Here is a 110,092-nt window from a genome sequence, read left to right as displayed (position 1 = left end):
GGGGCGGGACGCGGAGAGGCGGGGAGGGAGGGGCTCCGGGAGGCCGGGCCTGGCGGTGGGAGCCGGACGGCGAGGCCCGGAGCCGCCGCGCCCCTTCCTCCGGGGGAGGCCCGGCGCGGAGCCCAGCGTCCGCACAGGCCTGCGCCCGGGCTTCCATCCGCCCCGCCGCCCCGCGCGCCGCCCGCCCGGAAGCGGCGTCGGGCCTCTGCCCCCAGTCTGACGGGCCCCTCCCGGCTCGCCTGCGCCTCGGGAGCCGCTCTGCCCGGCGGCGTGAGGCCGAGGCCGGGGCCGGGGCGCCGGGAGGGCCCTGCCGGCCCGCGGGACTCGGGGCCCCGGGCTCCAGCCCTCCCTTCTTTTCGCGGCCCGCCGGGTCCCGTGACCCTCACGTGCCTTTGCCCCCTCTGGGCCCTGGGCCCTGCAAGCGGGCTCAACTGAATCCTCGGACCCCTTCCCTCCCCGGCCCCTCTTGGTTGACCTCTCGCTCACTGCTTTCTCTGCGCCTGCTTCCTGACTGCCCACGCCGTTGCTGTTAACCTGGGCTGACGACCCTGGGCGCTGCGTGGTTTGCCGGAAGGATTCCATGCACTTCCGAGATTATAAACAGCCCTGGCAGGCGGGTATGGTGTCTGTTCATTTTCTGGATAGGTCCATGGTTTTTACTAGATTCTGTAAGGTAGTGGCATCAAATAGAAATATGATGTGAGCCCCACATTTACAAGTAAAAAGAAACAGGTGAAATCGATTTAGTAATAGATTTTCTGTAACCCTGTGTATCTAAAATATGGTCATTTCAGCCTGTAATCAATATAAACATTTTAACGGGATATTCTACATTTTTTTTCCTACTAAGTCTTTGAAATGCGGTGTACGTTTTGTACTTACACTACACCTCCACTCGGGCAGGCCACATGCAGCCAGAGGCTACCATATCGGACAGATGGGGCCTAAGGGCTTCAGAGCAAACTTCTTGCGGCGGTTCGCAGTGTTTATCACAATCCGGCTGCTTTATTTTTTCCTGCTAATGGCCCAAGGATAGTTATACCCTTAGCACTCAAGACCACTTGCTGTTCCCTACACACCTTTGTTCAAGTCCTTCTACCTGGAATGCTCTCCCCATAGGGAGATGCGATTTCTGCTGAGAGGCTTTTGCTGACTCCCTTAACCTCTGGAGGGATCAATCACTCCTTCGTGGGTGCTTCTTCCCTAGCACTGTATTGTGGCTGAATTAGAGCACTTATCATGTCCTGTTGTTTTTGAGGCAGTCTTTGTGTCGAGCATAGTGTCCAATTCATCTTTGTTATGATCCTGGCTGGCATTTAATAGTTGATCCATAGATGTTTGGAGACAGAAGGAGTAAACCAGGGGCGCCTGGGTGGCTCAGCTGTTAAGCGTCTGCCTTCAGCTCAGGTCATGATCCCGGGGTCCTGGGATCGAGCCCCGCATTGGGCTCCCTGCTCGGCGGGAAGCCTGCTTCTCCCTCTCGCACTCCCCCTGCTTGTGTTCCCTCCCTCGCTGTGTCTTCCTCTGTCAAATAAATAAAATCTTTAAAAAAAAAAATTTTTTTAAAGGGAGAAGTAAACCACTAACCAGCTGTACTCAGTCTCTTAATTCTTGAATGGACCTGCTACTTCCTTGTTGAGATTTGTTCCTGTAGGACCCCCTTCTGTGCACATACACACGCAGTTGGGGTAACTTACAAGGAGAGCACAGAGAGTATCTTCTACCTTTTACCCTGTCCTGAGCTTACAGATGGGAAGACTGAGGTACAGAATTAAGTTAGAGAGGCCAGCAAGTTTGCATCAATATGAATATAAATGGGGGGGGGGGCTTCTTGAAAGGAGTGCGGTGGTCTCAGAGGGTTGGGTTCCTGGGTTAGGTGTCAGCTGGCCCCACTTTGGCCATTTGATAGGAGGGAAGAGAAGTGGGGAGGCGAGGAGTAACTCCCCGGCCCTGATGAGGATTCAAGGCAGCTTCGGGTCTGGGAAGCTGAGGATGTCACTGCCCGAGAAGAAATGGAAGAGCCGACTGGTCATTTCAGATCTTGAGGAGTCCCAGTGTCGGCCGGGTAGGAGGATGGGTAGGAGGCCGGGGTAGAAGGAAGGGCTGGGGAAGCCAGCAGAGGGAGCAAAGGAATAAGTTCCGGCTTGGAGAAGATTGTGTGCTGCGTTGGGAATAACCGCATCTTAGAGAGTGGTGTCATTCTCAGTCTGCAGAATGGGAAATGGGAAGAATCAGAGATTCAGAGAAGGCAGGCGACTTACCCAAAGTCACACCGTTCTCGAAGCCCACGTGAAGCCTCCTCAGCCCTCCCTGCCGCACTTACCCTGCCCCACCTCCACCTCTGTTGCACTCAGGGGCCCCACCGTGGTGCCGAAGAGAACAGGTCTGTAGCGCAGTGCCAGGTCTGACTAATGTCTTGCTCACCGTCTTCTATTGAGGGGCTGTGATTAGGCCTATTTCTAGGGGCCCGGTGCCTTAATATTCTGCCTGGTACATCTCTTGCCAATCCAATCAGTGCCGTCTGCGGCGTGACTGCTGCTTCAGTGGCACCAGGGAGCCGAGTGAACTAAGCCCAGTATAAATAGACTCTGCCCTCATCTTGCAATTGGAAGGAGTGTTTTCCCTTCTTGGCCCCCACCCCCACATGCCCCTCCTTCCTCCTGGCCCCCCTTAGCCATAGCCTGGGAGAGCAGAGCCCAGACACTGGCATATGCCGAGTCACCAGCCACTGCCTATCCTGTCTCAGGAATAGGTCCTGAGTTCCTTGGGGTCGAAGTGAGAAGAACCCAGGAGCCCACATTTCCTGTGCTTCTCTAGACCTGGGTATCATTTGGCAGTTGACACAGGCGTTCCCCCCCCGCCGCCCCCCAAATCCATCCCTCTGCTTGCAGCCTCTTTTTAACTCTGCAGCCAGGGTTTCTTTCTTGTTCGGCCAGGCTTGGGAGGTTGAAAGGAGATCATGTATGGAAAGGGTACCTAGCCGAGCAGCAAGCACCTTCTCTGACCACTTCTCTTCAGTCTCTGTTGTCGCTACCACTTTCCCTCCCTCATTGACTCCACGAGCATCAACAGAGTGCCAGCTCCTGGGAGCTCCTGGCCTCCCACCCACTGCTCTGTCCTCCACTCCCCGCCTCCACCGGCGGGGCCTGTGGCAGACAGTTGGGTGGGGGGCGGGGCTCTCTTCTCCTGGCACCTGGCCCCTCACGCTCTGGTTCCCACCCACAGGCACCATGACTCCCACGAGGACCCAGCACTCGTTGGCGGGGCAGACCTATGCAGTGCCCCTCATCCAGCCAGACCTACGGCGAGAGGAGGCCATCCAGCAGGTGGCAGACGCCCTGCAGTACCTACAGAAGGTCTCTGGAGACATCTTTAGCAGGTGGGTGCTGCCACCCACCCGCACCTGATTAGGGGCTGGGCAGTCAGCGTGCACCCTATGGCCCTTTTGCTGACCTTGGTGATTCGGCTGGCTTCCCTGTGCCCAGGGGGCCCAAGGTAGGAGGCCATCGTAGAAGCTCTTTCTCATAAGTGCTTGTCGGAGCTCACTGCTTACTGTCCCACCTAGTCCCCCCAGTTCCCTGTGGATCCACAGGCCCCAGAGGTAGTGCTCCTCTCCCAACTCCTGCCCTTCTCCCACGGGGGTGCGGGGGGTGGGGTGCCTATGTCCTCACTCATTCCTGCATATCACTCGTATCCTGAATATTTATTCAACACTTGTGTGCAAGGCATCATGCTGCTGTCTAGTTATAGCAAGGAGTGAGGCCGTGTCCCTGTCCTAACTGGAGAGTATACAGCTTTCCCCCACAATCAGAAAGTTCACGTTCTGCCACTTTTCTTTGATGAAAGACCAGACATTCGTACCTGGGTTCACTAACTGGAAGAAATCCGAAGCGGATTCTCACTTTATGAACTGATCATTGCTTCTTCACTTCACGTCATTTTAGCTTACCGGAGGTTTCTCGGGAACACTCTGCTGTGGAGAGTGGGGGAAGCCTGGACTCTGGCAGGAGACACGGACTCTGATTAACCACAGGCATGATTAGTTCTTTCATTACAATTGTGATTAAGACCTATTTATAATAGTTTTGTAAAAACTGATAGTCATGTAGCATGAACCGTGTGCTACCGTGGATCTGAGTGTGTTAACTCTTTTAACCCTCAGAACAACTTTATGAGAAGGTGCTGTTTTCTCCATTCTGTAGATAAGGAAACTGAGGCACGGCGAAGCGATTTGCCCGAGTGGCAGAGCCGGGGCCCACGCCCAGGTACTGTGGCTCCAGACTCTGGAATTACCACTGTCTGTCTGTGAAGGGGAGATAAGGTGTTACAGGAGTTGGTCTGGGAGGTTGGGTATCGGGGAAGGCGTATATGAGGAAAACATGTCTGGGGAAATTGAAGGGTGAGTCGGAGTTACCGTGAGAAGAAGACTGTTCCAGGAAGAAAGAAGGGCATGAGCTAAAGCCCTGAGGTGGAAAGGACCCGAATGGAAGCCAGTGTGGCCGGAGCAAGGAGTGAGGGGGTCACGAGGCCGGCGAGGTAGGCAGGGCCCGAGGGGTGATGACGGTTTTGAGTGGGAGAATTTCCAGTGCTCATCTGGCACAACCCTTGGGCCATAATGATTTTCACTCGATGGTTATTTAACATGAGTTAATGGTGTTTGCTGTTTCCTTGCAAAGGTCCCAGGTTTTGTCCTGCATACAGGTCTTTGTCTTTCTCTGGCTGTTAAGAAGCCTGAGATGGGGCTCAGATCTCCTTCCTGGGGCCCACCCCATGCCTTCTCACAGGGCCCTTTTATCCCACCCCGTGTGAAGTCGTTGTCTGATTGGGGTCCTCCCGTGGTCCAAGTCACCCCCTCACCCTCCCCAGACCAAGAAACCCCAGCTACTTCACCGCGAAACCTCCCCTTCACCACCGGGAAGCCGGCCTCCTCCCGGAAGCCTTCCCCAGTGAGAGCAGAAAATGGGTTCACTGTCTTCAGTTAGACTTGCTATAAACACCAGACCATCTTACTCTTCAGCCTCTGACGTGCCCACTGACTCCCCTCCCTGCCCAAGCCTACCCAGACTATAAATGTAAGCAGGGGGCCATGCCCCCGAGTGGTGAAGGGGGTTGGCGCGGGAGCAGCCTGCGGGGCCTCCAGTCTGGCTTCCCCACTGGCTTGCCCTGTGAACTCGAGCAGGTTACTTAATCTCGCTAAGCCTCAGTGTTCCCGTCTATCAAATGGTGTTAACGATGCTACCTTCCTCATAGGATTGTGCTGAAGATTAAGTAAATTGAAACTTGGGAAGGAATTAAAGCACCTGGCAGCTAGTAGGCATTCAGGAAACACTCCCGCTTTTCACCCACTGCTGTCAGCCCCGATCCTCTGCTGCCCGTCGTGGCCCCCCATGAACTTGCTATCAGTAGTCCGGAGAGTGTTATGTGCCCTTTCCGTGCTTGTATTTGTGCTAAATATGCCCAAGGAACACCTTAGCAAGAGGACCCAGGCCTTTAAGAGCCATCAGTCCCAGATGATAGACTCCCCATGCCCAGTGACTGAAATGGAGGCAAGAAACAATCCGTTTTCTCACCAGGACTGTGATCGTATGCTTGCCTTTGTCTAAGGGAGCACTGGAGTTTTAGCGTACTTTCCTTTCCATTCCTGGTATTTGGCGCCTGTAGACAGTGTCATGTCCCTGTGCCCGGGGATGGAATGAAAAGAGGGCAGGAAATCTACCTCTTGGGAGAAAGCGGTGAGTGATGGGCCCTCCGAGCGGCTAGGCGTGGGCCAGGGGGCTTAGGGTGCCTCTCAGGAGCTCAATGCCTGGTCACTCCACTGACCTCCCACCATGTGCCAAGCCTGCTGGACCCTGAGGGGTCCTAACGATGTGTGCAACCTGGTTCCTGTCCTCAAGGATCTTATAGTCTAGAATGGGGGAAACACGAAGTCTAGATGGATATCTTCATTGTGTAGCATGAACTGTGTCGGCTTCTAGGAATCCAGAAAAGAGAGACAGTAAGTAGGAACCGGAACTCCCCAAACCAGTTTAGGCAAACAGTAACCAATCAGTAGAGCAGGATTTGGAGTTGCAGGGCTTAACTGGTGTCGTCAGGACCTGATTCTTCTTCCATTCCATCCAGCTCGCTGCTTCTCCGTCGGCCCCATTCCCAGAAAGGCCTTGCTCTCCAGCAGGGCCGGAGCTCCTGCACTCGCATTCAGGTCTAGTAGGAAAGAGGGACACCCTCTGTGTCAGCCTCTCCTCAGAAGGCCCATTGGCCCGGCTGGGTTCTCGTGTCTATCCCAGAGCCCATTGCAGGGGCAGAGGGCATGACACACTAATGGGCTTAGACCCCCTAACGTGCATTACTCCTGAGCCCTGGCTTTAGCCCCACCTGAAGTGCAGGCACTGAGCCTGTGGGAGCAGCGGGTTCCCCAAAGGAAAGGAGGGCCCTTACTTGAGTAAGGAAGAAGTGGATGCTAGAGAGGAAACCTGCCTGCCTACCACACATGGGCAAGGGAGGCCTCCTGAAGGAGAGGGGCATGGACCAGGCCATAGGAGGGATAGGTCGTGGTCAGGCAGGGCTAGGAATGTGGGTGTGCAGGGCCTCTGGTGGGCTCTAGAAACGGGTGCCAAAGGCTCAGGGGCCTGAATGGGAGCCTGGTGTCTCCCAGGCTCCCCAGGGGAGGCTGGCCTGAACGGGCACGTCTCGTCCTGGGAGTGTAGACGCTGCTGCTTGCCCCATACATCAAGCTCCTGCACGGCACCACAAGGTGTGAAGAGTCACCTTTGTCTGTGTCCGCGGGCCTTGCTTCCCCCTCTGAACATGCGCCCTTGGGAGCTGGCCCCGGGCTTCTCTCTGTGCTCTGCAGTGCTCTGGGAATGTGCCAGGGCAGAGGGAGGGGGACGGATGGTGGGGCGAGTGAGTAGTTAGGGTAAGTAACTTAGGGCCCGTGAGGGCTTCCCCTTAACAGGACAGGGCTTTGCGCTTGATTTGGGCCTTGTAGGGAGCCACGGGAGGCTCTGCAGCAGGGAAGGGTGCGACAGGAGGGCTGAGGGAAGGCTGAGCCGGCAGCCCTCACAGAGTGGCCGGGAGGGGAGGCAGGGGCTTCCCGGGACGCACTGAGAACTGTTGCTGCAGCCAAGGCATGGAAGGGGTGAGGCTGCAGTCCAGGGGGGCGGCAGGCAGGGAGGGCTGGATAAGAGACATTTCAGAGGGAATAATGACAGGACATGATGACAGATTGGGAACAGGATGAAGGAAAGGGAGGGGTTAGGGCTAGTGAGGGTGGTGCAGGCCTAGACCCAGCCTTATCCGCCTGCTGCTCCCACCACCCCCCCCCATCCTGCAGCAACCCACACACCCGTGGGCTTTTCATTTTTCATGGGCTTTTGTGGGGGGAAGTGACCCCGGCTTGGAATCTTCCCCCTCAGACTTATTCCACCAGCTTGAAAACCTCTTGTAAAGAAGAGACAGGTGGGTATCTGTCCCCTCCCCACCGCTCTCCCATTTCAGGCCCAAGCCCCTCAGCGCAGGGGCTCCTGTGCCCAGTTCGGCAGGTAGGGGAGCTCATGGGAAATTAGCATTCTGAGCTGGCCTTCTTCCTCCTGCTCTGCCGCAGCGGGAGCCTCCGGGAGCCTGAAGAGAATGACAAGTGCCTCTCAGGCTCTCCTGGACCCGCGCCTCTCCCTGCCGGGCCATCCGCCCTTCCCTCACCTGGGAGAAGCCAGGCCCCAAAATAGCCGCCCAGAGACATCACCTGCTTCACATGACTTAGATGCCGAGGCAGAGGGGCCTGGAGGGGCAGAGGGAAGAGGAGCTGGACAGCTTCCGTGTGTGGAAGTTGGGGTGCCGTCACTCGCCTTTCCCGTCATCCCTCATGTGGCGGGGAAGCCACCGCCTGGGGAAGGATTCCTTTTCTCTGCCAAGCTTTTCCCCTTCCTCTCCTTTGTCTTTCCAACCCCTCCTTCCTCCCTTCTTTTCCTCGTTTCCCTCCCTTCTTTTCCTCGTTTCCCTCCCCCGCCTTCCCATCCTCTCCCCGCTGCCTCCCCTCCCCCCCTTCTCCCTCCGCCACCGATTGGCACCTGGTGACTCCCAAGGTTAGGAAGCGCTCGGTCAGCTGCCTGCATGATTAGCACAGCATTCCTCAGCAGCCGGAGCGGAGGAGGGAAGGCCCGGGCAGGTTCAGGCTCCGCAAGGCCAAGGAGAGGCTGGTGTTCCCTCCTCCCCAGCAGCCTCTGTGGGCAGGTGGGAAGGCGTGCAGGGGTGCTGATTGCAGGGCGGCTGTGGCTGTGAGGGAGTGGGGGCGTCAGCATGGGAGGTGGGGCCCCCAGAGCCCAAGCAGTGGTCCCTGTGGGGCTTGGGGGAGGGCCTCCCCTGCAGGAGCCGCTTCCTGTAGCCCTGTCCTCTGCCTCCATGGTGTTCCCTGTGAAGTGCCTGCCTCCTCGGCCTGGACCGTCCTCCCCCGTGTCTGCTCAGCCCCGCCTCTTGTTGCTTTCCTCTGAGCGCCTGGAGCCCCTCATCCCCCCAACCTTGTGGGTAGTAATAGTACTGAGGACCCATCTGCTAGTACGGGAACACTGGGCACACAGTTGCTCATTCTAACCTTTACAGTAATTCCATGGTATAGAAGCCCCATCCCTGTGTCGCAGCTGAAGAGGCCCGAGGCATAGGCCAGTTCAGTGACTTGCTCAAGGTCGCACTGCTGCTAAGTAGATGTTAGAGCCAGGTTTGTGGGGCACACTAGTCACTTATCTCCCTGGGGGATGTGTGCTCCCTGATTCAGCTCCGTCCCAGGCTCTGAGCAGACTGAGCCAGTTCCATTCCTGACGCCCACAGAGGCGGCCCTGGGGTCTGGGCAAACGGGTTTTGGGGACTTGGCTTCAGTGATAAGCTTGGAAACTGACCTGCCTTGAAGCAGACCACCAAGCCAGGGGGCGTAGGTGAGGAACGACAGACAGATCGCCCTCTTGCCGCTGTTCCCCCACCCGCGTGGAGGACACTGCTGGTCGGTCGTGGCGCTCTGTCCCAGCCGCATGTGGCCTGCCGGTCCTTCCTGATGCTGCCTTTGGCACTGCCACTGCCTGTCCTTTCACCCGTGCTCTGCGCTCTCGGCACCGCGGCTCCCACCTGTGGGAGACTGGACTGGCTGGGGGCTTTGTCAACAAGCAGGCCGTTACTTGACTGGTGGGCTCTTGGATAACCCTGGAAATCCTGTCTTCTTTCCCCTGCCCCCCACAGCAGCCTCCCTTGGAGCATTCCTGACAGGTGCTCATCCTGCTGGAATCTGATTTGCAAAGCTCTCCTGGAAAGAAAGTTTACTAGAAAGTTCTCCTTGTGCAGAGCCAAGATCTCCTTCCTTATAACTCCACGCACTGGTCCTCATGCAGCCTGCTGGGGCGACAGAATAAGTAGCAATCGCTTTTCCACCTGCCAGCACTGTGTTGGTTTTGACATATGGAGGGAATTACCATGTTGTCTAAGTCACCTCCCCTGTAGCCAGAACACCCTTCAGTCGTCTTTGTAGGACATGAGTGGCTCCCTCCTCACCATCCTCATCACCCTCCTTTGGACGTTCTTGAACTTGTCACTTTACATTCAGCCAGTATTTGTTACATGTCAGGCACAGTCCCAGGTGCTAGAGACACAGCAATGAAGACAGACCTTATAGTTAGTCTAGAAGGAATTCAGAGTCCTCTTAAAATGTGGATCCAGTTTAAAGGGGATGCAGCTGTGGAGAGATTGGTGCCCAGCACAGATTAGCTCATTAATCTGGAGTCTGTTTTCTCTCTAGTGCCCCCAAGAGAGTGGATGTCCCCTGTTTACTGAAAGAAGGGAGGAGGGACAAGGAGCTGTGTGCCCCAAAATCCCATTTCCTTCTCAAGCTGCTTAACACACTTTTAGCTCACACTGAGCTCTAGTTAACCAAAACCTCAGGCTTTGCTAGCCCTCCTTCTGTGTTTGTGCACTGGACTTTTTACACCTAAATGCTGGACTTCATCCCTTGTCAATTTCATCGTGTTGATTGCAGTCCATCCTTCCCGCCCTCAGATTATTTGAGTCTTGATTCCCCATGCAGACCGTTTTGACCCTCCTCTGTTCGATATCCCCAGTTTACTAACCCAGGGTTTCGTGGGCTGAGTGGGGCCCTGCCAGAGACCTTTGTGCAAGGCTGAAATCAGTCCGTTCTTCAACGGTGCCCTTTGGGTGCTGTTGCTCATCTGGCTCTGATTTTTCCTAAATGTGCTCTCCTCCAACCCCCATAGCTCCATCTTGTCCACAGGATTTTGTGAGAAGCTGTCAGAATCCTTGCTGACTGAAGGTGCACTGTGTTTAAGGTTTTCCCCTGATACACCAGTCTAATGAGCCTGTCAAAAAAAGAAATGCTGTGATTTTAGAACAATGCTGGCCCCTGGGATCTGCCTCTTTCTCTTCGAAGTGCTTACAGACCCTCGATTTAATAATCCATTCTGGAACTTCGCCAGAGTTTATGGTTAAGCTTTATGTTTGCAACTTAGAGAGATCAGTCCTTCTCTCCTTGATGGAAGAACCGGAACAGAATAGCCTTTGTCCCTCTCTAGTTCTGCTGTCCCTCCCACTCTCCACGTTGACTTCAGGCCAAGTCGTCATAACCACTGAGGTGGCTTCCGCACCCCGGAGGCAGAATGTAGTCGGGCTGGGAGCTGGAGGAGGTAGCTTGCGCGTGAGTACCCTTTCTCAGCACATGGAGACCTTTCTTCCTGCCAGAAGAGATGGAGCTCATGCAAGTCTGGTTCTATGTTCTCTCACTGGAAGGAAACTCGGCCCTCCGTTCTCTCTCTCCTTTGCCACCCACTCAGTGCAGTCTGCCAGGAAGACTGAGCTGCTTTGGGTACCTGCTTGTACCTCAGCCCCCCACCTCACTGAGCCCCCTGCACATAAGGAGCCAGGAGTAAGCAGGGAGACTGCAGGGAACCGAGACCCCTGGGCTGTGAAATTGACTGATCTGGCGGGTTCTCTGGGGGACCAGAATCCTCTAGAGTTGGTGGGGTTTGATTTAGAAAGATTGGTCCAGAGCCTTGGCTGTTCAACCTTTAAGGAAGTCCTGGCGTTCCCTGGGTGCATCGTCTCTGACCCCAGAGACCGTGGGGCCCCTCTGCCATCCACTGCGGCCTCTGCCTTTTCCCCGTAACCTTGCGATCGCGGCTCTGCCTCTTTCTCAGTTGCGTGCTCCCTCCTGCCAGGTGAGTGCCGACATGCGCCCTCTCTGAATGTGAAGCGTGGCGGCCACGGGCAGGGGAGTGTTCGGGAGGAGGATGCCCTGACCCCTGTTTAGCCAGTCAACTCTGCAGGGAGAAGGCCCTTGCCATTGCTCAGTAATGTGGGACAGCGTGAGGCTCCTGCGCATTTACGTTTAGGGCACATGGGTGTTAGCCATTCAGGGAGCCTCTCCAGGTGCTGGCGCTGGGAAAACAGTGGGAACAAAGCCGAACCCTCACCCCCTCAGAGCACAGATAGGCAATAGATGCATGTCAAGTGGCTCTGTATGGAAGGGGGTCAGAAAGTGACAGGTGCATGTTTAGAGTAGGTGGGCGGGAAGGCTTCAGTGAGGAGCGTGCCCCGTGACGCAGCCAGCCCCGTGGCTGTCTGCAGGGATGGCACTCCATTTGAGGCAGAGGCCACATGGTAATACATTTGGCATGTTCGGGGAAGAGCAGGACACTGGTGTCACTGGGGCCTGCTGCACCCCGAGCGAGCGCTCTGACCACAGCCACCAGAACCATGGTGAGGACTTTGGATTTGCACGTGAGCCATTTATTATGTGTCAGGGCAGTTCCCCGTGATTGGGTCTGGGACTTGATTTAGACCCAGCTTTGCCCGACCCTCCTCCTTGGGAGCTCCAGTCTCCTCATCTGGAAGTAGGCGAGTAGGTACAGGAGTCATGACAATTTTCTCTCTGCTTGCCCCTGCTTGAGGCTGTAAACTCCTGGAGGCAGGGGCCCTGTCCCCGACAGGTGGCACATCCAGGTACCACCTTGGGGCCAGGGTGATTGCCCATTCCTACCCAGAGCTCCAAGAACTTGGTAGAGCTCATTTCTAGACCCTTCAGGTTAGAGACCCTGCAGAGGTCACCTGGACAGTTCAAGGTCAGTCGTGACAAGCAGGTAACACTGTATTTTAAAGGCTCTTGCTGAAGCCCTTGGCTTTGCAAGTTTGCAGATAGAAGCAGGGTTGCAGGAGACTGCAGGGGCTTGGGGAGCAGCCCTCAGCCCCTGTGTTTGTTTTTTTTCCCATGGCAGGATCTCTCAGCGAGTAGAGCTCAGCCGGAAGCAGCTACAGGCCATTGGAGAGAGGGTCTCCTTGGCCCAGGCCAAGATTGAGAAGATCAAGGGCAGCAAGAAGGCAATCAAGGTAGACCATGTGGCCCTGAGTCCCCGTGGCTGGCAGGCAGTCCCAGAAATCGCATCCCTATTACCTCTTCATGCTCCTGACGTTGCCCAGGTCCCTGCCCGCCTTGCCCAGCCACACCTCAAGCCTTCCTTCTGCTCAAACCACCTCCCCCCACCCTAGACTCTCTGGAGCACCTCGGACTCCGTGTGTCCATAGGTGTTCTCCAGTGCCAAGTACCCGGCGCCAGAGCGCCTACAGGAGTATGGCTCCATCTTCACGGGTGCCCAGGACCCTGGCCTGCAGAGACGCCCCCGCCACAGGATCCAGAGCAAGCACCGCCCCCTGGACGAGTGGGCCCTACAGGTCTCATGGGCTCACACACTTAACGGGGGGTGACCAGAGGTGGCCCTGGGTGTCGGGGATGAACTGAGGGTTCTGTTCCCTAAGAGGATTTGGATTGGGATCGGTGGTCACTTTGGCCTGGCCCCGAAGCCCACCATCCATGTGTTACCACCCCTACCCCTGCCAGGAGAAGCTGAAATACTTCCCCGTGTGTGTGAACACGAAGCCAGAGCCTGAGGATGAGGCCGAGGAGGGGCTCGGGGGCCTTCCCAGCAACATCAGCTCCGTCAGCTCCTTGCTGTTGTTCAACACCACTGAGAACCTGTACGGCACACGGCAGGGCCCTGGGAGGGCTGCTGGGTGGCCTGGCCTGGCTTTGTGGGAGCCCGGGGGGCATCAGACTCTGGTGCAGAAGTCTGCAGGCTGTGCAATCCGGAGCCGAGCAGCTTGATTGACCTTGTGAGGCCTCGGAGTCCACAGTACAGACTAACTGTGGCCCTGATGAAGTAGGAAAGCTGGGTCAGGACCATGGGCCTTGAGCAGATGGACTGCCCGACATCCACCCCACCTCTGTAGGTACAAAAAGTATGTCTTCCTGGACCCCCTGGCTGGTGCTGTAACAAAGACCCACGTGACGCTGGGGGCGGAGACGGAGGAGAAGCTGTTCGATGCCCCTTTGTCCATCAGCAAGAGGGGGCAGCTGGAGCAACAGGTAGAGCCGGATGGTGCCTGTTGGGGGGGGCTGTAGCGGACAAGCAGCGTGGCCCGCCAGCGTCCTCCTCTAGGTGACGGGTCCGTTGAGCCCCTGCTCCCACCCTGCTGCACATGGGTATGCACGAGGTCCTGCTCACTGCCCCAAGGTCAACCTGCAGGGCCCAAGCCCCCTTCAGCCCCCACCCATGCCCCCCACCTAATCCTGCAGGTTCCAGAGAACTACTTCTATGTGCCTGACCTGGGCCAAGTTCCTGAGATTGACGTGCCATCCTACCTGCCCGACCTGCCAGGCATCGCTGATGACCTCATGTACAGTGCTGACCTGGGCCCCGGCATTGCCCCCTCCGCCCCTGGCACCATTCCAGAGCTGCCCGCCTTCCACACAGAGGTGGCCGAGACTTTCCGGCCGGGTGAGCTGAGAGTAGGAGTTGGGCAAGAACTCTCTCATTTGGCCACTTGCTTTCCTAGGCGCCTCACACTTTCCCACACTTGTTTCAGACCCAGAAGATGGGGTGCTAACGGCACCCCCTCCGCCGCCGCCGCCGCCTCCGCCTCCCCCAGCTCCAGCTGTGCTGGTCAGCGCTCCCCCACCCCCACCCCAGCCCGTGGCCTCCCTGGGCCAAGGTGCCAGGGAGGACGACAGCAGTGGTGGCGTGTCTCCTTTAGGTAAGAGCAGCACCAGGGTTCACGGAGGGGGCAGGGTGAGGGGGCGTGTGCTCTTTGAGGGTGCCTCTAATTTCCGGATCCCTGAAGGGTTTCCTGTAGGTTTATGTGACCATAGATTCTAGAAAAGTTCTAATTTCAAAATCTTGTTCCACTGGGTTCATGAAATAGTGGCTTTCAAACTGTAGCCCCCCAGAATTCTCATCTCCAGGGCAGAGGGAGCCTGGACGTGGACAGGTGGAGCGGTGGTCCCCCATTCCCACTTACACCAGTGGGAAAAGGGCGGCTACTGAAAACAGTAGAAAGCTTCAGCAACAAAATATCCATATCCTTAAATTGCAGGATTTCAGTTTTAGCAGGACATCTCCTGGTCTATCTCCAGCACCCAGAGGCAGCACAAAAACCCCATGTTGGCTCATGTGTCAAGTTCAGACACTGTCTGCACAGCAGCAGATTCCCACGACCCACCTCTGCGCTGGCCCAGGTGGCGTTGGAGAGGGACCTGGGGTGCCTAGACATAGGACTTGCTGAGCTCAGGCAGATGCAGGCAGCATCCGGGCTGCGGACCGTCTCCCAGGGCTCGGCTTCACCCACTGGCTTCCTTTTTCAAGAGGAAGAGCCCGTTCTCACAGCCAGGCTTGAGGGGAAGCCTCTGGACCCCCAGAACCTCAGGCTAGGCAAGGCTGTCCCGCAGCATGGCCTGCCTGAGCAGCCCTCTTCCTCACACCCTGCCCTCACATCCAGCTACAGTCCAGGGAGCTCCCAAGGAAGTGGTGGACCCCTCCAGTGGCCGGGCCACTCTGCTGGAGTCCATCCGCCAGGCTGGGGGCATCGGCAAGGCCAAGCTCCGCAGCGTCAAAGAGCGCAAACTGGAGAAGAAGAAACAGAAGGAGCAGGAACAAGGTAAGGATCCTCAGCCCACTCCGGGAGGGGGGCGCTCTAAGGAAAGGGCCACCTTCTGTAGCCTCCACCAGACTCCCAACAGGGTGCTCTCTGCCCACCCCAAAGGTCAGAGGGGCAGCACCCAGCGCACCTGCCCCATGCTTTCCCCAGGCTGTCTGCAGGAAGCCCTGGGCGGCCGTCCCTAACATTCCCACCCTTCCTGTTTGGGCTATGGGTTCCTTCCCAGTTTTGTAGCCTGCTTAGAACCTTCCTCTCTAAACTAATATATTGGAGACAGAGCCTCAACCCCGCTCAAACTATAACAGAGCATCTTCTTAGATTCTGCCAGGAGCTGTCCCAGGACATGGGTGGGGACCTGAGCTGCTGTAGAGACTGCGGACCTGAAGGGTTAGCTCAGTCCCGCTTCTCCAAGCCTCTCGAGGCTGCAGGTTAGGCGTGCTGGGCATCCTAAATGCAGCACGAACAGAACACCTGGGCCCAAAGCCACAGTGCCATGGAGTCCCGAAGTTGAGTTCCAGCTAGGTTTCTGAGCTTTGCGCTGTGACCTCAGGCAAACTGCCCATCGTCTCTGGGCTGGTTTCCTCGTCCATACAACGGGGCCCCTCCTACTTCCCCGCTTTGTCTCACAGCCAGTTTAATGGTTGCCCCAGTGCTGGCCCCACTGATGGCCGGCAGCTCCAAGAGTTGGCCGTGATGCGGTGGCAGCAGGGGGGGGTGGGGGTGGGGGGGGGGGGGGGGGGCAGCGCTGGCTGGCAGGTGTGGATAGTGAGCAAAAAGAGGAGAAATATGACCAAACCCTGAGGAGGTCACTCCAGGGGCAGATTTTGTCCTTGGTCCCCTCATCTGACCCATGACTTTTTCCTGCCACAGTGAGAGCCACAAGCCAAGGTGGGGACCTGATGTCAGATCTCTTTAACAAGCTAGTCATGAGGCGTAAAGGTAGGAAGCAGCCTGGCTGCCTTCCCTGGGCTGGGAGCCTCAGGGTCTTTTGTATCCTGCGCCTTCTGCCTTTTCCTTCCTGTTTTTAAGTGTCTAGCGGCTGGGTGAACTGGTATCCCAAACTAACCCCCCTCACCCTCCACCCCCCCTCCCAGGTATCTCTGGGAAAGGACCTGCGACAGGGGCCAGTGAGGGGCCGGGAGGAGCCTTCGCCCGAATGTCAGACTCCATCCCACCCCTGCCCCCGCCACAGCAGCCACCTGGAGAGGAGGAGGAAGACGACTGGGAATCCTAGGGGCTCAGCCCCTCCTTCCCCGCCGGGACGTGCATACGGCCAGGACAAGCTGCCCGTGGAGCAGCGGGGATCGTGGAGGACTGTCCCAGGCCTGTGCCTGCACCTTCTTCAAGGAGCGAGGTGGCCAGCTTCTGAGGCCAAGTGGCTGGGAGGGGGGGAGCCCTTGTGCTCTCCTCCAGCCACAGACTAAAATAAATACATGAATCAATACAACAGTATCATGCAAGAACCACTTTTAATTAAGGAACCCTAGCTGTGCGGAGGGCAAGCGTCTCCTCCAAGCCGGCACCTGTCCTCCCGCTCCCCCTGGGCTCCAGCGGTGGGGGCAGAGCACCGAGTAGACCACGGCCCCCGTCTCTGGGTCAGGGAGAGCAGAGAGGTGCGGGCAGTAGGGGCGGCTGTTGCAGATGGAGGGATGGAGATTTTCACACAGGGAAAAATGCCTCCGTGACAGACACGGGGTCCAATAGTCCTGCTGGGAGCCTAATGGCCCTTGGCATCATTGTTGAAGTCAGGGGAGGAGGTGTCGTGGAGTTTGCTCAAGTGGCTGAGTGGGAAGGAGGTGCCACTGCCTTGGAGGAGGACGTGGAGCCAGGCCCAGGGAGCCAGACATGCTATGGACAGGTTAGGGGCCAGCACTGTGGTTGGGGGGAGAGAGAGACCAGCAGGTGGGGAAGCCAGCACATGGCGCTCTTCCCAGTTCTTAACACACAGACAGAAGGTAGGCTCGAGGTGGTCAGGGGCCCCTGGGCAGAAGGAGCCCTATGGGCACCAGGGAGCTGGAAAACAGGGAACGTTCTTAGTTTTGAAGAGAAGGTGAAGGTCTAGTACAGCAAACTAGCCGGAAAGGCTGGAGGGCATGTTCCGCCTCATGTGTGAGTGCGCAGGCACTGAGGGAAGGACAGAGCTGCCGCGGTGGAAGGCTGGCCGGGAAGCTGGACTCTGGGCCATGCTGAATATGGGCAAACATTCAATTCCGGGAGCAGAACTGCCCCGGGATGGGTCCCAGGATGGCCACGACCCACCATTTCTTCAGGATCAACCTGATGTTCTCCTACTGGTTTTTCCACCTGTGCCTGGTCCTGGCAGCCCTCTGATTCCACAAAGGGGCTGGTCTGGTCTCCAGCTGGATCCTCACAGAACAGGCCCAAGACAAACCTTTCAAGTGGGTAACGGGAAGGAAGAGCCTGGCACCCAGGCAGTGGTGGGCCATCCATCAGGAAGGGACAGACTTCTCACGATGAAACTGAGGCGACGGGAAAGCAGTGAGGCATGAGACCTTGGGGGTGGGGAGCTCCCGGGGGGGGGGGGGGGGGGGGGGGGGGAGGGAAAGGCAGGACCAACCTTCCTCATAGCAGCAAAGGCAGGACCAAAGGTGGCTTTGACCTCCACACGGTCTCGGATCCAGGCTGGCAGCTTGCCCAGGATAGGTGGGCGGGCATACCGCTGATCCAGAAGCACTATGCTGGCAAAATCCTTCTGGTGCCTGATGGCCCTGCCTAGATGGGGACAGAGGTTGGGGCTCTTAGTTAAACCAGCCTCCCCTACAGTACATTTCTGTCGTGCCCCCTCCTTCCTCAGAAAGACAAGGAAAACCTCTCCTTCCTGTCACCCCATTCTCCCACCACGCATCCCAAGAACCAGTAGCAGTCCCAGGCCTACCTATAGATTGGTTGACAGCCTTCATACACAGGTTCTCCACCAAAGCCTTCCCTGGTGGTGGCTGACCCGGGCCTCTGGGCTGGGGAGGGCAGAGCAGAGCACTTGTTAGCGTTTTCTTGCCCCCCGCCGCTCAGTGTTCTGAGAAAATGGCACCACTCGGCATGGGAGCAAGGGCAGGTGTCGCGGGCACAAGGCCAGCAGCGGCTCTAAAAGAGACCGCAGAGTGGCTCCAGAGGTCAAGGGGGTGCATCCCATCCCCTGGAGCGGACAAGAAACACTGGCACACATCGGGGCAGTGGGCAGGTCACAGCGGTGCGGCCCTGTTATCGCAGCAGCTTCTCCCCGGCCGCCTCCTCCCAACCTCTGGACACTGGAGGTACTCACTAGGGTCTGATCCAGGTAGGCCATCTTCTCTTGCAGCTCTGGAGACTTGATGTTGGGGTAGGGCATGCCTACCATAACCACACACCTAGGTGGAGGGAACATGAGCCCATGGCACATGGGCGGTCAGGCCCCCAGCGCGTTTGCCAAGGGCCAGGATGAAGGACCCAGGCCTCACCCTCACGTCATCGACAGCTATATCCAGCGCTCCTTCAGCCCCCTCAAGTTGTGCTTGCAGCCTCCGCCTCCCCCTCCCCACCTGGAGTAGGTGTGCTCAGTCGAGAGACCCAGTGCAGACCACATGAATAGAGTCCTGACAAGACTATGCTCTGCCTAATTTCCACCTGGAACCTTTGGCCAAAGGGCCAAAGCAACGTCCCCACACAGCTCAGTGACCCAAGCAGTCAGCCGGGGGTGCAGACTCGGACGGCATCAGCTTGTAGGCAGGGACCCAGCTGTTTTGTGGAGTGAGGGGTGATGAATAGCGGAGCCCGGGAGATGAGAGGCCCACAACTTACCGGCCGAGGTTGTCAGAGAAGTTAATACCTTCACTCATCTTTCCTCCAACCACAGAGAGGAGCAGAGCACCTGTCACCGTGCCTCCCGCCTGGCCACAGCACTGTGGGAAATACCAGCCCAGGTTGTGGAGCCAAAGCTTGGATGCCACACAAGATACTGGCAGCTGCTCCCTGTTCTCTGGACCCAAGGCCTCAGAGTTACTTCTCACCTTAATGCACCTGGAATACTCCATCAGCACCTGCTCCACCTGGTTTGCTCTCTTGGGTTCCTGAAATATCTGAAGGAAAACAGACAATGTCTCCCAGAAAAGGGTTTCAAATGCGTGGGTCCCAGCTCTGCTCTTGGCCTTTATGTTTTCCAGGTTGGGAACTGGAGAAGCCCCCAGAGTAAGGGATCTAGGGAAATTCTCCAAAGGTGATCAGGGGTTACAAGTGGTGGGGGTAAGGAACTAACAGAGGCCCAGACATGAGGCCTAACCTTCTGGTCTGACATGCATGAGAAATCCTAGCAGGAACTCTGGGTGCCAACTGTCCTCACAAGTGGGAGTTCCAGCTGAGAGGTCACTCACCTTTTTCCTGACAGCCAGGCGGGCCAGCAGACCACTCTTATCCCAGTGGGCATAGACCTGGCGTTGGTACTCATAGGAGGGGAAGAAACAGACCACCCCTCCAGGGACCACAGTGCACAGGTTACACAGAATGCGACCGGTCTCATCCATCTAAGGAAGACAGAGAGCCCTCCCTGGAGCCATTCCTGAGGCCATATCCAAACAGTGCTTCCTGACTTTGGGACTCAAAACCAAGTATAGAGATCCAAGGGTGACTGCAGTCATGGGGGAGACCTGTGGCCCGGAGCGCCCCCCCTCCCTATCACACACATCACGATGCTAAGTGCACCAGAGCTAAAACTTGTTGCTGGCGTGCCGCCAAGGCCTCCCTGCTCTGACGCCCAGCGCCTAGTGAGCCACTGGGGACTAAGCACCATCTACAACATCGGCCACTGAAAATCCCAGGTGCGCCTCTCGCGATAGGCCCCCAAGCCCTGCATCCCTGCCCAGGGCAGGGACCGATATAACCAAATGTCAAGAGAACCAAAGGAAACAAGCAGCTTTCTCATCAGGTTCATCCTGAAAGGATGCCTCGAGGTTCTAAGGAAACATATTTAACAGTCTTAAGGGGTGAGAAGAGGGGGAAGCTCAGACCTCCCCTGAGGAGCATCCAGATGGACACTCTCCAGCCTCTGCCGGCTCCGAGGTGGAAGACCCCAGCACTCATCTCCCCAACACCCGAACACTAAGCACTGGCCAGGGTGCCCAGCACCGCCGAAACCACTCTCCTGCCCCGGCAAAGGCTGTGGTAAGGCGAGCAGGCTGGCACTAACCATCTGCGGCAGCTCTCTCTTCTGGTATGTGAACTCCAGCTGCTGGCTGGAGGGCCCACTGCAGATGACGAGCGGTAAGATATTGTCTGGAGGGATCACGTGACCTGCAGAAACCAGAGGAGGGGCTGAAAGCGAGGTGCTGACGATTCTGTAAGGCATGGTCCGGAAAGAGCATTCCCCAACCCTGTCTTCCATGCCAGGAGGAGCAGTTCCCACTCTCGCCCACCCGCCTGCTTCCACAGCACACGTGGGCGGTACTCAGACCTCTCCACGGAGGCCGAGGACATGGTGCGGGAGCACAGAGAGACATGAGCTCACGCGAGAGCTGACAAAGCATGGAGCTCCCGCTTCATGGTCTCCTCAGCCCCTTGGGCCTGATAAGAGCACAGGGTCAAACTGTGACAACAAGGGGCTGGAGTGTGACATGTGGCCCATTCCACCCTGGACAAGGATTCTCACCACAGGAAAACTCCACCACTCGCTCAGCTTCCACCCCAGCACAGGCCAGCAGCTGCTCCCGAAAGTCAGACACCTGCAGACCACAAGGCAGGGCTCTGTGATCCCCCAGGGGGCTGGGGGCTGCAGGCCTGAGCAGGCAGGGGGACCTTGGCAGGGAGGGAGGGAGAGCGAGCCACACGTCGGGGAAGACAAAAGTCTGGGCTGGGAGGTGGGTAAGTGCATAAGAATAGAGAAAAAGAGGTAAAAGGTAAGGCAGATAACAAATTGGCAAAAAGAAAAAAAAATTCATGATACCCAGTGTTGGACAGTCTCAGTGAGACTGTGGGAATAGCAAAGGAAATCTGGTAAACTGGGCAAAGTGCTTCTCACCCCTGGCTATGCAACAAGATCACCTGTGGGAATTCAAGACAAAACCTGCACACCCAGGCCCCAGCCTCAACTACTGGAGAACCTCTGAGGGGAAGACATATGCGTTTGTAATTTTAAAGCGCTCCAGGGTTTTCACCTACTGAATTGGCAAAAATCCAAAAGTGTGACCCCCTCCGTGGAGAAAGAGGCGCTTACACACTGCTGGTGGGAGACAGAACTCCAGCTGGAGGGGAACTGGACAATAGTTAGTAAGTTGCACGTATTTTTACTTTTCAGCCTGGCAGTGCCCCCTGAAGATACAGCTCCACGAGCCAACACATGCACAGGGACAATCCTGCACAGTGATCTGTGAGCGCACGACCGCCCTTCAGGAGGGCCCGGGGAATGCGCTCGCCGCACCCTCCCAACCATGGCGCCGCGGCCTTTGATGTAAGGAACAAGGAAAGGAGAAAAGTACATATATTTGCTTAGTTTTACAGAAAAATGCAATGAAACCGTGCAAGGAAAGACCAGCAGTCATAAAAATGATTGCCTCTGGGCACGGGGAGCAGCTTGGAGACGGACAGAAGTGGGACTTTCTGAAGGCATCTTTCCAGATGGTTTCGACTTCTGAACCATATACGTGTTTACATTTTTTAAAAACAAAATTAAGTCAGAAATAAAAAAGCAAACTCTAAAACTGAAAACAGATGGCAACAAGAAAGCCTGTCTGTCACATTCACAAGAGAAGCACACAAAAGCCTGACTTCAAGTGACTTCATATCCTTAGTGACCATACATCCTTAGTAGGATATACTCTCAGGGCAAAAAATAAATGCAAAGAAATGAAATTTCAATCAGTAGTTTACTGTTAGAATAATATCGGTAGTATATGAAAGTACTTGAAGTATGCTGTGGGATAGAGCAAATAAGTAATAAGATACAGCAAATGTAATAAGAAACGAAACGTTCAGCTCAAGAGAAAAGAGATACAGTGTAAGGTCAAATAAATTCACTGATTTTCATTTAGAAATATCAATATGGACTCATGATTTCTTAAAACCATTCTCCCCGGTCTGTCTACAGAAGGCCTAGAAGCAATTACAATCCAGGAGCAGGACAAACACCCAGAACCAAGATGTGGTTTCCACACACCAATCCCCAAATAAAGAAGCCAGGTTATCTTGGAGAAATGAAGGATTTCAGCTGTGGGGCAAAGAAAGTATAAAGTGACCTGGGACATTCTGCATTCTGTCATTCCAAAAAGCAAGAAAGCATCCCAAGGCTAATGGGGCCTCGTCAAGGACCAAGGGCAGCATGTAGGGGCTCTAAGGGGCTGAGTCTGAGACACCTGAGCATCAAAAGCAGCAATGACTAGAAATGATTTTAACATGTGAACAAAAATCTACAAGTTTATACAAAAGAAAGAAAAATGGAAAATAAAGCGACAGGAGTGGTTCTAGCAGCTGAGGAGAGGGACCAGAGTGCGTGAGCGCCGAGGAGCCTTCCACGGGCTCAGTCCTGTGCCAGGCGTACCTTGAGGACAGGACCACTGTGCGCAGACATGGTTCTATGCGCCCCTGTGTTGCTTAAAACAGAGAAAAACTGGAAATCACCTGAATACCTAACAGAAGAGTAGTTCTACAAAACAGAATATATTCACGTAGTACAGCCAGAGCGTGGTGGAATAAATGCGTCCGTACTTCCTAAAAAATGTTTATGGTATTTTGTTGCTGAGTGAAAAAACCAAATCATAGCAACAGCATGTAGAGATAGAGATTTTTGTTTTTAAAATATGCATGTAGATTTGTAAAAATTATGCACACAAAGACTATAACGACATACACTAAAATAAATCTTTTGCTGGTGGAATTATGATTTTTTTTCCTTTTGTTGGTCTCTGCTTTTTACAATGAAAGCATAATACTTTCCTACGTATGTGTGTGTGTCTATGAATTTACAGGAGAGGGAAGGTGGCATCTATGGTGGGTCTAAGAAAGGAACGGCGCTAAGGCACCTAATGGGGGCCTGCAATTCCAGAACAGCTGTCTTTGGGAGAAGTGAGGTCCTGCGGCTCCAGAAGCGCCAAATCTGCAGCAGTGCCCTTGCCCCCCCCTCGCCCAGGGCTAAAGGCCCAGGCATGAGATAGTACAGCAATGCCACCTGGTGGACGCTGCTCAGCCTGCTCAAGCTGACCCCTTTCTGGTCTGGGGGCCCGCTGGACGGGAAGAGGCCTGACGGTGCAGCTTTCCCCTGTCGCTGTCCTGTCCCAACACCTGGGGTACAGGAGGCTGGCTCTGGTCCCCTTACCGGTTGCATGGTGCCCCCCGCGATGACCACGGCCCGGCATTCCTTCACCACCTGGGCAAAGTGCACAGCTGGATTCAGGAGCAAGAATTTGAGGCTACTCTGACTAAGACTTCCTGAAAAAAAAAAAAAGACAGAGGCAGCTCCATGTGGCAGGAGGCGGGCTGCAGGCCCAACAAAGACTTCCGTGAGTCTAAGGCAGAGGGGAGCTCAGCTGTGGCTACATAGGAGCCACAAGAGATACCACTTTCCTTTTTGATTAGATCCCACTTAATCTCCAGGACAACCCTGAGGTAGACAGCACTATCCTCTCCCTTTGCACATTTATCTTCAGAGAGATAAAGAAACACAGCTTGGAGGTGATGGAATCAAGACTCAAACCAGAACCCACCTATCCGTCTCTCGCAGCCTGGCCCAAGACGCCCCACCGTGCTACCACCTCACACCCCTCCTCACCACACTTCCACAGCCACCACCCCACCAGGCCAAAGGGACCAGTCAGCACCACCCAGTTTCCTGATCCAGTCTTTCCAGGCTCTGGCTTCGCAGCGCCACGCCCGCTCCTCCTTGAGATTACCTTGGCGGCTCAGGATGACCCTGCCATCCTGGTTGGCAGTGGTGAGGGCTGCTAGGAAGGATTCGATGTGCATCAGCGGGGAAGCCGGCCGTGGCACCCTGGCCTCGCCCTCTTCCACAGGGGTCACAGAGGCTGCACAGAGCAGAAGGAAGAGGCTCTGGGACCACAGAGGCGGCAGGGCCCCCTACAGCGAGGCTAAAGCCATCTCCCAGGGAGTGGAGTCCAGGCGTGAGGCACGGATGTTCCTGTCCCCCGCCTGCAGCCCAGTCTCCAGCCTCCTGACTCACTCTGGGTCACTGTGGGCTGCAGGCTCTGCAGGAAGTGCTGGAACCCAGCCAGTTTGGGCTGTTCCTTGGAGGGTGCAAGGACTGTGCCGTACCTTTCTGTGAAGCCAAAGAGCTGGGACGGGGTAAGAGAGTGCAGGGAGGAATGAGGGTGCAGCAGTGGGAGCCCTGGCTGGAGGGAGGTTCTGCGCACCCCAGACAGCCCGCAACTCCCCGCCCCCCCCCCCCAAGCCTCTGGGAGCCCCACGCCCCCCAGCAAGCAGCGCTACAGGAAGGAGAAGGGAGCAGAGGTGACCTGAGTGTCTGAAAGGCCGGGGGGCAGCACTGGGGCGCCGCGGAGCCCGGCCAGACCCAGGAAGGGGAGGGCGCACCTTTCTGCTGACCATGCTCCTCTCACAGTAGCGCCGCACCTGCAAAAGCAAACCCGCTGCAGGCGCCGGCAACAACTAGCTGGAAGACAGAAACCGCCACCTTCCCGAACCGCAGGGAGCAGGACTCCCTGCCACCTCCGGAGGAGCCCACAGCCTCCTTGTGGCCAGGCGTGTCACCCTGCTGAGGTCACGCCTCTCCTGCCGCCCCAACACACAACGCAGTGCTCTCCCACGAGAGCAAGCCTCATGTGTGCGGTCCCCTCACAAACGTATGTGCACGGCTCCGACCCTCTCTAAAGGTACTGGTGACAGGTCCCCTCCGTTCTCCTTCAAAAGCTGAACCTTGAAAGATCAAGAGTCAAAAAAAACCTCTAGGAGCTAAGGCACGAGGAGATACAGCCTGGGGCTTGTTCGGGGACGTCGGGTGTGTACACTATGCGCGGCCTGGGAGGGAGACAGGGAGTTGAAGCCTCTGAAGATTTGTAAAGAGAGCGTGATCTTTCAGTGGAGCTCCACTCGCCTGTAGTGTAGGAAAGACATCAGAAGGCAGAGGGAGTGAAATCAGGGAGAGCAGGGAGAAGGCAAGAGGAAAAGAGCCTGTCCTGACGTAGCAGCCACGGGAATGGAAAGGCCACGGAAGTTCAAGAGCTATTTCCGGCTCTGGGGCCCGGCAACTGTTTGGATGTGGGACCCAAAGGGAGAAGAAAGGAATCAAAAAGCCCTCAGATTGCCAGCCTGTCTGATGGGGTCATGGCAGTGACAGGACCAAAATGGGTAAGTTGGGGAGGTGTGAAGACAAATGGGAAGGCAGGAGGGAGAGCGAGCAGGATCAGGAGTCCAGGCAAGGGGGCTCACACGCCAGGCACCATCTGCTCACTTGTGTGCTGCCTGTGCCTGTCTCTCCTGGGGTAACCTCTCCCAGCCTTGGGTCCCTCTGCTTTTGAACAGTGATGGTACCTCCTACCCTGGAGTCACAGAACCTGTTGCGTTGCCTTGAACGCAGTAAGTGCTCTGTATTATTAGTAATTTAGAATCCCTGAGTCATGAGTCGAGCGAAGGCGGCGGTACCCTGCACAATGAGCCCGGAGCGAGCTACCACAGGAGGCTGCACTCAAGCCCAAGGCCGGAGTGGGAGGAGGTGAGGGAGTTCTCAGCCACCTCAGCCCAATAGCAGGATCACGCTCCTGAAGTTAACCTCCTGCTTGGACTAGAAGCCCAGGGCAAAGACTATGCCGGAAGAAAGATGGAACAAGGCAAAGGACCTGGGAATTTCTATTTGTGCTTATTTGGGACAATGAAAGGAACCTTTTCTCACCAATCCCTAGGACCCTTCGGATTGAAGATTATTTTTTTCTTGCTGATGCAATGCTTTAAGGGTTAAGTAATTAGAAACATTTATGCTATAGATCCTCAGACTTCTAGACTGCTTAAGGACAGAAGAAATTTACTTTCTATTCCTCTGTCTTCACAGTGTTCTGCTCACAGGTGGTAATACAGATAAGAAAATTGGATGTGCGGACACAAAAAGGTGAAAATCTCTACCTTGAACAGGTTGATGTTGTCGATCTGGCTCTCAAAGAGGAAGTCATTAATGGTCTTCAGCTCTGTCCCTAGGGGTAAACAAAGGGCCTTGGAATCCTTACTCTGAAGACCACGGTCCCAGAGGTGAGCTCAGAACCGGCTCAGAGCAGCTCTGGGCCTCTGAAGGCAGTCCTCTTACCTGTCTCCGAAAGGCTCTGTGTGTTGGGATTTTGCTTAATGTTCCCTAAAACAGAGTTCAAGCAGGTCAGGATGGTGCCTCTCTGACCCCCTGCTTCTCACACTGAACACTGTACTCCTCAAATAAGATCATTCATATTTGAATGGATTTTTTGCCATTTATAAGCACCCAAAAAACCCACTGAGGACAGGAGGCTCTAGGGAGCCTCAAAATCTGACCCACGTTTGCATATGGGGCCCAAAGCCTTGTGGATTTCATTCTTTTCACACCTCCTCCAAGGAGGCTGGGACCGAGTGACCACCCTATTTTATGCAGCCGCAAGGAGACGCCCAGGGCACAAAGGAGAGATGGAAGGGAAAAGCACCAGCATTTGACAAAATCCCTCCTGCAAGATGCTCCCTTGGCTTCCTGGAACTTCAGCATGTATGTAAGCCTTCAGGCGGACAGCCATGCAGCAAAGGAAAGGGTAGGTGACAAAGAATTATGGGACTCAGAGCCACAAGAGTCCCCCCTACTAGGTTCATGAAGCAGAGGCAGGTCACATCCCTGCTCTGAGCTCTAGTTTACTCATCTGTCAAAGAGGGTGAGCGTCCTGCTCTCCTCAGAGGTGCGCTCCAAAGTGACTCCACACAGTCCTGTTACACTACGCTGTTATTACTACCTGGGGAGTAGGGTCTGGCAAAATAAAAAGGACTCAGAACAAGGAGAAATAAACCAGGAATCTAAAAAAGGATCTAAGGTCAGACAATTCAATGAAGGTATAAGAAATAAGAATCTTCTTCATCAGTGGCCAAGACAATTCTTGAGGACGCAGAAAACCCAGGTGTCCTGACTGGCATCCAGGGAATGGACCACAGCAAGCTTAGCAGGCCAGGGGTTAGGGTGGGCATGGTGCTCCTTACCACCCAACACAGTCACAAACTTCTCCAACAGATACAGGATCTGTTTGATGTACATCAAGTTCTTGGCCTTCAGACGCTTCCTGAGGAGACACCAATGAACATCAAGTGGTAGTACTCCACAAGCAACTTCCCTTCCAAGTGCTTCAAGCCAATGCCTTTCTGTCTAGTGTCTTTCAAAGCAGGCCATGAGTGATAAATATGCCCCCAGAAAAGGCGGCTTGCCATGGCCCTAGCCAGCTGTTGCGTCCCGGGCATCCTCGGCCCATGTGGGGTACACACCACGATGAACAAGAGGGGAACAGCATGCTGGCCTCCCTGGCGCTGGGCCCGGGTCAGAGATGGAGACCCCAGGGCTTTCAGAAACTGAGCAGGATTTTCCCTTTCCCCTCAGGAGGCAGCGTCTTACCCATATCGTTCCATATACTGGAGCAACTGGGAATGGGCCTGGCAGAGCTGGAGAGAACAGAGAATGGGCGTGAGGGCAGCCCAGGCTCTGGGCAACCAGCTGAGAGCTGTGCGAATGACATCTTAGATTATGCCTAGAAAATGCCAGCCAGGCCACATGGGAAGCAGGTAAAGAAAGTAGGCCTGGGTACAGACAAAAGGCCTTGAGGCTGCTGGGAGCTGAGAGGCGAAGGAAGGGGGATTCTGCTGCAGTATCCACTTTGGGTCAGGGAAAAAAGCAAGAGGCTGAATCTCTCAGGTAATGAATCTCCCTACTAATTTTTACTGGGCTGGGCAAAGATGTGTTTTAGACTAAGCAGAGAGGTGGTTCAAGGTAGCCATTACACCCTGGCCTAAGGTCAACACAGGCAGTAGAAGTGATGGGGGGCACCTGGGTGGCTCAGTCCGTTGAGCGTCTGCCTTCGGCTCAGGTCATGATCCCAGGGTCCTGGGACTGAGCCCCGCATCGGGCTCCCTGCTCAGCGGGGAGTCTGCTTCTCCCTCTCCCTCTGCCCCTCCCCCTTTTCATGTGCACACATGCACTCTCTAAAATAATAAAATCTTTAAAAAAAAGTTGTGGGATGCCATGTGGGCCTCAGGGTCAGAAACCAGTGGTCAAGTCCCAGCTCCACATTCATGTGCTGTATGACTTTCAGCCCATTGCTTAAATGCCCCCTGAACCTCAGAGTTCTCAGTGTTAACTAGGAACACCAGCCCACCTGGAGGCAGTGTGAAAATTCACGATACCGCCCACGGTGCATGGCACAGAAGAGGTAATCAATCCATTGTGGCTCTCAGAAACCCTGAGCATCCCTCAAAGCAAGGCTAACGACATCGAACTACGTGAGGACCCCTGCTTCCTTCACTTCTCTGGCCTAGAGAGAACTAGGTATTAGCATCCTGTGCTGGAGGGACTCAGGATGACTGACCTATGACAGTGAGGAGCAAGGAAATGAGCCACCTCGCCTGAGTTGGGTCCCCCTAGTTCTACAACCTGCTGGAAAGCCAATCAGCCCCCCCCGATGAGGCCACTGCCTTGACTCAGGGCACCCTCTCCCAAGCCATTGCCAGACCAATTCCAGGGCTTAGAGAAATGATCCACATCCCTCCGCCCCACAGCAGGCCCTGGCCCAAGAAAGGACAGGCCAACCCACCTGGGAACCGCTGACCTCCGCACTGTGGATGCCCGTGATGGTGTCGATCAGGTTGTGCGCCTCGTCGATGAGCACCACCTGGCCCTGCAGCCGGATGCCCGCGGCCTGGCGGGTGGCTGCGTGCAGCAGCATCTGGTAGGGCAGCACCACGAGCTGGGGGGAGGGGCGGCCGCCTGAGCAGTTGGGGGGGGGGGGGCTCCCTGATCCAGCAGGTGTGCCCCACCTACTCTAACTGCCTGGTGCGAACAGTTTTTAGTTCCCAGCCAGGATGTGCACAGGGACAGCTATAGCACGGTACTGTGCTTTTAGCAACAGACCCTTGCCTCAAGTTTTTCTGTGGAACATCAAATATGAAACAGATAAAACCGGAGGCAGTCTGACTCTGACCGAACCAAGAGTGGGGGTGGGGAGAAGGGAGCAGAGAGGAGTGTGGAACTCAGCCTCATCCGTACCCCCGAGGTCGCCCCCGAGGCACCCGAGGTTCTTCAAAACACAGTGAACACCCCTCGTGTACTAGAAGGTAGCCCTGCGTTCTGGTCCTAGAGCTGCCGCTTCCCAGCTGTGTGACTCCGGGAAAGTCACTTAACCTTTCTGAGCCTCAGTTTTTTCGTGGGCAAAACTCTGAGATGATTTTACTGGCTTTTTCTAGAGGCAACAAAAATAAATGCATTCTGTAAATTTTTAGGTGCTACTTGTGAGGACGATTTTCCAGTTAAAAGAATACTGATAAAGTGAAACTCCAGAAAACTGGAAACTTAAGGCCCAGCTTTAATCCTGGCTCCATTATCCACCTGCTGTGAGAAAACAGATAAATCGTTTAGCTATTCTGGGCCTGTGTCCTCGCGTGTATGTATGGATAATACCTGCCTTTGCTTTTTCAGTGGGATACTACAAAGCAAAAATGAGGCGACAAGTGTCTCAAAAAGTTAAGATCATGAAAAGCTCAGGACATCTTACCATATCTACACACAGGTATCTATGGCACTGATCAGGCGACGTGGCAGACAGACCCCAGGAAGGGCATGCAACAACAGTGGGGGCTGGGAAGGTTCTGGAATTTCCCTCGAGCACCCATGCAACACAGTTCAGGGCAATATACTAACAAGCATTTAACTGCTGTGTAAAATCATTACTAACACTGTTCCCTGAATCTCTGAAAACCTACCTCATCTTTTCCTGCTTATATGGAATTCTCCACAAATGAAACCCTATTTCCAAAAGTCACTGGAATTAAGCAATAGCAAGAAGACAGTAAAATCACACCAAACAACAATATTTTTGATCTGTCAAATGGGCAGTTTTTCTGTGTAAAGATGAGACTCAACATGGCAAGTCTAGAGAAGACAGTCTTCTCCTACACTGGCAGGTAGGTGCCTACATCAGGACGGGTCGTCTGAAAGGCCATTTGGAAACACATTTCTGTTCCTCAGCACCCTGACTGCATCCTCTCAGCTTCCCGCGGCCCCACGCCCCCGGACTCTGGTTTCTCTAGGACTGCACACCCCTTCCCAGTTCTTATGTGCTGTCCCCAGTAAGGCCAACTGTTCCTACAACCCAGAGCCACAGGGGACCGGGGGCCGCCCCCACCCCCACGCACTAGGACAGAGGGGGTGACAGGTCACCAGGGTGCTTTGTGCAAGTCAGTCCAACCACGGCCAGGGACATCCTCCTGAATTAAGAGGAATGAGGAAATCCCTCGTGGCTGAGGCCACAAGAGTTACTGCCCAACCCTCCAGGGTCTTTACCTGGGCTGCTGGAATGGCAGACCGGCTCCCGTAATAGGGACAGGCCCGAGCCTCCTTCCCCAGGGCCACCAACTGCTCAATGTCCTTCACCCCCACCAGGACCTGGTCTCGGAGGAGCTGCAGCTGCTCGTAGCCATAGAAGGGGCAGGTGGCCCGGCGCTCCTGCCTTCTCCTCTTGGGCTTCTCCTCCTCAGCTCTGCTCTTCTCTGAGGGGACGAAGGCACAAGGAATGAGCCCTGTCCACGCGGCGGCAGTGGGTCCATAATGTCAAGACCCAATTCCATGGGGTGGGGTCTAATAAACCGTCCCCGGTACTGCTTAGGATGGTCTCACCATTCTGGCATTTAACTTTTGTGTTCTCTAGAAAAAGCCAGTAAAATCATCTCAGAGCCAGGGTTCTGGACTAGACACTGACCCAAAAAGCAAAACGCCTTTTCCCAAGGAGACGATCTTAAGGAAGGACCCAGCTGCCTGCTCTGCCCTCACTGCCGCTTAAGACACTATCTCCCAGGTCCCTGGTCCGCTTCCGGCCCGCTCCCCACCCCTTCTCAGCACTGCCCAAGGCTACACGACCGTCCCAGAGGCTCTCTGCACAGCTCCAGGCGCTGGGGGCTACCGTGTTTGCTTCTCTGCATCTCCATGCAGCGGTCATTCATGAGCTGTGCAGAACCCAGGGTTTTCACATCTTCGTTTATACAAAGATTCTAGAAGACAGAAGACAAAGAGAGAGTCACAGCGATGGCTACACAATATACAGCAACCCTCCGGGGCCTGCCCAGCCCTGCCAAGAACCAGCAGAGGCCAGTCCTCCCATTGCACGGCCTGCCCTGGATCCACCATCCTTCCACGCCTGGAAGAGGAAGACGAAGGCCCAGAAGAGGGAGCAGGATGGCACCCAGGCCAAGATGCAATGCCTCTGCGTACCTGCCGAGAGCCAAGGGAGACAAGCCGGGTGTCCTTGCCAAAGGGGCTCCTCTGTACCTCGTGCACAAACTGAGCCAGTTGGGAGTGCGTCCGACTGCAGTAGTAAATCTGCTCCGAGAGAAGCATGGGATTTCAAAGAGGAGACTACAACATCTCCATTCTCTGCACATCAAGGAACACATGGCCTAGGAGGCTGAGGGACTGGGGAGAGTGGCCACAAATACACACACCTAAAGCAATGGGACTCCGTCCCACAGCAGATCTCAGCTAATGCAGGGCCCAGGCAGTCCCCACCTCCCCCTCAGCTCCAGAAGTTTACAAGAACACCCACAACATGGAACTCCTCCCATCAGTCCTGCTCAGCCGAGAATCCAGCCACTTCACAGGGCTTGGTCATCTTAGGACAGGCTGCCTCCCTGTGCTGAGGCTCCCAAATGGGAAAGATTAGATTCTGGGGCGCATGTCCGGGGTGGGCTGTCCACACACACTGCCCAAAGGACTTGGGGGGCCAGGCTCGCAGTAGGGCAGGGGGAGCTGAGCTGTGTTCTATGCTCCTGAGATTGAGAAGAGCAAGAAGAGGAAAAGAGACATAGGGGGAAAATATCTTTCAGCAGAGAAAACAAAAGTCTTACACTTATGAATAAACCAAATGTTTTTAAACATGACAGGTGTCAGAACCCTTCGTACCTCAAAGCACTCCGTGCCAATGAAAACACAAACAAGAGAAGAGGGAGCCAAAGGGCAGGGTGCTCTTGCTCAGGCCTGCCGTCACCCCCCACCGCCCCCAGAGACAGACACCACCAGTCCATGGGCCTGCCAAGTGAGCCCCTCAACACCGAGGTCTGGGGAAGAGTCAGGAGGCTGGAGGTTCTTTGTCAATGACAGAGTGAGAAGCAGCCAGGGAGGGGACACAGAGCCCTGGACTCAGGACCAATCCCAGAATACCCAGGACACAATGTCTCACCTTAGTTACATGTTCTTCCTCTGGGTCATCCTCATCCTCGTCCACTCTGAGAGAGAAAATAACACGGGAACTCAGAGAACTCAGTCAACTAAAAACACACTTACTGAGCATCTACTGAGTGCCAGCAACTAGCCCTGGGCCTAAACCAGCAAGATGCAGTTCCTGTCATCGGAGGCCAGCACAGCTGAGGCTCGAGCGCTGAGCCAGAGGGAGACAGACACATCCCAGCAACAAAGTTCCACCAAAACAAGGGCTTGCTTGCTCACTTGGTCAGAGACATGTGCCAGGCTAACACCAACCCCATCCTCCCATTCCCATTCACGAAGGCAATGAGAAAGGGGTACGGTATTCCCAAAGCCGAGGTTCAGCGTCTGACTCTGTCCTTACTATCCGCCCGCCGGCAAACTGGAGTTCTCTCAGCTCCCCACAGAACTTTGTTCTTACCACCTCAAAGCCTTGGACATGCTGTTCTCTTCGCCTGGAAAGCGCTCTCCCCTCATGTCCTCTTTTACCTAGCCAACTCTGTCAACCTTGAGACGCCCATGTAAACACTGCCGCCTCTGGGCAGCCTTCCTCAACCTCCCTAGAGGCTCAGCTGGCCCCTCAACACACTGCTGTGGCCCCCGCACCTGTTCTTTGCAATACCCATCTCGTTCAAAACCACCCATTCTTGGTCTGTCCACCTCTCCAGACTCACGTCCACAGGCAGGACTCGGGGGTGTCTTGCTTCTGTGAGGGCCAGGGGGTCCCACCTTAGGGCTTGGCACACAGCAGGAATTCCATGCACATTTCCTGAGGGAAGTCACAACTGACTGACTGACTGACTAAAAGATGCTGTCACCCAGAACCAGACAAACCTCTTCTCTCCTTGGCACCTTACCCTTCCCAGCAATAAATGAAGAGCCCCCGTGCACTGAGGAACTGGGAGGGAGGTCAAGCCTGCATTACAAGGCTGAATGGTTAGTCAACATTATTAGTCTAGGCTCCCCAGGAAACAAAATCTTTTACAGATACACTCCCCCTACAGGGCCATCACTGGGATTCTTTCTGTTCACCTGGCAAATTAATTTTTTTTTTTTAAGGCAGAAATATTAATTCTCTTGGGCAATCAGAAGTAGAGTTATTTATAGGGTTGCCTTTCCGGTCAATAAATAAATAATTGTTCAGTCCGCTTTATCTCACGGGCCTTGATTTAAATCACATACAAGGTAAGCAAACTCAACAGGATCTAGATAAGAAGCTGGATGTGTGAAGAAATGAAGAGGAAAAATTTTATATTCAGAACTGGTTGGGGCACCTGGGTGGCTCAGATGGTTAAGCGTCTGTCTTCGGCTCAGGTCATGATCCCGGGGTCCTGGGATTGAGCCCCACCTCGGGCTCCCTACTCAGCGGGGAGTTTGCTCCTCCCTCTCCCTCTGCCACTCCCCCTGCTTGTGTTCACTCACTCTCGCTCTTGCTGTCAAATAAATAAATAAAAGCTTTAAAAAAAAAAAAAAGGAACTGGTTGTGTTCTAAGAGAGGCTCCTGTCTCTCGAAATGCCAGGACATGGAAGCTGTAGAAGTTAATCTGCAGGATTAATGGCTCAGGCCCAGGCCCTGAGTAGCATTTTGTTTCTCTAATGGTCACAAACTCCACTCAAGTTCTTTCTCTTGTCCCCAGGGGGGCTCTTGAGAAGTACAAGAGCGGGCAAGTAACCCTGGAGGCAGGTGGCAAAGGGTTTATGGAACACTCACTGCTCCTACCTCCCCGAGGCGGGATGCATAAAGAGGTCTGGCCATCTCAGCCCTGGCAGGGTCAGAAGTTTTGGTTCTAATCCAGGTCCTGAAATCTGCGCTTAAGGGCAGGCCTCTAGCACCAACAAAGAAAAACCCAGGGCCAGATGATTTCACTGGCGAATTCTACCAAATATTTAGAGAAATGATGCCAACCCTTCTCCAACTCTTCCAAAAAACTGAAGAGGAGAAACATTCCCAAACTCATTTTATGGGGCCAGCATCAGTCCAATACCAAAGCCAGATAACGACACTACAAAGAAAGAAAACTACAAGCTAATATATATGCCGGCTAAATATAGATGCAAATGTTCTCAACAAAATATTAACAAACTGAATTCAACAGCACATTAAAAGGATCATGCCCCATGATCAAGTGGGATTCCTGCCTGAAATACAAGGATGGCTCAACATATGCAAATCAGTAAATGTGATACATCAATCACAGGATAGATAAAAGTCATATGATCACCTCAGTAACACAGAAACAAATGACAAAATCCAACACCTGTTCATGATAAAAACTCTTGATGTATGAAGTACAGAAAGAACGTACCTCAACAGAACAAAGGCCATCTGTGACAAGCCCACAGCTAACGTCATACTCAGCAGTGAAAGCTTTTCCACTAGGACTAAGAAAAAGGTGCTCACTTTTACCTCTTCTCTGCAACACAGTGGAAGTCCTAGCCAGACCAATCAGGCAAGAAAAAGGAAGAAAAAGCATCCAAACAGGAAAGGATAACTACCTGTTATCAAGTGATATGATTATACATAGGAAAAGCCTGAAGACAGCACCAAAAAACTGTTAGGACTAACAAATTCAGTGAAGTTGCAGGATACAAAATCAACACACAAAAGTCAATTTCATTTCTGCATACTAACAATGAACTATCTGAGAAAGACATAAAGGAAACAGTCTAATTTACAATGGCATCAAAAACAGTAAAATACTTAGGAGGTACAGACTTACACATTCAGAACTACAAGACTGATGAAAGAACCTGAGAAGACACAAACGACAGAATGTCCCATGTTTGCAGGTCAGAAGAATTCATGTTCCTAAAATGTCCATTCTACTGAAATCCATTTACAGATTCAGTGCAATCCTGTATCAAGAGTCCAAAAATATTTTTAACAGGTACAGAAAAAAAAAAATCCCCCAAATCATATGGAACCACAAAAGACCCCAAACAGCCAAAGCAATCTTGAGAAAGAACAACAAAGCTGGAGGCATCAACATTCTGATTTTAAACAGTATGACAATCAAAAGAGTACAGTACTGGCATAAAAGCAGTAGAGTAATCAAAGCAGGATGGTACTAGCATTAAAACAGACATATAAGACCGATGGAACAGAACAGAACCCAGAAATAAGCCCATGCGTATAAAGTAGTATTTGACAAGGGAGCCAAGAATACTCAATGAGGAAAAGACAGTCTCTCCAATATGGTGCTGGAGAAACTGAACAGTCACATGAAAAAGAATGAAACTCAATCCCCATCCTACACCACTCACAAAAACTAACTCAAAATGGATTAAAGACTTAAATGTAAGACCTAAAATCATAAAACTCCTAGAAGAAAACATAGGGAAAAAGCTTTATGACATTGGTCTTCACAGTGATTTTTTCAATATGACATCAAAAGTACAAGCAAAACAAAAATAAGCAAGTGGGACTATGACAAACTAAAGAGCTTTTGCACAGCAAAAGAAACAATCAACAAAATGGAACAGGAACCAAAAACTGGGAGAAAATATTTGCAAACCACCTATCTGATGATAAGGGGCTTACAACCAAAATATGCAAGAAACTCCTACAATTCAACAGCAAAAAAGCAAATAATCCGATTAAAAATGGGCAGAGGAACTGAATAGACATTTTTTCAAAGTCATACAAATGGTCAACAGGTACATGAAAAGATGCTCAACATCAATGATCCCCCAAGGAAATGCAAATCAAAACCGCAATGAGCCATCACCTCACACCTGTTAGAATGGCTACAATCAAAAAGATAAGTGTTGGCAAGGGGCGCCTAGGTGGCTCAGTTGGTTAAGTGGCTACCTTCCACTCAGGTCCTTCCGCTCAGGTCGTGATCTCAGTTTCCTGAGATGGAGCCCCATGTCGGGCTCCCTGCTCAGTGGGGAGCCTGCTTCTCCCTCCGCCACCCGCCCCATGCACACAGGCGCACAAACACACGCTTGCGCACTTTCTCAAATAAATAAATCTTAAAAAATATATATATATGTAAGTGTTGGCAAGACTGTGGAGAAAAGGGAACCCTGTGCCCTGTGGGCAGGAACGTAAATTGGTGCAGCCACTCTGGAAGAAAGCATGGATGTTCCTCAAAAATTAAAAGTATTAAGTAGCATATGATCCAGCAAGCCCACATCTGGGTATATACCCAAAGGAAACGCAATCCATATCTCAAGGAGATCCCTGCACCTTCCTGTTCACGGCAGCAACTAATGAAAACAACCAAAGTATCCACAGATAGATGAATGGATAAAGAACGAGTCACACACACACACACACAGCGTAAAATAGCCATAAAAAGGAAGGCAATTCTGCCATTTGTGACAATACAGATGAACCTTGAGGGCATTATGGTAAGTGATGTAAGTCAAAGGACAAATTTTGTGTCATCTTGTGCGGAATCTAAAAAAACCAAACTCCTAGAAACAGAGAGTGGATTGCTAGGGGCTGAGGAGTGGAGTGAAGGTAGTCAAATGGTATAGATCTTTTGAAAATAAATAAGTGACTATCGTTAACACTATATTGTGTATTTGAGAGGTGCCAAGAGAGCACATTTTCAAAGAAATGTTACATACGTGAGGTGATGGTTCTGTTAAGTAACCTCATCATAGTGATCATTTTGCAATACATTCGCATATCAGACCATCACGGCATGCATCTTAAACTCACACAATGTTATATCCCTATTATATCTAGAATAAAGCTGAGGGGAAAAGAAAGAAGTCAGGGCAGCCGGGACACTGAGCGTCTGCGGCAAGGTTAGAAGGTGCACGGCAGACATTCTGTGAAGGTTTTCTCCATCACCAGTCAACGGAAGGTTTGAGACCCTGGAGTTACTCTCTACACACATGGTCACCACAGTGTCAATGACAACATGGGACACATGGGACCTGGAGTCACCTTTAGAGGAGCAGGAAACACCCCTTCCAAGCTGGGAGCCCAAGAGGAATGACCTCTAGAGGCACTCATGCCTTGGGGAGAGCCACTGATGTCAAAATGACCTTAATGCCCTTCCTAATGCCCAAATCAGGTCACTCCCTTGCCGGCAACAGCCCACAGCCCCGCGACATGGAGAGAGATACCCAGACCCCTCAGTGGAACTCTGAGGCCCACACAAACTGACAGCTGCCTCTTCTGTGCCTCTCTTCCTTGTTCGCTCTTAGCCCCTGGGCCTTCTCTGTGTCCCCCAAACCCACCAAACCTGCTCCCCTTTCCAGACCAGGGCACCAGCAGGCCTCTGACTAGACCTCTCCTCCCAGGTCTTCCCATGGCTCTTTCTCACCCTTCACCACCTCCTCAGAGGCCTCTCCTGGCTTCACCTAGAGATACAACCCCACACTCTACCCGCTGCACCCAGCTTTATTTTCCTCCTGGGCAAATGCGCTCATTTCACGCACTTACCATCTGTGTGTTTGTCCCACCACCCCCCGCCCCCAACCACATGCAAGCTCTCCATGGGCAGGGGGCATATCCAGCGTACTTGGCATCTGGAACCATGCCACACCTAGAGCAGACCCTCAAAGGTCATCTGTGCAACTAAAGCGTGCATGAAAAAGGAGGCTCCCACGAGGGGAAGCATGACCTCTGAAAAGCCTCGCTGTCATCTTCAGGGTCTTCTACTCCACCCAGCAGCTTACTGCTCACAAATCAGAAACCCAGACAGAAACCAGAGAGTGGAAAGAGCAACTCAGGCTAAGGATACGTTGATGGTTTAGGTCCTAAAGCTCCCACGGTGTAGTCCGGGGGCGAAGAGCATGCGACTAGAGCCGGCCCGGCTGGGTGCAGTCCCTGCCCCTCCGCCTCCTAGCCCTGTGGCCTCGGCTAAGGCGCAGCCCCTTGCCGGCTGTGACGGGGAGACACAAACCTTGCGAGGCTACCAGAGTTCATGCACACGAAGCCAGTGCCAGCACAGGGCAGGGCTGGCCACCACCGTCACCACCAGTGACACACGCTCAGGAGGAGCCTGGCTGAGAGCAGGGGCAGGTGGCTGGCATTCCATCCCTTCGGATGCCTTGTGAGGGACAAAGCAGCCTGCCTCTGGGCACAGGAGCTGCTCCCGTGGGAGCCCCCGTGTCGACGAAGGCAGGGGCGGCAGGTGAAGGAGAAGCGCCATCTTACCCACTAGCTGCTCCCTTCTCCTCGTCGCTCTCATACTCGGCAAGAACCAGGTCCTCCTCCCCAGCCAGCTGCTCCCGCGGCTCGGCCCCTGCTCCTGCCGCTAGCACCTCCCTGCTGAGGTGGAGGACACGCTCCATTTCTTCTTCCTCTTGTCTCTGTGTAGGAGCACCGCAAGTGGGAAAGAGAAAGAAATCTCAGTCCTGGCGCCCCTGCCCCCCGACCGAGTTTGCCTCCGAGTGGCTACCACAGAGGACAAGGCGCACGCCATTACCATGGGCCTCGCTCTCCTACCGGTGTCTGTACCCCGGTATCAGTACCTCAGCTCAAGCTGCAGCTACTGGGCGATGAGAAGTTAGCCAGCGGGGGGCAGGGCCAGCAGACTGAGGTCCTGGCCACTCCGCCACAGGGGCGCCACCGTAAGGCCCCGCGCAGCATGATGGCGCCGGCGCACCATCCCTGCCACCCCAGCAGAGGACGCTCACCATGCGCTTGGCTGCATACTTGAGCTGTGCATTGTGCCGGATCTGCTGCAGGCGTTCCTCTCGCTTCTTCCTCCTGACCTGCTCCTCCTAGAGGGTGGACAAGCCAGAAAGGAAACTCATGCCGAAGTCCCCAAGCATGCCCTTCTTGAAGAGTCTGGGGCTCAGCCCAGGGCCTCCATACACGGGGCGGGGCGGTTCTTCCGGGGACTGCAGCATCCCTGAGCCTCAGTGTGGGGGGTCTGCACACTCCCTCCCACAGCCACACACTCTCAATCCAATTCATTCCCTTAATGGAGTTTGCAGCCACTGAACCGCGTTGCCAATGGCAACGGTGAGGCTCCTTTCCCAGGCAGGTAACGAATGGAACCATCCACCCCCGTCCACCCCGTCTAGAGAAGGCCTGTTGACATCAGCTTTAAAAAGACAGCATGGGCGCAGTACCACAGGCTCAAGAAGGCACCGCAAAGGCAAAGGACGTGCTAACTCCCAGAATCAACCCCAAATTACCAGCCCAGCCCTGTTTCCTGGATGGCTCCCACCTTCTGTCACCCCACCGCTCACCTTCAGTCGGTCCACCAGGTCCCTTTCTTCCTTCTTCTGCACAAACTGAGTCACCCAGTCAGGCTCTCCCACAGGCCTCAGGGTGTCTGGGGTCTCTGTGCAGGAGGATGAGAGAGACAGGGGCTGCTCCTGCCCGTCACTTAAGGAGACAGTTCCAGTTTCAAGGAGACGTGCCTCTTCTTGATGTTTCTTCTGCTCAAAGTCACGGAGCCAGGAAAGGGCCCCACAAATAAGACTTAAAGATTTTCCCTACAGGAAGAAAAAGGTCTTCAAAAACGAGAACAAAAACCAAAGCTTTCCAAATGATGTTTCCCATTTTAATAAAGCCTTCAAGGAAGGTCTAACTTTAAATATCAGAAGGCACTCTAAGACCAACCTGGGAAAGGGCAGGAAGGGAATTAGCAAAAAGATAGCCAGGAAAAATAGGAAAAAAGGAAGAAAGAAAAATAAAGTTCTTGGTTTAATTATATAGCTCACTATTCCTAAGATAATTTAATTTGGCTTATCAGGTTACATATAAGTACTGCAAGTTAACATAATTAGAAGCTGAGGAATTAGATAAAAAGCCCCAAAAAAGAATTAAGGCCAAAAAACACATGGCTTGAAACCCTATATACACGCTAAGGGGGAGCCACATTTGGCTCTATGCTTTAATACAGCCCATGTGCAGACAGAACATGATCAGTCCCATGAGTCCCAGTCTTCAAAAACTTTTTAAAGCAAACTAATTGCTCTGGAGAACATAATTCTTAATTCAAAGACTAGAATTTTCCCAGTGGGTCCTTGCTGTGGGTTGAATTGTGTCCCCCCCCCCCAATTCGTATGTTAAGTCCTAACCCTGAGTGTCTCAGAATGTGAACTTATTTGGAAATACGGTCACTGCAGATGCATGTAGTTAAGAAAGAGGGGGGCCCTGATCCACTAAGACTGGTGTCCTTACCCAAAGGGGAAATTGGGCGACTGAGGCATGCCCAGAGGGAAGGTGATGCAATAAGACACAGGGGAGGATGGCCACCTACATGCTGAGGAGAGGGCCAGAACAGAGTCTCCTCTCACGGCCCTCCAAGAGAACCCTTCCTGCCTCAGAACCCGAGTCTGCACTTCTGGCCTCCAGAGCTGTGAAGAGTAAGCTTCTGTGGTTTAAGCCCCCAGCCTGTGGAACTCTGTTACAGCAGTGGGAGCACTAACACAGTCCTTCTGGGGCAAGAAAAAAAATGAGGCGTGTGTGTGTGTGAGACAGAGAGAGAGAGAGAGAGAGAGAGAGAGAGAGAGAGAGAGAGAGGTAGTACCTTCTTCAGAGCTGCTGCAAGCATTAAGTAAAAGCTAATACCTACTCCAGGATTAGAACAATACCTGGTACATAAGCGAGCAACAGGAGCTAATTTTTTTTGCTATTATTAAGTAATAATAGTAAGATTATTACATCCTGCAATAAAAACCTATTTCATGAAATTCTTAAAAGGCCCTATGACAGAATGGCATTTCTGAAGAATGAACAGATGACATATCTTTGGAAAAGCCCCATACAGACCATTTGTCTCAGCTTTTGATAAATAAATACACAATGGCAAAGACTTCCGAACAGCACTCCCCAGCAGCAGCTGGACAGCAGCCATCCTGTACACCAGTAAAATGGGGAGCCACCGGCTTTAGTCATCACCAAGCTAGGGGCTGGGGAGCCATCCCCCTAAAACAGTGGCCCAGGGTCAGACACCCGATCAGAGCCAGCACCCTCCACTGGAAAGGGAGCTGAGGAAGTTCCCAAGGGAAGGTCAAAGTTATCTTCCCACAATTGTGAACACACTATCACAGAGAAAAAGGAGAACTGAGGCCTGCGATTCTATATCCTCTAGTAAGACAACAAAAATTTAAACTGGAAAATGTTAAAAGGATGTATGACCCAATGCTTGCCTCAGTTAATAAAGTACCCACATAGCTAGTTTTGAACAATGTTATTTCGTGGGGTACCATCCAAGATATCACAGTTATACAAACACCCACACTGTAACAAGCACTGGACTTGATGTTGGGAAGCAGAATTCTCTAGAAAATGCCCAGAGGCACAAACTTTACACACGAACCACGGGGCGTCACATTTCCCTGGGAAGCATGGGCTCCAGGTGGAGAGGTCAGCACAATGTGGCGGACTCATGAAAGGCTAAAATGGGGAGGGACAAGAGAAGCAAGTATCATCAGGAACTAAGTGGGGAGCTTGGCCACTGAGGTAAAGGTCTAGCAGGTGAGGCACCACGTGTAACGGTATGGCACCCCTGTGTGCAGTGGGGCACCAATGACAGGACGAAGAACTTACTAGAGGCAGGATTTAGACAATGTCAGAATGGGACGGTAACTGAAGTCACAAAGACAGGAGGCCCTGGAACCAAGAACATCGACAAGAAAGGGCTGAGCAGAGGAACAGGATGCATGGAACAGGCAGAGGGCTGAGATGGGGACCTAAGCCTTCAGGTTAAGCAGGGCAGAATGAACACATGCTCTTCTGTGTCCTTTTCTGAAACACGCTAAAATTACACCAAAGGAATAAAAGAGGCTTAATACCCACAGAAACGAAGAAAGTGGAAGAAGGGAAAGTAACAGGTTTTAGGAGAAATGGAAAACAGAGAACTGGAACTGAGAGGAGTACAGGATGCTAAGCCTAAGTGCCTGCAGAGATCCCCCCGATTCCTGCTCAGAAGCCCCAAAATTGCCAAGGATGTCCCCTCCCTGCAGAAGACAGGATGTGTACCCTCTGGAGGAGCTGAGCCAAGAGGGTTCTGAGATGGTGGGTCAAGTAAAGGGTGGGGAAGAGGGCCAGACTCAAAGCAGGACACTAAGCAAAAGCCCACGCACCTGAAGCAGCTTTCCCAGGACACCCTCAACAATAATGGCCATCAGGCTGGGACCAGAAGGCAAGAGTTTAAAGGAACCTTCTCTGGAAAAACTGGATGGCTCAAGAGAAATCACACAGTGACTGATCACTAGAGGCCCCAACAGAGAGGCTAGCCCATCAGTCCACAGCCAGCCTGCCCCACAGCTTGTCAGTCAGCCCTGTGGTGGCTTTTTCTTGAACACCAACAGAAGATAGCCAAGGATCACCAGACATCTGAGGAAAGCCTCTCAACAAAACACAGAACCCAAACTGGGGGAGGGAGAAGGATGGACAATGAGACGATGCAGGGTAGAAAAAATTCAAAAATGCTACTTTAATTGATATCCTCAGAAAGATATTATTTCCATGAAACAAGAACAGGATGCTATTTTTAAGAAGCAGAGAATAAGAACAAGTTCTTAAATATTAAAGATAAGATAACAGAAATACACTGAATAGAAAGACTGGACAACAAAGTCAAAGGAATCCTGAAGAAGCAGATTCAAAGCAAAACAAAACAAAAACAAACCAATATGCCCAAAGAGACAAGCAACTAGAAGAAAACATAATTGGGGCACCTGGGTGGCTCAGTCGGTTGGGCGTCTGCCTTTGGCTCAGGTCATGATCCCGGGGTCCTGGGGATCAACTGCTGAATCGGGATCCCTGTTCAGCAGGAACTGTGCTTTTCCCCCTCCTTCCTGCTCATGCTCTATCTCTGTCTCTCTCAAATAAATAAATAAAATATCTTAAAAAAAAAAAGAAGAAGAAAAAGACCAGGAGGTCCAAACTCAAAGAATGGGAGTACCAGGAAGATTATCAAATGTGCAAAAACATCTCAGAATGGAAAGATAGAAGCCTCCAGATGCAAAGTGCCCATCAAGAGGCCAACACAAAAAACTAAACACATTCATCCAACCCATCAACATGGGATTTCAGAATACAAAGGATAGAGGATATCCTGAAACTTTGGAAGGTGGGGTGGATCAGGTCACCAAGGACTGAGGTGCAGGTTGCACTTGATGTCCCAGTAGCAACAATGGAAACCAGACGGTAGAGGAAGCAACTATTAGGGAAAAGCATTCTGCAGCTAGAATTATATACCCAACCCAACTATCACTATCAGTCAAGTGAAAAGGCACATCAATACATTCTCAGACCAGCAAAGTCTCAAAATCTTACCTCCCATACACCTTCAGGAACATTCTTTACCAAAACAAAGAAGTGAACCAAAAAGATACGGAATCCAGGAAACAGAGAATCCAACAAAGAATATACACGACAACGTGGATGAATCCCCAAAATATTATGCTGCCTGAGCAAAAGAAGTTAGTCACAAAACAGTACTTTTATATGTTTCCATTTTCATGAAATTTTAGAAAGACAGAATGCATATACAGAGATGGAAACTGAACCCTGACTGGCTGGGGTAGGGTGGGGTTTGAGGGGGGAACAGCAGCCAAGGGTACAACAAACTTTCTGGGCTGGTGGAACTGTTTTGCATCTTCACTGCAGTAGTGGTTATATGGGGGTTTACATCTGTCAACACTCATTGACTTGTGGATTTAAAAGGGGTATATTTTATTATATGTCAATTACACTCCATAAAGTTGATTTTTTTAAAGGAGAGAAGGGAAATCCCTAGCATTACAGTTGTGAAGTAGATCTTAAGACTAAACTTAGAACTTCAAGAAGGAAGTCTCCAGAGTACAATGGAGTTAGTAATTACTACAGACTGAATTATGTCCTCTCACAAATTCATATGTTGAAGCCCTAACCCTCATGTGACTATTGGAGAAAGGGCCTTCAAGGAAGGGATTATGGTTAAATGAGGTCCTAAAGGTAGAGCCCTGATCTGATAAAACTGGTGTCCTGATAAAAGTGGGAAAGACACCAAATCTCTCTCCACCATGTGAGGACACAGTGAGAAGGGGGCCCCCTACAAGCCAGGAAGAGTCCCTGCCAGAAGCCAGAGGCTGCCCAAACCTTGCACTTCCAGCCTCCCAAACTGAGAAATAAATTTCTGTCCTCTGAGCCACCCAGTCTGTGGTATTTTGTTATGGCAGCCTGAGCAGCCAGACTAAGCTGTAATTTTATGGATGGAATATCATACGGAGAGGCCCCTGGATGGTGTGAGAAAGTGGTGTAGGTATAGTAAAAACTAGACAAACTTTAAAAGGCAATTATCAACTCTGGGAAAACAAAAATTATTCAAGAAGAAAACCCATAATCAGAGCATACTGATTTAGCAAAGGCTAAAATTTTCCTAACTACACTGGGAGGATGGGGCAAGGGAAGGAAAGGAGACGGTAAGAGAGCTACATCTTAGCTATCACAAGAGGAAGGCACAATCACTATAATGAATAAATCAAGAAACAGCACCAAGCTTACAATTTCAGATATGCTTTTCAGAATATACAGGATTTCAGAATATACAAGCATATTTCTTAGGAACCAGTTAAAAGAATTAAAAATACCTGCCCAAAGAACCAAGTTTGATAAACTTTTTAACTTTTTAAATAACACGCATTATTTTTGATTAAATTTTTTATGACTTTAAACAAAGGAGAAGAATATGTTCAATGATACTAACTGCTGCAGAGAGATCAAATAAGGACTCGAAACACCCAAATCTACTAATCAGGAAGTCACTGCTGAGACTAAAAACCAGTCTGCGAGGACTGGTAGGGGAAGAAGGCCTGCTGCACCAGGTTAGAAGCCTCCTGTGGGCAGAACTCACCAAGCTCCGCGGGATGACAGGGACAGATGAGGACCTCCAGGAGGTCGTGGCCTGGCTGGGGGACCTTCGAATCAACACACGCAGCTCACTACCACATAGTACTTTCTAAAGGAGAGGCGGGGACTGCTCACTACAGCCCTAATCCTCCTCCTGGCCACCCTCTAATAAATCCCTCCATCATTCCACTCCTGGAAGGAAAAACTCAGGGGCCTTTGGTTGGATCTCTTCAGCACTCAGTAACTTTGTTCCTGACAACAAAACCAGTATGTTTATAATCTGTGAAAATGCCAAGGTAATTTGTTTCTCAACATCAAAGCAGCTGTGTGCCCAGAACAATGTGGAAAGCTTCGGTGCCATAGGTCTTGGTTTCTACAGGCATTCAAATTCTCCCTTGCCTTCAGCGTAACTGTTCCCAGACCCTGGGGCTGCATTTAACATTTAACAGAGGAAGTGACTGTTACTCAGAAAGATAAACCAAGGGAACAACTTCGCCCAACTTCAAACCATGAAAATTTCTGCCTAGGTTAACAAGCATGCTAGGTGGCTTCTGCAGTGCCGTAATCAGGGTCTCTCAGGACCCTCTTGGCCCCTGACGAGTCATACTTACAGTGCCAGTCGGACTCTCAAATATTCCAATCTTGCCAGCCTCCAACACCCGATACAGCTCTGCCATGAAGTCTTTCTGGATGGAATAGGGTGTGAAGGGAAAAGGGAAATGGATACCACCAACCTCCTGGGTTTTATTAGCCATGGTCCTAGGGGGAAAAAAAATAGGCTTGAAATCTAGAACAGTTCCTAAGACCAGTCTCAATACTAGTTATGGAATTTCTCGTCAGGTTGTACACTTTTTTGCAAGCAGAGACCATGTTCTCCCCAAGGTGCATGCCCTCATGAAGCCATACCCAGCTCATGCAACCCATCTAATGACACTTACCAGAAATGGCTATGCAGAACGCAGCCCAGCAGAGCCCCGAAACAGAAACCGCCCTGCCATTTTACCTGGGATTCCTCTGCTTCTTGGACACCCTTCTAATGCCTCCAGGGAAGGCGTAAAGACTTCCTCTCGAGGTGTGCCCCTGAGGTCAGGGGTGTTGCTCCCGACTAGCTGTGCAACACAGTTCTGCCCATGTCCACAGCGCAGCCTTTGCCTGGCAAAGCCGCCTCACTTAATCCTGCTGCCAATATCTGTAAAATCATGACACACAGGCAGAGAATCACCAGTACAGTTCTTTACGTGGCACAGGTGTACACATACATCCATATTTCATAGGGATCTTTAGTTTGCTTCTTTGTTCGTCCTAGCCTCCATTTCCAGGATAAACCAGAGCCTCCTCCTAAAGCCTTCCCAGCATCAAGAAATAAGAGCTTTTTGTCTGGTTGCACACTGGGAGAACTCTCCTGACAGGGACTAAGCCCTGGCTGGAATTCCAGAGCTCCCCAACACTGAGACCATAGCATTTCTCTTTCCTTGCCAGGCCAAGGTCTAAGAAGAACTTCTCAGCTCCGTGTTTTATCTTTTTTTCCCTCTTCTGAACCAAATTTCTCTAAGATAGCTTCTCCATACCCTTTCTTCCTTTAGATTTTTTTTTAATCTTTAAGTAGGCTCCATTCAATGTGGGGCTTGAACTCATGACCCTGAGATCAAGAGTCACATGCTCAACGGACTGAGCCTGCTAGCCGCCCCAACCCTTTCTTCCTTTCATTACCATGTGGAGGACTGACCCTTCCATCCTGGTTCCCACACTCTCTTTGGAAGTCACTGCTCCAAACTATTTGGCAGGCCCATCTCTTATAAGTACAAGTACTAATCAGTCTGAAATCCACTTACAATCCTACTACACGACTGGCCTCAGTAAGACTAGTGACAGTGTCAATACATTTATGAAGGGAAAGGTAGTTGCTATGATGTTCTTCCAGTTATAGTTTAGGAGCACCTAACAGGACGACAGAGGCGAAAAACTACAAGAAGGGTGACTATTAAAAACTAGGACCATTCAATATTGAGAGGGAGGCATATAAAAAAAAACAAACAAAACAAAAACAAAAACAGGAAGAAAAGAGGAAGGTGTCTAACAAATTTTGATCACCTAGTATGTGTTAAACACTCCACAGGCCTTTTTACTATTATCCCAGTTAACCTGCACAACACTGTAAGGATACAGTTGTTGGGTAATCACGCTTCCAGACACTAAATAATTTTCAAGGGCAGAGTTAACAAGAGAAAAACCAGGGATCCACACCAAGGTCCACATGGCTCTTTTAGTCAGATTCATCTCGCAAGAGATAATCAGCAGAGCCAGAAGGGAGATCTAATGAAAATATACATACTGAGAAATTATGCAAAATCTGCAAAAACCTACAACAGAAGCCGCTGACAGAGTGGGATTTCTAGAACTACAAAGTAATCCAGATCCTAAGAGAGCTCCAAGAACTTCCCCACCAAGTAAACACCCACAGATTGCCCTTCTGCTGCTCAGTCACACGCCAGATGGAGCCACTCACTGACCTCCGCCTACTCATAGCTTCTGCTTACCCCAAACTTTGGGTGGCACAGGGCCTCTTTGGCGCCCTCTACCTGTGAGCTTGCCTGGCAAATGATGGACATTTAGGACTCAGCCTTCGCAGAGAAGCCTCCCCCTCTATTTGGCCACCCTATTCGGGTCAAATACCACTCCCTATCCAAACACACATACACCACCCTGCTTGAAGTCACTCTTTTGTCTCATTACCCTGTATTTAATTTCTTCAGAGCTCTTAGCACTAACTGAACTTATTTTATTTATAATCCTTTCATACCAGAATATACATGGCATAAGAGGAGGAACCCTGTCTGTCTTGTTCTTCCCTGCCCCCAGCACCAGAATAGGTACTTTGGCACCTAGCAGGCATTCAAATAAATTTTGATGAAATGAATGAATAGCCAGCTTGATATGGTGGCTGTAGGCAGAGGTTTCTGTTCTTCAGAAGCGTGGGCAGAGGAGGCCCCACAACTAAAATATCTAGTCCAAGGGCCAGTTCTTTAATGGTTTCCAACTGCTTTCATATAACCTCACAGAAACCCTGTGTGATATTTTTATTAGCTCTATTTTATAGATGAAAACACTGAGACTCAGAAAGGCTGAGACTTGACCAGTCACTCAGCAAGTGCTTGAACCCAAGACTTGAACCTCCATCTGCCAGACCTCCAAGCCCCTGGGTTTTATAGTTCATCCCTCTTCCTCCCACCAGGGCAAGCCTACTGAAAAGAAAGACTTGGTTACTAAACTTCAGAATGACAACATGAAACAATATAGAAGAAAGGTAATTATTATTTCACTTCCCTGTGGGTGGTAATTATGGATCTCATTATTCCAAAAGTAGCACAAGCTAAATCACAAGTTAAAGAAGCATTTGCATAAATGCTTGAATAATGGATTCACTAAGTGCTATTAAGGATATTTGGTGTAACTTTCTCTCACCTCTTCAGGTTGGTTGTGTGGTGGACAACCACGACCCCACAAACAAGTTCTTCCTAGAATTTCCCACCAGTGCTAAGGCACACACCATACGCTTATTAAATGAGATAAAATACATGAAAGTATCTCAGGTACCTGTTAGTTCTCAAAGTTCATTTTCTTCAGTTCTCAATCATCACTCATTATTTACTTGCGTATAAACTATAGCTACAGACTGAATTGTGTCCCCCCAGCAAAATTCAAGTGTTAAAGGTCTACTCCCCAATACAGACTATATTTGAAGATAGAACTTTTAGTAGGAAACTGAAGGTGAACAAAGTCATAAGAGTGGGGTCCTAATCCTTCTAAAGACGGGTGACCTTGGAAGAAGGGGAAAGAGGGAACTCTCTTTCCACACCATGTGAGGATGAGGAAGAAGGGGGCCCTCTGCAAGTCAGGAATAGAGCTCTCACAAGGAACCAAATACACCAGCACCTTAGACTTCCCAGACTCTGCAACCGTGAGTAAACAAGTTTCTGTTAAGCCCTCCAGTCTAAGGTACTTTGTTATGGTAGCCTGAGACAACTTCCAGCCAGCAACTACTGTGCTGTTAGGTTCCTAAAATACTTCAACTTCACACACCTGGGAGACAACAAAGCCCTAAAAGAAGAAAAGCTTCCCTACGCCGGCTGCTAATCCAGAGCCACAGCTTGGTACACAGCTGCAATGCTCCAAGATCTGGAGAGACAGCCCGGCCCACAACGCCCACATTCTCACCTTGCTGGAGCCTTCTATCTCCCTCCCAGCTCCATCCTCGGGGCGCTCACGCTATGTAAGAAGAACCTGCTACTTATTAGCATTTATTTCCACTTTTATGACACCTCCTCCAATAATTTGGTAAATTTCATTCATCCCAGTCCTCTAGACTGAACCCTACTCCACTTTGATTCCCTGACGGGCAGTAGAGCGGAGCCTTTAACAGTATGGGAACTGGGCTCCGGTGGCCAAGTCTGCGATCCCAGCTTATGTTAATATCCCTAGGCCTCAGTCTCCTCATCTGTAAAAGAGAAACAGGTAACAGCACTTACTCATAGCGTTGTAGTGATCACTAAATAAGGTAATTTATGAAAAGCGCCTCAGCACAGCCGGGCTAAATTGAAGCCCCCTGACGCAAGGTAGCTGTTCTCACTCCGAAGCGCAGCTCCAAAGCCACTGCAGGTCCCACCCTCATTGGTCTGCCCTTTCCCCTCGCATAGGTTTCTAGCCCGCCAATCACACGTTGGCCCCGCCCCTCCGACTCCAAAACCTTTTCCCGCTCCCGACTCGCCCTGCCCCTCTGCACAACAGCCCGCCGCGTTTGCGTTTCCACCGGCGTCTACCCTCTCTCCTGTAGCTTCGCCTCGTCCTCACGCGGTACCGCGCTCACCCTCTTCGCCGGCGGGACTGCTTCGCTGAAGCCGGACGGATGAGGCGTTCGAGCAGAAAGTCGCGTAATTTCAAACCGCGGCGCACTTCCGTTGACGTCGGCCCCCGGGAGGAGGGTGCTGCGTTGCCACGCCCCCGCGCCACTGCGCCTGCGCAACCCGGAACTCGGAGGGGCGGGGCATGTCACCTTCACCTCTCTAGACTTGGGTTCTCCTTTGTTCACTCTGGGAATTAAGACCTATATCTGATCCCTACCAACTTTCTGAAAAGTATGTCCAGTGTGTGTTTTTTCCAACACCATCAAACTGAACTCATTTCTGACACTATCTGGAGATAGCGTTAGATCCTACAGGTTAAGGGCTCAGTCCTACAAGACTGCTCCTGCCCCCACTTCAGGCACCAATTACAGGTCTAGGTTGTTATCGGTGCTTCTGACCCACCAGGCTATAGTTGATGGGAGGTTCCCATGACCCCACCCCCATCCCAGGCAGATTAATTTCCTGTAGAGGCTCGGGGAAATATTTTGCTTACTAGGTCGCCAGGGGTTTTTTTGTTTGTTTGTTTTTTTGTTTGTTTGTTTTAATAAAAGGCTAAAACTCAGGGACAGATGAAAAAGATGCATAGGGCAAGGTTACGTGGGAAGCTTCCATGCCTTCTCTAGCTGTGCCACTCTCCCAGGACCTGCATGCATTCACTGACATAGAAGATCTCTGAACCCCCTACTTTTGGGGTTTTATGGAAATTTCATTACTCAGGCATGATTGATTAAATCATTAGCCATTGGTGATTGAACTCTATCTCCTGGCCTTTTCCCTTCCCAGGAAGACTGGGGGTGTCCCACCTTCTAATCTCTTGGTTGGCTCCTCTGGCAACCAACCCCCCATCCTCAGGTTACCTAGGGGCCTTCCAAAAATCACTACATTAACATAACATACCTCCATCGATCTCAGGAAATTCCAAGGATTTTAGGAGTTCTGTGCTAGGAATGGGGACAAATACCAAATATATATTTATTACCACAATATCACAGAATGATTCTAAGAAATGATAAAGGAGGGGCGCCTGGGTGGCTCAGTTGGTTAAGCGACTGCCTTCGGCTCAGGTCATGATCTCAGTGTCCTGGGATTGAGCCCCGCATTGGGCTCCCTGCTCAGCGGGAAGCCTGCTTCTCCCTTTCCCACTCCCCCTGCTTGTGTTCCCTCTCTCGCTGTCTCTCTGTCAAATAAATAAATTAATTAATAAATAATAAATAATAAATAAATAAATAAATAAAAATGATAAAGGAGGCATTTTATACTAAGTGCTTCCCCTGGAATGACATAGGTAATTGGTGTGATTTCCCAGCAGGATCAAGGGATGTTAGGGACAGTTTGCTGGATTTGAAGGAAAGGCTTTCAGGGAGAGGAACCAGTGTTAAAAACTTCATAAAAGCATAAAAGTTAACAACTGCATAAAAGTGGGAGTTTACAAAAGGTGATTCTGATTTTGGAAGGAACGTTAGAGTTCGAAGCCGATGGCCAAGAAAGAATTCTTGAGGCGTCTTTGGTGCAAAAAGGTGGTTTTATTAAAGCACGGGGACGGGACCCATGGGCAGAGAGCTGCACCGGGATCATGAAGAGTGGCCCATTATAGACTTTCAAATTAGGAGGGGGCTAGGGATAGTGTAAGTCTCTAAGGAATTTTGGAAGCAAGGTTTCCAGGACCTTGAGGGGGCTGGCTATTGTTGGGAAAAGGCCATTTATTACCGTCTAATAAAACCTTAGTCATGAGACCCTTCAGATGTATATCGGTGGGCCATATTCTTGGGGGATGATTGCCAACACGTATCTTGGGGGGGTAGAGATAAAGAAAGTTTCAAAAAGAATTTTTATATGTTAAAGAAGGCTTACAGGATCCTGGGGGGGGGGGGGCAGCTAGGATTGTCTTTTGACCTTAGCAAAGTGTCAACATTGAGGCAGTTGAGTCCCTAGAGGAATGTCACTCTACCTGTTTCAAGGACTTGTCAGTAGGCTGTAGGTAGTAAGGAAATTTAATAATTTTCCTTCTTCGTTTCCCACATCAATTCCAGGGTCAGTTTTTTATGAGTACTTATGACTACCAGTGACGGGTAGTTTGAAGACGATAAGAAAGTAATAGGGTCTTGAAATGTGGCCCACCAAAATCCCGAAAAGCTCTGTGATGCCTTGGTTTTAGCTTTAAAGTTGATGTAATGTTGCACTCTACTCTATAGCATGTTTTTTGTTGTTTTTTGTTTTGTTTTGTTTTGTTTTTTAAGATTTATTTTTGATACAGAGAGAGACAGCAAGAGAGGGAACACAAGCAGGGGGAGTGGGAGAGGGAGAAGCAGGCTTCCCACGGAGCAGGGAGCCTGACTCAGGACTCGATCCCAGGATCCTGGGATCATGACCCAAGCCAAAGGCAGACAGTTAACGACTGAGCCACCCAGGGGCCCCTATAGCATGTTTTAGAAAAAAAAAAAAAATTTTTAGAGTAACTGTCATCTGGTAAACTTGACACTTAGAGATAATGTTCACTACGTTTTGGCCCTATTGCATCAAAGGTCCCTCTCCCTCCTTGCCCCCCCCCACACACACATTCCTAGGGTATTGAAGCCTCTGATTTCAGAAGTACCATTTAAGGAATAGGAGAGGGTAAGACATGAAGGTAAGTCAGGGTCTGGTTGCAGAAGACTTTAAAAAGCAAGATAATACATTAGACTTCATACTTGTTAAAAACAAAACAAAATTCAACCAAGTAAATTTGAAGATCTAATTGGCTTTTTTAAACAATTCACGCATCCCATCTAGGAAGCAGAGAGGAGTTCCACTGAGTTAAACAAAAGAAAGGTTTTTAAAGACAAAGAAGGCATTAAAAAGGAAGAAAGGAATTTGTTAGCGAGGAATGAATTGTTTTGGCAAGGTTGCCCCCCAGACTCCACCCCAAAGGGAGCAGAAGGGGTCTATCAGTAAATTTCCTGGTCATTGACCAGCAAATTCTGTGTTGACTGGTTAAAGGTTACATTCCTGGGGGTTCAAACTGCATTTAGGTTAGGTGTTGATACTTGGTTTATTGATTTGGCCTACGTGACAGAATTTTAGGCCTGTGGTTTCCTTTTTAAGCAATTTGCAAGTCACTGAAATGTTTTTGAACAGAGGGGCGAAATTGAAAAAGCAATGTCTTGGAAATATTAAGCCAGAAGCAATGTGAAAGTGATGCCAACAGACCAGGTCCTGGGACTCAGAGGGGGGTCCCACTGGACCAGCCAGGAGGGCCCCTGGCTGCCTGCAGGATAGAAATCAAATGTGAGCCAAGCAGAAGGTGAAAGCCGAGTTTATTGGAGGTATTGAAAGAGTGCAGATACAGAGTGTCTGGGAGACTCAGAAAGGAAAGAAGAGAGTCTTGTCTATGTTTAGGGTCTGGGGGTTTTATTGAGGAGGGTAGTCTGGGGTATGTATCCTCTCAGGCATCCAGGAACCAGTTAGAACAAAGATGAGGGCCCAGGTGTTATTCCTTGGAGCAAGGGGGTCTTAGTGTCGAGATGTCTAGTGCCCACGGTCTGGAACACACATGGGATGACTTCTTCTGGTCATGCGCACCTGGTCCTTCCTTAGATGTTAATTATTCGAAAGAAATCATTAACTCCCTTCCAAAGGAGGACTTACATTATTTGCACTATGAGGTATGGGTAAAGTGGGGGTGCAGGTCCTAGCAAAGATAGAAGCAGGAGAAGAAGCAGAAAGCAGATTTTTTATGAAGTCCCTCAATTTCTCTGTCTCAAAGGATGTCTTGGAGCAGAGAGACCAGAAGCAAGCGAACAAGCCAGGTTGTGCAGTAAACCCAACCATGCAATAGGGACGCGGACTTCAAGAGTGGCAGCAATAGGAATGGAAAGGGTAGAGGCAGTTCCTATGAGCCTATAAACCTGCAGGTGACCCTCTATCCTCTTCTTATCCCTGTCCCAGGCATCATCCTATAAGATCCACACTCCTAACATTAGACCCTGAGCTTTGTCCCAAGGGTAAAATCAGGACTGTTAGACCTATGCGGAGCACCTCTGCATTTCTTATTAAACAGCCTCAGATGATGCCATTCATTGATTTAACTCAAAGCCCTTCTGAACAAATTCCTCGCTAAACTCAAGGCCAGGGAGAAAAAACTTTCCACTCACGTACAAATATGCTTTCTGTAACTCAACAGTGAGAGCTGGTGTGATTGGATGTTGGGGTCCGGGAGCAAAGGGTCACGAAAGGATTCTTGAGACGGTTTTGGTGCAAAAAAGGTGGTTTTATTAAAGCACGGGGACAGGACCGGTGGGCAGAAAAGCTGCACTGGAGTTCTGAGGAGCAATGGATTATATACTTTTAAATGGGGAGGGAGGTAGAGACAAAGGAAGTCTCCAAAAGGATTTTCATATGTTAAAGAAGATTTACAGGATCCTGGAGGCCTAGCTATTGTCAAGCTAAGGTGATTGAGCTACCCAGGTGCCCCGGATTGGCCAGTGTTTTTCGATACTTATTTTTCTGTTCTCATTACTTCTCGATAATTTTAAGTACACGCTCTAGTAGTCAGACCATCTGAATTCAGATCCACTGTTAACAGTCTCAGTGACCCTGGCAAGCTGTTTAAGGCCTCTGGGCCTCAGTTTTCTCAGCTATAAAATGGAGATAATAGCAGGACCAACCTTACAGGATTCTTCTGTGATAAACGAGATTCATCTTGGTAACATTGAGGACTTAGCTCCTGGCATGCCATATAATAAAAGCTCAACAAAGGTAAGTACTAATATGAATTGGGTTTGGTTTTAGTAATCCTATGCTTTTATTATAGGTTTTCTTAGATATCTTTTAGATACAGCTGTGATATATATATAAATCTAACAATAAATAAATAAAATCTAATGATAAGTAAAGTTGGGTCCTAACTGTGAATCAAATTTTGAGATTTAGGCCTTTGGCAATTGGAAGAGCAGAAATAAGGAGGTCAGGAGGGATAATGTATTTTGAAGAGGGGGATGGGAATATTCTATCTTTGAGATATTTGAAGTTATGCAGTTTGATGGGGTACACATTAGTTACATGCCATGTTACAAGCAGGACCAGGGCCTCTCAAAGGCATCTTTTTCCAGGGTATAGCCTGGCCATCATATTCATTCATTCAATAAATACCAACTGAGCATCAGTCCAGAAGCTGAATTATCTTAGTAAACTCAGAAAGTTTACATCATACAAATGCATGATCACTATATTTACATCCTTGTCAATGGATTCATTTATAAAGGAGCCATTTCCAGTAAGTAGAATAATTGATCTCTTCCTATTTAGGAAGCCAATGTGAATTGGACGATTGCTTGGTAAGCATACAATCAGAACAAGGAAAACATACAAATTTGAGTGTGACATATCACCTAGGCACTGGGAAAGCTCCATGAAATGTGCCTGTCATATAAGAGAAAGCCTTCAGGGGCACCTGGGGGGCTCAGTCCATTAAGTCTCTGACTCTTGATCTCAGTTCAGGTCTTGATCTCAGGGTCATGAGTTCAAGCCCTGTGTTGGGCTCCACATTGGGTGTGGAGGCTACTTAAAAAAAAGAGAGAGAGAGAAAACCTCCAGAGACCAGATTGCTCCCATCCCCAAGACTCCATGTGCCTCTCCCTGGAAGAGTGCAAGATGCACCCTAGTAACATTTCTCTGAGCCCTAATGTCTTTGATTACTATGTCCAATGTATATCTAGGTACATAACTTTTCCTCATTAAGCCACACTCTAGTGGGCATGGGATACATTCTGTTTCCTCACATAATAGGTCAATCTTAGGGGAGCCTGGGTGGCTCAGTCAGTTGAGTGTCTGCCTTTGGCTCAGGTCATGATCTCGGGGTCCTGAGATCAAGCCCTGTGTGGGCTCCTTGCTGAGCGGGGAGTCTGCTTCTCCCTCTCCCTCTGCCCCTCCCCCAACACACAAGCGCGCACTCTCTCTCTCTGTCGCTCTCTCTTAAATAAATAAAATCTTAAAAAAAAAATAGGTCGATCTCATTTGTTGGACTGGATTTATAGGCTGCCCCCTCTCAATGTTTCCATGAAACATTGTTTGAAAATGGAGGACTAGAGTTCAGGAAAGAGGTAGAGGCTAGGTATATGGATTTGATCACCTCTGGGTAAAAGAACTAAAGCCACAGTGAGTTATAAAATTTCTGAAGGTGTGAACAGTTTAAAAAAGCGGGGGGGAGGGGACGCATCGACATGCAAAAAATGAAGTTGGATCCTTACCTTATACCATATATAAAAATTAGCCCAGGGGTGCCTGGGTGGCTCAGTCAGTTGAGTCACCAACTCTTGATATCAGCTCAGGTCTTGATCTCAGGGTCCTGAGTTCAAGCTCGACATTGGGTTCCATGATGGGCATGGAGCCCACTTAAAAAAATTTAACCCAAAATGGATTTAAATGTAAAGGCTAAAAGTATAAAACTTTTTTTTTTTAAGATTTTATTTATTTATTTGACAGAGAGAGACACAGCAAGAGAAGGAACACAAGTAGGGGGAGTGGGAGAGGGAGAAGCAGGCTTCCCGCGGAGCAGGGAGCCCGATGCGGGGCTCGATCCCAGGACTCTGGGATCATGACCTGCGCTGAAGGCAGATGCTTAATGACTGAGCCACCCAGGCACCCCTAAAAGTATAAAACTCTTAAAAGAAAACATAGGGGATTTGGATTTGGCAACGATTTCTCGGATAGGATTCCAAAAGCACAGGGAGCAAAAGTAAAAATGGATAAATCAGACAACAATAAACTTTAAAACTTCTGTGCCTCAAAAGACACAATCAATAGAGTGAAAAAGTTGCCTACAGGATGGGAGAAAACACCTGCAAATCCTATATCTGATAAAGGGCTAATATTTAGAATATGTAAATATCTCCTACTGTTGAGTTGTAGGCAACAACAGCAACAACAAAAACAGCCCAATTAAAAAATTGGCAAAGCATCTGAACAAAGTTATTCACATGACCCAAATGGCCAACAAGCACATGATAAGATGCTCAACATCCCTCACATCACTCATCACTAGGGAAATGCAAACCAAAACCGCAATGAGATACCACCTTACACGCATTAGGATGGTAACTCTGAGAACACACAGAAAATAATGAGGGTTAGTAAGGATGTGGAGAAATTGGAACGTTTGCACACTGCTGGTGGGACTGTAAAATGGTGTAGCTACTACGGAAAACAGTATGATGGTTCCCCAGACAATTAAAAATAAAATTACCATATGATCCAGCAATTCCACTTCTGGGTATCTACCCAAAAGCAGTGAATGCAGGGACTTGAATAGGTATTTGTACACACATGTTTATGGCCACATTTTTCACAATAGCCAAAAGGTGGAAGGGACCCAAGTGTCCATCAACAGATGAATGGATAAACAAAATGTGACATTTATATACAATGGAATATCTTCGAGCCTTAAAATGAAAGGACATTCTGACATATGTTACAACATGGATAGTCAGGGTTATCCAGAGAAACAGGTTCAACAGGATGTGTATATAGAGAGATTTATTTTAAGGAATTGGCTCACATAGTGGAGGTTTGGCAAGGCCAAAATCTGATGAGGTAAGCCAGCAGGCAGGCTGGAGACTCCAGTACAAAGGCTGTGGGCTGGCACAATCTCTTCTTGCTCTGAGGAATCTCCTCTTGTTCTGTTAAAGGCCTTCACCTGATTAAATGCAGCCGACCCACATTATGGAGAATAATCTGCTCTACTCAGAATCCACTCATTTCAATGTCAATCTCATCTAAAAACCACCTTCACAGGGCGCCTAGGTGGCTTAGTCAGTTAAACATCCGACTCTTGATTTCAGCTCAGGTCATGATCTCAGGGCCATGAGATCAAGCCCCGAGTCAGGCTCTGTGCCGTCTGCTTAAGAGTCTTTCCCCCTCCCTCTTCCTCCCCCCTCTGCTCCTCCCCCCCTTACACACGCTCTCTCTCTCTAAAATAAATAAATAAATAAATAAATAAAATCAATCTATTAAAAAACAACAACAAACCATCTTCACAGAAACATCCAGAATAATGTTTGACCAAATATTTGGACACCATGGCCCACTTCAAATTGACACAAAAAACTATCACATTGTGATAAGTGAAATAAGCCAGTCACAAAAAGACAAATACTGTATGATTCCACTTACATGATGTACCCAGAGTAGCAAATTCATAGAGACAGAAAGTAGAATGGAAGTTATCAGGGCCTGAGTTGAATGGGAAATTGGGAATTGTTGTTCAATGGGTAGAGAGTTTCAGTGTTGCGAGAAGAAGGGAGTTCTGGACATCAGTTGCACAACAAAGTAAATGCACTTACCACTAAACTGTACACTTAAAAATAGTTAATCAGTTAATCTTATGTTATATATATTTTAACACAATTTTTTAAAAGATTTTATTTATTTATTTGACAGAGAGAGACACAGCAAGAAAGGAACACAAGCAGGGGGAGTGGGAGAGGGAGAAGCAGGCTTCCCACAGAGCAAGGAGCCAGATGCGGGGCTCGATCCCAGGACTCTGGGATCATGACCTGAGCCGAAGGCAGCGGCTTAATGACTGAGCCACCCAGGCGCCCGAACACATTTTTTTTTTTAAAGAGGATAAAATCAGGGAATAACCTTTAAGAAATGGCCCCATCCGCCTGGGTGGCTCAGTCGTTAAGCGTCTGCCTTCGGCTCAGGTCATGATCCCAGAGTCCTGGGATCGAGCCCTGCATCGGGCTCCCTGCTCCACGGGATGCCTTCTTCTCCCTCTCCCACTCCCCCTGCTTGTGTTCCCTCTCTTGCTGTGTCTCTCTCTGTCAAATAAATAAATAAAATCTTTAAAAAAAAAAAAAAGAAATGGCCCCATCTGGGGGGAAGGAAGTGAGAAATTGATTGACTAGAGCAGTAGAGGGCAAATTAGGGTCATCACGAAGGCAAAAGAGAAAATGACCAAAAATATTGGATACAGCAAGGTCAAGGAGAACAGTAAGTAGAAAAAAATCCACTGGCAACTTAAGGAGGGAGAGTTAGTACAGTAGTTGGAACAAAATCACTTTGCAAGGGTTAAGAAAAGCCTAAATGATGAGAAGGTTGGAGGAGCAGAAGTACTGCACCCATTCAAGGAGTCTGGAGGGGAGGAGAGGAACAAGGGAGGGATGCGTGCTGGAAGGCAGGAGGGGGGTACTGTGCAAAGGAAGACAGGATGCTAACGCTAGGACCAAGTGAAAGTGCAACCTCTCCCTCTGCCGTTGACCAGCTTCCTCTGCCGGGTAGCTGATTTGGTCAAGGTCCCCCCAAATACAAGACTAGGGGCCCTACGAACACCTGGATACAGATGGGGCAGCTGTCTTCATACAGAATGTGCAGCCGGGGAGTGGTGGCAAGAATTAGAGATCATGACAGGGTTGGGGGTATCCTGAGAAGTCCCAAGTTCAAAGGAAATTGAAATAAAATTCAGAAAGTCAAAGAGCATAAAGCTAGGCTGAAGGCCAATGGGGCACATGCCAATATACAAAGCACTGGAAGTCTCAGTGCTTTGGTTCAGAAGCTAAATCTTTAAAGTTTAGCTTTCCCACCAACTCCACCTTTGTCATCGCCAAGTATTGACACTTTTCTATTGACTCAGAGGATGCTGCCTTATACGTGGTGTATTAGTCAGGATTCTCCAGAGAAACAGAACCAATAGGATGTGTGTGTGTGTGTGTGTGTGTGTGTGTGTGTGTGTGTGTGTGTGAAGAAAGAGCAAGGAAGAAAGAGATAGATTTAAGGAATTGCCAATTATGGAGGCCAGCAAGTCCAAAATCTGCAGAGTGGACCATCAGGCTGGAGACACAGGGAAGAGCTCAAGTTGCAGTTCAAGTCCAAAGGTCATCTGCTGGCAGAATTCCCTCTTGCTCTCAGGAGGTCAGTTTTTTATTCTATTCAGGTCTTCAACTGATTGGATGAGGCCCACCCACATTATAGAGGGCAATCTGATTTACTTACTTACAATTACAATGTTAATCTCATCCAAAGGCATCCTCATAGAAACATCCAGAATAAAGTTTAACCAAATATGTGGGCACTATGGCCCAACCCCACTGACACACAAAATTAACCATCATACTCAGGTAATAATGACAGCCATTGATTAAGCACTTATTTCTATACCTATACCAAGTACATGGCTATCTCATTCATTCCATAAAGCCTATAAAGTAAGTTTAAATATTCTCATTTTTAAATATGAGGAAAACAGTTTTAGAAGGATTTTATATAAAAGTTCATAAAATTTTTTAAAAGTTCATAAAGTTTAGAAGCAATCAAAACCATTCTGATCATGGTTAACTTCAAAGAAGTCAAATTAATCAATTTGACCAAAGTGGGAACTAGTTCTTTGGTCTTTCCCCATCTTTATTTTTTTTCCCAACCTATTGTTTTTTGTTTATAAGTAGGCTCCACGCCCAGCATGGAACCCAACATGGGGCCTGAACTCATGACCCTGAGATCAAGACCTGGGCTGAGATCAAGAGTCAGAGGCTTAACCAACTGAGCCGCCCAGGTGCCCCTCTTTCCACATCTTTCAAACTTCTCAGAACTGAGTTCCAATAGCCTAAATGTCAGGGCCTTTGAAAAAAAAAATTATTGTCCTCAGGGCTTCTGGGTGGCTCAGTCAGTTGAGCATCTGACTCTTGATTTCAGCTCGGGTCACGATCTTGGGGTCATGGGATCAAGCCCTGCGTCAGGCTCCATGCTCAGCAGGGAATCTGCTTCAGGATTCTCTCTCCCTCTCTTTCTGCCCCTCCCCCTGCTCCCTCTCTCTCACTTAAATAAATAAATAAATCTTTAAAAAAATTTTTTTTAAATTAGAATGGACTCCAAGTTATCCCAACAAGAATGTCACTCCATCACAATCCAAATGCTCTTTCTTAAGTGAGAGAGATCGGGCTGGAGTTATTGCCACCCCAAAGTTTACACCCACAGCCCACCTCTTTCTTCTCCAACCTGAAATCTGAATGTGCCCTGCAGTGTGTCAGGCCTAGGAATTTCATCCAACGTGTGTGGAGGTGAAAACAATTGATTGGACACTAGGTGCCACGCTGTTCTGCCACCCTACTCTTCCTCCCTCTTATCATTTGAAACCTTACCTGAAGGTTGAAGGAGATACTTCCAGAGCTGTCCCTCTCATTCGGGTTTCTCCCCAATCCCCCAAAACTAAGATGAAAGTCATCTTGTCTTAGGATGAGAAAATAAGTTTTATTGACAAATGCATATGCTGATAGCCAACAATCCCCTAGGGAGAGAAAGGACCAGAAACATACTGTGTCTTCTAAGATCAAAAATGCCTCCTGGGTGTAATCCAAAGTAGCCCATCCAGTTGGACTGTGGTAGGAGAGCTACTGGGAAGCAAAGTACTGACATCTGGACAAACAAATGGAAAAGGCTTTAGTCCCAGAGCAATTAGGAGCAACTTATTTGGCGGCAGGCCCAGCTTCTACAGGTGGACTTTCGGATGTCAGGACCTGTGACCGTATTGACTGTTTCTCTGAATTGCCTACTACGAGTGGAGCATTTTTCACCCTCCTATTGGACCGGTTGCACAAAGAATTTAGAGGGCTTTGAAGCCACTTCCAGATTTTCTCTTTCTGACTGTCATCATTATCATCTCTTTCCCATTTGACACTCTTAAACAGTCGCTTCTTTCTTTTGGGGGTTTTCATGCCAGTGACTTTGAAGATGTTATTGCTCAGCTGGCTCATCCTGGAAGTAGAGACAGACCCAGGGTTAACATATTCATCAATTTTTTTCAGAGTAGTATTGACCAAAGCCTGGATAGACTCCACAGGATTGTTCCTCAGACTTCCAATAGCTGAAATGAGAAAGGAGGTCAACTCAGACTCCATCTCCAAGGACTATCTACCCAAACCCCTTTATTTTCCACCCCCCACACCAGGTTATTATTATATAACTTCATTTAGAATAATTTTTGTCACTGTAAAAGTAATACCTGTTTTACTCTAGAAAAATGTTTACATAGACATCATTTTTCTAAAAGGAAAGAAAGAAAAATCACTTATCCGCCCCCCTGAGACAATACTGTTAATATTTCCGTACCTATCCTTGCAGTATATATATATTTTTAAGTCATCTCTATGCCCCACGTGGGGCTTGAACTCATGACGCTGAGATCAAGAGTCTCATGCTCTACTGACTGAGCCAGCCAGGCGCCCCTGTGGTATTTTTTTTGTTTTTAAAGATTTTATTTATTTATTTGACAGAGAGAGACACAGCGAGAGAGGGAACACAGGCAGGGGGAGTGGGAGAGGGAGAAGCAGGCTTCCCGCCGAGCAGGGAGCCCGATGCGGGGCTCGATCCCAGGACCCTGGGATCATGACCTGAGCCGAAGGCAGACGCTTAACGACTGAGCCACCCAGGCGCCCCCCCTGTGGTATTTTTTTAATACCAAATATGGACACTTTTTACAAAAATAAGATTTACATTTTTTCATCCCATAAAATATTCCTCTATATAAGGTAATATCCAATCACATGATTCTATCATAATCTCTTTGATGAAGTCTCTACTAGTGAATAATTAGGTTGTCTGCAGTTTTTCACCATTAGAAACAATCACCACTGATTCATTTGACAGCTATTACGGACCACTATGCTAGGTGCTGGGGATGCAGGGGTGAACAAGAAAGATTCCCTACCCTCAAGAACTTAACGTTCTAGTGGAGGAAAGACAAAAACAAACAAGGAAACATAAATGAAGTACAAAGAAGGAAATTTAACAGCGTAATGACAGTGAATAACCAGGAAAGACCTCTTTAGATAGGCGGGTCAGGGAATGCCTCTCTGAGAAGGTGACATGTGAACTAAGAGGCAAGAAGCCACGTGAAGAGCAAGGGCAGAAGCATTCCCAAAGGTCAGGGAGGCGGCACCTACTCACAGTGTAGAAAGTAACCAGTGTGGCTGTAGCTTCTAGTGAGAGGGGAGGTGCTACAGGCTCTGGGTGGAGAGAGTCAGAAGCTGGCCCAGTCAGGGCCGTGGGGCCAAGCGTAAGGGACCAGACTTCGACCCGAAGAGCAATGGAAGGCCACTGAAGGATTTTAAGCCAGGGGTGACATGATTCAGTGTACATGTTTCAAAGAGAATCTGGCTGCTGTGTAGAGAAGTAGAGAGAAGCAGCAGATGTGGGGGTTGTTAGAGCGGTCCAGTTAGGGAAGGGCGGCCAGGGGCTTAGATTCGGGTGGGAACAGAGGGTGCTAAATTGCTTAGCACCCAAAGGATAAAGAGAACAGGAAGAATCTTGGCTCAAAAGGGCCTTCAAGCCCATCAAAGTCTACAGCTTCATGTTGATCTCATTTATACTTAGAACAGGAGAAAGAACTCGGCTTCAGCTACACAGCAGATATGTAAATCCTGTGAAGAACCATTTCTTGACCACAAGGCTTGTTAGGCACTGGAATGGGTGTAGACTTAACTGGAATTACTTTCCTTGGGAAAAAGTCCCTCCTGTGTAGGTAATGTAGGCAGTCTTTCCTGGAGACTGGATGGGATGAGGACGGCAAGATGAATTCTCTGGTATACTGAGGAGTCTAGGGTTTTCATTCTAAAATACTTCCGCTGAAATTCTCCAGTTGCTGGGGATAGGGGCCCACTACCCTGTAGAGACTTAAGTTGTAAAAAATGAAGAGAAGGCAGCACAGGTACAAAATGCCGGGGTCAGAAGCCAGGGTTAGAGCCCTAAGGGGACAGATGCTACTACCTAGTCACTGGAGGGCGGGAGAGAGCACGGCTACTGTCAACAGCGGCTAACAAATTCATTCTTCCTTGACCAGAGGTCCAAGTACACTCCTTACCTGCCACTGCCAGCACCTTGCCCCATCTTAGCCCAGAAGCCTGCGTCAACTCAACACAAAGGTTTTGTGGGACACCTCTGTGCTAAGCAGAGCGTCATGCTTTACACGCATTTGTATCTGATACTTAAACAATGTTTAAAGTCAGCACTATTATGCTCATGATACAGATGAAGAAACTGAAGCACAGAGGCAGTAACGTGCCCAAGTTCACATGGCTCATTACGGAGAGAGCTAGTATTTCAGAGCCGGCTGGCTGACACTGGAGTCCATGCTCTTCATTACGCACTGACTTGGAAGAAAGGACCCTTAAAAGTCATTGACTTCACCACTTTTTCTTCTCAAGATAAAGAGCTGTAATAAATCATACAGGAAATGAGAACGTGTCTATCTCCAGATGTCTGCTGGGCATGTCCTCTGAAGTATGATGCCACCATTCCTTCAAAGGCAGCGTACCCAGAATATCAGCTTGAAGCAGGTGCCAGAATATGAAGTGGGCTCCAACCAGAGGGCAAGTTCCCGAGGACAAGCATATGCAGCACCAGAACAGCACGAACAGCACAGCTGGGGCATAGACATACACGCCCATTCTTTTATACAAAAGCACTGGAACCCAGGGGCAGGGCTATAAAAGCCAACATTCTCTCTATCTTATCTCTCGATCAAAGGAAACAAACTGTGGCAGGGAAGATCGTGAAGAACAAATAATTCAAACATCATTTCTATCGGGCGCTTGAGTGAATCGCCTACCCACCACCTATCACAGACACCCTAAACCCTTCCCACCCCCCTTAGAGGAGTTACGAACTGTGTTTCCCCAAGTACCCCTACCACCCACAGCAAAATCCTCAATCTTCACCGCGGCCGAAAAGCCCAGTATGATTCTGGCCACACTGCGCTCCTCCCTGCTCATCTCCTGCTCTTCCTTTTGCTCACTCCACGCCAATCACAATGACTTCTTGTTCTTCCTTGACATGCCAAGTGCTCTTCCTTCAGATATCAGGTGGTTCACGCCCTCACTGCCTCTGGGTCTCTGCTCCAGCACCCGTTCTCAGAGGGGCACCCCTGCCCTGCCCTCTGACCCTCTGGCCCCTGGCCTTGCCTTACTTTCTCTATAGTGCCTGTTCACATATATGTACTTGGTTATGGCCCCTCCCCTCCTCCGCTGGGGGGTGGGGTGGGGTGGGTGCGAACAGACAACATCAGTTTTGTTTGCTGCAGTATCCCAGTGCTTAGAAGAGTACCTGGTACCCAGTAGGTTTTCAATAATTAAGAAACTCATTTAATTGCGAGCAAGGGCAGAAGTACCTGCTATAGCAAACACAGGTGTGGCTGTTTGGCTATTTTAGGGACCAAAGGGTTTTGAAGGTGAGGTAAAATTTCTCTTCTGATATGCTTTGGGAATATCAGCTCTTCTTCTGCCACACCCCAGATTCCCATTCTCTCTTTCTCGGACTTTGGCCAAATTAAAGGACAACGGAGTGAGCATGAGTTAGTGCAAAGATCCCTGAACTGGAAAGTTGAGCTCTTGGCTCGCCCAGTAATTCGCTTCTGTGATCTTGGACAAATGACTCGGCCTCCGAAATTAGTTCAGGATGAGGAAATGCTTCTCTGAAGTACACCTAACTTCAGAGGCAGAAGAGAATAAGTGGGTAACCTCAGGGGTCTGGATGAGTTACCTCAAGTCCCATATAGTCTACAAATGCTTAGAATCTCTTTTATCTTAAAAATTCATGCATAATTTGCATTGTACTCCAAAATATGTCTATTATTAAAACATTCTTAATGTTTTAATTTAATTTAATTTTTTTAAGTTCATTTTTTTTTAAAGTAATCTCACCACCTAATATGGGGCTCAAACTCACAATCCCCAGATCTAGAGTTGCATGCTTTACTGGCTGAGCCAGCCAGGCACCCCTAAATGTTTTAATATTAAAAAGAGTATCATTTAGAAATATATACTAAAATATTTATAGATGAATAATATGAAGTCTGAGGTTTGGTTCAGAATAATCTGCAGGGAGGGGTGCAGGTAGAGAAATAGAGAAAACAAGATAACCATGAGTTGATACTTTTTGAAGCTGGGGGGTGGGGGGGTTATTATACTATTTTCTGGACTTTTAAAGAATGCTAAAAACTAAAAGAAAAATCTTAAAACAGCCAGAGAAAAGGGCTAGATTACCTGCAATGGAACAAAAATTAGAATGACAGCAGGCTTCTTCTAGCAACAAAGAAAACCAGAAGACAATAGTATGGTATCTTCGAAGTGCTGGAAAAGAAACTGTTGGTCTAGAATTGTGTCACTACTAGGGGCCCCTGGCTGGCTCAGTCAGGGGAACGTGCGACTCTTGATCTCAGGGTTGTGGGTTCGAGTCCTACGTCAGGTGTACTGATTACTCTTAAAAAAAAAAAAAAAAGGATTATGTCACTAGTAAAGCTACCTTGCAAGAATGGAGGTAAGAAACAGTCACTACAAACAAACAAAAAGCAAGAGAGCATAACATGAAGATACTGGCACTAAAGAAACTTCTAAAAAGTGTACTTCAGGATGAAAAAAATGAAGGATGGTCAGGGATACAACAAGGAAAGGGGAGCATATAACACTGCACATAAATCTACACTGTATAAAGTAACAACAATAATCAGTATCTAAATTCTAGGTTAAAAAAAACTAAAATAATCACTAATAAAAGCCTATAAAGTGGGAGGGGTGGTGATTAGAATTCGTGTCAACACTGGAGGGAAGGGTTAAAATGTCGTTTCACTTTAAACCCTGTTAAGCTCAATAGGTATGAAAAAAGTCTACTTTCTGGACAAATACCATATGATTTCACTCATGTGGAATTTAAGAGACAAAACAGATGAACATAGAGGAAGGGAAGGAAAAATAAAATAAGATGAAAACAGAGAGGGAGACAAACCATAAGAAACTCTTAACTCTAGGAAACAAACTGAGGGTTGCTGGAGGGGAGGGAGGTGGGGGATGGGCATTAAGGAGGGCACATGATGTAATGAGCACTGGGTGTTATATGCAATTGATGAATCACTAAATCCTACCTCTGAAACTAATAAGACACTATACATTAATTGAATTGTATTTAAATAAAAAATTTTTTAAAAGTCTACTTTCTTGTAACTAGCCTGAAGAAATACTTACACCTATATACAAAGAGATGAATATAAAAATGTTCATGGTAGCATTGTTTGAATAGCAAAAAACTGGAAATGATTTAAATAACAATCTACCAAGGGTTATAAGATTGTAGCAGATCTGTATGTACCAACATACTGAGTGGGGAAAAAAGCAAGTTGCATATATCTATATATCTATCTATATGGTATAGATCATAAATTATATAGTATATAACATATATATTCTATGTGTACAGCAAAAGAATACAGGACTACAGCAAACAGACAGGGGAAAGTGGGGAGAGGAGCCAGACTCGGGGGTGAATGGAACTTTACCCTAAAAACAAAAACAAAAACTTCATCTTTATCAATAATGTTTCTATTTTTTTGTAAACAGACTATACTCATGTATTTCTTCCATAAATATAAATTAATTTTAAAATATTTTACTGCAATAAAAAAGAACACAAAACTACAAGTTCTTCAGGGACAGGGTGTTTCTCCCTTAAATACTGCTGTAGCTAGCAGCTGACGGCACATGATAAATGTTGAGTGACTAGAACATTTTTGTTAGCTGTGTTTTTCTCTAACTATAATGACAATGGATAACTCGTTTTCTTCCTCCTACTTAGCTCAATTTTCTACTTTTATTTATTTAGTCTTTCAAGATTTTTTTTTTTAAAGATTTTATTTATTTATTTGAGACAGAGAGAATGAGAGAGAGAGAGAGCACATGAGAGGGGGGAGGGTCAGAGGGAGAAGCAGGCTCTCTGCCGAGCAGGGAGCCTGATGCGGGACTCGATCCCGGGACTCCAGGATCATGACCTGAGCCGAAGGCAGTCGCTTAACCAACTGAGCCACCCAGGCGCCCCAAGATTTTATTTTTTTAAGTGATCTCTACACCCAACATGGGGCTCGAATTCACAACCCCAAGATCAAGAGTCACATGTTCCTCCGACTGAGCAAGGCAGGTGCCCCATTTTCTACTTTTATATATAACATTTATAATAGTAAAAATATACTTTATTTGAAATAACAAAATATGGCCTTAAGGAGACCCCCCCCCCGCTTTCTGTCTTGCCCCATTGCCTTGTGTCACCCAGAGCTCAGGGACAAGGCTCGGACTCACCATTCTGTAACAGCTCCACATCATCCTCAGGTATTTGACTCATGTTTAGCTTCTTAGCTGTTAATTCTAAAGACAGGACAGATGCAGTCATTCCAGAATTCCTGGACCTTTGGGCCACCCTTACCCCCTCTGTAGCAAACAAGGAAGCTTGAAAACCAGTTCTAGCAAGAAATGTTTCTATGAGATGCCTTGTAGCCTATGTGTTGGCGTTCTAGTGGAAGAACAATGCTCAGAGCAGCGGTGACCCAAAAAAATGTTGTTGGCAGGTGACAGGTAGGACAGGAACCCAGGGTGTCAAACTCCATGGGGTTCCCACACCAGTAGAAAAATAGACAAAAGGTATGAGGCAATTAATTTGCAAAAATAAAATATGCATTGCCAATAAACAGGAAAAGAATATTTCACCTCACTTCTGATAAAAAGAATGTTCCTCAGAACAACAGCAACTCTTTTTGCCTATCAAATTGGTAATGATTTTTAAAATATTACCCAGAGTTGGCAAATATTTGCAAAATGGATACGTGCATGCAGTACTGGTAACAATGGAAAACGATTCAAACTTTTTTTTTTTTTAAGATTTATTTTATTTATTTCAGAGAGAGAGAGCACTCAGGGGAGAGGGACAGAGGGAGAGGGAGAGAGAAACACAAGCAGATTCCATGCTGAGCGTGGAGCCTGGCGTGGGGCTCGATCTCACGACCCTGAGATCAGATCTGAGCTGACACCAAGAGTTGGATGCTCAACCGACTCTGCCATCCAGGCACCCCACGATTCAAACTTTTTAGAGGGCAGTTAAAGCACCAAAATCCTTAAAATTTTGCATACCCTTTGGGCCTAGCAATTCTACTTACTAAGAAATTGATCTTAAAATAATCATGGTGTCCCGGCTTATAAAAACAAAAGATGGGGGGCGCGTGGGTGGCTCAGTCGTTAAGCGTCTGCCTTCAGTTCAGGTCATGATCCCAGGATCCTGGGATCGAGCCCCACATCGGGCTCCCTGCTCCGCGGGAAGCCTGCTTCTCCCTCTCCCACTCCCCCTGCTTGTGTTCCCTCTCTCACTGTGTCTCTCTCTGTCAGTAAATAAATAAAAATCTTCTTTAAAAAAAAAAAAAAAAAAGATGGGGTGGCCTACTTAAAAAACAAAAAACAAAAACAAAAAATGACACAGTCTCAATATTCAAAAATATGGACGGGTTAAATAGTTCCATAAACCGACCCATAAATGGAATTAGTATTAGCAGCGGTGAAAAGCAATGCTGAAGGGCACGTAATGGCATGTATTTGTGACACAGCAAGGGAAAACAACGGTACACCAAACTTCATGTTTTGAAAATGGCTATGTGTGTGTGAGTGTGTGTGAGTGTATTCTTAGGGGAAAATTCTAGAATGTTAACAGTGGTTAACTCCAAATGCTAGAATTTCTGGCATTATGTATTTTCTTCTTTTTTGCCAATCTGATTTTTTTAGATTTTCTAACATTAACACATACTGTACTACGATTCTAGTTTAAAACAAAAATATTTTTGAAAATCCACAGGGTTCCCGTGGAAGGAAGAGTTTTTCCCCTTTCAAACGAATATGGTTCTCTTCTGCACTCTGCAGAGTGTAGACAGTGTGGGTGGACCCTCACAGAGCGGGGCAAAGGCACATGGCCTTCTCTTCCTCCTCCAGCCTTTCTAACAGGGACTTTGAGCCTGGTCACAGGACAGCCTCTCTAATCAGATCAGAGCTAGGGAAGGAGGTGACCCGCTTCACGGGACCATCGTTCTGGCTTAGCCCTTGCCGAAGGTCAAGGAGGACTCCCCTGCTGAAGAGAAGAGGGAGGGGTCGCCAGGAGGAAGCACCTTACCTATGAAGTTGATGGCAGCTGCCCGTAGGAAGGACTGAGGGCTCTTCAGGAAGCCAAAGCTCTGGGACAGTAAGTCCCCCACCAGCTGTATTTTGCTTGTGCTCACCTGTGAAGCCAAAGAGGGGTGGTGCTGACCAGGAGCTGGGGCTGGGGGGCCCTGGGAACGCTCCTAACCCTCTCACCCTGTCCACAAGCAGCACTGTTCTGTCTTCAGCCAGCTGAAGGTGCTCGAACTTATAGCTGCAGACACTCCCACCCCAGCAACAGGGCAGACTTAGCAGAAAGTTCATAGAGAGAATTTTGCTCCTTCATACCAACATAAGGAAGAAACAACTGATGTGGAGCCAGGAGACCCAGGATTGAATGCTGGCCCTGACACTGGCCTCACTTTTTTCATCTGTAACAGTTGAAATAAAACCTGCCCAACCTCTTCCACATAATTGTAAGGCTCCAATGGGATAATGGGTATAGAAGTGCTTTGTAAACTGTAAAGTGCTCTACCTATGGAAGATAATAAACATCAAAATCCATTGTATTAAAATTACTAATGTTGGTTCCTAACCTACTTGCTTAGCCCTTAAATATTTACTTTTCCACAAGGATTCCCAATCTGCCCTGTTCTCAACTTCACAGGAAGTAGGACCTTAACACCATGACCAAAAACCCAATGACTCCTGCCTACATCTTTTTCTACCAGCTATAACCAGAAAACCTCTATCCCATTGCCATCTACTACCCTCACATGACCTTCCTCGCCTCTGAAAGCAGAAACTGGGATACTATTAAGAGAATCAGATATGAAGAATGAGGGACTGGCATCCCAAAAGTGCATTCTCAGAGTTTGCTGATGATAGAGAATGAGAATTAAGGCGTAGAAAGAATGTACCTTCTGTCAGCCCTCCCCTATTTAGCCTCTCAGCCTACCTTTGAGTCCCTAACATGAGTATTGTGGCCTGGCTTCTCAGGGACTCTCACTCACCAGGTACTTGCACGTTTCTTCCAATACCTGGATGTGATTGCTGAGGGTGGTATGCCGGAATATCTGTGTGAGTGATGACCAGCCAATCACATTGGTCCACTCAGTCAGGGCACCTCCACAGGCCTACAGGATGGAGAGAAGGGAATTCCCAAAGCCTCACTCCTACAGCTCTACAGAGCCAGGCCAGGAGGCTAAGTGGAAGACTACGAAGCTAGCCCCCAAGGGGCTTGGTTGAGGGTGCGTAGCTGGGACCAGGTGAAATATGGGACCTTATTCATGACATGGGACATAAATAGCTTTAGGGAGCAGAACCATATCAGGATAAGATCAATGGCACCCAAAAGAGGGTAAAAGTGCTCAGAGCCAGCCTGGAGGATGACACCAAAGAGGTGGGTATAAAATGTACAGCCAAGGCTGGGCTCATGAAAAAGAGCCAAAGGCTATGCTCTAGCAGAAAGAGGGATGAATCAGGCTGAGCTTGGCAGGACAGAGGTCACTAGTACCTTGACTACCTCGGTGTTGTTATCCTGAATGCTAAGCAGCAGTGGGACTAGAAAAGTGTAGATCGCTCTTCGGGTGGAGAGTCCAGGCTTGTATTTGTCAACTTGATGCAACATGTAGCCCAGGGCAGAGGTGGCCGAGATCTTCACCTGGTCCCTCTCCTGCCATACAGAGCAAAATGGAGCTAAGGCGGCTGTGGTTTCACTCTCGCCCTGGCTGGCCTGGTTTCCATACTCCCACATCTCACTTCCATATCCAAAGCACACTGATGGCATTATGTTACATAATGCAAAGGCATCATGGTTTATGTATCTGAGTAATTCTCTTTAGAGCTGCAGAGCTAATAAGTCCCTTTGTAAAGACAGAGGGCTAGGGAAACCAAGACCATAGTTTCAGATCTGCCCTGGACCATATCTACAGCTTGGAACTTAATTCTCTCCTATGGATTTAGCTTTAAAATATATGTATGTATTTTAAAAAATACATATAGTTATCCTAGTTATGCTGTGAATAAAATTGCTTAATCTATATTGGTTTGTATTAATTAACAATGATCATAAACAGCTAAATTATATGCTTCAAGAGTATATTATGTATTAATTTAACAAACGTTTACTGAGTAGCTATCATGAGCTGGCATAGTGCCAAATAACAGAGACAGGGTGGGACAGATAGTCCCTGCACTTGTAGGATTTGGGAAGCAGACATTTTAACAAATTGGATGTACACATTATTATTTTTTGCCCAGGGAACATAATAGCCAAACAGAGAGATGATTCAATGTTAGTACGTTAATTCAAAAGTATCACAGGCAGATCAGCTCAAGATCAATGATTGAGTATTACTTCAGTTATCCCTTCCTGCCCCAAATCCCTGAAAGAAATAGTAGAGATATAGTTTTTTTTAAATCCATTATGAATCTGAAATAGTTGATGGGATCCCCCCATAGAGAACTAGAGTATCCCTGAAAAACAAACAGCAGACAGGATTGGAATTGACGTTGAAACCACAGCCTAAAGAGTGGGCAAGAACAGACTGCTGGAGGAGGTGGGTGTGTTCTGGGAACGTTCCAAGCTTAACAGCTGTGAATACAGGGAGCAGAAGGGGATGCTGGGCAACAGACATGGTAGTCATTTGGAAGGCTATCGTTCAGGCATACAATCTCCTTCCACCTTCTCCTTGCACCCTGCCCTCCCAATATCCTCCTTACTAAATAGCAAGCAGCAAGGGAACATACCATCCCAACAGAGCAAGGAGTGTGCTTTATAGACCAGAGAGATAAGATGGTGCCCTGGGTGTCTGGCAATACCCAGGAAGAGCAGGGAGCCTTATAGTCAAAAGACTGGCTATTGGCACATCCAACGGACCACGTATCTCTGGCCGCTTCCCCACAATTATTGAAGTCTGACTGTAGTAATAGGTATTACTTTCACAGAGGGCCGTCCAAGAGTCAGTAGTGCAAAATTTCCAGAACTCACTGCCAAGACTCACCAAACGTTTAGGAAAATCAGCACCACAAGAGAAAAAAACAAACAAAAAACCCTGCAATATCCAAGGCCACAATTAATAATATAATCAAAACAAAACTTTGGAGAAACTATAATTGAATCCTCAGGAAGATTATGTAAAACAAGTTATTGAGGACATTTTTAAAGCACTTGGAAATCCAAATTTTGAAATTCTAAATAAATAAGCAAACAAATAAATACAGGCAAAGGTAAGGCAGTGTCCCTATAGAATAATGTAATACCTATTCAGATATCACACCATCAACCAGAAGAAAAAAATAAAGAGGACCTGCTTCATAAAAAAACCAAAACTAAATAAATAAAAATTCAATAGGTGGGTTGAATAGCAGAATAACCACAGCTAAAGTAAGAGGAGAATCAGTCCAGAAATTCTTCCAAGGTAGACAAAGAGGTGGGAAATAAAAAACAAAAATTAAGAAACACAGAGAATGAATCTAAAGAAATTCCAAAGAATAGAACAGAGAGAAGAGAGAAAAGAGGATACACCAACAAAATAATAGGATAATATTTTACAAATGATAAAACTACTGAGCTTTGCCTAAGTAAGTTCCTATGAGTAGGTGAGTGGTAAAGCAGCACTGGGAACCCAGATCCTATGGCCTTTGGGTCAGTGTTCTTTTCATTCTGCCAGGTTGTCATTGTGTAGATGATGACAATTTACCATTTCTTGATTAGACCATAAATCAACTTTTCATTCTAGCAATATGGAAGAAAAGGTAACCTGACAACTTTCCCACTATAAATACCTTTAAATGCTAGATAAAATATACAAAATACTTTTCTTTAATGCATAGCTGAGCTTTAAGAAAGTAAGATCTCCAGAGGCCAAAGATGAAGAAGTTGTTGACCCTCCAGCTACTGTGCGGGCAGGCAGATGCCACTGGTCTCAATAACCTAGGGTCACATCTGTTCATACCTGCTGGTCTCCCTAGCCTGCTTCACAAGGCAACCAGAAGCTGAGAAGCAAGCATCATGGACAGACAGACAGCTCTAAGAGAAGCCTTCTACTTGATGCTCAAAGAGCCAGAAAGGGGAATCAAAATGCTCAAAGAGAGTGAGGAAATCCCTCATTTCTTTTTTCTTCCTTCTATTCTCTCATATCACAGTTCCAAAACAAGCCCCATGGGAGTCTATAGGAGCTAAAACTCTAAGGGAGGGGAACCTCAATCTTCATTTGAAGGAGCTGAGGGCCCAAGAGAATGGACAAACTCCCATTGTTTTATTTCCTCTGCCCTCATGTCACTTGCCCCAGTTGTGGGCACAGTCACAAAAGTGCCTGACATTGCAGAGTAACTAAAGCACCAGCTTTTTTGCAAGACAACTGGAAAAAGGGAACCCCAAAGAACTGTAAAACCAGGGAAGTCACAGAGAGGGAGGAGCTAGGGAAAGTGACCTATAAAGTTGTTTATGAACTCCTGTGCTCACTCCATGCATAGATCTGACCCTAAACCACATACTGTAGACTTTGAAAACTGAACTACAGGAAAGACAATGGTTCAGATCCCAGGCTGGTATGGGTGGGTGGCATAAACTCAGAATAGCAAAGGCTATGAATTCAAAACTGACATTGAAATCACAGCCCCCACACACAGAAGGCTAGTCAGAACTTGCAGCCTGAAGTTAAACAGGTCAATTTCTGCTAACACAATAATATCAACATTCTCCATAGGATTTAAGTGGCAGCCAGAGTCATATAACTTAATATTCGTAACGTCCATGATACAATACAAAATTACTCAGCATGCAAAGACCCAAAGCAGTAATTATACAAAATGCTCAAAAAACAACAATGAACACTCTTGAAATAAATACAGGAATAAAAATTTTCAGCAAAGAACAATATATCAAAAAGAAACTTGAGAACTGAGAAATACAAGACTGGGTACATTTATTGACAAAACAGATGTCAGAGGAAAGAATCAGTGAACTTGAAGACAGAGCAATAAAAAGTATCCAGCAAAAAAAAGAAAAAGTGATTGAAAATGAACAAAATCTTGGGACCTACGGGACAATAACAAAAAGCCTAAACATTTGTGCCATCAGATTCTTAAAAGGAGAGGAGAAAGTATAGTGCTGAAAAAACTTGGAAGAAATAATGGCTGAAAACTTTCCAAGTTTGGTGAAAGACATAAACAGAAATTTCAAGAAACTCAGAGAATCCCAACCAGGCGAAGCCCAAAGTAATCCATGCCAACATCTTCTAAACTACATAAAGCTAAAGACACATGTGAGGCAAAATAAAGACATTTCCAGACAAAGACTGAGAGTGTTTCCTATTAACAGACCCTTGAGGAAGAAAACACAAAGGAAGAAGAAAATATATATATCCAAAAGGGAAGAGAGACCTGTGAGAAGAAAAGGAAGGCAAGGATGTTTGTCCACATTTATAAATAGAAGGAAGTATTGACTGTACAAAACAATAACAACAATGATGCTGGTAATGATGACATGAAGACCAAATCCAGGGATTTTAAAAGACTGTGGCACTAAAATCTATAATATGGGAGGGTATCATCAGGGTATCATCATAGTTAAATCATTCTTTTTTTTTAAAGAGTTTATTTATTTATTTGACAGAGAGAGACACAGCGAGAGAGGGAACACAAGCAGGGGAAGTGAGAGAGGGAGAAGCAGACTTCCCACCAAGCAGGGAGCCCGATGTGGGGCTCGATCCCAGGACCCTGGGATCATGACCTGAGCGAAAGACAGATGCTTAACGACTGAGCCACCCAGGCGCCCCAAATCATTCTTTTTTTTTTAAGATTTATTTATCTTAAAGAGAGAGAGAGCATGCGAGTGGTAGGGGGAAGAACAGGCGGAGAGGGAGAAAGAGAGAATCTCACGCAGACTCCACACTGAGCATGGAGCCAGACACAGGACATGATCCCATGATCCTGAGATCATGACTGGAGCTGAAACCAAGAGTTGGACACTCAATGGATTAAGCCACCCAGGCACCCCAGAATTAAGGCATTCTGTGTCCTTACATTGTTTGGGTGGAGGATAAAGATATTAGCTTTAAGCTTTGTTAAGTATACATGGTGAATTTTAAAACATGTAAAAATGGATGAATCAGGGGGTGCCTGGGCAGCTCAGTCTGTTAAGCATCTGATTCTTGGTTTCGGCTTAGGTCATGATCTCAGGGTCATGAGATCAAGCCTCACATCCGGCTCCACGCTCAGAGGGGAGTCTGCCTGAGATTCTCTCTCTCCCTCTGCCCCTCCCCCACCTCAAATAAATAAATAAAATCTTAAAAAAAAAATGATGAATCAGACATTGACCCTGCCATCATGGAGCGTCCAGGCTCACAGAAGAGATGAGACCAATACAAAACTAATTCAAATCCAAAGTTCGAAAATTAAAGAGTTATAGATGCCGGAATAGGGAGGGGCATTGAAAGCATGCATGTCTGCTGTCAAGTCTCTTTTGGCTCTAAAATTCTATGATCTGTAGGGAGGCTAAGACATGGGGTGGATTAGTACTGCTCTGGGCAGTTCAGATTCCTGAGCCTTTGGGTCCTTTCGACAAGATTGCTAGCATTCTGGGGTCCCTGTGTTGTCTGGGAAGAGGGTAGAGTTGTGAGTGGTCTCCCCACTCTTCACTCCAGAACCAATTTCATAGCAGCATGTCACTTTTTTTCCTTCAGTGGCTCCTGGTGAGAGAATAGGCAGATGAGTGTGTGCTAGGTCTGTCTGTAATAGGGAATGCACTGGGGACAATCCTATGCATGGCTTCAAGTAGCCAAGTCTCCTCTTGGCTGCCCCTCTATGACTTCAGCCTTCCACCATAATCCCATAGCCCTGCCCCAGTACCCTCAGCTCAGTTTCCAGGATTCCTCATCAGCCCCAGCCCATGCTGTTCCCAACTAATCCTAGGGATCCAGGCCCATACATCATTGATGAGTGGACACAGTTGCTTGGAAATGCTGCAAAAGACCACCTTGGTGTCCTCTCCCTTCCCATGACAGATGATGTTCCGTAGGCTCTTTTTTTTTTTTTTTTAAGATTTTATTTATTTGTTTGACAGAGAGAGACACAATGAGAGAGGGAACACAAGCAGGGGGAGTGGGAGAGGGAGAAGCAGGCTTCCCGCCGAGCAGGAAGCCCGATGTGGGGCTCGATCCCAGGACCCTGGGATCATGACCTGAGCCGAAGGCAGACGCTTAACGACTGAGCCACCTAGGCGCCCCTCCGTAGGCTCTTTACTGCTTGCACTGTCACTCACGCTTCATTCTTCAGGAAGTCTCGCAAGAATGGAACCTGGCCCTTCAGAGATTCTGACTGTTTGGAAGAAGGCAGAGATCACTCACCACCTGGGGATCATGCAACACTCTGGGAACAGGGTTTTGGGAAAACATGGTGTCTAAGAGAAACAGACATGGGCAATCCGGGAGCTGGATGTGCCCAGGAAGTAGAAGGCTGGTGCTCACGGGGTTTGGGAGGTCTGATGACCAGTCTATGTAAGTCTACAAACCAGATGTTGTGCTGCCCTAGGATGGACGTTGGGGAATGTGCTAAACCCAAGATAACTAAGAGACCCAAGGGAGGTAAATTAAATGTTTCAAGGACTCACACTTGATTCCCATTTGGTCCTCCCCACTCTTACTTGTCCTGGGTGCAGTGCCAGGTTACTGATTCCACGAAGCCCAACTTCCTTCATAATGAGGTTGGGCTCTTTGACCCACGTGATCAGATTGCTCAAAAAGTCTTGCCCCAGAGTCTGAGCCACTGATCGGTGCCAGAGGAGCTGTGGGTATGAGGAGACTACAGCTATGGATGGAGAAAATGTTATGAGTACCCACTACCCACCTCTGTCCTCCCTTGGGTCCCAAACTCAGGTAAGGAGTATGTCCAGTTGAGAGCAGTGGCAGATCTGTACACATGGGGTGGAGACTAAGGGGGTTATCCTGATAGGAGGATAGAGGATAATGCTGATAAGGTTTGAATTTTGAGTCAGATGCTAGGATCCATGGATCATTCTGGAGGTTGAGCTACTGGCCCCCTCCTCAGGTTTTCCTGCCTCCTTTAACCAGGCACCTGAAGTGCCAGAGAAGGGAACCCCACTTTAAATGGCTCAGTCTTATTCTTTCCTCTTTTGGGGACTGGTTATTTAACATTTTTGTTAAATGTTCCTCAGCCCAGGAAATGAATGGGTCAGGCTGTGGACCTTTCCCCAGGCTTCACCTGTGCATAGAAGGTCCTGGCCAGGATCTTCTGATGAGAGTTGGAACTATAGAGGAAGTTCCTGACGAGGTTGAGGATGTGGTGCAGGATGGCAGGTTCAGAGTTCTTGACAATGCCACTGGGGTGGGACACAAGAAGCCAACAGTTGCTGCGGGGAAGGTGGCAAGGGACCAGTGTGCATGGAACAGGGAAGACATGAGGGCTGAGGAATCAGGAGACCAGAGGGCTGGGAGGTCGGGAAGGGACAGTTGAAGGCTGGGACTTGGGATATTGGGGTCCGGGGACTAGAGTGGTGCCAGGGTTATTGGGGAAATAGCCTCACCTTGTCAGGTCCATGATCCCTATGTAGTAAAACTTGGGGCAGGACAGAAGGTCCCAGCAGTGATGCTTATTTGCATAGACCACCACTCCGTCATATGCAGCAGCCAAGAACACCAACTTCACTACCTCCAGGGCACAACTGAAGGTCACCACCATTGGGTTTGTGAACAGAAAGGGACAAAAGGATGGACAAGGCATTATGCCCTCATTTGTATCCTGTGCTGGGAAGCCAGGAGACGGTTTCCTGCTCTGGTAGCTGTGTTCTGCTTTCCTGCTGACAAAAATCTATGGCTCTGTGAAACCCATCTCAGATTGCCCATCCACTCCTTCAAACCCTGGCCCTCATTCAACCACAGAGTCCTATAAAGGAGACTCTAGAGAGATCTCAGTGCTGTGGTTTTCCAGTTTTGCTCTCCGGGGCACAGAATGGGGTTAGGATATCTTTTCACCTCCACACCCATCTAATCAGAATGTCTCTGCTTATCGGTTTGATTTGTTTTCATTTTACATAAGATTTCATTTGAGTAGAATGTCCTGAGGTTTAAGAAAAAAGTGTGACAACCACATATTTAGGAGTCCAACCCCTATTTTCAAGATGAGAAAACAGAATCCCAGTTGTGTTGTGCAAGATGGCAGAGCTAGCGACAAAGCCAAGCCGGAGGTCAATGAGATTCGAACGGCCACAACTGCATGGAGCGAATGACATAGGTGTGGGCTTGCCCTGTCACCTACCATCTAGTTGAATCTCTTCGTGTACAGTTATGAACATGGACATGAAGTGTTGAATGAATCAGCCGAAGCGTGCATACAAGAAGAGAAACGAGAAGCTTGAAAATATGTGAGAATATTCTAGCATATGGGTGGTCCAGGGCCCTCTGGAATGGACTAGTCCCAGCCATCCATCATGAGAAGGTTAAGCTTACCTAGTGGGGTCAAAGGGCTTGCTCTTGCTGCCTGGGCCCCCCTCCTTGCTAAAGACCACCATCTTCTGGGGGACATTTTGCTCAATCACCCAGCAGAGATGACATAGTATAGCCAAGTAAGAGCCGGGGATAGAACTCCTGGACGGCCTCCTGGCACAGGGACCCTGACAGCATCTCACACAGAGCACATGTCACCTGGGAGACAGTGGAGGAAGACATAAGATGGTCCCATGGCCCCATCACTGAGTCCCACCCTGCCCTCCCCATCACTGCCCAAAGGGCACAGCTCACTCTGACTCAGGCTTGTATGAAGCACCCAAAGACTGAAAGCCCACCACTCTTCCTTAGGGAAATGAGATTGCACACATGCAATCTGCTTTCTCTTCACTCCCCTGACATCAAAAACAGAATGGGAAGCAACTCTAACTTTTTAGCAGAAAATTATTTGGGGACTACTTTGTCTACCCCTGGCAACCAAATCTCTTCCGCCTCCAATCCTCATGCCACCCCCCCCCCCAAGCCCTGGAGCGCCAGCCCCAGAATCAGGAGACAGAGAAAGCGGCTTAGCTCTAAACATCAGTTTCCTTGTCCATAAAATGGAATCAATCCCTGTTCTCTCTACATCACTCAGTTCTTAGATATACAGGTGGAAAAAGGAGGTTAAATCGAAAGTATAGTATTTTTTTTAAGATTTATCTATTTATTTTAGAGAAAGAGAAAGCATGAGCTGGAGGAGGGACAGAGGGAGAGGGAGAGAAAGAGAGAGAATCTCAAGCAGACTCCCCACAGAGCACGCAGCCCAACAGGGGGCTGGATCCCACAACCCTGAGACCAGAACCTGAGCTGAAATCAAAAGTCGGACGCTCAACCGAGCCACCCAGGTGCCCCTCAAATGTACGGTATCAATGATTGCTCCTCTCTAAGACCTACTCCTACCCTGCGGCCCTTGACCTTCAGCTCTGCCCCTACGTCCAAGAACAGTAAGTCCTCGGCTCCCCCTGTCCCCATGCTGACCGCCACAGGTTGGAAGGCCATCTCCTTAGTTTCCTCCGTGGAGTGGAGTTGTTCCAGGATGCCTGGGAGAGCTGCAGGACGCTGATTGTGGTCTCTCGCTGGGTGCCAAATGCCTTCCACAGGGCCAGATTGGTTCTGCAGGACCCAGGGACAGCTGTGTCATGGGCCCGGGTGACCAAGTTCCTAGGAATAGTCTGGTCTCGGGCCCATGAAGGGCCAGTTCTCAGGGCCTAGACTTGGCCAGAGAACACAGAGATGAAGTTTGAATCATGTCAAAGGGAAAGCATCCATGTGCAGTGATTTTTGGGCTAGGCTCGGGCTGAAGGAGGGGAGGGTTTATTGGGCTGGAGAATGGGTTCCCGGGCCATGGGAGAGGTACCTATCCCAAGGCAGAGCCTTGTTGAGAAGCAAGGGCATGACGTTGTGGGTGTTGTTGCCAGCCAGCAAGCACATGGCCCACAGGGTCTCCTCCTTCGTGTTGGGCTCCAGCTGTGAGTTGAGCCATTCCAGAATCCCCTCCACAATTTCTTCAACCTAGAGGGAAGAGCTACAAGAGTCTCAGTGATTGTTTCCCTGCTTCCTTCCCTCCTCCTCCCTATCTACCAATTCCCAGACTCAAAGGGCTATTTGCACTCCTGCCAGTGACTCTTCTTAAGGCAGAGTTCTAGCATGCCAGAGGCCAGACCAGCAGGGGTCACAAAAAGAACTCCAGCAGCTCACTGAGGCCCACTATAACAAAGGCCTGCCCACAGCCCAAAGTTCAGAGAGTTGCTCCAAGCTTACTCAGGAGACACATGAGACTCCAGGAAGGAAGGCAAAAACCCTGGAGATACTTCAGGGCTTCCTCTCCCCACTGAAATCAACTTTCGACCCATGAAACTGCAGGGACAGTGGGCATTGGATGTGGGGGTACCAGAGGACTCTCATTTGGCCCTCAGATTCCTGATATATGGGCCTCTGGGAAGTCCATTGTATTCTAACACCTCTAGGACACACCTCCATTTCTGGGACTTAGACCAGGCAAGTCACATAAATGAGTGAAGGCACGGGTGTCAGGGGATTCAGAGAGAGGAAGGTCTGGAGAGCCCATGCCACATATAAAAGGGACAGTGGCCACCCAAAGAGTTGCCCTATGTGGCCTCATTTAAAAATTTTTTTCAGTGATAAATGTGCATTTTTATATGTTATCCCGAAAGAAAATTTACTCAAAGGTCAGTCATTCCATGAGTTTGCTGGTTTGCAATCCATAGTCTTACCCTTCACAGAAATCTAAGCCCCCTAACACCCCTGGCAATCAAGGTGAACCCCTCCTACAATGCTTCCTTGTGCTCTAGCTACTAGGCCCTGCAGCTGCTTATCCTCCTGCATGTGGCTGTTGTTAACTGAGGAACCAGCCCCTCAGATAGAAGGCACTGCAGTTCTGAGCTCAGGATTAGAGATCTCAGAGCTCAGTGGGACCACAGAGAAAATCTAGCCCAAACCTGCACTTTAGAAGTGAGTGAATTAAGGCCTCTAGAGGAGGGGGACTTCCCAAGACTCTTCAGCTGGTTAGGAACAGAGCCAGGAGAGAGCCCAGGCTCCTGGTGTACAGGGCAGAGCTCCCACCACAGCACCACACTACCTTTATCATGTCTCGGCCCTGCTCTTTCATGACAGCACTCATCAGCTGGGCTGCTGCCAGAGACACCTTGGCCCTGCTGTCGGTTAGGCCCTCCATGGCCATCAGCACCAGGGTGGTGAGCTGCATCTGGGCGAAGTACTCTGCAAATGCCTGCAGCAGGGTGGCGTCAGGCTGCCTGCACCTGGGGCCTCCTGCTTGAGATAGCCTGTACCATCCTTCCTAGTTAGGGTAGGTGGAGAGAGCCTCTCTCGGGAATATGATGTGCTTTTGTCCTAGGCCTGTGCTGTCTGCCTAGCTCCTAGAAGACCCTTTCACTGGGAACAGAGTCTTTGGGGATGGGAGGGAGAAAACACTGACTCAGATGCACTGAGGGGCTCATAGGTCAGAGGCTGCAGAGGCAGAGTGCTGGGAGAGAAGGCCTGAGACCAAGATCCTTAGTGACATATCTTTGAGACATGGGCTGAATCTACACATTGCTCACAAGGCATCATTAGCATGAAGAAAATGCTTCTGAGCGGACAGGTAAGAAAGTAGAATTGGGACCCATGATGCTTAAGGGGAAGCATGTGATAGCATGTGGAAAAAGTTCCCCAAGGAAAAAGTTCACATGCAGCAATGGAATGGAAAAGAAGATGGGAAAAAGGAGTCCCACACCAGGAGTCTATGATATGATGTAGGTGAGAGTCCTAGGCTCTTCCCACTTTGTCTCTAGCCCTGCCCTCTCACCTTGGCAATCTCAGAGATGTTGTTATAGAACACGTTGGTGCTATAGACTTCAGTCTTGCCCTCTTCTTCCCATAAGCCCTGTTTTTTCCTTCCCATCTCTGAAACAAAGACACCCGACCCCACCCCTCAGACACTCAGAAGGTGTCTTAGGTTGCCCTCTTTCCCATCTGCCCAACCCAAACCACCCAGCTTGAGGTAATGTATATCCCATGGGGAAGGGAGTAGAGAAATGGGCAGTAAGATAAGGAATGGTGAGAGCTAACATCAAAGGAACCCCCCATGTTGCCTGCCTTAGAGCAGAGACAGAGTGGGGTCAGAGTATAGGACTTAGCCAGAGGAGGAGAAACTAATTCAAAAGAACTGTTTTCTGAGTAGCTATTTTGTCCCAGGAGGGTATATGTAGTAGAGGTCTAGGAGCAAGTTCCTCATTGGAAGTAAAATGCTCAGATAACTTAGCTGTCACTCTTCCAGGACAGTGTGTGGGGGAATGACCAAACCTAGGTGGGAGGCCGGAGCAGAAGTGAAAAGAGGAGATTCTCCTTACACTTTTGCAGCAGGAGGATACAGTAGATGTTGTAGACAGCCTGTGCAGACAGGAAGCAGATATTGTCCACCGGGTCCTGACAGCGTATGGCCAGCAGGCTTACCAAACGCCCCAACCAAGTGAACTCGATGTCCATCTGTGGAGGAGAGCTGGAAGTCACAAGTTACCCCAGCCAATATCTTAGGCTGAGTCAAGGCAAGAAGAGAGGAGGAGGAGATGCATGACAGATATGAGAGGTGAGGCTAGATGAGGTTAATGGGAATGGAATTAGACAGGTGAGTTGTAGCTATTAAAAACTTGTGGGATCATAGTTTTGGAATGACCTTACACTGTCCCTCTTCTTTGCCTCTTGACACTGCACTCATTCTTCAAGCCCAGCTCAAATGTCCCCTCCTCTATGAAGCTTTCCCTTCACTTGTACTTCATTTGGTTTTGATCTTTTATTCCTACTATATTTGGTTTTTAGGTTCATTATCACCTCCTATTTAAGTTTGTTCTATGCATGCCTCTCTCCCCAGTGGACTATAAAGATCCATGAAGACAGGAAACTGTCTTGGTCATCTTTGTAACCACTGTAACACCTAGCATGGTGTTTGGCACAAGGTGGGTATTCAGTAACTGCTTGTTGAGATGAGTGGAATCAAACTGAACCAAGTGAAACAGAATTGAATTGGTGGGTAGGGAAAAAGACTAAGGGAGAAAAGAGAGATGATGGGATGCACAAGAGAAAATAGAGGATGGGGTCAAGGAAATAGAGGATAGGATGAATATTTGAGGCTAGGTAATATGTGATGAAGTTTGGGGTAAGGGTAGGGATGAGGGCCCAGGCTCCAGGACAGGCTTCCACTCACTCCGAAGTTGTTCATTTTTGCAGTGAAGCCAAGAATACGGGCAGCACACCACATGGCCCGTTCCCTCTCATTGTCCTTCTGGGAATTCAACCAGGTGTCCAGAAGCTAAAGGAAGAAGAGAATGAGGTGAGGGGTGAGGGTCTGTTCAGCTGCATTCCAGAGGGTAGAAATGTAACCTGAACCTGACTTCTGCAAAGGATCAGGACAAGACTTCTGAGAATAGGACTTCTTTTGCCTACAGGCTGGTTATGTATGAGTTTGACAGCAGAAGCCTTCATTCCTCCAACTTTTTTTCACAGAAATGGAACAAATAATCCTAAAATTTGTGTGGAACCAGAAAAGACCCCGAATAGCCAGAGGAATGTTGAAAAAGAAAACCAAAGCTGGCGGCATCACAATTCCGGACTTCAGGCTCTATTACAAAGCCGTCATCATCAAGACAGTATGGTACTGGCACATAGATCAATGGAACAGAATAGAGAACTAAGAAATGGAACCTCAACTCTATGGTCAACTCATCTTTGACAAAGCAGGAAAGAATGTCCAATGGAAAAAAGAGTCTCTTCAACAAATGGTGTTGGGAAAATTGGACAGCCACATTCAGAAGAATGAAACTGGACCATTTCCTTACACCACACACAAAAATAGACTCAAAATGGATGAAAGATCTAAATGTGAGACAGTAATCCATCAAAATCCTTGAAGAGAACACAGGCAGCAACCTCTTCGACCTCAGCTGCAGCAACTTCTTCCTAGAAACATCGCCAAAGACATAGGAAACAAGGGCAAAAATGAACTATTTGGACTTCATCAAGATAAAAACGTTTTGCACAGCAAAGGAAACAGTTAACAAAACCAAAAGACAACCAACAGAATGGGAGAAGATATTTTCAAATGACATATCAGATAAAGGGCTAGTATCCAAAATCTATAAAGAACTTATCAAACTCAACACCCAAACAACAAATAATCCAATCAAGAATTGGGCAGAAGACATGAATAGACATTTCTTCTGCAAAGAAGACACCCAAATGGCCAACAGACACAAGAAAAAGTGCTCAACATCACTCGGCATCAGGGAAATACAAATCAAGACCACAATGAGATACCACCTCACACCAGTCAGAATGGCTAAAATTAACAAGTCAGGAGACAACAGATGTTGGCAGGGATGCGGAGAAAGGGGAACCCTCCTACACTGTTGGTGGGAATGCAGGCTGGTGCAGCCACTCTGGAAAACAGTATGGCAGTTCCTCAAAAAGTTGAAAATAAGCTACCCTACGACCTAGCAATTGCACTACTGGGTATTTACCCCAAAGATACAAATGTAGTAATCTGAAGGGGCACGTGCACCCCAATGTTTATAGCAGCAATGTCCACAATAGCCAAACTATGGAAAGAGCCCAGATGTCCATTGACAGATGAATGGATAAAGAAGATGTGGTATATATACACAATGGAATATTATGCAGCCATCAGAAATTGAAATCTTGCCATTTGCAACGATGTGGATGGAACTAGAGGTTATTATGCTAAGGGAAATAAGTCAATCTGAGAAAGACATTTATCATAGAATCTCACTGATATGTAGACTTTGAGAAACAAGGCAGAGGATCATAGGGGAAGAGAGGAAAAATTGAAACAAGATGAAACCAGAGATGGAGACAAACCATAAGAGACTCTTAATCTCAGGAAACAAACTGAAGGTTGCTGGAGTGGAGGGGGGGGTGGGAGGGATGGGGTGGCTGGGTGATGGATGTTGGGGAGGGTATGTGTTATGGTGAGTGCTGTGTACTGTGTAAGACTGATGAATCACAGACCTGTACCCCTGAAACAAATAATACATTATATGTTAAGTTAAAAAAAATTTCTGAACACCACAAGAAGACAACTAGACATCATGTGCTTCTTGGTGGAAGAAGATAAGACTACTTCTGAAGTAATCTTGCCAAAAATTGATCAGATTCATGATCTAGGTCTAATAATTACAATTAGGATCTAACATAGTCTAGATCTAGCAATTTATAGGAAAGATTTGTACAGAGGAATTTGTTATGTGGCCCCTAAAGGATGTAATCAGCACAATCCAGAATGTGGAAAATGTAGAGAACAAATGTCTAGGTTTCTTCAACAAATAAATTTCAAGGAAAAAATGATGGAAGGGCAATCTATAGATTAAGAGAATTAAGAGACAAACCAATCAATTGGAATGTCTGATTGTTTAATGACATCAAGAAATGAAATTACTTTCTTTCATCAGTGTTTTATAGTTTTCAGAGTACAAGTCTTTCACTTCATTGGTTGATTCCTAGGTATTTTATTATTTTTGGTGCAATTGTAAATGAGATTGTTTTCTTAATTTCTCTTCCCGCTACTTCATTATTAGTGTATAAAAATGCAACAGATTTCTGAATATTAATTTTGCATCCTGTAACTTTGCTGAATTCATTTATCTGTTCTAGTAGGGTTTTCTTTAATGGAATCTTTAGGGTTTTTTAGGGTTTTCTATATATAGTATCATGTCATCTGCAAATAGTGAAAGCTTTACTTCTTCCTTCCCAATTTGAATGCCTTTTACTTATTTTTCCTGTCTGATTGCTGTGGCTAGGACTTCCAATACTATGTTGAATAAATGTGGTAAGAGTAGATATCCTTGTGTTGTTCCTGATCTTAAAGGAGAAGCTCACAGTTTTCCACCATTGAGTATGATGTTAGCTGTGGGTTTTCATATATGGCTTTTATTATGTTGAGGTATGTTCTCTCTAAACCTACTTTGTTGAGGGTTTTTATCATGAATGGATGTTGTGCTTTGTCATGTGCTTTTTATGCATCTATTGAGATGATCAGATGGTTTTCATCTTTTCTCTTATAAATGAAATCTTATTATTTGCAATGACATGAATAGAGCTAGAGAGTATTATGCTAAGTGAAGTAAGTCAGTCAGAGAAAGACAAATACCATATGATTTCACTTATATGTGGAGTTCTTTTAATTTCAATTTTTTTATATGTGAAATTTAAAAACAAAACAAATGAACAAAGGAGTGGGGGGAGAGAGGGAGACAAACAAGAAACACACTGATGGTTACCAGAGGGGAGAGGGTGGGTGGATGGGTGACATAGTTGATGGGGATTAAGGAGGGCACTTGCTGTGATGAGCACCAGGGGATGTATGGAATTGTTGAATCACTATACTGTACACCTGAAACTAATATTACACTGTGTGTTAAATAACTGAAATTTAAATAAAAACTTTAACAAAAATTGAAATCAGCCTCACAGAAATACTATGTTCTAATCAGAAAAGCACCATTTGGAAATTTCAAAGGAGAAAGACACTGTGGGATATAATAAAAAGGATACTTTGCCTTTCAAACTTATCAAGCAAATTGGTATTTATTAATCTCTTTGAGTTGCTAAGTACTATAAAATTAGTCTATAGCTACGCTGCATGATTGTGAACAAAAACTCTATTTGGTGGAATGGAGAGGGGAATTTACACTAAAATGAAGTAGACTCATTCTGATTTACATGTAATGCACTAACAATACCAAAATGGAAGAAGCTAAGTGAATGCCAGGTATCCTTAAGCAATTTTATGGCTACTAACAAATGTTTCCATAATACACTTCTCCAAAGTTCCAACAGGGCACATTCTAAGGAATACATCTTGCATGAATGACCTTATTATAGAAATGTGTAATTAGCAAAGTTTAGCAACACCTATGACTGAACCCTGGGGGCATGATCTGTACTTTGCAATATGTGAACTCAAATTACTGTTTCTTGTGATATTAATTAGGTAATAAATAAGCAAAATGTTGCTGGGGGGAGAAGTTTTCTGTCTAAAAAAACATTGAAATAATTAGGTATATTTTATTGCAATAAAAAAATAGTATAAAGGAAAAAGTGGCAGAGGGAATCTTTTGAAAGTAATGGGATTGTTCTGTATATTCAGTGCGATTGTGGTTTTGCCAGGATATAAAACTGTCGAAACTCATCCAATTAAAGAGATTCATTTAATTGTATAAAATTATTGCTCAATAAAGTTGATAAGGGGGAAAAAAGACACCAAAAAAATTTAAAAAATAAAAAAACATTGAAACAATAAAAAGTATGTTCTTGGACCATAAAGGAATTAGATCAGAAATCAATAACTATAAGAGAATAGAAAATTCTCCAAACATTTGGAAATTAAACTTCTAAATAATCCATTGGCCAAAGAGGAAGTCACAAGAGAAATTAAAAAATATTTTGAACTGAATGATACTGAAAGAACAACATCTTAAAATGTATAGGATGCAGCTCAAGTAGTACTTAGAGGAAAATTTATAAAACTAAATGTTTATATTAAAAAAGAGAAAGGGGTGGATGAAGCGGCTGGTACACAGGACTGCTGCACTGTCTCCACTGTGGGAGAAGGTGTAGGTGGCCTGACCCCTATACTCCGAGCATCTCCTCACTTCCCAATGGCCGTGGTCCTCATTTCCCTTCTCCCCAGAGGTGTATTTTAGAGGATTCCTGGGAAGATGGCTCGCCTCATCCCTTGAATACAATTGGATAACCCTCGCATCAGTGTAAACAACCCAGAAAATGACCCAAAGCCTTTCAGAACAAACTCCACAACTAAATGCAGAGAAGCGGCCACATCAAAGAGAGTAGGAAAGGGAGAGATATGGTGGGGAGCTAAACAAACCTGGGGGACTGTCCACTGGAAGGAGGGATTCATGGACAGAGAGGGGAGAGAAACAGACTATTACACCAGAAAGCCCACACAAGGAAGACAAATCCCCATAACGTTTGGCTTTGAAAACCAGAGGGGTCAAATTTCCTCAGTTCTTACAACCAGGAGACTTGAGACCTAGAATTTTAAAAATCAGCGGGCCTTGGCTTTGGGAGAGCTGGAAGGGTGCTCTTAAAGTGACAGCACAGCAAACAGTCCTGCAGCAGTTTGAAAAATGCCTGGGGCATTTGGGAGGGAGAGTTTACTAATCTGAGTATGTCCTAGAAGGACAGAGATTGTTGGGAAGCTCCTCCAGGAACAAAGAAGTGGACAGGTGCCATTTCTCACCCCTGACCCCCAGCATAAACACACAGCCTTCTGCGGGAACCAGTGCGGCACCCCTCCGTATCTAACTTGCTAATGCCACACATCCTGCCCCCTCCCCATCCAAGTCTGCAGATCCATTCTCTCCAGCCAGGCATGCCCCAGTCCCTGTGCTGTGGGTCTCCTCCCCCAGGGGACCAGCTCATAAACCTTGCTAACCCTGCACTTCCTGCCCCTGAGCACTTTGAAGATCCACCTCCTCCAATATACTCTTTGCCTGAGCCCATGCAAAGTGGTGCTCGATATAGCTTCAAATCGGGCAATGTGATGCCCCCAGCTTTGTTTTTCTTTTTCAACATTTCCTTGGCGATTTGGGGTCCTTTCTGATTCCATACAAATTTTAGGACTGTTTGTTCCAGCACTTTGAAAAATGTCATTGGAATTTGGATCAGGATGGCATTGAAGGTATAGATTGCTCTGGGTAGCATAGACATTTTAACAATATTTATTCTTCCAATCCATGAGCATGGAATGTTTTTCCATTTTTTTGTGTCTTCTTCAATTTCTTTCATGAGTGTTCTGTAGTTCCTAGAGTATAGATCCTTTACCTCTTTGGTTAGGTTTATTCTGAGGTATCTTATGGTTTTTGATGCTATTGTAAATGGAATTGTTTCTCTAATTTCTCTTTCTACAGTTGCATTATTAATGTATAAGAAAGCAACTGATTTCTGTGCATTGATTTTGTATCCTGCCACATTACTGAATTGCTGTATGAGTTCTAGTAATTTGGGGGTCGAGTCTTTTGGGTTTTCCACATAATGTATCATGTTGTCTGTGAAAGGAGAGTTTGACTTCTTCTTTGCCAATTTGAATACTTTTTATTTTTGTTGTCACCCAGACTGCTGTTGCTAGGACTTCTAGTACTATGTTGAACCATAGTGGCAAGAGTGGGCATCCTTGATGTGTTCCTGATCTTAAGGGAAAGGCTCTCAGCTTTTCCCCATTGAGGATGATATTCGCTGTGGGTTTTTCATAGATGGATTTTATGAACTTGAGGAATGTTCCCTCTATCCCTATACTCTGAAGAGTTTTAATCAGGAAGACAGCATGGTACTGGCACAAAAACAGACATATAGACCAATGGAACAGAATAGAGAACCCAGATATGGACCCTCAACTCCATGGTCAAATAATCTTTGACAAAGCAAGAAAAAACATGCAATGGAAAAAAAAAAGTCTCTTCAATAAATGGTGCTGGGAAAATTGGACAGCCACATGCAGAAGAATGAAACTCGACCATTCTCTAACACCATTCACAAAGATAAACTCAAAATGGATGAAAGACCTCAATGTGAGACAGGAATCCATCAAAATCCTAGAGGAGAACATAGGCAGTAACCTCTTTGACATCGGCCACAGCAACTTCTTTCAAGATACATCTCCGAAAGCTGGTGAAACAAAAGCAAAAATGAACTTTTTGGACTTCATCAAGATAAAAACATTCTGCACAGCAAAGGAAACAGTCAACAAAACAAAGGGGCAACCCACAGAATGGGAGAAGATATTTGCAAATGACACTACAGATAAAGGGCTGGTATCCAAGATCTATAAAGAACTTCTCAAACTCAACACCCAAAAAACAAATAATCAAGTCAAAAAATGGGCAGAAGACATGAAAAGACACTTCTCTGAAGAAGACATACAAATGGCTAACAGACATATGAAAAAATGTTCATCATCATTAGCCATCAGGGAAATTCAAATCAAAACCACATTAAGATACCACCTTAACAAGTTATAATGGCAAAAATGGACAGGGAAAGAAACAACAAATGTTGGAAAGGTTGTGGAGAAAGGGGAACCCTCCTACACTGTTGGTGGGAATGCAGGTTGGTACAGCCACTTTGGAAAACAGTGTGAAGGTGCCTCAAAAATTTTTAAATAGAGCTACCCTATGACCCAGCAATTGCACTCCTGGGTATTTACTCCAAAGACATAGATATAGTGAAAAGGAGGGCCATATGCACCCCAATGTTCATAGCAGCAATGTCCGCAATAGCCAAACTGTGGAAAGAGCCGAGATGCCCTTCAACAGATGAATGGATAAAGAAGATGTGGTCCATACATACAATGGTATATTACTCAGCCATCAGAAAGGATGAATACCCAACTTTTGCATCAACATGGATGGGACTGGAGGAGATTATGCTAAATGAAATAAGTCAAGCAGAGAAAGTCAATTATCATATGTTCTCACTTATTTGTGGAACATAAGGAATAGCATGGAGGACATTAGGAGAGGGAAGGGAAAAATGAAGGGGGGGAAATCGGAGGGAGATATGAACCATGAGAGACTATGGACTCTGAGAAACAAACAGGGTTTTAGGCGGGGGAGGGGGGGTTGCTTAGCCCGGTGATGGGTATTAAGGAGGGCACGTACTTCATGGAGCACCGGGTGTTATACAAAAACAATGGATCGTGGATCACCACATCAAAAACTAATGATGTATTGTATGGTGACTAACATAACATAATAAAATTTAAAAAATTAAAAAACAACAACAACAACAACAAAAACAAAGTGGTGCTCAAGCCTGGCAGTGTACAAGCAGCTAAGTCAGGGGCCAGCACCACTCCAAAGTGACTTCTGCCCTGGGAAGAGGGAAAGATAACCACACACACCAGTCAAACTGCCGCCCCAGGAGTGGGTTGGGGCAGGCAGCTGGTCTGACTACAGGCCCTGCCCGTCAACAAAAACTTCTTAGGGGCAACACACGGAAAGTACCTTGAAATTTGGTGCTATTGCATGTCTGACAAATGCCTGGTCTGATTCAACTCAAACCCAAGGTGGCCCCAGACTGATTTACTAACCTCACAGGGACCAAACCCTACCCACAACAGGCAAATATGCGTCTGCCATTGCAGATGACTGGATTGAATGCAGAAGCAACTCAGCCACAACAGCAGGGTGCACACATCACACACAGGAGATGCCTCTGAAGCACCAGATTCTGGTGAACAGGGGAGACTACAGGGCACTACAGCACACTACAGGACCTCTTCTTCATAAGGCCACTACTTTCAAGAGCAGGGGACATAGCTGACTTTCCTAACACAGAGAAACAGACATAGCAAGTTACACAAAATGAGGAGACAGAGAAATATGTCCCAAATGAAAGAACAGGAAATAATCACAGCAAGAGACCAAAGTGAAATGGAGATAAGTAATATGCCTGATAGAGAATTTAAAGTAATGCTCATAAAGATAGACTTGAGAAAAGAGTGGAAGACATCAGTGAGACCCTTAACAAAGAAATAAAAAAGAATGAATTAGAGATGAAGAACACAATAGATGAAATTAAAAATACACTAGATAGAATAAATAGCAGACTAGAGGAAGCAGAAGAACAAATCAGTGACTTGGAGGACAGACTAATGAAAAGTAATCAAGACAACCAGGTGAGAGAAAAGTAAATGATACAAAATGAAAATAGACAAAGGGATCTCGGTGACAACATCAAGGGTAATAACATTTGCATTATAGTGATCTCAGAAGGAGAGAGAAAAGAGGGCAGAAAATTTATTTGAATAAATAATAACTGAAAACTTACCAAATCTGAGGAAGGAAACAGAAATCCAGATCTAGGAGGCACAAAATCAAAATCAATCCAAGGAGGTCCACACCAAGATACACAGTAATTAAAATGGCAAAAGTAGTGATAAAGAGAGAATTTTAAAAACAGCAATAGAAAAGAAAAGTTATGTAAAAGGGAAATCCCATAAGGCTACTGGTGGATTTTTTTAGCTGAAACTCTGCAGGCCAGAAGAGAGTGGCATGATAGACTCAAAAATGCTGAAAGGAAAAAATCTGCAGCCAAGAATACTCTATCTAGCAAGGTTAACATTCAGAATAGAAGGAGAGATAGTTTCCCAGACAAATAAATGTTAAAAGAATTCATGACCCCTAAACCAGCCCTATAAGAAATGTTAAAGGAGACTCTTTGAGTAGAAAGGAAAGACCATAAGTAAGAGCAAAAAAAGTAGGAAACACAGAAGCAGTAAAAATAAGAATATATGGAAAAAAAAAAGGTATATCTGTAAAAATCAGTCTAGGGACTCACAAAATAAAAGGATGTTAAGTATGACACCATATACCTAAAACATGGTAGGGAAGTTCAAACTTAAGCAACCATCAACTTAATATAGACTGCTATATGCAGAAGATGTTATATACAAACCTAATGGTAAACACAAATCAAAACCAGTAGTAGATATGCAAAAATAAGGATAAAGGAATATAAGTATATCATGAAAGAAAACCAACTTATTGTGAGAGAAGTAAGCAAAAGAGAAAGGAACAGAGAAGAACTACAAAATCAACCATAAAATAAGTAATAAAATGACAATAAGTACATAATGATCAATAATTACTTTGTAAATGGACTAAATGCTCCAATCAAAGACATAGGGTGATGGGATGGTTAAAAAATAAGACCCACATATTTGCTGCCTACAAGAGACTCATTTCAGACCTAAAGACACATGCAGATTGAAAGTGAAGGGATGGAGAAACATTTATCATGCAAATGGATGTGAGAAGAAAGCCAGAGTAGCAATACTTATATTGCACAAAATAGACTTTAAAACAAAGACTGTATAACAAGAGGCAAAGAAGGACACTTTATAATCATAAAGAGGACAATCCAACAAGAGGATATAACAATTGTAAATATTTATGCACCCAACATGGGAGCACCCAAATACATAAAACGGTTAATAACAAACATAAAGGAAGTAATCACTAGAAATACAAAAATAGTAGGGAATTTTAACACCCCACTTACATCAATGAACAGATCATCAAAACCCAAAATCAACAAGGAAACGGTGGCTTTGAATGACACATTGGACCAGATGGATTTAACAGATATATTCAGAACATTCTATCCTAAAACAGCAGAATATGCACTCTTTTTAAGTGCACATGACATTCCCTAGAACAGGTAACATTAGGCCACAAAACAAGAATCAACAAATTAGGGGCACCTAGGTGGCTCAGTCGTTAAGTGTCTGCCTTCAGCTCGGGTCATGATCCCGGGGTCCTGGGATCAAGCCCTGTTTCGGGCTCCCTGCTCGGTGGGAGGCCTGCTTCTCCCTCTCCCACATCCCCTGTTTGTGTTCCATCTCTCACTGTCTCTCTCTCTGTCAAATAAGTAAATAAATAAATAAATAAATAAATAAAATCTTAAAGAAAAAATAAGAATCAACAAATTAAAAAAGATTGAAGTCATACTATGCATCTTTTTTTAATTTTTATTTTATTTTATTTTATTTTATTTTTTAAAAGATTTTATTTATTTATTTGACAGAGAGAGACACAGCGAGAGAGGGCACACAAGCAGGGGGAGTTGGAGAGGGAGAAGCAGGCTTCCCACAGAGCGGGGAGCCCGATGCGGGGCTCGATCCCAGGACCCTGGGATCATGACCTGAGCCGAAGGCAGACGCTTAACGACTGAGCCACCCAGGCGCCCCCCATGCATCTTTTTTTTTAAAGATTTTATTTATTTATCTGAAAGAGAAAGAGAGAGATAGAGAGCACAAGCAGTGGGAAGGGCAGAGGGAGAGGGAAAAGCAGCTCTCCACTGAGCAGGGAGCCTGACACAGGGCTCAGTCCCAGGACCCAGGGATAAGGCAGACGCACAACTGACTGAGCCACCCAGGCAACCCCCATGTATCTTTTCTGACCACAATGCTATGAAACTAGAAATCAATCTCAAGTAAAAAATCTAGAAAGAACACAAATACATGGAGGTTAAATAACATGCTACTAGGGGCGGCTCAGTTGGTTAAGCATCTGCCTTCTGCTCAGGTCATGATCCCAGGGTCCTGGGATTGAGCCCCACCTCGGGCTCCCTCCTCAGTGGGGAACCTATTTCTTCCTCTCCCCCTTGCTTGTGCTCTCTCTCTCTCTCAAATAAATAAATAAAATATTTTTTAAAAAATAACATGCTACTAAACAATGAGTGGGTCAACCAAGAAATCAAAGAAGAAATCAGAAAACACAGTGAAACAAATGGAAATGAAAACACAATGGTTCAAAATCTTTGGGATGCAGCAAAAGCTATTTTAAGAGGGAAATTTATAGCAATACAGACCCACCTCAAGAAGCAAGAAAAATCTAAAATAAACAACCTAAACTTACACCTAAAGAAGCTAGAAAAAGAAGAACAAACAAAACCCAAAACCAGTAGAGGGAAGGAAATAATAAAGATTAGAGCAGAAATAAATGAAATAGAAACAAAAGACAGTAGAACAGATTAATGAAACCAGGAGCTAGTTTTGACAAGATTAACAAAATTGATAAACCTTTAACCAGACTCATGAAAAAAAATTTTTTTAAAGAGAGAGGACTCAAATAAACAAAATCAGAAATGAAAGAGGAGAAATAACAACCAACACCACAGAAATACAAAGGATTGTAAAAGAATATTATGAAAAATTATATGCCAACAAATTGGGACAACCTAGAAGAAATGGGTAAATTCCTAGAAACATACAACCTCCTAAAACTGAATCGGGAAGAAATAGAAAATTTGGACAGACCAAATACCAGCAATGATATTGTACCAGTAAAAACAAAATTAATAAAGAACTTATACAACATGACACACACAAAAACAAAACAAACAAACAAACAAAAACTCCCAATAGATGAAAGTCCAGGACCAGATGGCTTCACAGGTGAATTCTACCAAACATTTAAAGAAACTATTTCAAAAAGTAGAAGAGGAAGGAAAACTTCCAAATTGATTCCATGAGGCTGGCATTACCCTAATACCAAAACCAGGTAAGGACACTACAAAAAAAGAGAACTACAGGCCCAAATCTCTGAACATAGATGTAAAGATCCTCAACAAATATTAGCAAACTGAATCCAACAATACATTTAAAAAATCATTCACCACAATCAAGTGGGATTTATTTCTGGATGCAAGAGTAGTTCAAAATTTGCAAATTGATCAACATGATACATCATATCAACAAGGAGAGGATAAAAACCGTATGATCATCTCAACAGAGGCAGACAAAGCATTTGACAAAGTACAATATCCATTCATGATAAAAGCCCTCCACAAAGCAGGTTTAGAGAGAATATGTGTCAATATAATAAAGACCATATATGAAAAACCCATAGCTAATATCATACTCAATGGTGAAAAACAGAGCTTTTCTCCTAAGGTCAGGAATAAGACAAGCATGTTCGCTCTCACCACTTTTATTCAACATACCACTGGAAGTCATAATCACACCAATCAGACAAGAAAAAAGAATAAAAGTCATCCAAAGTGGTAAAGAAGAAGTAAAACTTTCACTATTTGCAGATGACATGATACTATATATAGAAAACCCAAAGATTCTACAAAAAACAAAACAGAACAAAACAAAAACTACTAGAACTGATAAATGCATTCAGTAAGATTGCAGGATACAAAATCAATGTACAGAAATCTGTTGCATTTCTATACACTAATAATGAAGCATTGGAAAGAGAAATTAAGAAAACAATTCAATTTATAATTGCACCAAAAAATAATAAAATACCGGGGCGCCTGGGTGGCTCAGTCGTTAAGCGTCTGCCTTTGGCTCAGGTCATGATCCCAGTGTCCTGGGATCGAGCCCCGCATCGGGCTCCCTGCTCCGTGGGAAGCCTGCTTCTCCCTCTCCCTTCCCCCTGCTTGTGTTCCCTCTCTCACTCTGTCTCTCTCTGTCAAATAAATAAATAAAATCTTAAAAATAAATAAATAAAATAAAATAAAATAAAATACCTAGAAATAAACTTAACCAATGAGGTGAAAGATCTGTACTCTGAAAACTATAAAACATTGATGAAAGAAATTGAAATAACACAAACAAGTGGAAAGATATTCATGCTCATGGATTGGTAAAACCAATATTGTTAAAATGTCCATACTACCCAAAGCAATCTCCAGATTTAATGTAATCCCTATCAAAATGCCACCAGCATTTTTCACAGAACTAAAACAAAGGAACCTAAAATTTGTATGGAACCACAAGAGACCCTGAATAGCCAAAGCAAACTTAAAAAAGAAAAAGGTTGAAGTATTATAATTCTAGATTTCAAGTTATACTGCAAAGCTGTAGTTATCAAAACAGTATGGTACTGGCCCAAAAATAGACAAATAGATCAAAAGAACAAAATAGAAAGCCCAGAAATAAACCAATGATTATACAGTCAATTAATCTTTGACAAAGGAAGCAAGAATATTCAATGGGAAAAGATAGTCTCTTCAACAAATGGTATTGGGAAAACTGGACAGGTACATGCAAAAGAACGAAATTGAACCACTTTCTTACACCACATACAAAAATAAACTCAAAATGGATTAAGGACCTAAATGTGAGACCTGAAACCATAAAAATTCTAGAAGAGAGCATAAGCAGTAATGTTTCTGACATCAGCCATAACAATATTTTTCTAGATATGTCTCCTGAGGCAAAGGACACAAAAGCAGAATTAAACTATTGGAACTACATCAACAAAACAAAACAAAACAAACAAAAACAAAAACAAAAACAAAAAACAAACTTTTGCACAGCAAAGGAAACAATCAACAAAACTAAAAGGCAACCTGTGGAATGGGAGAAGATACATGCAAATGACATATCCCATAAAGGGTTAATATCCAAAATTTATAAAGAACTTACACAACACGACACACACAAAAACAAATAATCCAATTAAAAATGGGCAAAAGACATGAACAGACATTTCGCCAAAGAAAACATTCATATGGCTAACAGAAACACAAAAAGATGCTAAAATCACTCATCATCAGGGAAATGCAAATTAAAAGTACAATGAGCTATCACCTCACACCTGTCAGAATAACGAAAATCAAAAAGATAAAATTAATAAGTCAGGATACGACAGATGTTGGCAGGGATGCAGAGAAAGAGGAACCCTCCTACACTGTTGGTGGGAATGCAAGCTGGTGCAGCCACTCTGGAAAACAGTATGGAGGTTCCTCAAAAAGTTGGAAATAGAGCTACCCTACGACCTAGCGATTGCACTACTGGGTATTTACCCCAAAGATACAAATGTAGTGATCCGAAGGGGTACGTGCACCCCGATGTTTATAGCAGCAATGTCCACAATAGCCAAAGTATGGAAAGAGGCAAGATGTCCATCAACAGATGAATGGATAAAGAAGATGTGGTATATATATACAACGGGATATTATGCAGCCATCAAAAGGAATTAAATCTTGCCATTTGCAACGATGTGGATGGAACTGGAGGGTATTATGCTGGGCGAAATAAGTCAATCAGAGAAAGACATGTATCATATGACCTCGCTGATAGGAGGAATTCTTAATCTCAGGAAACAAACTGAGGGTTGTTGGAGTGGTGGGGGGTGGGAGGGATGGGGTGGCTGGGTGATAGACATTGGGGAGGGTATGTGCTATGGTGAACACTGTGAATTGTGTAAGACTGTTGAATCACAGACCTGTACCTCTGAAACAAATAATACATTATATGTTAAAAAAAAAAAGGGGGGGGGCGCCTGGGTGGCTCAGTTGGTTAAGCAACTGCCTTCGGCTCAGGTCATGATCTCTGGGTCCTGGGATCAAGCCCCGCATCGGGCTCCCAGCTCGGCAGGAAGCCTCCTTCTCCCTTTCCCACTCCCCCTGCTTGTGTTCCCTCTCTCACTGTCTCTCTCTCTCTCAAATAAATAAATAAAATCTTAAAAAAAAAAAAGAAGAAGAAGAAGAAGAAGAAGATAGCAGGAAGGGAAAAATGAAGGGGGGGATATCGGAGGGGGAGACGAACCATGAGAGACTATGGACTCTGAAAAACAAACTGAGGGTTCTAGAGGGGAGGGGGGTGGGGGAATGGGTTAGCCTGGTGATGGGTATTAAAGAGGGCACGTACTGCATGGAGCACTGGGTGTTATACGCAAACAATGAATCATGGAACACTACATCAAAAACTAATGATGTAATGTATGGTAATTAACATAAAATAATTTAAAAAAAGATAAGACACAACAAAGTGTTGGTGAGGATGTAGAACAAAAGGAACCCTTGAGTACAGTTGGTGGGAATGCAAACTGTGCAGCCACTGTAGAAAACAGCATGAAGGTTCCTCAAAAAAATTAAAAATAGAACTCCCCTATGATCCAGTAATCACACTACTGGGTATTTACCCCCAAAATATAAAAACACTAATTTGAAAGGTTATATGCACCCTATATTTATTGCAGCATTATTACAATAGCCAAATTATGGAAGCAGCCCAAGTGTCCACTGATAGATGAATGGATAAAGAAAATATGAGATAAACACACATACACACACACACACACACACACAGAGTGAAATATTATTCAGCTGTAAAAAAAGAATGAAATCTTGCTATTTGTAACACCATGGATGGATCTAGAGCATATAATACTAAGCAAAATAATTCAGCCAAAGACAAATACCACATGATTTCACTCATATGTGAAATGGTATGTCTATAAACCAAGGGACACCATGGGCTGCCAGGAATCACCAGAGGCTAGGAGAGATGCATGGAACAGATTCTCCTTCAGAGCTTCCAGTAGGAACCAACCCTGCTGATACCTTGATTTTGGACTTCCAGCATTTACAACTGTGAGAGAATATATTTCTGTTGTTTGAAGCCACTCAGTTGTGGCACTTTGTTACAGCAGCCCTAGGAAACCAATATACCAATTTCAGGGGCTCCTTCCCACTGACCTCCAAGCAGTGCTGGATCCGAGAGGGCATCTCAACAGTAAGTGTCTCCATTAGCCTTAGAAGGGATTGCAGGGTCTCCCTAAACAAATCCTGAGGGGAGAAGAGAGAACTCAAAGAGTTGCTGAGATGTCGGCCCCATCCCTCCTTCTAAACTTAGGTCCGTGCTCTAGCTCTCCCAGGAAGCTTTCCTTGAGAAATTCTGCTCCACAAGTTTCCCCCTAACATTTCAAGTGCCATTTGCCTGCTATTAACTTAAACAAATTCCTCTGTTGTTTTCAGCAGAGCACAAATATCTGCCTGTTGTGCAGTTTGTCCTAGTGGACTGGGAGTTCCCAGTTTGCCCCAAACATGGGCAAATCCTGTCAAAATACCTTCCCTCCCTAACCAGACCTACATTGAGGAAGGCCTCATGGGGATACAACCAGAGGAAACCCACCTCAGCCTTCTCTGTATGTACCAGTCCTTCCTTCATAACATAAATAAATATGAACTGACAAAGAAGGACCACCAGACAGCTGATGAAAAGGCCCAAATAAACAAACAGACCAACTGACCCTAAAAAAAAAACTAATTCAGTAAATAGAAACTTTTATTTTTTAAAATTCTTATTAATAGCCTCAAAAAATCAGGAGATTGTGGCATCAATAAAACAAGAACAACCAATCAAGATAAAGGAGTAATCAGAGAACATGAAAGAATTCCTAAGAATTAAACATACAAATGCAAATTAGAAAAGTGAATCATTCTTCCTTCCCTCAAGGAAACACTATAGGCCCTGTGGGAAATGGATTCAGCTCTCTTGCCCCTGGGACTCTCTAAACTTATTTACCCATGGGCCTTTAGTAAAATCATATTGAACCTTTCAGTCTGGTTTCAGTTGTACAACAGTTAAAAATTAAAGAACTGCGTGTTCACCTCTGGGCCAGAATATTAAAGTGTGACAGCAGTAATCAATGCATGCTCTCAAGAAGGAAGTACATCTCATGAGTTGCATTCAGACTATATGACCTAGTAACCTCTTCAAATGATTGTATTTTTATCAACGAAGGTGGAAGAGCCTTACCTGTAACTGCCAAACCTATACTTCTCATCCTCTCAAAAGTAAAAACTGAATACAAAGAGACAAACATCAAAGAGTTAATTACCACAGTGGTGTGGGCCTCCTGGGAACTGGATGCCTCCTTCTGCAAAATTTCTGTAGGTAGCAGGCAGAGCACACTCTTACAGCCCGTTCGGAGTAGCTCTGTTCTTTCTTCTACTTCTATGAGGGGACGGAGCTTCCTAAAATCCAGGAGGAAGTAGCAAATATGTAACAAGACAGTAATGGCCAGGAATAACAGCTGAGGAAGGTACAGAGAGAGATGGTGGAGACAGAGGGACAGGTGGTAGTAAGAAGTTACCAGAAGAAAAAGTAACAAAAGAAGAATAGGAGGAAACTAGCAAAGTTTTAAAATTCCAGGAAAATGGAAAGAAAGGGACAAAGGGAAAGAGGAACTATTACAGGAAAGGGTACTGATATTTTGAGATGATACATTACTTTTTGGCTCCCCAGATATTTTGAGGGAATGGGGGAAATGGTCAGTGATAGATATGTAGGTATTTAGTCAGGGACAGCCCTGAAAGCAGAAGAAAGCCTGGACCAGAAGCAACAGCGAGTGCCTGTGAAAATGGGAGAGGTGGTCTCTGCCAGGTGTTCCAAAAATCCCATCTAAAAAATCTTGGTTAAAGAGGTGGCAGACATTGTCCAGTAGATATCTACTACTGCCTGGGGCCCCCTATTCCTAGAAGCAGAGGCAGAAACTGAGGTGGGGACAGACTAGGATATAAAGAACTGAAATCCAGTCAGAGCAAGGAAGACAGAGTAGCTGGAACATCGTTACCTGAAGTCACTGATGATGTTCATTGCCCTCAGCCTAATGGAGCTGGAGATGGAACTCAATGGCTCCTCCCTGATTAACTCCTGTAATACACTCACCCCACCCCCCACCCCAGAGACAAAGAGGATGTGAACATATTTTTTTTGTCTTCCTCCCCCTCTTCCTACCCCAGACTGTATTCATAAGAAACCGGAACCTAGAATTTCCAAAAACTCTCAAGGACAGCACTTCTGTCCTACTCCCAACCATACCTTCCCCACAGTACTCACACCCACCTTGAGGATGGAAAAAGGAAAAGGTAGGAAAAAGACACTGGAAAATCTGGACTTTTATCCTCCAGGCCAAGGCCAGGAGCACTGCCAACGACTTCCATGAAGACCCATCCTCCCTCCTCTGTGCATTTCCACCTCCAACCTCCTGAGTTGTGCTTAGCACCATGAAGGTTACAATTTCTAGTTTCTGAGGGAACTTGAATTGAAAGGCCATGGGGTGGCTGCTCAGGATGTTTGTTAGCTTGGTCAGGGCGTCCAGGTACTCCAGCTTCAGGTTCTTATCCTGAACCAACCAGTATGCTCAGAGATTTCCAACGTAGGAATGATCCTGTGGCAAGGGGAAACTACCTACACAAAATCTGGTAGATGAAAAGCTAAGGCTTCTATAGCTTTCTCTAGGCTTAGATCTTGCAACTTCCCTCTGAGGACAGCTTAGGGAAGCAAAGCCTGTGGCATCTTTATGGGGGAAGGGGCCACTCCTCTTACCAACCTGGTTCTGGAGTTCCCACCTCATATTTACTCTTAAATTAGGATAGATCTAGCTAGTTTCCTTATCTCTCAAGTTGTCTTTTTACCAAATAAGTTCTCCCAAAGGATGTCTAGTTGGATGGTAAATGAACAGGATTTGGGAAAGTCTTCTTCTCCTACCCTAGGGGCACATGCTCTGGACAAATGACAAAGGTAGGAAAATTATTTAGGGACCCCCCCCCACCCTACCTCCCCTGAAGTAACTGTAATAGCCCTACCCCCTTGTTCCATTCAAGGCCAGGCATCATTTTCATGGAGGGGAAGGGTAAAGAAGGCAGGGATGGGACACTGGAGAAGGAGAGTAAGCAGGAAGTACCTTTTCTACAATGCAGTTGCGGTAGTGTTACAGGACCACGGCCAGGATGTCATCTAAGTGCGTGAAGATGTCTCTCTTGCTCACTAAAATAATCTTGCTATAGCTTAAGTAGATGATGTTACAGACCAGTCCCCATTCCCTTTGCTGATGTTCCTGTAAGAGGAAGGGGGAAACTTGCCTTCTCTTCATCTTATCCTTGCCTGATGGGGGAATGGAGGTTCAGGGAGGAATGGATTGGCTAGATGGCCCGGAAGGGAAGATGGGGTTGTGGAATGGTGGACAGCTGGGAGGAAGGGGATGCCACTGATGATACCAGGGCCTGAAGCATGGGCATAAGGGAACATGGGAAAGGGAGAAGAGGATGAAACTTCCCCACAGTTGGTCAGAGGGAAATAGAAGCTTTATAGGTGAGTCACAAGGCCTCAGAGAAGTGGGGAGTCTGAGTGATGGGGATGCCTCAGAAGGTTTTGTGTGGGAGGGTGGCAGAGTTCCCAGGAATGCCATCACTTTCGTTAGCTTGAGGATGAATGATGAGCCCTTGTCAGTGAGGATAGCACTATACACTTGCAGTTGGTCCAGGACCATCTTCAGATGTTTCATGGACACAATACTGAGTGCCACAGCAATGCCCTGTAATGGAGATAGCCTCAACCTCACGCCACAGCTAAGAGTTATCCAGGCACCTTTATGCTCTCCCAAACCCTGGGATTTAGAGAGAAGAAGGGAGAGAAAAGGGAAAGAAAAGAAATGGAAGGAAAATTTGGTTCCTCTGACTTGAACAACTTAAAATCCAGATGGAGAACCAAACATCCTTGCAAGAAGTAATTCAAGGAGCAAATTACAAGAAACAGACTCTTAACTATAGAGAACAAACTCATGACTACCAGAGGGGAAGTGGGTGGGGGGATGGGGGAAACAGGGGATGGGGATTAACGAGCACACTTATAATGAAAAAAAACTCTAAAAGACAGATACATAGATTAGATGATAGATAGATAGATAAATAGATAGATAGATAAAGAGGCACAGGGCTTGTCAAAGTTAAAGAGTCTGATTTTTGTATTTTTCCTACTAATTGACAACATCCAGAAAAGCCTTTCCTGAGTATCATGGACCAGAGGAGAACCACGCCCTGCAAAATGCTTGTGAACTGTGGGGACATTGCATATGTATATGAATTCATCTATGAATTCAGTAGAGATTTGTTTGGTGCTTAATGCATGGGGAGACAAAAGAAGCAAATTATCCCAGATTGTGAAAAATTAGAGTCACAGATTTGCAAAATCTTAGGAGTATCAAATCTAACACTGCAGAATAGAGAATACTTATATGCACTAGAAGTTCAGAGAAAGGTTGTGAGGAGGGAACAGGAGGGAAGAACAAAACCAAGGCACATTATCAAAAGGATTGGATGGATAATCAGAGGAAACGGAAAAGAGAGAAGACATACAGAGAATGCCAATATTCTTAATCCAGGAGAACAGGAAACAGCAGTAAACTGACCAAAATGGGCAGGCGGAAAGGGGACCTGTCTAGAGTTGGGGAGAGAGAAAGGAGGGAGTCCCTGCATGTGTCTTGTGGGACATAGTGGCAGGACAACTAAGTGAAAAATGCTGTCGGTGGGAAGAGATGACTGAGTGGGGGCCAAGAGCAAGGGAAACTTGGGGATTCTATAGTTCTTGCCAGGAACAGTCTTTAACTTAAATCCCTCTGCCTCATAGCAGGCCGCTTTGACTTAAATGTCAGCCAAGCCTCTTCCTAGAGCTTACTCAACCCGGATATCAGCACAGAGCAAAAAGAACATATAACACAGACAGGCAGGTGCCAACTGTTTGTCAACTGGCTTGTTTGTGCAGGATGGGCTGCCATTAAGACTTTGCAGCAGAGGAGGCAGAGTGCTGGGGACCTAGGGACAGTTACAGTTGTTCCACGGAACAGATCCTCTAGAAAGGATGAAGTATTAATGGGACTTGTAGGCTTTTGGCCTCCAAGTAGATGAAGGGAAAATTTTGCCTAGTTAGAAAGCAGGGACTCGGGGCACCTGGGTGGCTCTGCCCGCTAAGCATCTGCCTTCGGCTCAGGTCATGGCCCCAGGGTCCTGATACCGAGTCCCGCATCGGGTTCCTGCTCAGCGGGGAGTCTGCTTCTCCCTCTCCCTCTGCCTGCTGCTTCCCCTGCTTGTGCTCTCTCACTGACAAATCAATCAATCAATCTTTAAAAAAAAAAAAGAAAGGGGGGGGCGGAGCAAGATGGCGGAGGAGTAGGAGACCTGGATTTCGTCTCCTCTCAGGAATTCAGCTGGATAGGGATCAAACCATTCTGAACACCTACAAACTCAACAGGAGATCGAAGAAAAGAAGAGCAACAACTCTCTCATCAGAAAAGCGACCACTTTCTGGAAGGTAAGACGTGCGGAGAAGTGAATCCGAGGCGATATTCGGGAGGATAGACGGCGGGGGAGGGGCCTCCGTCGGCCGCTTCTGGCAAGTGATAGAACCACAGAGCACAAAATCGGAACTTTTAAAAGTCTGCTCCGCTGAGGGACGTCACTCTGGTGGCTAAGCGGGGGGTGGAACCCTCCGGGACAGTGTGGTCTCAGGACCCTGGGGTCACAGAAAGACCGGGGGTGCCTGAGTGTGGCAGAGCTCCCAGGTAACGGAGCAGGGGAGCCGGCTGCAGAGGCGGAGCCCAGGCGCGGGCTCTCAGCTCGGGGTTGCCATAAACCGTGATCCGCGGCACAGTCGGGCCACTGCTCCTCCAGCAGGGACCCAACAAGCGGCAGATCTGGGGAGACTCACCTTCCTCTCCCGGGAGGAGCCGCACGGGAGTGCACCGCAGGGATCTGCTGGGTTTGGAGACTCCACCCGGGGTCGGGTGCCAGAGATAGAAACGCGCAGTCACAGGCCGGGTGAGCACGGAGTGCGGCTGGAGACTGGGGAGACGGGAGTGACTGACGGCTTTTCTCTGGGGGCTCACTGAGGAGCGGGGCCCGAGATCTCGGCTCCTCTGGGGCGGAGATTGGGAGGCCGCCATTTTCACTCTCCGCCTCCAAAGCTGTACGGAAAGCTCGCAGGGAACAAAAGCCCCGGAGAGCAAACCCGAGCAGATTACTTAGCCGGGAGGGGGCAAGGGTGGGGCAATTCCGCCTCCGGCAGAGACATTTGGAAACCACGGCAACAGGCCCCTCCCCAGAAGATCAGCGAGAACAGCCAGCCAAGGCCAAGTTTACCGATCAATGAGAACGGCAGAACTCCAGCGCTAGGGGACTAATGCACATAGAATCCATGGCTTTTTTTTACCATGATTCTTTAGTCTTTCAAAGTTAATTTTTTTTAACTGTCTTTTTTTCTTTTTTTTTCTTTTTGAATTTTTCTTTTTCCCTTTTTCAACCAACATCTTATCAATCCCTTTTTTAAAAAAAAAAACATTTTTATTTTTCATTTTTAGAGTCATATTCTATCCCTTCATAGTAGTTACCTGTATATTTGGCTCATATATATATAAGTTGTTCTCTCTTTAAAATTTTGAGATAGTTTCTTCTAACAGATTAAAATATACCCTAAATCTCTAGTATATGGTGTTTTCTATTCCCCTGCCTGATCACATCCTCTCCCTTTTTTTTTCTTTTTCTAAATCCTCTTCTTTCTTTTTTCAAACAACTTTTTATCAATTCCTTTTATAAAATTTTTTATAATTTCCATCTTTACAGTCATATTCCATCCCTTCATCATATCAACCCTTATTTTTGTACATATATAAGTTTTTCTTTCTTTAAAATTTTGGGAGGCACTTTCTTCTAAAAGACCAAAATACACCCCAAATCTAGTGTGTGGCACTCATCTATATACCAGCCTGATCATATTTGATCACATTCTGGTTTTGTTGTTGTTGTTGTTGTTGTTTTGTTTTGTTTGTTTTTGTTTTTATCTTTATCTTTTTCTTTTTTTTCTTTTTCTTTTTTCTCTCTTTCCCTTTCTTTTCCCACTGCTTCAAGTCTTTTCTGATTTGTTTAGAGTATATTTTCTGGGGACGTTGTTACTCTGCTAGCATTTTGTTCTCTCATTAATCTATTCTCCTCTGCACAAAATGACAAGACGGAAAAAATCACCTCAACAAAAAGAACAAGAGGTAGTACCGACTGCCAGGGACCTACTCAATACGGACATTAGTACGATGTCAGATCTAGAGTTCAGAATCATCACTTTAAAGATACTAGCTGGACTTGAAAAAAATATGGAAGTTATTAGAGAAACCCTTTCTGGAGAAATAAAAGAACTAAAATCTAATCAAGTTGAAATCAAAAAGGCTATTAATGAGGTGCAGTCAAAAATGGGGGCACTAACTGCTAGAATAAATGAGGCAGAAGAGAGAATCAGTAATATAGAAGATGAAATGATGGAAAATAAAGAAGCTGAGAAAAAGAGAGATAAACAACTACTGGATCATGAGGGCAGAATTCGAGAGATAAGCGATACCATAAGACGAAACAACATTAGAATAATTGGGATCCCAGAAGAAGAAGAAAGAGAGAGAGGGGCAGAAGGTATAATGGAGCAAATTATAGCAGAGAGCTTCCCTAATTTGGGAAAGGAAACAGGCATGAAAATCCAGGAAGCACAGAGAACCCCTCTCAAAATCAATAAAAATAGGTCAACACCCCGACATCTATTAGTAAAACTTACGAGTCTCATAGACAAAGAGAAAATCCTGAAAGCAGCTCGGGAGAAGAGATATGTAACCTACAAGGGTAGAAACATTAGATTGGCAACAGACCTATCCACAGAGACCTGGCAGGCCAGAAAGGACTGGCAGAATATATTCAAAGCACTAAATGAGAAAAATATGCAGCCAAGAATACTCTATCCAGCTAGGCTGTCATTGAAAATTGAAGGAGAGATAAAAAGCTTCCAGGACAAACAAAAACTAAAGGAATTTGCAAACACAAAACCAGCCCTACAGGAAATCTTGAAAGGGGTCCTCTAAGCAAAGAGAGAGCCTAAAAGCAATATAGACCAGAAAGGAACACAGACAATATACGGTAACAGTCACCTTACAGGCAATACAATGGCACTAAATTCCTATCTTTCAATAGTTACCCTGAATGTAAATGGGCTAAATGCCCCAATCAAAAGACACAGGCTATCAGACTGGATTAAAAAACAAGACCCATCGATATGCTGTCTGCAAGAGACTCATTTTAGAATCAAAGACACCCCCAGATTGAAAGTGAGGGGGTGGAAAACCATTTACCATGCTAATGGACACCAAAAGAAAGCTGGGGTGGCAATCCTTATATCAGACAAATTAGATTTTAAACCAAAGACTGTAATAAGAGATGAGGAAGGACACTATATCATACTTAAAGGATCTATCCAACAAGAAGATCTAACAATTGTAAATATCTATGCCCCTAACATGGGAGCAGCCAATTATATAAGGCAATTAATAACAAAAGCAAAGAAACACATTGACAACAATACAATAATAGTGGGGGACTTTAACACCCCCCTCACTGAAATGGACAGATCGTCTAAGCAAAAGATCAACAAGGAAATAAAGACTTTAAATGACACACTGGACCAAATGGACTTTACAGACATATTCAGAACATTCCACCCCAAAGCAACGGAATACACATTCTTCTCTAGTGCCCATGGAACATTCTCCAGAATAGATCACATCCTAGGTCATAAATCAGGTCTCAACCGGTACCAAAAGATTGGAATCATTCCCTGCCTATTTTCAGACCACAGTGCTTTGAAACTAGAACTCAATCACAAGAGGAAAGTCGGAAAGAACTCAAATACATGGAGGCTAAAGAGCATCCTACTGAAGAATGAATGGGTCAACCAGGAAATTAAAGAAGAATTAAAAAAATACATGGAAACCAATGAAAATGAAAACACAACTATTCAAAATCTTTGGGATGCAGCAAAGGCAGTCCTAAGAGGAAAGTATATAGCAATACAAGCCTTTCTCAAGAAGCAAGAAAGGTCTCAAATACACAACCTAACCCTACACCTAAAGGAGCTGGAGAAAGAACAGCAAATAAAGCCTAAACCCAGCAGGAGAAGAGAAATAATAAAGATCAGAGCAGAAATCAATGAAATAGAAACTAAAAGAACAGTAGAACAGATCAACGAAACTAGGAGCTGGTTCTTTGAAAGAATTAACGAGATTGATAAACCCCTGGCCAGACTTATCAAAAAGAGAAGAGAAATGACCCTAATCAACAAAATCATGAATGAAAGAGGAGAGATCACAACCAACATCAAAGAAATACAAACAATTATAAGAACATATTATGAGCAACTCTATGCCAGCAAATTAGATAACCTGGAAGAAATAGATGCATTCCTAGAGATGTATCAACTACCAAAACTGAACCAGGATGAAATAGAAAACCCGAACAGACCTATAACCACTAAGGAAATTGAAGCAGTCATCAAAAATCTCCCAAGAAACAAAAGCCCAGGGCCAGATGGCTTCCCAGGGGAATTCTACCAAACATTTAAAGAAGAATTAATACCTATTCTTCTGAAACTGTTCCAAAAAACAGAAATGGAAGGAAAACTTCCAAACTCATTTTATGAGGCCAGCATTACCTTGATCCCAAAACCAGACAAAGACCCCATCAAAAAGGAGAATTACAGACCAATATCCCTGATGAACATGGATGCAAAAATTCTCACCAAAATACTAGCCAATAGGATCCAACAGTACATTAAACGGATTATTCACCATGACCAAGTGGGATTTATCCCTGGGCTGCAAGGTTGGTTCAACATCCACAAATCAATCAATGTGACACAATACATTAACAAAAGAAAGAACAAGAATCATATGATCCTCTCAATAGATGCAGAAAAAGCATTTGACAAAGTACAGCATCCTTTCTTGATCAAAACTCTTCAGAGTATAGGAATAGAGGGTACATACCTCAATATCATAAAAGCCATCTATGAAAAACCTACAGTGAATATCATTCTCAATGGGGAAAAACTGAGAGCTTTCCCCCTAAGGTCAGGAACACGGCAGGGATGTCCACTATCACCACTGCTATTCAACATAGTATTGGAAGTCCTAGCCACAGCAATCAGACAACAAAAAGAA

General features: G+C 47.0%; 2 protein-coding genes across 8 annotated transcripts; one reads left to right on the top strand and one right to left on the bottom strand.

Annotated features, from left to right (window-relative positions):
* The first annotated feature begins 3,224 nt into the window (after positions 1-3,224).
* On the top strand, positions 3,225-16,407 carry WASHC1 (WASH complex subunit 1). Of its 3 annotated transcripts, none has more exons than XM_021690812.2 (10): positions 3,225-3,379; positions 12,258-12,369; positions 12,565-12,711; positions 12,878-13,014; positions 13,264-13,402; positions 13,613-13,814; positions 13,903-14,070; positions 14,812-14,970; positions 15,841-15,909; positions 16,065-16,407. In XM_021690812.2, the coding sequence occupies exons 1-10, from the start codon at positions 3,231-3,233 to the stop codon at positions 16,202-16,204; spliced, it is 1,422 nt and encodes a 473-aa protein (XP_021546487.1). In that variant the 5' UTR covers positions 3,225-3,230; the 3' UTR covers positions 16,205-16,407. The 3 variants fall into 3 exon arrangements, with proteins under 3 accessions (XP_021546487.1, XP_044771417.1, XP_021546488.1); XM_044915482.1 differs by having other exon boundaries at positions 3,227-3,379; positions 13,267-13,402; positions 14,818-14,970; XM_021690813.2 differs by having other exon boundaries at positions 3,227-3,379; positions 13,267-13,402.
* A 22-nt stretch (positions 16,408-16,429) lies between these two features.
* DDX11 (DEAD/H-box helicase 11) lies at positions 16,430-50,054 on the bottom strand. 5 transcript variants are annotated; one of them, XM_044915481.1, is made up of 28 exons: positions 49,949-50,054; positions 46,135-46,320; positions 45,743-45,890; positions 39,533-39,781; positions 38,972-39,058; positions 38,490-38,644; positions 32,346-32,391; positions 31,382-31,489; positions 31,071-31,161; positions 30,458-30,663; positions 28,713-28,865; positions 27,521-27,567; positions 27,115-27,194; positions 26,213-26,257; positions 26,035-26,102; positions 24,493-24,531; positions 24,125-24,236; positions 23,838-23,969; positions 23,264-23,376; positions 20,606-20,678; positions 20,147-20,250; positions 19,335-19,484; positions 18,975-19,043; positions 18,766-18,866; positions 18,251-18,335; positions 17,867-17,945; positions 17,549-17,703; positions 16,430-17,450 (listed from the first exon to the last, which is right to left on the bottom strand). In XM_044915481.1, the coding sequence occupies exons 3-28, from the start codon at positions 45,884-45,886 to the stop codon at positions 17,421-17,423; spliced, it is 2,721 nt and encodes a 906-aa protein (XP_044771416.1). In that variant the 5' UTR covers positions 45,887-45,890; positions 46,135-46,320; positions 49,949-50,054; the 3' UTR covers positions 16,430-17,420. The 5 variants fall into 5 exon arrangements, with proteins under 5 accessions (XP_044771416.1, XP_021546489.1, XP_021546490.1 ...); XM_021690814.2 differs by having other exon boundaries at positions 31,074-31,161; XM_021690815.2 differs by having other exon boundaries at positions 31,074-31,161; positions 49,996-50,026.
* Between the last annotated feature and the right edge of the window lie 60,038 nt (positions 50,055-110,092).

The sequence above is a fragment of the Neomonachus schauinslandi genome, chromosome 5, assembly GCF_002201575.2.
Source record: "Neomonachus schauinslandi chromosome 5, ASM220157v2, whole genome shotgun sequence".
NCBI classification, from domain to species: Eukaryota; Metazoa; Chordata; class Mammalia; order Carnivora; family Phocidae; genus Neomonachus; species Neomonachus schauinslandi.
This window is presented reverse-complemented; position numbering and strand designations above follow the sequence as displayed.

Bases quoted from the DNA above. Each gene is read 5' to 3' on its own strand.
- DDX11 (XM_044915481.1), bottom strand. From the start codon at position 45,886: ATGGCTAATAAAACCCAGGAGGTTGGTGGTATCCATTTCCCTTTTCCC. The intron at 24,532-26,034 runs GTAGAGATTTTC...TTGCTTTTGCAG, and splicing joins ACAACATCAACCTGTTCAAG to GTGCGGCGCTACTGTGAGAG. The intron at 18,867-18,974 runs GTGAGAAGTAAC...TATTTCCCACAG, and splicing joins AGTATTCCAGGTGCATTAAG to TGCTGTGGCCAGGCGGGAGG.
- WASHC1 (XM_021690812.2), top strand. From the start codon at position 3,231: ATGACTCCCACGAGGACCCAGCACTCGTTGGCGGGGCAGACCTATGCA. The intron at 14,071-14,811 runs GTAAGAGCAGCA...CCTCACATCCAG, and splicing joins TGGTGGCGTGTCTCCTTTAG to CTACAGTCCAGGGAGCTCCC. The intron at 15,910-16,064 runs GTAGGAAGCAGC...CCCCCCTCCCAG, and splicing joins GCTAGTCATGAGGCGTAAAG to GTATCTCTGGGAAAGGACCT.